The sequence below is a fragment of the Amblyomma mixtum genome, chromosome 8 (genome assembly GCF_055824585.1).
Source record: "Amblyomma mixtum isolate Tamu chromosome 8, ASM5582458v1, whole genome shotgun sequence".
In the NCBI taxonomy this organism is placed as follows: domain Eukaryota; kingdom Metazoa; phylum Arthropoda; class Arachnida; order Ixodida; family Ixodidae; genus Amblyomma; species Amblyomma mixtum.
In genome coordinates, this window is record NC_143019.1 from 35,475,365 (window position 1) to 35,604,325 (window position 128,961).

At 46.2% G+C, this 128,961-nt stretch overlaps 2 protein-coding genes across 2 annotated transcripts; both read right to left on the reverse strand.

Annotated features, from left to right (window-relative positions):
* Positions 1-30,261: 30,261 nt before the first annotated feature.
* Positions 30,262-41,054, reverse strand: LOC149332070 (pancreatic lipase-related protein 2-like). Its single transcript, XM_089557461.1, has 3 exons — positions 40,761-41,054; positions 34,284-34,536; positions 30,262-30,491 (listed from the first exon to the last, which is right to left on the reverse strand). The coding sequence occupies exons 1-3, from the start codon at positions 41,052-41,054 to the stop codon at positions 30,262-30,264; spliced, it is 777 nt and encodes a 258-aa protein (XP_089413587.1).
* A 35,367-nt stretch (positions 41,055-76,421) lies between these two features.
* LOC149332071 (uncharacterized) lies at positions 76,422-114,700 on the reverse strand. The gene is made up of 7 exons (XM_089557462.1): positions 114,589-114,700; positions 110,802-111,335; positions 106,600-106,807; positions 88,561-88,675; positions 84,442-84,615; positions 82,126-82,245; positions 76,422-76,701 (listed from the first exon to the last, which is right to left on the reverse strand). Exons 1-7 carry the CDS (start codon positions 114,698-114,700, stop codon positions 76,558-76,560), a joined length of 1,407 nt encoding a protein of 468 aa, XP_089413588.1. The 3' UTR covers positions 76,422-76,557.
* Positions 114,701-128,961: the final 14,261 nt, after the last annotated feature.

Here is a 128,961-nt window from a genome sequence, read left to right on the forward strand (position 1 = left end):
ATTAAGCTTCTTTATATCGGTGTTGCCGCTCCTCCAGTTGCAGCCTCGGCAGTGCAAAGGACAGCGGGCGAACATAAGACAGTAATTAACGTTTTGCTTGCAGTTAATTGGTCTTTAAATTGTTTTCAGTTACTCAAAAAGCCATTTTGCGCACTAAAAGGTAATATGTCGCTGCTAGGCGGTTCTTCGGAATCGCAATTTCAGCACAGCCAAGCGTATCATTAAATTTTTGTCCCGACGACAAATGCACAGCGTCACATCCAGATATATCTACACGCAGTCCACTTCTTTTCAGTTTCAGCATATTTCTTTAGCTTACTCTAAGGAGAACCGGAGACCAGTTAGGCAAAGAGGGAAACGGCTTTTCTAGATAGCTGGTAGGCAATAGCGCAAGAGGTTGGTGTTGGCGAATATTATTTTAACACTAGAATTAATGGCAAAAACGACACTCTCTTCTTTATGTTCTAACTCCCAAGACTCTTTCATCTGTACACTGCGGTTAGTAAAGTCTGACTGCTTTATTTAAGATTACCTCACAGTTTAAAACAATGTGCAGAAAATCATACTTACGCTTCGTGGAATTTCGACAAAAGGAAGCGTTTCCTCAGCACAGTGCGCTGTTACACGAATACCTCCTGCAACGTTCTGGTACAGACACCTTATATAAGGACGATTGCTCAAACCCTCAAAGCGCAAAAAATTCATTTTACACAACTTTTTGTTCTCTACAATCTGTCATGTCTTGACAGCAATTATAAAAAAAAAGCCACCGCTAAAAATATTCTTGAATACACAGACACGCCCATATTCTTTATCAAGCAATTGATCTTATGAAACTTGTTGTCTATCGCACGGCGATAATGCTGTGAAAAAAGAGTGTATACATCATAAACGTCTCTGAATGATAATCTTGTATGCTAGCCCTCAGAGTGATTGTGATGGGTCGATTTTCTGGCTGATGGGGCAACTGTTTTATGTAGCACAAAATAGGCTATGAAATGGGGTCCCTACAGGTCTGATGGGGCATGGCATCAGAGTCTCTCTAGGATCAGTGAGGGTTCTCCAAAGGGGCCCACATGGACCTCAAGTGGGTTGACCACGTACTTCCCTATCAGTCCCGTATTGGACAATGTAGGAAGCTGTAACGAGCGAAAAAGAAAAGAGAGATGAGTAAAACACTGGACCTAAGGAAAGGCTCGTTAATTGATGCGTGGCGCTTGACAGAAAGAGAAGAGGGATGAAAAGAGAGTACAGTGGTATTTCTAGACTATATTAAGAGATGGAGAAGACAACAATGGAACCGAAAACGAGGAGGGAAAAGAAGGAAATGAAGTGGACGTATAAAAGGAGGCGTGACAACGTGGACAGGAGGAGGTTAGAGTTGAGTATCTGTTCTCGCTTCGGCGAGCGCGGCTTCGGCCGCTTATCTGTTTTTTTCAGCAGCGTCCGCTCCGGCGGACGCAGTTGTTGCTGCGACGCGCGTCTTTTCTTTCCTTTTTCTCTTTCCTCTGATCTTTTAACTCTCCTCTATCTGCACGTGGCAGCGGTGGTGGCTTGGCTCGAGCCAGTAGGCAGGCCCGTGCAATTTCCTCTTCGTCCTTCTCTCAGTCACAACAACAACAACAGGATGAGGAACGTTCTAGGTGCGGACGTCGGCGCACGGCCGTCAGCTGCTGCAAGAGGTGTTCGATCGTACGGCCTACTGACCAGGCGTGGATTTTTATCCGTCCTCCGCGTCCGAGATGGCGTACGAACCACCCGCGTTTAATTGGTAGCAAGTCTGTATGAGTATGACTTTGTGGTTTACGCGTGAGGACCGAGAGTGTGGTAGCACTGCGGTGTTTTCTATAGCGTTATCTTGGTGTATTTGTAGTGCGCTGTTCTGTTTGTTGCTCAGTCATGCATAAAGTGTGGTGTCTTGAGTTCCCCCTTCGAAGTCTTTTCTCTGTTTTGCAGGCTTGCACGCACATAGCGCGCCTACCACTCAACATCGTAGGCGCACTTTTGTGTGACAGAAGCCCATGCGGGGCAGCCGACATTCGGCCTGAATTGCGAACTGCGGACAGCGCACCAATCTCCAACATCGGTGGTACTTTGGACCCATGTGAGCAGCCCCTGACGATGAAAGTTTATTTTCCACCTTGTCTAGCCCCACCAGTATTGGCGTGGGACCGACGCCGATTTTACAGGGGCAAGCCATATCTGGGCTTCTCCAGACGTTTCCAAGAAGAGGCCGATGCGGTTAATTTACTGTAATTTAGGGGCAACCCAAGGTCCAGTTGCCCCATTGGCCTCTCAGCGCCCAAAGGTCAAACACGAATTCTAATGCGAATGCGGCGATTAACGCCTTTCTCGATCCACAGAACCCTTACGTTGATAAAACTACTACTGCACGATGGTTCCTGAAACGGTGAATTAATCGTAACACGGCAACGAGAGAAAGGACTGAAAACACCGTAATAGAGTTCCGGATTGCAGCCAGGGCTTATTACATGCGCCGCGGCGCTAATGCTCATCTGTTAGAAACTCGCACAAACTGCAAAATATGGCGAATGTTGCTTACATCCCTATAGCAATGTTATTTTTTTTTTACGAACAAGCAGGATCTATGGAGAATTGTGCCAGCATCCCGACTTGTGCGGATATGTTAGGCTTGTGATATTAAGAGCTAGCGTTCACAGTGATATCTGGCCTCATAGGCGTGCGCAGGTTTCTCAATTCGAGGTGAGCCAAACTTCACCGCAGCGCAGCCCCTCCCCACCCCCAGCCCCCTCCAACCGAGGCCCCTACGGTCAAAACGCAGCGCAAAAATGAGGAATGGTTACGAAATATTTATTCCAGTTCGATGGAATTTAAAAATATATTAAATAAATTGATGCAGTGGTGTTTACTTTCAGCTGCAACATCACCCGAGGAAGGCAGTACCTGCGCCGCTGAGGCATAAATGTAACAACACGCTTCCGATGGAGTTCCCACTCTCACTGAACCACAGATAATGTACGGCGCATCTTTATTTTGTTAACTGAAAAATAACAACTGAAAAATTGCCTCAAAGTGACCCGACAAGTAACCAGTTCTCGGAACGCAACATCACTGGCCCTCGGCCGCCAATATTGCCAAAGAACCTGTATGGCCAGAGCAGTGACCAATCAAAAATGAAGGGACAGGTCCAATAGAGTAAAGGTATTGGGCAGACTTGGCGCACCCTTAAATTATTGGTGGGAGGAGGGGTGGGGGGGGGGGGGGGGGGAGTCGGCCACACCACTCACCCTTTGTGCGCACGCCTATACCTGGCCATAGCATTGCCTTCTACGGAGATCTGTACGCTCCTTAACCGAGCAATAATAAACCAGGCTACACTAACAGATCTACTGCAACACTCATTTGCCTCTTCCAGAAGAAATCTGTAGTGCTTATTTTTACTTGATACGTTCATTGCAGAAATTTGAAAATATCATCTGGCGCACATGCTGGCATTTTGCAAAGGGCAAAGTATCTGCGTTCTTGCACAGATTTTCTTCTCACTTTGTGGTCTTTTGCTTTTTTACTCAGGCAATTAATATCACATTTTTATTTTTATTCCTGTTTGCGCAACCCTTTTTCCGGTTCTCCAGGAAACATTTATTGCGCAAACCTGTGCCAGACATACGGCGTGGCAGCAGTCCGCGAGTCCGAGCAGAAACTCTCAAAGTATTAGTCCGTCATCCTATAATTTAGTACAGATTTAACTGCCAACAATACATAATATTTAATAAAGAACTCTTGCTTCTTAGCCTATCTTTATTCGGTGAAAAGAGCAGAATATCCACAAGGTTGTTAATTTTTTCCGAGAACATTCTACGTGCAGCGATCAATTTTGAGACCTCTTTATCACTCCACTGAGACAAGATTCTCGCGTCTAACAAGCCAGTTTTCATGACACAGCTATTGCGATGAGTCGCCGAGTATTTGGGGCTTCAATTTAAGCTCTGTAATGAGCATCATGACGCGAATTAAAGAAAAGTTTAAGCCGCGCGTAGCCGTGCTGTCAACCGTCCAAGACGTTCCTTACAGCAATATGAACATAAGCAGCCTAATGACGCCTTTAACCTTTGCGTAACTTTCCGCAATACGCGCGATACCTTGGCGCACAGCGAATAATAAACTGGCGAGATTTCAAGCAAAACAAGAAACAGATAAATTCATTTTGGTGGAAAAACAGCGCGAAGTGACGGAAGACAAAGAAGAAGGAAACCAGACGGACGAGCGCTTTTTGTGTCTAACAATCTGTCGAAAACATTTGACCTTTGAAAGTGTCAAATGGTGCAAATGGTGCAAATGCAGCCGTCCACCTCCCTGTCGCTCCTTCGCATCGAAAAAAATGGCTAGATTGTAAAATTATTATCTCAGTTTACGCAATGCGCAACTGACCACTGACAACTGGAAAGCACACTGACCACTCCGTATAGTGTCGACGTGCACGCAAGTCAATCTTTTTTGGACCTCACTGTTATTTCTGAGGCAGGTGTGGAATATTGTAAGATACTGTTATGAACATGTTGACGAGAGTAGCCTAATGTTTCGACCGATGCTTTGGAAAATCTGGGTTTAAAACTCTGTTGTGCACATGCATCGAGTGAAGACTGCCATAAAAAAACCAATATGGTGCGTTATTGAATATACTTGTGGAAGAACTGTGGAATATTGTCACGTACTTTTGTAAAAAATTCCCCGGAATAGTCTAATGATGTAGCAAAATATTTTTTTAAGTCTATCATCCGCTCGCGCAAAGAAGTTAAAGCTGCCATAGAAAAGCGAAATGGTTCCGTTTTACAATAAATACTAAAAACTACAAGACTGCCATAGCAGACCTGCGGATGTACCAAGTGTTTCTGGGAAGAATTTCAAAAATTTTCAAGAATATGCTTTTTTGCTTTTTTTAACACCAGAAAACCGGCTAATCGTCCTATTTAGTAAGCTGTCTAAGTAATTTTTAATAATTAACTTTTATGTAGTAAAGTAAGGCACCTAGTGTCTATTAGAGATTTATAGCCGGTCGTTAGTAATAGCCATTTGAGGTTTTAGAATTTCGAAAACGTGTTCAGCCTTGGCGCTGTGGCCCGAGAAAATTTAGCTTTCTTGACTAGTTACGTACGCTGGAGGGGTTGATTTGTATGCATGCTTTTGAAAGCGCATGCATTTTCGCATGATGCAGCCAAATTTTGTCGAGCCACAGCGCGGAGGATAATCGCATTTCTGAAATTCTAGAACATATACGGCTATTACTAACGGCTAGATACAAATCTACATATACAACTTCCGCATCTTTTCGTCGATGTGATTCCAAAATATTACATGGTTAGAGCTTTCGCGTGACACCTTGTGGGCAACAGCCTGAAGATTTTTTTTTTGTGAACTGTTGATTTATTGCACAGATTTTTATTTGGAGTGTCGGCCTTCGAGTACACTGTCATAATTACGTAATTCATATGCTTCTATGCGTACAAATGAATAAGAAGTTCCGCGTCAGTCGCGTATAATTTCCCAAAATTTTTATTCTGAAGCGGTTCAGCAAGCACGCCTGTATATTCAACTACATGTAGTTTCTTCTCGCCGTTTGAGTGAAAAGACAGAAATATAGAATAAGAAGGAATCGTAAGAGGAAACAGCAGGGCATCAAGAAATTACGCAGTTTATCAAAATAGCTACCATATGATATCGCTGAAAAGACATTTCACAGAGAACACAGAAAATTCTCTTGTTTCCATGGGAAGCTTGCAAGAGAGCGGTGTCTGCACTGTACACGCGGTATAACGACTGATAAATATTCGATGAAAAATGTCTGAAAATGTATTTTGCTTCGCTAACCCTGACTTTTTGGCTCGAGCTTGGAACTGACTTCGGCGGCAGGCCTTTATCTCATATATTTCTCAGTTCCTCCATCACCCACCATGATCGTGTAAGCAGAGACTTTAAATCACGAACGGACATTTATTGAAAGTATGCACACTCACAGCCCCAATGAAAAAAATATTGGCGAAGTCTTGGAAGCACTTCTCTGACCTATGAATGACAATAATCATTACTCGCCACGCAGCGCGCACTCGGAGTAATTTCTCTGCGCGTCACCCCAGTGACAAGCCAGAGAATAAGAACTCCATGGCAAGATGTGAATTTACAATCTGAAGGTACTGCATCAGAAACTAAATAAAAAAATATTCCATGTATTGTATGCATAAAGTGAGAAAAATTAATTGATCCTGCAAGAGGAATATCGCGCAGTAATGCTGAATGGAAAGACCAAACATTTAGTCAAATCATTTATTGATGCGAGGGAAAGCCGCATTTCCTCACCCCGTCTTTAAGAACATCCATTTTAATGCGCCACTCGATTACTAAACTAAGATCGAAACCTGTAGAGAGCGAAGATTAACTGCACAATACGACCTTTTTGGCCCAGGCTAACCCTCATATCACTGCATTAGGCGCAAGCAGCATTACATGGGATTTTCAGTTACCACATACCCCCTTTTGCCAACAGTAACCGAGCAGCAGGTTGTTGCTTCCGAACCGTATGTACGGAGCCTTTAAGGCACCATAAAGACCGAAAGGTGTCCAAACGTGAGGACAAGGGTTCGCCTTACTTTACACAGATTCATAGCTTAAGGGCTGCCGTAAGGGCTTCGCTACGCGGCTAAGAAGCAAACCACCGCTGTCCGATTACATTTCACAAAGACTGTACCTAGTCGCTGTTTCAGTTACCCTGTTTCTGAGAGGTACAGCAAGGATTTTGGTGCGCTACGGCCAGTCTGGAGACTCCGAAAACAAGCAAGAGATTGATAATAAGAAAATAATACCGTAATACACAAACCACACGAAGGCGCAAGGAGCCGGTCGTTACATGCGCTTTTCACTACAGAAATACATCATCTCCGGAATCTCTCACACCCTAGTGCTTTTGGGCGTTGTTACTAGCGCATTTTTTGCCCCTGTCGTAAAGTGCTTAAATATTATTTTCTTTTTCCGAGTAACACATTTCCGGGAATGGCGTGCGAACCCCTTGTTTCTGCTCCTTGTTACACCTGCAATTTACGCCTCACAATGTTATCGGGAAGATAACCAAACTCGCCAAGATCTCTGTCCTGCTCACGCCGCTGACATCTGACGTTACCAGTTAAGTGAGCCGTCGCAGTGAATCCGGGGTTATGGTACTCGGCTGCTGACCCGAAGGACGCGGGTTCGATCCCGACCGCGGCTTCGAATTTCGATGGAGACGAAACTCTAGAGGCCTGTGTACTGCGCGATGTCAGTGCACGTTAAAGAACCCCAGGTGGTCGAAATTTCCGGAGCCCTTCACTACGGCGTCCCACATAGCCTGAGTCGCCTTGGGACGTTAAATCTCCATAAAACATAAACCCAAGCTACCAGTTAAGTGTACGTGCTACGCCTCCTCACAGTGGATGGACCAAGCGACGGCTGTGGGAATTAGCAGCATTTTAGATTAATAAATAACCGCTTAGAGGCGGTGACGCCTAATAGTGTTGATACTAGGAGTATACGACAGGGATTTTGTGGACTGCTAACCTCTTGCGAGACGCCGTTATGTTGTTACCGAAATTACTTGCGCCGCCGCGGTGGCTCAGTGGCTATGGTGCTCGGCTGCTGTCCCGAAAGACGCGGGTTCGATCCCGGCCGAGGCGGCTGAATTTCTTTGGAGGAGAAATTCGAGGCCCATGTACTGTGCGATGTCAGTGCACGTTAAAGAACCCCAGGTGGTCGAAATTTCCGGAGCCCTTGACTACGGCGTCTCTCATAGCCTCAGTCGCTTTGGGACGTTAAACCCCATCAACCAACCAACCAAATTACTTGCCCAAAGGGAGGAACAAAGTATTATTCATATATATATAATGTCACGTGCTTCCACAGACCCTCCACGGAAGAAGCAGAAGATGGACTGACCACCAGGGAGAAAGGAAGAGAAAGAGCTGAAGGACGCTGGTAGGCTTCCTGCTGCCATCCTGCTCCGACCGATCCCCTCTGTGAATAAACCCCCGTGCGTATATATATATATATATATATATATATATATATATATATATATATATATATATATATATATATATATATATATATATATATGCATAATTTTATTAGCATTCTTCATTGCACCGTATATTGTCATGCCCGCAGAAACGCGCGAGGACTTCGACTACTTGTTGACAACTTACTCTTTCAAAGATGGTTAAAATCGCTTCACAGGGAATATTTTGGTACTTCTGTGCACCCTGATCTCAAACCTTTTACGGTGCAGCCTGCGCAATTCTGTCTATGCATATAAAAGTTGTTTTGGATCGTAAGGCAAAAACTGTACATGTTTTGAACCAGCCCGAACCTTTGTGATGTTTTAGTGAATAAACATGTCTAGATAGTTTGGGAAAAAAAACTAAAATTGGCCTCACATCACTTGACCAAAAGGACGCATATTTTAAGACTTCCCGAATGGCATTCAAAGACTCCCGCACGCCGCGAGAAGTGCGATATGTAATTCAGCTTGACCATGACAAGCAAACTATTTTACATTTTCTTTTTGTACTAGATCATACGTTTCGTCGAATGAGATGGATGTTTGATTTCTGTTGTGCTTATAGTCGCATTAATGGAAGACAAACCGGCAATTTCATGTTATTAATTCATGCACTTCATGTAATTCATGGAATTATTCAATTATTCTTGAAAGTTTACATAAAAGAACGTGCGCCAAAGCTTTCATGCAAATTAGAGTTATTCGGAGAAAACTGCCAGCATGTCGTTGTGATAATTTAAGCAAACTGTAAGTCCATTAAGACGAACCCTTCAGCGTAGCAGCTTCATTTGAAACCCTCATGAATTATACGTGAGTGAAACACGAAAAATTCGGAATGATGAACTTGGTTTCACACGAGAGATTTTGAATTCAAACGACTACTTTTCGTCTTTCGCAGTAGTAAAATCTTCTTACGCGCATGAAATTGGTTTTATTTCGCTACGTATTCCACAGTTACACTGATACACTATTTAGCGTTTGCTAGATCTAGCTATTAGAATGGCTAATCAGAGTGGTGGAGCTATGATCGGACTACGTGCTACGTCTCGTAACAGCAGCTGCAATGGCGGCACCCGATCAACTCTGAGTAGCCAAAGAGCTGGAAATGCCGCTAGGTCTGTCGACTGTAAGGGGGTTGTGAAATATGCATGCCGTGAGATTCGCAATATGCTGGCCTCCATTGCCCTGCAGTGATAGTAATCCATTAGTGATGATTGGCGGCCTCTTTTTCTTCAACGCCTTATGCATATTTTTGCTGGCCTGGCAGTAGCGAGCACAGTTGATTGTCACGCCGGTCGGTAGAAAATCCACGTGAACAATGCCAACACCAGCTTATGAAATCTACTGCGAATTTCACACGATTTTACACCATCGTTCACAAGGATAACGAAGCAAACTTTATTGAAGAAGAGGTTTTAGGCGCAGGTTTTTGTTGTGTCCCAGTGATGGGCTCGTCTTCTAGACCGGCCGACGATCTCGTTCGGAGACCTCACCGACCCGCTCTGTGACTCGGAGTTGAACCTTCGGGCCCGAGTTGAGCAGCGCGGCCTCCCATTGCGATTAGGTAGAGAGCTCCAGACTCTGCGATGGCTCGTCTTGATTGCATGAGTATAGGAAGTGTTTAGTGTATGTGTTTGGTGCCCGTATAGAGCAGACGGGGCGGAATGGCTCTAGTATCCATTTGAATAAATCTACTAATTAAAGAAAATATGCATTTGGAGGTGCCAGATCTGGTTGGCTGTGTTTTAGAGAGAAATTCCACCACAGCCTGCTGTTCGCAGTACCCGCTCATTGGGCTGTCTACCTTCTTGTTCAGTCCTCAAGTTCTACAGAGATTTTTGGCCCACCATACGGCGAGAACGGAGGCTTGTCCACTGTGTAAATGACGAAAAAGAAGTGACATGATTCCTTTTAACGCTGACAAGAAAAAAAAATGGTCCGGTTTGACATAACGCTCCTCGTACATCCAACTAATCGCATCATATATATTCGAACTGCCCTATTGCAACAAGTGCCTATCCTTACCATGACAAGTCGACGGCGCTTCGCTTCTTTAGAATTTCTTTTTCCTCTTCAAAATGGCAGAACCAAAATCAATACCAGAGAATATATCAAGCAACCCTATCGTCATTCTAGACATTTAAATTACGAATAGGGCACGAGGCCAAATATATCGCTACCCATAAGGTGCTAATTCTCATTTTTCCTTTAGCTACTGGAGTATGGAATGCCTTCCTGCTAGCGAGTTCTTGGACGACACTTCTCTCCACTTCACCATGATCGCTGTAGAGTCATTTTTGATAAACGACGCAACCAGTAACATAATATTCTGACGATCCCGGTGATCCACCAAGAGCATTTCGTTTTTCAGCGCCTTTTCACTCTTTCATGCTATTTGCCGTTTACAGCCCTTCAGGCTTCTCCTTTTCAGTGTTTCTGATACGGCGAATGCCTTACTTATATCATACTGCACATTTTAAGTGCTTGTGGACGTGTTTTTTGGGTCATTCTTACGAAATATTATTTTTGTGTTTGCATTCTCCTCGTAACAATCCATTGTACAGCAATGCGTATGTTCCCCATTATTGTTTTCTTTTCACATGATGCATTATCCCGTTCTTATTTGTCCACTTAGCTTCCCCTCCTAACCAGCCGTCAAGATAATGTTAACAGTCCCCCAAATGCCAAATAAAATTGTTTTTCGATTATAAGAAACGATAACATGATATTCACTTGAAGAAAAGTTCTGTTTTTTCTCGTATTTTTCATGACTTCTGCCAATTTCGTACCAAGAAATGCACCGTCTAGTGCCGCGACACGATTTATCCCATAATACGCAGAGATTGTAGTGCAGGTAGCAGAACCACCCCAGGCCGAGATAACGGGCGCTTGAGCCGCGCCCCATACACGGCCTGGCCGCTCTTTACGCGTTCTTCATCCCTTCTTTCCGCCTTCACCTTACGGGCCTCGCCTTCACCTTACGGGACTCGTCGGTGGGATGTGGCGGGGACTCAATAAAGACCTGGTTGTCTACCGTGGCAAGGCTTCAGGCTTCCTCGCAGCTGCGTTGCCCTCGTATTCGGCTAGTCGTTCTCGCTGAGCTGCCAGGCATGGGGACGAATTCGCGGAGACCGATCTCGAGCGATTGCTAGACTACGGGCAGCCAGTTGTGGCACAGTCCTGTTCTTCAGCCTTGCTTTCTGGCTGTATCATCTTAAAACCAGTCAAAGGCGCAACAAAGCTAGGAGAAAAGAAGAACAAGCGACAGGGCGAGACAACACGAGACATGAGACAATGTCCAACCTTGTCTCGTGTTCTTTTCTTCTCCTACCTCTATTGCGTCTTTTGGCTGGTTTTAAGATGATTCGATACCACCTCGCCCAGTCGTCAGCCTCTCTAGCTGTCTTGTCCGCTCCAGAATTGCCGCAGATTTCATGAGCTCATAGAGAATCATATTCGGTGACGAGTCAGTGAGGTAAAACTCTTAGTTATTGAACAAATGCATCTAAGTGACGTTTTTCTGGCTGCTCGAATGAAAAACGAAAACAAGTTAAATCATTTTCCAGCAGACGTCCCCGCTTCCTTTTTCCCGACCTAGTAAAAACATGCGCTAGCTATGTTTCGAAAACATCTACAGTTGCCTTTGATGCGGATACAAATGGACAACAGACGAGCAAGCACAAAAAATACCAGATTTTTCGCCCTTTCCTAACACGAAAATTTGGCAAAGAATGTTGTACCGCTCTGCTTGCCACGAGATTACGGGGCCCCAAATGATACAAAACTTTCATTTGTCACAAGACAAGATCACGTTGCGATGAAAATTAGCAACCGTTCCTACGGCATCCAAGCCTCACGAAAGTTCCTGAACATATATTGCATTAAGCGAAGGGCATGGAACGAAGAACCAGGGCAACATCTGACGCTGCCCGTGGTAGTCAGCATGAAAAATGATGCTCAGTGCTGAACCGTGCAAAGTGGCCTATAGAGCCATGCTTTGAGTGCATTCTTTGCTCTTTCACATATTTAGTATGTCATAGTAATTATAAGCTCCTTATCTTTATAACTTGAAGTTTATTTTTTGTTAATCTGCATGCAAAATCGCACAACGTAGCCTTACGTCGGCTGTACTCATGATCATCTCAGATGAGCCTTTCAGTAATTCTTTTCTGTCAAATTAGTTTGGGAGCATTTCTGTCTCTTATTGGCGAAAACAGCGTTTTTCCAATGTTCACCTATCCCAAGGTAAGTTCTCAAGTACTTTCAGCCACGTTTACCTTTATTCAGAAAGTCATAGAACAGTGCGCCGGGGGCGGATCTCCGTTCTGAGTTTTCCTCACATACAGTACGGCGCCACGGATGAAAACGCTCAAGAGACAGTGTCATGTAGATTTTGCAAAGCTCAGCCGTACAAGGCTACCGCCACATTTAATACTTGGTCCTTAGGTTTGGAAAAATTTGGCGTTACTATACTCTAATCATAAATTCATTCAAAGCTGATACACAGCTGAAATGTTGTGAGGTGTCAAGTCACAAACGCCTCTTCCAGCCAACACTACCAAGTCGACAGCAATGCCGTGATGTCTTTGCGGAACCGCAACAGATAACAAGCTGAAGTTTTGAAAGGAACGTCCAGTAGTTGCTTTCGAAATGACATAGTGGCTTCGTCTAGCTGCGACTGCCTCCGACGCCTCCTTTATGCACTGTAGGGTCCTGAGGCTGAAGCTCCTTTATCGCAGTTCCAACAGCTCGCATCGCAAAGTCTTCACACGGCACCCTTTGCCCACACATTAGAAACCGCCGCCCACTTCCTGGAATTGGGCTTCATAAATTGCTCAGACTTTCTACAGCATATTGAAACACACGTCTGGAGCAGCTTTGTCTACTGTCGCCGGCTTTACCATTCATTTGTCGTCGGATAAGGCAACTAAGTTGTACAGCCTGACAGGGCGTGCAGCACGAGCCTGTAGCATCCTGCCGCTCGCAATGCGTGCAGACATCGCCGAGACCATGGCGTCCCCGTGTGAGGCTGTGAAATCAAGGTAGGAAGTGAATCCAACAACAAGACTTGTGCATGGTGAAATTTAGTGGCAAATGCGAGTCTCCGCGGTCACTGGCTTTGGAGTAGGATGAGAAAAAAAAATGAAAAAAAAAAAAGATTTCTAGGGAACAAAAGCTGCCAAAATGGCACCTCCTTCTTCCTTGCTGATCAGCTCCTCATCAGTGATACTCGATGTCGTAACTGAAAATTCTATCAGATCCAAAAATTGCTATATCATGTCATTTTCCATCGCAACAGCTTGAAAAGAACGTCTAGAAAATGTCAGAAAATTTGGGTTCCTATAATTTTCGGAAACTCCCTAACGATTACCAATTCGGCAAATTTTTTTCCTTCAAGTATTCTGAACAACGAGAACTTCTCTTAATGCAGAATCAATGCTGCTGACTGCTTTTTTACTCCGCACGTGGAGACGAAGTCCTAGAAACTGCAAATAACAACTGGTGCCGTAACTATTCCATTTCCCTCCGGAACTAAATTATCGTACATCTAACAGTCTTTATTTGCAAAAAAGATGAACACAACCGCTTGCGAGATTTTTTTTTCTATTTAGCGAATCTCGCAGCAGCTATGTGTACCGTCGCGGTGTAGTTCACTGATTTCTCTAATACTGAAAAACAACACAAAATCTTGCATAGCTAACGCTATGACGCACGAGCTGCTTATATGAGAGAATGTGTTGGAAGCCGATGAGATTTATTATTTTTCTTTCACACAAATGTACTGTAGGGATCCATGAACAGAGAAATAAGATTTGAAGGTGGGGTCAATATTAACAGGCTCGGTAAAGTACCACATTCATTTTGTGCTTCAAGTTGCTTACGACTGTTTACGGCAGAAGTAGTCTCACTTGGCAGGGTCCTGAAAACTTTCTTCGAGCCTTTTTCAGTTCCTTCCTGCACAAGAAATGTTTGAAGTGAGTTACCCTCTCAACTTAACGACAGTACGGCATCCAGTTCGATGCATTAATGCTAGGAATTGGGCGTGTCAGTACATAGGTGGAAGCAATGACAGCAGCACTAAAAAGAGGACAACTGACGGAGACTATACAAGGGCCAGCGCTGAACTTCCAACAACATTTATTGCGAATGAATCCCATATATATACATGTGGTCCGAGCCAGGGGTTATCGCCTGCATATGCACAAATATTCCAGCTCTTTGTCTGGAATGCTGATGGACACCATTCTCATGCAGCCACCCCCCCCCCCCCCAAGTCTAAAATCCGTTCATATTGTAATGCTTCCCATGTGACTCCTGATTTGCTGTTTTGTATAACGGGAGTCTAAACTAGATCGGGTGAACATCATTTGCAAGTCAAGCAAGGACTAGCCAGAAAACCTTCAAAATATTTTCCTTCAGAACGAATAACAAATACATACATGTAACAAATACATGTTGTCCGAGCAAGGGGTCTGCGCATGTGCAAATATGCCAGCTCTTTGTCTCAGATGGTGATGAACGCCATACTAACGCAGCACTCACCAAGCCTAAAATCCGTTCAACTTCTATGATTTCCCGTGTGACACACGACTTGCTGTTTGTAATCGGGTGAACATTTCTAGATTGGGTGAACATTTCTTGAAAGTCACAAAATGACCACTATGTGCTTGCAATTACTGTTTGTGCGATGCCTTGACAGAGTTCCGGAAAACGTGAGGGTTGCAGGTTACAGTGTCCACGTTTATATCCTTTGTCCTCTAGACATCCTTGACTAAAGAAGTTGTCAACAGTACTAGATGGCCACGCTTTCGCTTAATGGTGCCCGCTGGTGCCTCCACGTGCCTCCCCGGACTGCAGGGGTGGCGGATCTGGTCGCTGGTCCTTCGGTGTTCACTCAGTCGCGTGTTTACGCTTCTGTCGGTCTGGCCCACGTATCGGTTGTCAAATTACAGAGGGATGTTGTTGGCAACCAGGGTGTCGAACCGGAACCGAACCCGAACCCAAAACCGGAACCGAACCCGAATTTTCGCCCGGAACCGGAACCGAACCGAACCCATAATTTTTTCGCCATCTTGGAGCTGAACCCGAACCGGAACGATTCAAAGGAACCGTTCCGAACCGGTTCGGGACCCGGTTCAGCACCACTTTTTTTGCATCTCGGCATACTTCTTGTTTTCGGACAAAATGAGATGATCTAGCGCATAGACTTACCCACCCGTAGCTGTCTGCGCTGGGAAGTGCAAAAATGGTACCTAGTGTATGCGACAGCAAACTTACAGGAAGTCTGGTGCCTGGGAACAAGCCTAATTGACGCTTCTGCAATGCACTACCGCCAATTCTTTGTACTTCAGGTTTATGTGAAATCTTGAGTTATTATTACATATATCCCTTTTACATATTTGCGTAAATCTTTAATCAAATGGTTAGGACTGCTCTAACTGAATAAAGTACTATAGACACCACATTTTTGCTTGCGTGCTTTTCTTTCAAACGATCCATCAGACATTGATGTACACGGAGCATCGCGTGGTATTTCCCCAACACATAATAAATAATTTGTATTTGAATTTCTTCACGACTCTGTTTCGGTTTCACCAACATAACGATGGCTCTGACGAGTAGAGGAAATTAGATTGCGTGAGGTGCAATAAAACGGCAATATAACTGCTGATACGTCGTTCGTTGTTGTTATAGGTCTTGAAGCCGGCTGATTTAAGTGCTATAGTGGATCAAAACAACGTGTCAGCGTTTTTATTAGTTTTCCCGTGCCTCACGTGACCTAATGTTGAGCTTACATCACAGCCATCATTCGGTTAATGAAACCGGGACAGCATGGGAGAAAAATAATTTCTAAATTAATTAGTGGTAGTATGCGAATACAACACGGTGGTCCATGTATTCTAATATCTATGGTGTCATTTGAAAGGCGAAAACAAGCAATAAAACTGGGTGTCTATAGTCATTTAACCACCGATTGAGAATGCCTTCCTTTTCTTTGCGTCATTTCCCACAAATAGATGAAATATTAGCGCGAGGATCCAACAACGTTGTCATGGTGGTTTTTGAGGAAATGAAATGGCGCAGTAACTATCTCACTTCGTGATGGACACCTCAACCGCGCCGTAAGAGAGGGAGGAAGGTGGGAGTGAAAGAAAAAGGAGAAACAGGCGCAGTAAGCGAGACCTCCGAAATAATTTCTACCAGCTGGGGATCCTTAAAGAGCAGCTGCATAAGTTTTAGAAATCGACGAGCTTAAAAGGGTCGAGTGTGTGGAACTTCCAGGTAATGTATGCGAAGTCCTTTTGGCCTAGCATTTGAAACGATGACGTGATCACCAATTAAAATTGCGACGGCCTTCAAGCTTCTCCGCAGCGCACAAGGCTAAGTGGGGGACTCATGATGACGTCATCGAAGGTATCGGTACATTTCCAACGCATAAACGCCTGCTTTGAAGGAAACAAACCAACGCCACCGAAGGCTAAGCCCGCCGAACGTTGTTTGGCAGCGTCCAACGAGGCACGGCAGGACGTGGCTGACGGCAGCACTAATTTGAAATAATACCTTCCGTGACGTCACACTGAACTTCCCCGCACTCCTCCGTTGCTTTGAGGAGAAGTGCAAAATTTAATCGTCGATTACGTCACTATTTTAAATCGTAGGGCAAAAAACTTAGCATGTATTACATACAGCCTATATAGCTTTGAATCCTTGAGTACCGCGAAATTCTCAAAAAGTGGCGCAGTTGTTAACGTGCACTGACATCGCGCAGCACACGGTGTCTTTTGCGCTTCGCCTCCGTCGAAACGTCGGCCCCCGGGGCCGGGTTCGAACCCCGGTACACCGAATAAGTAACCGAGTACCCTAACCACTGAGCCACCGCAGTGGGTACTGCAACATTTACTCTTGTAGGCGCTCATTGTCTCATACAGCAGGTTCTAAATAAAACCCCTCACGATGTTGGGCAATAAAGAAAAAAAATGGCTCAATGGCTGTGGAGCTCGGCTGCCGATTCCAAAGATACAAAAACCAGCGTTCCCTGTCGCACGCCGAAAATCCCCAGCTGGTCTCCGTTAATCTGGAGCCCTCCACTACACCGTCTGTCGCATAGCCACAATGTCTAATCGACACATTAAGCCCGAGATATTACTACTATAACAAGGTACCCATGTGGGCTAGTTGGTGTACATCAGACATAACTTCACCAGCGAAAGAACGAGACACGAGGAGTAGAACAACACAGGACAACGCTCATATTAGGCTGCAAGGCAGTGACACATGCATCAGTGCACCGTCCTTGCATCTCACTAGCAAGGAAGTTAATTTCCTAAGCAGAAGTGTGCGCGTGCAAGATTGATAGACATATTATCTGTATTTTGTTGTTTGCCAGTGTTGGAGCGTGTATCCACTCCTCGGTGATCTGCCACTTATGTATCTGTTTGTTTTGCTTGGTGTGTCTGATACGCATGCGTCTTCTGGTGACCTAGGTTGGCCGTTTCTCGAGTAAACTTCAGTTGTTATTCCAGCGTTGTCCTGTGTTCTTCTACTCCTCATGTCTCGTTCTTTCGCTGGTGAAGTTATGTCTGATATTACTACTAGTATTACCAAAAGAACGATGTATAAATTGGTGCCGCTCCTTTTTTTTTTTTAGAATCCGCATATTCTTGTTTGCGCGCGACGGTAGAGATGTACTAATAAGAAAAAATTAAATACCGAATACTGAAAAGGGCAATGCGGAAATGCATGCGCTCTCTGGCACGCAATAGTGAATACGCCCAGAAAGATGCCACTGCGATGAAATGTAACTGCGATGAAGTGATTTCGTTATGCCGATTCGCTGAAATCGTTCTGCTTCTAAGAAAAAATTGCTGCCAGTCGCCAGCGCGCGGCTCCATCCGCTGTTCTCGCACTGCTCGATCTTGAATTCTCTGTCTGGCGACTTATGATTGTTGAAGTTTTTTTTCGTAGAACGCTTAGGCGACTCAAAACGTTGAGCCTTCACAACAATCTGCCTGGGCTATATCGGGTACAGGTGGGTGATGGGGGGTGGGGAGATGGGTGAAAGTTTTTGAAGGTGCATTTTTATCAGTGAATGCCCGGATGTGCGCCCACCGGGGTGTGCATCAGGGATGGAGGCTGCACGCACGCACCCCCCCCCCCCCCAACACACGCACACACAGCGAGAATATTTTTGGGAAAGCAAGCTATACTTTTAACGCAGTAAAAAGAACAACTAAAAGAGTATGCATACTCTATCTTCTGACTCCGAGTGGGATTCATACCAATGGCGGCGCAACAGAAAACTCTCTTTACAGATGCTTTAAGCTCTTCGCCTATTTTCTAGGCTTCTTTGTATGGTTGTTGCATGGAATATTTGGAACCTCTCTGACCCTCCTCATGCCTTACTTGACCGCGTCGAATTCAGCGATCTCGGCATAAGACCTCAGGGCACCATAACTCCTTTTCGCCGCCCGCACATGAAAATTCCAGTCGGTGCACATGTCAAGAAAGGGGAACCAGCCAGGAGGTTGAACTTGAGCAGCATATTTCTCCTGCGTTAAAGTGCGCTGTTGTCTGAACAGTGACCTCGTTGAACGCGGTGGTTCTGCGTGTTCATCCATCATGCGGGTTTTCCACACGCTAAGCGGTCCTATCAACACGAAGAGTTCGCACGGAATTCCGGAGTTTTTCATCGCAGACATAAATTTTTTAAAGAAATGTATGATGTCAGTGGGTTTTTAAGAGACTGCTTAAGTATGTCCCAAAAGAACACAGCATCGCGACAAAAATATCATTTTATTTCTCAAATGGTCTCTTGTTGCTCGCACAGGTAGATATGCACTGACCACGGCCCAAACGTCCCTTTGGCGCGAAGGTTCGTCCTAACATGTAAGGTCCATGTCTGAAGCGTGGAAAAGGTTTTTGTGGCCGATTGAAACTATAGTCGAGCCCACTTATAACGAAGCTGACGGTCACGCGGCTTCCGTTCGTTATATCCGATGTTCGTAGCAAGTGAATTTTTCGTACAACATCCAAAAATACTAAGGCCGCTAAAAGTGGCGTTTATTATAAAACTGCGTTATGCGCGCCTACTTGTGCAAAGTAGGAGCCTGTCGCTTCTCTTTCCAGGCTATCTAGGGTGGTCATTTAATCCTCGTCGAGACCTTTCTGCCAACTATCAAATATATGGACGAGGTATAACTAATCATGGATGAAGTGTGCATGGCAACTGGTGGCAGGCCACATAAATGAGATTCCTGGCAGTAGGGAGAGCTCGCACTTGGTGTTCAACGTCTCCGTCAGAGCAGGCGCTTCTGCGATTCTGTGGTCCGCAGGCACGTTGTTATCCGAGGAAACATCTGGTCGGCTATGGATCAGCGAAGTGTTGCTAGAAATGTGCATGCGTCTGGTCACGTGTGTTTTCAATCTGCTTCTGTCGTTCCTGGGCTGGTGCAGCGACGAAGTAGCGCAGCGCTTGTGGCGCAGAGTGCATCCGTTCCACTGTCCGCTGTATAACAACGCCTGCACATGATAGCGGCGCAAAAGATGGCGACGACTGAGCAGGCTATGCATACCACGTGACCGCCATGGCCAGCAAGGATTTCAAAATTATCAAATCGCTGCTGTTAGTTGACCCGCGACCACGGTCAGTAGCTTTGCTTTCGACGATGCCCCCGTGTCAGGCGCACCGCGTTTCTTCCATTCGGTATGCTCTGCCGAGCCGGCGAACGCGTAGGCAATGATTGCCCTCGTAGGCCATCGACGCGGGTTTTCTCGAGAGCATGTCCAGAAAAGACAGGGGAGCGCTTACTCGCCTATGAAGCATAGCTGCCAGAAAGGGGTGGTTTGCAGTTTTGAAAATAAATGCCTGAAACATGTTGGTGGACAAGTGGTGCACGCCAGATTAACCACCCTTTATCACTCTATCAAGGGCGCAAGAAATTATGTTGACGCAAAGGTTCCCTTTGATAGCGCCCAGGAAAACCCGCAAACAAGTAGTGCAAGTATATCTTCTTCCTCGCACAATGCTGCACTTGCAAGAACCACTCTTTATCACTGTTGTTGGAGCTCAACGTCGCAACAAACATGTTGCCAATTTGTTTGGTTTATTGGATTTTAACGTCCCAAAGCGACTCAGGCTATGAGGGACGCCGTAGTGAAGGGCTGCGGAAATTTCGATCACCTGCGGTTCTTTAACGTGCACTGACATCACACAGTACAAAAGCTTCTATAATTTCGCCTTTTCGTCCGCCGCCGCGGGGATCGAACCCACGTCTTTCGGGTCGGCAGCCAAGCGCCGTAACCATTGAGCCACCGCGGCGGGGCTGTTGACAATTTGTGTTCGTGCGAAAACGAAGCGTTCTCAACCCATCCAAGCGTGTGTTTTTTATGATACTATTTTTATCAGAAGAGAGAAGGTTGGCGTCACCATAATAAGTCAATGTCGTAATTTCTTACTGTACTATAGTGAGAAGCCACGATTCGCTGTGTTTTTGAAGATACTGAGCTATAGGGGTTCGGGATATATAACGTGAGTCACAAAAGCGGTGTCGAATAGGTGATTTAAATAAAATATGTTTGGTAAGTTCTGGATGTTAGGGAGAGCCTCTGCTCCCACGAGGCTCTCGTTGGGCGGCGTATGGGCGGTGGAGGGATTCTCGCACATTTTCTTACCGTTGCGTAAAGGAAGGGAGACTGGCAAGTCGGTTTGGGGGCGATGGAAATATGTCCATCTGTATGTAGGTACCGATACATGGCAGTTTCGTTTCTCAGTAGTGCGCGGGAACGTAGAGGGCGCGTGCGGCGGCAATCTTGGGGCCCTGTAATTACACTGCGTACGAGAACGTCTCAACTGACGCAAGCTTCAAGGCAGACCTATTATTCGTGCGACGGGGTCTCCCAAACTGCTCAATCAGGAGGGTCTTGTAGATGCAAAATCCACCGGCTCTTCGCCTTAGACCTCATAAGGTGGATTATAGCGTATACTTAGACGATTTTCATTAATTTTGGGTTCATTTCATTTTGCGGCTCTTGCCGTAAATTCGTCTTTGATGCGGACAATAAGTAAAATGAGTAAAGTCAGAACATCTCGCATTAAACAATTTTTTCATGCTAAAGTCACGCAGTAAACACGACAAAAGGAAGACGGGAGACGACACGAGCGCTGACTAACAGATGGTTATTTTATTCTGGGAAAAGTATATAAAGGCACAGGACTCAGGGAACAACCCCAAAAACAGAAGAACAAAGGTTAAAACTTAAAAACCATACTGCGCATGCACATCACAGTCGAGTCATGACGTCCTTTTCAACGAAATTCGATGACTATCTTCCATAGTAGACGGCACTCCCCTATCTCCTGGACCTCACTCAATTGCCAAGAAAGCCTTACACAGAGTCATCTGCTTCCTTCCTGATTATATAGGCCTCGACCAACTCCCTACATATGCAAACAGATTTATTAAACACGACACTTGTCTTATCTACTGGAGGAAGCAATCGTTGCACTCGCTACAATGCAGAGCCAAGTTGTACGACACCGCTACTTTTTTCACCCATCTGTGATGTTCGAACAAATGCTCACTGGTTCTCCAGTTAGAAAGACAAGTCTCCTGCTTATTCACCCAGACGAATTTGTAGGGAGATGGTGGAAGCCTTTATGATCAGGAAGGAAGCAGATAAGCGTGTTGCTTCACCATCCATCAATTTGATAGAGAAAGAGTCAGGCTTTCTTGGCAACTGTGTGAGGTCCAGGAGATAGCGGAGCGGTGTGTACTATGGAATATAGTCTTCGTATTTCGTTGAAAAATGTCATGACTAGACTATGATGTGCATGCGCAGTATGGATTTTTAGTTTTAATCTTTGTTCTGTTTTTTGGATTGTTCACTGTGTCCTGCGCCTTCATAGACTTTTCCGAGAATGTAATAACAAGTTGTTAGTCCGCGTCTGTGTCGTCTCTAGTCTTCCTTTTGTCCTTTTTACTGCGCTGCTTAAGCATGAACCCTTACCAACTAGCAAAGTTTTATGTTCTGGTAAACAAATCTTTGCATTTTTTATTTTATATAGATGCGCCAGAAAAAAGAAAACGCATAGCAGGGTTGACTGAAACTCATCTGCGTTTTATATTTTTTTTCCTGAACCCGTTTGAACCGGTTCGAACCGGTTCGAGACGGTCTGAACCGGTTCGAACCGGAACGGAATGGCCGACTGGAGCCGAACCCGGAACTGAACCCGAAAGGCGTGAACCCGAATCCGAACCGAACCCGAAAAAATGCCGGTTCGACACCCTGTTGGCAACACACGTCTCACGATTCTTGAAATTCTCCTAATGGTAGATTCCGCACGTCAGGCTGACACTATCCCTTCTGCCCTCGCAACTTTTCTTCACACGGACATTTTCTGAGGGTCCGAAAAAACGACGGGTATTTTCTTCTTCGTAGAAATCTTTTGATCCTGCGTGATACCCACAACAGCTTTCTCTTTTTTTTGTGTGTTCGTCGCCGTTTTTCCTTTTGGCTGGGTTAATTGCTTGAACATCTTATGGAAAATGGAGCCAATTAGGTTATCTGTAAATCCACTTGCCCTCAGTCTGCTCATTTCATTTTCGCCTGAAATAAGACTACGTCAAGAAGAAGGTACAGTATGTATATCTACTGTATTTTCTCTGCGTTCTTCTCAGGTTGCTAGAGAACGTCCTTTGTTTCATCACTCATGCGGTTGTTGTTAATTCCCCTCCATCGCTCGTAGCAGGATATATATGACTGATGACGCATATTCTGCTACCCTAGGGTTCAACTTTCACTACGTGTCGAATCCGGCAACAAAACGGGTAGCTGAGTCTTTCCCTTTTCTGAATAGTTTGCAGCAGGAACAGTAAATTGAATGGTTTTACTTTGAATACACCACCAAGGCTGCCATCTGCGAAAATTCTTAAAAAAAAAAGACTTCGCTAAATGCTAGCTGAACTATTTACTGTGTCCTGCTTTTCTCGTAACGACGGATAATGGGCTGTCCTTTTTTGTATCTGCTCGCTTTCCCTCCTCTCTAAACTGCCTCTGACGTCAGCTGCGACGGATATTAGGCCACGCACCAATATCCGAATATCCGAACAACTAGAAGGATACGAATGGCGTGGAGCGCATATGGCAGGTTCTCTCAGATCGTGAGTGGCAGCTTACCAAAATCCCTCGAGAGAAAAGTATACAGCAGCCGCATCTTACCAGTACTCACACATGGGACCGAAGCCTGGAGGCTTACGAAGAGGGTTCAGCTTAAGTTAGACAACGCAGCGAGCTATGGAAAGAAAACTGATAGGTGTAAGGTTACGAGATCGGAAGCGGGCGGAGTGGGTGAGGGAACAAATGCGGGTTAATGACATCCCGATCGAAATCAAGAGGAAGAAATGGGCTTGGGCAGCGCATGTAATGCAAAGGCCAGATAACCCGTGGTCGTTAAGGGTAACGGAATAGATTCCAGGTGAATGCAAACGAGGCAGGGGGTGGCAGAAAGTTAGGTGAGCGAATGAGATTAGATTAAGAGGTTTGCGGAGATGTGGCGGCGCAACTGGCATAGGGCAGGGTTAATTCGAAATACGTGAAAGAGACACTTGCCCTGCAGTGCGCGTAGCTAGGCTGATGATGATGATGATGCTGATGATGGGAGCAGGAAGGAGCTTCTCGGGGGTGAATGGAGGCGGTGGTGGGGCGGTGAATCGAGGGTGGGGGTTTGTGGGTGGGCAGCCCCTTAGCTAAGGGGGAGGAAACATTGAGGAGATCGTTGGTGGGTGGTGCTTCCGAAGGGTGCAGCGGTTGGAGGAGATAGGGGGAGGATCTTTGCTTTCGCTGAAGGCTTCACTTCAAAAGACATCATTTTCTCGGGGGCGTTGAAGTGGCACTGCTTTCCCAGTCAAAGAAGGTACTGTGGCAGAAGAAGACGGCTTCTGATTCTGCCTGCCCTGGCTGATAGAGCTATAAAAGTTAAGGGTTGCTGCAACAGCAGCTCAAACCTGTGATGCATTATTCATGTGTAATCAGCAGTTCAAGGATTCATATTGCTTACCTGTCTTCATGCAATAAGGCCGGAATGGATTCGTTGCTAAGTATTGGTTTCCTCTTCCCTGTCTTTTATTGCTATGATATCCCATTTCTCCTATTGAGGAGTTATCTGCAGTATTCTTGCAAACGTTGTAATCCTTCCAGCTCTCGCACTTGTAGGACGTAAAGGAGCAATCGTTTGTTCTTATGGATTCAGTAAAGAAAGCATGAGCTCTGTTGTGGCTGCAGGAAATGTCCAGCCATGCTGCAAAAGAAATAAAGAAACAGTACGAAATTTTTCAAAAATTGTTCCCGTCCCTCTGTCGGTTGAAAAGGACTTCAGCACGATATTATATACATATATCTGGTACCTGAATGGCACCACCCTTTGAGTCTCGTGGTACTGAGCAGGTAAAATGAAATGAAGACGCGTTTTGCATTGTTTCCTTTTATTTGTTCGAGCCTTGTATTGTTGGTTTCAGGCCCCATGGCCTACACCACCTAGAAGCCGCCCCAATAATCGTGAACATAATCAAATCAAAACAAAGCGAAACGTTCAAAATACGCAACCTAGAGAGAGAAAAAACTGCTGTGTTTGATGACCATCCATGATTCTCAACATCTGATATACTTCGGAGCACTTGAAGCACAAAGCTGAGGAGAATTAGAAATTTACAATCGAAACCAAGCGCGCATTCCAATATAGCTGTTTAGCGGGTAATACACAAGCAGCAGAAGGCCCCAAACAATGCATGTCTTCGATGGCCCGATGGTCCTGCATAAATTTGATGAGGGGGGGGAACAGGACTTTTACGTAACGTGTTCGAAGTAACTGATAACTTGTTTTATTTTTCAATGCGCTAATTACTTTTTGTAAGGTCCGAGTAGACCAATTATTTTGTTCTGTAATCAACTTCTAGTGACCTGTTACATTTTTTAAAAAAAGAACTTGTAAACAGTCGTAAAACTTGGAGACCCGGCAAACACTGGCGTAGCACCGCATTCCATCGCGTTACAATGACAACGGTCGCGTTTTGGAGTAGTCGCGCGCGCGATGATGTCCGCACATGCAAGCCCGAGTAGCCTGCATATGAGTAGCCCGTGTTCCGCTCTACGCATTTCACATTTCACCAAAGCAGGACAATAGAATGTACTTTGCATATTTAGAAAGCTTGAGCTTTCTTTCCGCGAAGCAAGAACAACAGCGCAGCGCACAGCTTCGCGTTATTTTGAGATAATGGGCAAAATCTTTGCATCTTAAAGTAGCGCACTTCCCTGAGGTGCTTACAACGAGATACTGGTGAGCATAGTTAAATGATATATTTACAAGAAAAAAGTGGAGAAAATGCCGAAGAAAACTTGCGAAAACAACTGCTGGGGAAATAACATACTGATGAACTGCTGCAGATTATAGATCAAGCAAACTGCATGAGCTCCTTCGCATTCGTGTATATTTGCTCCAAGCTCAGCCAAAGCACGTGCGCTGGCTAGCCGATACGGCTATTTTGTTCATTCCTTTAACCTTTGATGGAGCTTTATTTACGGTGCTTTGCTTGCTGTAACGCGAATACACATTGCTGCGAAAAAACGGAACATCGTAACTGAGAAAGGGCAGCAGGTGAATTACCGGGAAGCCGAAAGCTCTCGCTCGGCCGACAAATTTTGAAAAAAAAAGTGTCATCGCCATTGCCTATATTGGCATTTTATTGAATGGTTGCCCCTTAGTTGCAGTTTGTCATATGTATTCGGGAACGGAAATTCGAGAGCACCGGGACTTCTTATTTCCAAAATTTATTGACAATTCGCTTGATTTGAAACTTCTCAATACGTCACCTGGTCCACACAGTGATCTAGTTTTTAAGCAATCAGTTTTCTTCCTAATGCCACCAGTATGAATTGCAATGAAAAAAATTGCGTATGAAGTAAAACATGGAACGTCGCTACGGATGTTTACTGTTCACATGAAGAAAAACGAAGGATAAGAGCTGCACTGAGTACTGAATCAAAATAATAGGGGGTTGTTGTGGATTTCGGGACGAATTGTGGACATGAATATCACTATTATAATTTGCTGTTGCAGTTCCTTGCGAACTTCATTACATTAGTTATCGACATAGGTGGTTCAGACATCTCAGAGGCATCTCAGATATCATTTTCCAGGATTGCTAGTGAAGTAGTGCTTTCGCATCAAATATCACAGGATTGGGATTCACGCAGTGTATTGAATTGACTGCCGCTATGTTAAGTAAAGTGTTTTTTTTTTTGAACGCTCGTGCTTTATCATTGCCAGCACCCTCTGGAAGTACTGTGATCACGGGTGGGAGCTTCTACAATTAATGAAACTCTTCGCGACATGTGGAGAACTCTAGGTGGAACATTTATAGAAGTCATCTATCTAAGCATGCAGCCGAGAGCACTCGTCAATCTTATTCCGACTATTGCGATCTGCTTATGTATCTATCGTCACCGCCAAGGTTCAATTATTGAAGCAACTTCTCGTTCTCTCCCCGTTCTACCACCCCCACAAATTAAAAAGGATCACTTTCCACAAAAGGTACTATGCTGTCTGGAACATCGCTATCCCTATCGCTCGTGTTTCTGCATTTTCCACTACTTGCATTCCGTTATTTCTGCGTAGCCCAGCAAGTGCTGCCATTGCCAGTGGTTGTATTATATGTAGGATTTAATGTCCCGAAAGTACCATAGTGGAATGCTTCGGGTTTCTTTTGACCTCTTGTGGGTCTTATACGTGAACTTACGTCCCGCAGCCTACAGGATTTTTGGGATTTATCCGCTGTTTTAATGTGGTCGCCGCTGACGGGATTCGATTCCTCATTCTTGAGCTATGCTGCCGAATGCAACAGCTAGTAAGGCATCGCAAGAGCTGCTGCCATCGTGAATGCAATGTCACGCTGAAACACTTGCTTATATCCTTCCCGACGCCGTCAGCTAAGCACTAGGCCTCCCATAAGCACTCCAGCCTAATCAACCTTGGGTTATCACACTGGCTACAGCAATACTTGGTCAGCGTGCTGTTCGCCTACTTTGAGAATTTAAGTTCATATTTTTCCAGCTCAACGGCCCATGGTCTTATTGATTTCATTTGATTTGTTTTCAATTGATGGGCCATATATCACGCCACTCCAACTCCCAAAAGTAACCAGTACAACCGCACACCAGCAACATGACATGCCACTAATTTTCACCGCGGATATAATTTCGACATGTGGGCTAACGCTCAACGATCATAACTAAAGCCAAATTTTAAATATTTCGTCCTTGGTTGTCACAGGCGACTTGCGATGAAATGTACGGGGTCGATAGCACAGCCTTTCCACAGAGCCTAGAGAAAGAAGTCTTTTTAGGCGCACCTGCGGTGCTTTTAGTGTGAAGCACTACTTCACGGCGTCAAAATCCCACCAAGAATCATGTGACGTCCCGGTCCTTGACGATGCAGAAATAAAATAAATATTGCCATGGTTGAGCTTCGAACCACGGCACTATGCTAGAGCACTATGCTGTCGCCGCAGCCCATCACGCCCCGTGTTAAACTGCAACACACTCTCGCACTGTGCGTTGCACTTCGTCGTCCTCGTCAACTTCCACATGCGGCGCGAACAGGTCAGACCAGCTTAACCTCGATCAGAGCTTAACCTTAGTGTAATATCGTCGCCAGACATGCCGACGACCGAGCAAAGCACAATCATAAGTCAACCAGGATAAACACATACTTTTGCACCGCAGCGGTGGCCAAGAGGTTGAGCATCCGCCCCGCGTGCAGGGAGGTGCTAGGTTCGATCCCCAGTACTGCCGGGTACCCACCGGTGGTACAGTAGGTACAAGCTTTCCCTTGGCCTGGCGCTCTGCTTATCTGGGGTGAAATGCTTGGGAAATAGGCCTTTGACCTCACCTTCAGTAGTCGAAAACATCTTGTGCCATGGCGCTCTTTGGCCACAGATGCCCTTGCGCCACAAAAATCAATCATTATCATGACATGCCTTCGCAAGTCCACTAGCTTTAACTACATTAAAACCCATCCACTTTTGTATGCCACCTGCCTCCGTCTATAGGCATGGCGTTCCGCGCTCTGCCGACGTCACTTTTGGCGCGTGTCTTCTAGCAAGGCTACGCCGAAAACACCTCGGCAAAGAATGTTACCAGCCAAACGTGAGCCTCTAATTGTACGGAATATGATGACGCGTATTTCATGGCCCACGCTGCCGATGGCAAAAGTTTTTAGGCCCGCATCGCAACAATTGCAGCGTCACCTGGCCATTGCAAGTTGCCTAAAGCTGCAAGATTATTACTAGAGTGAATCAGCGCAAGTTTCAGCAAGGGCACTTCCATGAGCTCTTATTCTGTATCTTTTCTGTTGCTTCTCGCTTGTAACCGTGTCAGATTATTTAGCATGACCGTCTGCAGTGCTTCCACGGCGATGTCTTTGCCACGTCTTCCACAGCTCATAGGGCGTATGAGTAAGTAGTCCGTCTACAATTCCTTCGGATTTTGATACGTGATACTGAGTGTTAAGGGGAAAATCTTCATAGCGCTTTATCGTTAAGGTTCGCACCTCAGCCGAAACTGTCCTTAATTTCTTTGTTCTCTAATATGAATGTGCGGCAGAAAACAATTTTCGTTGTTTTACAGTCTTCATCGACTTTCGTGTGGTAAAGCCTGACAGCAGTGGCACTGAACAAAACTTGATTTTTTGCTGTGCGCCTTCACTGCATGGTCAAGCAATACAAACGTTACTGTGCGCCTTGGAAGAATTGTCGTAGATGAGGCAGTCAGGTACACTGAGATATCGTTGCATTTCAAAGTATGCAAAGAAAGGCGACTCAGAATATATCCTATCGTTAGCAAGAAGACAGCCCTTCATATTCAAAAGGAAGAGGCTAAGAAATACTCGTTTATCCCGATTTCTATTGTGGATGTTTAAACGAAACCTTCTTCGCGTTAGACTGCTCTGTTAGAAACAATGCTGAAAAAACAAGCAGTTCATGTCGGAAGTGCCGACTGTGGGAACCAAAGACTATTTCACGCTCCACATTCGCGCAATCGCTTAGTCGGTCTTTTTGGTAACCACCGGTGGGACTGTGATTGGTGTCATTATAATACAGGGTCTGTTCTGAAAGTAGTAGGACTGGTTTTTTTCCTGGGCGAACGGGCGGACGAGAGTTTGTCTGCGCGTGCAGGATCGTTGAAGGGGGATATTGGGAATGCTGGGGAAAATCGGCAGTCGGCTCTCGGCTGTTGAAGAGAGCAGGTCGCTTGTACTCTGAACCCCTGTCGAAGCGTCTCGTCACGCAGAATCATGGAGCGTTTACTGGATCAGCGCTACGCGATCAAATTTTGTGTAAATCTTGATAAAACGGGCAAAGAGACTCAAGATATGATTAAGGAGGCTTACGGTGACGCTGCCATGGATAGATAAGGTGTTTTTGAGTGGCACAAGCTGTTCCAAGAAGCTCAGGAAAGAGAGGAAGACGACCACTCCGGGCGACCTTGGACCAGCAAGACCAGCGAAAATGTGTAGCGAGTGAAACATTTACTGAACAGTGATTGTAGGAATAGTACCAGAATGATTGCTGATGACTTGAGCATTCCTCAAACGCAAGTTTTTGAGATCGTGAAAGAAAACTTAGCCATGAGGAAAGTGTGCGCGAAGTTGATGCCGGGAGTGTTGTCAGAGGAGCAAAAGGCCAATCAGAAAGTGATCTTCATCATGTGAATGCGGACCGCGATTTTTTGCCCAGCACAAAACGGCAACGTTGCCTCAGGCCCCCCACAGCCCCAACTTGGCCCCGCCAGACTTTTTTCTATTCCCGAGAATAAAATCGACGCTCAAGGTTAAACATCACGGATCGGTAGAGGCGGTTCAACAGGCCGTGACGAGGGAGCTAAACAGCATTCCGGTCCAGGCGTTCCTGGTGGCGTACGAAAACTGGAAAACTCTTTGGCAGCAGCGTGTACGTGCGGAAGGGTGCGGCTATGAAAAATTTTAATCGTTTGTACTATTCTCTTGAATAAATTTTATTTAAAAAAATGAGTCCTACTACTTTCAGAAGAGACCATGTATTCACTTCGTTCTGCACGCTTTTGCGCATGCTTGCATTGCCGCTTAAAATTGGGGTTGGGAAACCGGGAAATGACCACGGCGCAAAGCTTCATTTCAAAATACGGCGCCTCATGGAGAGCTTACGATATTTACCATTACAGCCGGGCTGCTCTGTTCCCCCGTTCGGGAAGAAGTCGACGTGTCCTCTGGATTCCATAAGCCCGAACTCATAGTTGCTGAGGTCGCCTCCATTTGTATGGACTATGTCGACAAATGCCGCATCCGCTTTAGATAAGGAGACATTGGACTCCTGAAATAGAGGTCCTGCAGGGTCCAGACCTAAACAAGAACAGAGCCAGATTAGGGAGGTACTCTTTTTTGTACTAGCCTCCCCTCCAGAGGCGTGAAACGATGCTTAATTCACAGTGTTCGTTTTTCACGACTAGTATTGATTCTGGCCTATGAACGCTATCGCGTCACACTCATAAGGCGGAGCTTAAGTGTCTCATCTAGTTTTTAATGTACACATTCCGCTCTCGATGCCCGCGTATTTTTATCGCTCCAACAATGCGTCCAATGGCAGAAAATACCCGGAATTCAAACATACGCACAGGTACTCTAGATCCACAAGAATTCGAACTTACGCCCTACGACGCACAATCGGAAGCATGTGTGGAAGCTTAAAGGTGCACTGAAGAGGAATCTGAACTCGTCTTTTTGCCGCGGGAACTCGATCTACACGTTCCGAGCATTCTTAGAAACTGCGACTTATTGCCCTGTGTGGCCGATTTCCCTAATTAAATCGAATTAACGTCCGGCTCCCGCCTTTTTTTTTTTTAATTCTCCCTCCTACGGTGGGCGGAGTCCACCAACGCGGGGAGTGCCTTTCACCCAGTCCCGTGGCGGCTTGCCGCTCTGCCATCGGCGGAGTAATACGTTGTAGTCCGTAGAAGCAAATAGTCCGCGCGTATTTTTATTTCTGCGGGCTTATTTTGCGGTTATATTATCTTCAAATGAAACTATTATTCACGGAAACCTAAAAAACAAAATGGAGCGAAAGCAAAGCCTCCACGGAGCTGGCTGAAGGGCACTCCACGCGTTGGTAGACTCCGCCCACTGTACGAGAGAGAATTTAAAAGAAAAGGCGGGAGCCGGTCGTTAATTCGGTTTAATTAGGGAAATCGGCCACACAGGGCAACAAGTCGCAGTTTCTAAGAATGCTCGGAACGTGTAGATTGAGTTCCCGCGGCCAAAACACGAGTTCAGATTCCTCTTCAGTGCACCTTTAAACATCTAAGCAATCACTGGAGCGCCGCCGTGCTTGATTCAGGGGGGCATTCAGACTGGCCAAAAAACTAGTACTCTGTGTGGAGCGTTGGTTAGTTAAGGATTTAGGCAGGAAAATTAGCACTCGGAAACTATCAATCCAATAAAAAGAGGCAAATGCAGGATGAGCTGCTTAAGAACGAGCGCTACAGCAATACGAAGTATTTTGTTTTGTCCATAAAAGTTGGCACTCCAGTGGTTCAGCACACCAAGAGTTTCAAAGAACACTTTCAAAAATCTTAAAGATAGCAGGCTTAAAATACACAATTATTTTTTTTCTGGAACATACTATAAGCTGCTTTTAGCAATGCTATTTTATGTATTCCAAATTAGGTGGCTAATTGATTGAAATTTACTACTAAAGTTTTAATGTGCCCACTCTGGTGGTTAGAGCGAATAGCTAGTTTGTAGAAGGCAATCACGCATTATTGTTTGAAACAAAGGGATAGTATTTTTCTCTGGTCAATCGGCGCTTTTTTTCTGAACAAAACCGGAACGGAGCACATGAGGGGTTGTAGGAAGCTAACTGCAGACGTTGCGTCTGTTGATGCAATCCATGATTCGCAATCCATAAAAAAAAATTCAGTTAGCTAAAAGCAAACCTAGAAGAAAGTCTACGTCTTTTACTACACATTTTAAACTTTCATCAACGTGTCACTTTCTCTTGTTTTTCCTAACGTTCTAATTGCTCGCTTTGTTATCCTCTATTCACCAGTGCTTTCATGCTGTCGTCCTCTTTTTGTTTTGCTTAGCTATTATCCATGTATCTGCCTTGTATCATTACCGAGAATGTTTTTACTAGTACATTGTGAATTGTTCGTCTTTTATTAATAACAGAATTGTTCATTTAGTTTTCAGTCATGACTTTTTATGTTCTGAATTACAAATTTGCAACTGACGATGCCAAATATCATTTGTATATGTCTGTACGCATATGAATTGTTAAGGGGCACAGACCCCGTCAAGCTGTCTTCTTAATGTTTTTGTCTGTGCTCCAGACCTCTGTAAAGATGACGAATGAAGATGAATGAATGAATTAAATGTCTTGCGGGTGAGTACGGCGCCAAATTGCAACTGTCACCTTTATTCTTCCATGGCATACACCTCCTCTGCTTCGTACCTCTCAAAAATAGCAGCCGCGTGGTTGGTTATGCTATTATTTTTCTTCTAGCAAGCCGCAAAGGACCAGAAAGCGCCTTTCGTAGTTCTATAGCCCAGGAAATCCGAAATGGCTGCGTAGGCACTGCGACACGTCCCTAGCATACGTTGCATTTCCAATGAAGTCCATGCGCGTCTCGTGAACTCTGTTTGCGTTTTGAGCATTAAAAAGCACTGCAGTTCCTCGCACTGCAAGCCTTTAGAGAATAACTGTTTCTACGCTCAATAAAATCAAATGGCATCGCCCGACCCGCGCCTTTGAACTGACCTTCGGCACTAGCCGTTTGAGTTTGCTTACTAAGAAGTTAATTATATAATTTCAGGCATCCATCAGGCCTAACAGCTGGTTCCCGAAAGGTACGTCTTTTTATTTCAACCTCGATATTTTTAGAAACTTTTAAAACGGTTCGCTGCAACACTCCTGATTTTAATTCGGTTCAGATTAGTTTCTGCAGATGGCACAATTATGGCACTGGGCACGTTGAACACCGCATGCAAACCTCGCCGGGCACTCGAGAAGTAAGGTCGACCCAGGCTCGTTGCGGAAGATGAGGCAGGACTACAATCTGTAAACGTACCCGAGTGAGCTTCAGCATTCATGCTCATCATTGGAACGAGCTAAGACAATGCCTTTGACTTCGGTCCAAGCTTGTACTGCTAATATGGCCAATCGATAGAAGTGTGAACCCTTCACATGCAAAAGCACAGAGCTATATTGTGAAAAAAGAACACGTAAGGGGTTTGAAACTTCACCTAACGTCTTTGATATTGTCAGCTACCAAATTTTTAAATAGAAAAAGTTACGCCATAAGCTCAGATCTGGATTAGCTTATGAGCCAATTCCAGTGAAAGCTGTAGTTTAGCTTTTGTAACGTTAAGGCGTAGCTACTTCCTTTACTTTATGTTTTAGAATTCCTCAATCTTATCTTGCTTCGTGCTGTGACTTATCCATAGTAGATGGCAACGCTGCCAGCTAAGCGCGTATTAGTGCTTCGCTTCGGCTTTTAGAGTACAACTTGTGTGACATCACACTAAGCGCGCAGCTGCATCAATTGCTGCGCCTCCGCTCCTCCACAGTGTGATGGCATATGAACTGCCGCGCGCGGTCCACGTCTACTGCCCCTGATGATGATGTCAGACAGCACCGCTGATTGTGACGCCATAACAGTTGCCGCGGGCTGGGGTACGCTTCAGAGGCTTCCTTGATGTTATGAGCTGTCCCACCTTATAAACCTAAAAATAGCTGTCGCTGTAAATAAATAAATAAATAAGAGATCTTAGGGAAATCCAGCAGCTGCATCGAGATGACCTTTTCTTCGCATAACAGTGCGCCAGTCATGCGCTCAACAAAGGTGTTTCACACTGTCTACGCCCATAGATTACAGTGTATGGTACGCTGAACTAAGTCTTTAACAGCATCATATAAACGAACCTTCTCCATAAACGCCCTATCATGAACCACTGAAGGGGTTTACTTCCATAAAAGCATTATTCTCCCCGGTATTTTTTTATATTTTTCCCTTTCCGCTTGCTCAGGGGCGACCTAAAAATATGCACTTAGCCGGTTTCGTTCTCTGCCTGCGCAATATTGCAGCCTCTCTAGATGGAATGCAAGGGTTTTATCGATAAATTCATTCTAAATTTTACCTGTGATTCGTCCGACTTGAAGCCCAGTATTGCTGTGGAAATGCCGGCCGGCAAATCCAACAACGTGTGCGCCCAGGCTGAATCCGATAAGGTGCATGTGTTGTGTTGTGAGACTGCAGTTAGACTCTATCATCATCTTTTCCAATAATAAAGAAAGCAGAACACCTGGCAAAGGAGTGTTTGCTGCAGCCGATCGGTAGTATGGAGCCGCGGCTCCGTTTTTCCAATCCACAACCAATACGTTGCAGTTACCCTGCAACAACAAAAAATGCATCAAATAACTTGTCTTCGCAGTGCGGCCGTCGTTTGGCACGCAATTTTTTATAGCTTTTGCTTCGAGGGACTTCCTCTTGAGCAGTGTGTGCCGCTGAAGAAAACTCGCGCTGTCTAGTGTTGACGGGTGCGAATGAAATCCAGAATAGGGGAAAAATGTTATAAAGTGAAGGGAGAACTCTTGAATGTGCTCTCTCTTCTCATGGGATCCAGGAGGCCCGCCACCAGGTCTTGTCGGGGCTGGTTTGTGTGCTGCAGCCTTCCGTGTATACGCGCGTATGTCAACTGCCCCGGGCACTGGCACCCTCCATACAGCCGGTCGCTTGGATGCAGCGGAGGTCGGGTGAAAGTTCGCCACGTCGAACATGCCGCGTCGCCTGCGTGATGGACGAGCGCGCTGCATCGGCACTGCGTTTCAGTACAAGTACCGCAGCGTGAGATGCGTATGGACCGCGAATGTAGGTCGTTCTCTCTGGTGAAAGCGATCTTTCCCTGCGCGCTATATATATAGATCGGTCGTACGTTTTTTGCCGCCATTGCCAGTGTTCCTAGCAAAGAGGCGACACGCCTGCGCTCTAACCCAGACAGGACGAAAAGGTTAAGCGGTATGGGAGAACTCATGAATGTGCTCTCTCTTGTCATGGGATCCAGCAGGCCCGCCACCAGGTTTTGTGTGCTGTGGATTGGGTCACCTAGAGTGGTCTCATGCCACTCATAGAGTAGAAGCTCTAAAAAATGTCCGACATTAGGTTATGCGATACAGATAGCCCTCCACTCAGAGTTCTTGCGAGACAAAGGGACGTAGCAATAATAATTGCGAAATCGGGGAGGGGGGTACGATGCTCGGAAAGAACTCCACAGCGTCGAAAGCAGTACAGAGCCCTCCATTACGGCATCTTCATTGTCTCAGTGCAGCTTCTATACGTTAAACCTAATTATTCCTAACGAAAATACCAAAATTATGTAGTTCAAGAAGGTTGACCATGAGGATGAACTGCCAGGGTACGAACATGGACCATGGTCATGGGGCAGTTCTTTATATTGTGATCTCAGCTGACATTTCATTTCTCTTCTCACTTAAATTTCGCTCCCTTCATACCCCTCTTCACATGTAGCGTTGCGAACAGGGCATTCGCTGGTTAACCTCCCCACCTTTCCTTTTTTATCACCGCCCCTCTTGCACAGAAGCTTCGCAGCAAGTCTCCACCGACGCGTCGCATATATGTGATCCTCTCTATACAGGGCCTCTGCCGTTACAATATACTTAACTCTGCTCAAGGAAGAGACACTCCTCATCGCCACTTTGAGCTTCGGTCCCATGCATTTATAATCCATTCCGGTAATTTTCCCTTCTTATGGAAGAATAGGGATAAAATTTGGAGAAAAATGAATTTTTGCGAATATGCAAGAAATTTCATGAACCGAATTTTTTTCACTTTATCCAAATTTATGAAGTTTGCAAGCTTCTGTTGAGAAAATTGGCCTGAAATATCGATTTATTTCGTTTAAATTATGGGAATATTTGGTTACGACGTGAAATGTCACAAGTTACATGAGCGGCGGTACTGAGAACTTTGTACTGCCTTAGGACTAAATGGCTGTAATAAGGGTCGGACTTTAGCCAGGTTTTTTTGCGATATGTGACCCATTCGAAGGTGTTTTATATAAGGTTTGTCTAGTGTGTCACTTCCTGGTGAATTTCATTATCTTGCAAAGCACTGCCACTGATACCGCCACCAACCTCGTGACAGATGGGTAGTTGGAACAGCATACTCCTACCAAATGTCAGACACAAGTAAACACACAACGTCTAATACAACTAGAGCTCCAAAAGGGCACCGACATAATTGGCCAACTACGGGACACTTATATACCCACACCCCTTAAGTCAGCAGATCCATCCAATCTACTTCCACCTAACCCAGAACTTGATGCCGACATCACCTTGAACGAAGTCCGCCGAGCACTCTTCAGCACTCGCCGTTCTACGGCGCCGGGGCCGGATGGCATAACGTACAAGGCACTACTCAATCTGGACGAAGTCTCCCGCCAGGAACCCACGGAGCTCTTTAATAACCACTGGCAAGCTGGGACGCTCCCATCAGCCTGGACCCATGCCAGCATGAGATTTATACCCAAACCGGGCAAACCCCTCACCCTTCAAAATTTGCGCCCCATCTCCTTAACGAGCTGTGTCGGCAAGCTCTTCGAGCATGTAATTCTCAGTCGCCTGCATACGTTTCTAGAAACAGCAGGTTTTCTCTACAACGTTCAATTCGGCTTCCGCCCAAACGTCTCGGCGCAAGACGTACTTCTTGCCCTTAAAGAGTTCCTCTTTTTCACCAAGCGCCGTACAGCCAGTACGCGAGCCATACTGGCCCTGGACATTCATAAGGCTTTCGACACAATAAGCCATGACCGTATCCTCACGACATTAGCCACCACGGGATGCGGCACCCGCATATGGCAATATATTCGGGCCTTCCTTCAGGGACGCACGGCAGAACTCCACCTTGGGGATATTGCCTCCCAGCCTTTCCCCCCTGCCTAACCGGGGTACCCCACAAGGGACGATTTTGTCACCTGTACTTTTTAACATTGCCCTAGCGCCACTGGCAAAGGCCCTTGCTGCTATCCCAGTGCTCCACACAGCCATATACGCAGATGATATAACGCTCTGGACAACTGGAGGATCCCTTGGAACAGCCCAGGATATCCTGCAATCAGCCATAGACATCACCACCACTCATTTAGCAAACACAGGCCTCCGTTGCTCTCCAAATAAATCGGAACTCCTGCAGCTGAAGCCCCTCCCTAGTCACCCCCAGATTGAACTGCACATGTACGGGAATACAGTGCCCATTGTGCCTCAGGTGAAGATTCTCGGCCTTCTCATTAACAACTCATTCGATGCAACCGCCACCCTTCAGCTCTTGCAAAGACCGACCAAACAGGTCGCTGCACTTATCAGGCGGGTAGCAGCACGTAATCATGGGCTGTCTGAACGCGAGACCCTCAATATGACAAATGCACTAACCATTAGCCGCATTACATACCACCTCCTATACCACATACTCACTCAGCGGCAAACACAACAGGCAGACATCCTAATATGCACGGCTGTCACCTCCGCCCTACGTCTTCCACGGACGGTTAGCACGAAACGTCTCCTGGCCACTGGTACCCACAATACAGTGATGGAATTAATAGAGGCTTAACGCACCAACCAATTAGTCCGCCTGAGTCGCACAGAAACAGGACAACGCCTACTGCGACTGCTATGTCTCAATCCACCCATTCCCACCCCAACAAGTCCTACACCTTAAATGATTTCTCTGCGCACTCAGGATCACATATATCAGAAGCCCCTACCGCGCAATATGAGCGCTAGTCTCCATCAGGGTAGGCGGCAGGCACGAGCGAGCTATTACACGAAAACATACAGCAACCGCTCCGGTATCCTTTATGTTGACGCGGCAGAAAATTCGAAACCAGGATATTTCACGGCAGTCGCAGCGAAGACGGCAAAGTGGGGGCCGCTGCCACTATCCGGACTAATTCGCCTGCAGAAGCGGAAGGAGCCGCCATCGCACTTGCTCTGGCCCACTCCACCATTGACAAAAACGTAACTGAAATTTGCACAGATTCCCAGGCCGCGTACCACCACTACCTAAAGGGCATGGCGACGCCGGCAACACATCGTATTCTTGCCACAGTCACCTCTATCGACCGAACGGTTACTCTGTCGTGGGTCCCTGGGCATACCTCGATCCCCGGTAATGAGCGCGTTCATGCGCTGGCCTGAGAACTCTGCTCCCGGACCCCGGATGATCAGGCACCCAACCCTGCGAAAGAGGCCCCATCGGTCCTCTCTACATATCATCAAATCACAACATTCTACAAACTCAACCACATGACACTGCCACCACCCCACAGTACCTTGTCGCCCTCATCCAGCGCCACATGGCGACAATTACAGACAGGCTGTTTTATTTCCGCCCACCGTCTCTCATGCTTTCACCCCACCTTTCCTCCTGATTGTACCACCTGTGGCGTGCCCAGATCCACACTTTTCCACTACCTTTGGGAATGTCCTTCCCCAAAGGCAGTACCCCCCATCCCCAATCCCACTCACTCTTCCTGGGAGGCTGCTTTACGGACCGCTCAGCCCGCCGGCCAGAAATGGCTGGTGGATCGGGCTTTACGTGAAGCACAAGTCCGTGGACTCCTGGACCAGTAGGGGACCACCCTGGAAGATTTTGTTTTGTGTAATAAAGTTGTTTCGATCCATACATCCATCCTTACTGATTTTCTCACGTTCGTATTTTTTTTCACTGCGTCTTGAGAACTAAATTGAAGAACTTGTTATAGCCGCTGAAGTATTGGAAATAGGAATATCTCTAATACCCCCCAATGTGCGTTTGGGTGTGTTTCGGCAACTAGTCCTGGTGTTGTGCAAAACGAAGTCGCATTCCTCTGTTCCGAATGAAACTCATCAAGACAGCTTCAAATCCCTCGGAAGTGGTGCCCATTGTATTTGTAGCATTGTCCATTTTTTGGTACTTGGCACTACAATGTCTTTTGGGCTATATATATTCGTTCATGCCGTACGTCCTTTTCCACTATGACAAAGAAGAGATTTTCGTTTTAATTTTCCACTGTTCCCTCATTAAGCCAGCCACACATTATTTTACTTATATTTTCACCTGATATAATTTGCACCAGGAACAACGAACAATTTATCGCCGCAATGTGCTTGTCGCAAAGCCACACTTAAAATATGACGAGCAGTAAAGATAATTCCTAATTAAATTCTTTCAATAAAAACATCACGCAATGAATTCTTGTGTTCAAATTTAAATCATGATAATTTCGTTCTACTGCATAATATTTTCATGCACCTCAACATAGCCGCTACTGTGCACAGAAGTGCATTTCGGAATATTTTATACATGTGCGCATTTGCCGAAATAGTTCCCTTTAATTCAATTCTGTGTGCTTGTCTGCCGTATATTTCTCTTAAGCTTATTGCAAGAAAACTTCTGGGTGAACTGTTCAGTCCTACACATTTATCTCTTTTACTTTTTTCTATTTCATGATTCGCAAGCACTTATTGACAGGTAGCATTTTATATTTTTACTACACTAAAACTGCAGGCCTCGACTGCACTTTTTTAACTTCTGCTTTTTTATTTTTGCCGTGTTACACCGATGCTCAACACAATCGATAAAATTGCCATACGAGTTCTTTCTGCTGCTTATATTCAAACAATTTTTCTTTTCCAAATCGCTTCCGCACCATACAGCACCATAGTCATCGCCCCTTGCGAAGCTGCTTAGTGTAGAAGACAGGAACAAAATGTTACTCGGAGCACAAACTTGAACAAAGCGGTGGCGTTAGAAGCCTCACTTCTCTGAAAAATATTCCGACGAAATTACTGTTCTTAGCCTCTCGGATTTCTGCAGGTCTCTGCGAGTACTCGAAGCTCCTTACATTTCTTGGCAAGAAACATATGAACTAGGAAAATAAAGATAAGAAGTTGTTCATACGAGTACTTATGCTTGCTGCCGTGTCCTCAAGGAAGGCAATAAGGGAATGTGAAAGAGAATAGGAGGGACAGAGAAGGGTGATATCAGTACTCTATGCTATACATTCAGCGCTGGAACACAAACGCTGAGCTGCACCTTACAACACCTTGATCTTTTTCCGCTGGCGGAAATGAAGAGGTCCTAGTGTTAACAGTCTCTTAGCGACGGTTTCAAGGACCACTTGCGCGTCTATCTTAGCAATCCTTCTTTTCGCTGTAAAATACCAGCTCCTACATTCCAGCGAACAAGTCAAAATGACAAACGTCACGTGGGGTCAAACGCCCTACAGCGGCACGTGGGCCATTAGGGACGCCATAGAGGAAGGCTCCGGGTCAAATTGGACACTTGTGAGTCTTTACCGTGTGCTAGTATCGGAGAGCAAGCATGCGTTTCAGTGTTCTTCCTGCACCCAAATGCGGTAACCACTACAGGGATTAGATCCTGGTATCTAGGGATCAGCAACGAAACGATAAAGCCACTAAACCACAGAGTAGTATGTGTTTGTATGCTGTGCGCTTTCTGTAATGATCAATCTTTCGATGTAGATCCAGCGTCCAGGTTCCCGAGCAATTTAGCTGTGCTGAAAGTGTTAATACAGAAACCTCACCTTGCGAACCTGCAGTAAAGCATTCTTTAGTTTTTGCACCCAGGATTTGGAACCATCTTCGGTGAATCCATGCGTGATAACGTAAAGTTCCTTTCCGATGTCCGTTCGAGATCTTGCGTAATACCTAGCCCACATCGTGTGATTTACTTCAACCCCCTTACTACTGATGTTTGAGTAGAGCCGGAACTTTGTTCCAATATCTTCTGGTGGTGCTGGTCCACCAACATGTAGAGCCATCCTGTCCTTTGGGAGGAAGCAGGTTATGTTTGGGTAACAGGCAGAATTTCCTTGCCGCTGATTCATATAACTTTTTACCTGCGGGAAAACAAAGCGCAAACGCGCCAGAAAAAGAAATGAACGCATACGTTAGCCCTGCTACGTAGACAGTTTCTTTAGTTCGAAGCATTCATGCTTTTTAAAGCAAGGTTTAGTTGCTGTGGTTTGTTTAGTGCTCTTAACGCTGCACAGTTTCTGTAGTAAGGAATCCCCGCCCCAAAAAGCTAAGATGCAGCCGCACTCAAGGGTAGAGGACATTCTACTTTCCTTTTCAGTCACCTGAAGCGATCTGTCGCATTTCCCTCCTCCTTTATTTCCTCTTTTTTATTCCCCACGCACACCATTCTCTTTTAAATTTCTGCAGTTTAACGTAGCTTTGGAACATATACATAAAAAATATTCGGCAGACACACCTAAAACTGTTTACATGTGAGAATGCGAAAGCATTAAAGTTCCGGGCCACGCTAAGTCGCAAAATGACCACGACTTAGAGGCCTGACTATGCATGTTTGTGCAGACTGCATACCCATTACGTTGCTTGTAAAATTCTTAGGCATGCTATATTGCAGAATGATTTTGAGTGAAGACTATGACGACGCGTCATGACTTTCATAAGTCATAGTACATAGGTCATAGGTCATTGATGTCTTTACATGTTCGCTTATATGTGTTGCCACATCGTACACCGGCGCTCTGACATCCTCCGAATTTCGTGTAATAGACGGCCGACGGACGGCGCCGGCTTTCGTGCTAATGGGATATATAATGCTTTCGCATTAAAATAATCTCCTCGAGTGCAGAACACCACCAGAGAACCAACCTAGCGTGTCAATTTGGGTACCACTGCTGATGGAGCTCGAATGTACGCGCTGTCCATCCGGGCATGCAGAATTTGGCGCTAATCCCTCTTGCACCGTGCGCACGTAAAAAGAGAAGCAATGAACACTGGTCATGGTTACGAGGTGCAGTTTTATTGCTGATGTCGGCGTCTAAAGGGACGCTAAAGGGGCTGCGACACCGGCGGCCGTATTATTTCTGTAGCGTGGAGACGCGGGAGCCGTGCGCAGTTTGTTGGAGCGGACAGTGTGTTGTTCTTTTACCTCAGCTTAGCGTTGAGGCACTAGAATGCTACTGTGTTGTTACTCTAGTACGAGCGTTGTACTTCATTAAAACCGCGATGCGGGTGCATCTGTTTTCTTGTACAGTTTAGTGTTGTTCCGTTGTTAGCCCGCAATAAACGGTGTTGTCTGCTGCCTGTGGTGTGTCACTCATCGGGCGATACCCTGGATACCAAACCACCCTAAAAAGAGAGGTTCCCTCAATAGTTAACTTGAAATTGACGAATTTAGCAAGCTCATGGTAGTGAGGGATTCACAGCTCGCCATTACTGATAGACATGCCACCTACTAAGTTTTCCAAAAAGCAATTATTTTCTTCGCTGCGGCATGAACACTTCTAGCTTCCTCATTCTCCTAAATGAAAACTGCGCAACGTAGCCAACCCTGATATCGCGCATGTCAGGCGGCGTGTGGTTTAAGGGTGTTAGGCTGTCTCTGTACCAATATTCCGTAAAGTGACACTGGCATTTAAGAATTTTGCTGTTCGTTCTTCTTGCGCTCGAGCAGTAAGAGAGATCAGGTTCTGGCAAGTTGGCTAGCCGGTGCCTCTTGCCGGGCTGTGTTCCGGCGGGACTCTGCGATAATTAGGACATGAGAGACTGAACAGCTCCGATTGCTTCCGTGAGCGGTGCTGATATCTCGTTTACTCAGCGTGCCAGTGTTTCATGCTGAAGAAAATCTCATGCTTACTGAATAAAAAAACGCATCTTTCATATAATTCCGCATCACCGACAGAAAAGCAGTAAAAGGCGATCTCCTGCCCCTGCGAGGGATCGCCTCAGCACAACGGTTCAGGCTTGCTTCATCCTTTAGGCAAGTAGTTAGGTTCAAAATTTCTTGCTCGTCCATATCTTCAATTCTCTGAAAAAGTAATACCGCAAGTCAAATCTCCGAGAAAGCAGCGTTACATCGTCATGTTCTTTGAGGCTGCCATATTTCTTATTTCGCGTGCAGAATCACTTTCTTTCTACAGGGCATGTCCGTGCTCATGCCAGCCACTTGCGCTTAAGCTAAAGGTGGCGGCGTTTGTTTGCATCCACCAGCTTGTGAGGATAAGGCAGTGTGAGGTGAGCCGCTGTGCCAGGCGTGAACTTTATGAAAGGGCCACGACGGCCTACATTGCGGATAACTTGAGAATGCACTATGTTTTATTACCTCAGCGACTGCTACAGAGGCCGGCAGGGATGTACCTCGAAACAGATAAATAGTGAAAGCATTTATATACCAGGTGTCCCAGATCAAGGTAGAGCCTTAGCCGTCAAACTAACCTTATACCCCTGTCAAGCGGGCAAGTTAAGTGCACTTACGGGGAGTGCGCTTCGGCATCCCAAGTGACACTTTGGGCTACGCAGTGCTAAACGGGAAAGCAAAGTGCACTCATAGTAAAAAAAAATGGCGACAGAAAATGAGCGGAATTTCTGAATAGGACGATGGAAAAGAAAAAAAGACTCATAATATTTGATTGCTTAACGTGATAGCGCAAATAAAACGAGGTTCAGCAGTTTTTAACGATGAAAAAAAATGAAAATAGAAGAAAAGCCAAGACCAACCAAGACTATCCAGAATTTCGACAACAAACAAGATGGCGGCGGGCAGCGATGTTGCATCTGATCACGTTTACTTGTTTTGTTGCTTCGCTTGTAGCTATAACCAAAGAACTTTTTTCTGAAAACAGTGTTACAGCACGTAAAATAAAGTTGTAAGTACTTTTTATGCACTATACATTTTGTACCATCGGAACCGCTGGCGTCGAGGCTACGCACTCGGCCAGCAAAGTGTGGTCCGTGAACGCACTTTCAGCGGAGTGCACTCTTCCGCGAGTGACACTCCACTTGCGTCGTTTAGATGCGGCAAAGTGTACTTACAGCGAAGTACACTCTCCTTAAGTGCACTTAACTTGCCCGCTTGACAGGGGTATTAGGTGTTTAGAGTCACGTGGCCTAGTCTGCAATGCATTTTTTGTTCTCTAAAGTTGCATTTAATGGGCTCTTTCATACCAAACGCTCCAGACATTGTGCTCACCGGTCCCGATTTCTACCTGCAAATTTACAGGTCTTATCACACCCTCAAAAGTAATTTATGTTGATGTTTCTTAGAAAAGAACAGAAGAAAAGGAAGGAAATGCCAATTTAATTTCTTGGTTTCAACTAGTACATTTATTAGTCGTGTTTGTTCCCTGACCAGCTCTGCTGCCTTCCTGTCTTTGAACGTTACACTTGTGATTTTCTTTTCCAGGGCACGCCAGGTTGACCTCAATTTAATTTCAACCCCTTTTCATTAGATCCCGCACTTCTACTTCTTAGGTGAGGGCCGGTAAGATACAGGTCCAATATACTGTCCTCTCTGGTAATACTAGTAAGCTACCTTAAATGATCTGCGACGAAGTGCCAAACGAGCTCCGGGCTGAACCTGCGCTGCCACACTTGGCAGCGCAGGTGTGCTGTTAAGTGGTTTTTTCTGTATTTCGTGGGCTCTGTTTACGTGCCGGAAAAAAAGGACCACTTAGGAAGTACGTTGCCGCAAAAAAACTGTATTAGTTGTTTCTTAATATCCCTCACAAATATGTGAAGCGCACGTGACCCTAAAGTGAATAATAAATATATCTCCTAATTAATCTAAGCAAATTACCTAATCCTGCGGAAATTAAAGAATACTCTGAGGAGCGCCACTCGACGGAAACAATATGCCCTTGCTTTCAACAAAGTCCAGTGCGCCGCCCTTTTTGAAACACCGTATATACAGGGGTTACTCATATTCTGCACTTGGTTATCATGTCAGTGATGATATAAATAAAGTGTCTTCTTGAGCAGCCTTAACGGAAGCCAGCCTGCTTCTTTGGTTGATTTAATTCTACGATAGTTCTTTCTGTAATAAATACCTTGTAGACAGCGGAAAGTTAGACTATCAGTTTGTAATTTCCAGGGTCAGTGGCGTCCCCTCTCTTACGGAGGGAAGTAATATTAGCGTTCTTCCAAGATTCCGGTACGCTCGATGTCAAGCTGCATTCTATATATATGGTTGGTAGTTTTTATAGCACAGTCTTCCTTGAACTGATCTGCAGACTCGTAATCATTACCACTTCCTTGACCCTTTGCATTGTTCTCGAGGCTTTCTTTATTTCCTCTTTCGTTGCAGGAGGGAGGTCCAGATCCTCGGCATCGCTACCGACGTCGTTATCATCACGATTATTTCGGCTACTATCTAGATCTGTGTAGAGATTCTCGGCTAGATTAACTACGTTGTCTTTGTTGGTAAAGGCACTGACCATCTTCTCTTGTAGAGCATATATTTAATGTTTTCCACGAAAGCTTTCCTTTTGTCCACTTTCATGCTAGCTTGATTTGCGCATGCTCCATTCTCTGCACATTGTACTTGCTTATGTCGTTCCATTAAGTTTCCTAATTAACTTTGGCAGATATGCCAGTTTCACTCTCTCTTTACGGTTGAGGTGTCGCATGCTTTGGCGTTTCTTATTCAACCCTTCTGTCTCCTATGAGAGATTACCGCTGTCGTATCTGCATACCCCACCCTCTACATCTATTCCGTACTCCTGAATAATATCGAGGAGATCATTGCTTGAAGTCCAATGTTGTTGCCCTCCCCAGTGAAAGCCTTCCCTCTCACCACTTTCCCCCGTTCACTTTTCAAGACTAGGCTAATTTGATACCTCATCATCCTATAGTCACTACATGTAACCTTGGAGAGCACCTCCGCTTCCTTCATTACGCAAGGTGCACGCAAATTATGAAGTCCTTCAAATTTTGTCCCAGCATCCGGGCTTTTCCATACCCGCACTCAAGTTTTCTGTTTTGGGGGAGAAGGTATTCATGATCTGTAAATTACTTCGCTCTGTGAACTCTACTAACTCCTCTGTGCTTTTTTATAAACTATACGAAGGTCACCCACTGCCCGGTCTCCAGCCTGCTTCTTTATTACCATTTCACTGAATTCATCCATCCGTAAAGTGTACTACGTTTTTACTTTTCCTTGTGCCGACTCCCCGTATTTGTAAACCAGTTCGACTGTCTGGTCGTCATGAATGGATGTAGGCCCGTAGGCCTGTACAATCTTCAGACAGTGCCTCATAAGAAACGTAACTAGGATAACTGCCAGCTTTTTCTTAATGCTGTGATTTGTTCTACCTTACCAGCTGTATCCAAACCGATCAGGTATTCCTGTTCTTGTTCTCGTTTCTTTGGTGTGCTCTATCACGATACCACTTAGTTGCAGCCTTTTAACACCGCATTTGCTTCATCTGTCGCCCGAACGTCACTTAGCTCCCTGGCAACCAATTTACTTCAGGCTAGAATTTCATACAGCACTCTTAGGCTAGCCGCACTGGATATTGTTCTAGCGTTAAACACTGCCAGGTTAAGTTACCGGTGGCGCCTGTTCCAGTAGGAATAACTGGCCAATATGAATACTGTACCTTTGAACACTGATGGGTCTTTTTAAAATGGACCAGGCAACGTTTCAAGCTAGAACCTGACCCATTAAGGGTGGCCTAGCAGTTGTGCTAGAGGAACTAGCGCGTACAAATGGGATGCCATGAGGTTTCGTTAGGTTTTAAGAACAGAGATACAGCCTATACAATGTTAGCGACCAATGTTAAGGATTAACACTCTTGACTCCTGATGTGACTCCTGATAGCTAAGCATGCAATTGACAACCAAGAGGAAATTATAACATTAACGAGAGGCTGAAAGTTATCGTGATTAAGCTTTATGAAAGGTGCAGGTTGACGGTTGTGCATGCTTACGTGCCTACATCCAGTCATGGTGATGAGATATTTAACGGTTCTACGAATGAGAGCAATAGGCAGTTAGTAGAGTTACAGCACACTGTCCAACTTGGGGACTTTAATTGTGTGTGTGTGTGGGGGGGGGGGGGGGGGGCAGAAGCTGGCAGCCGACCAGTGGAGGCCTATGGAATGAGTTATAAAAATGGTAAAGTTCAGTTATTGGTGTAGTTCGCAGAAATAATTTGGGAATCATGAATAATATCTTCGGCAAAAGGCAGGACAATATCTGTATGTGGAAGAGCTCGAATGGCAGAAATAAAATTTCAATACACTTAACGTTTTCCACGCATCCTCGCACTATGCACCATGCTGGGGTGCTCGATGAGGTGAGATCTAGTGACCATAAGATGGTGGCTAAAGCCTGATGTTTTCAATGTCTAAAAGAAAGAGGTAGACAGATGCTTGAGTTTCTCATGTGAAGCTCCTAAAGTTTGCAAGTTTTAGACCTTTATTTTGGCTTTTGACGGTAGTTATGTGTTCTGGTTCTTTTCCTTAACGTCCCGTAAGGTTTTAAGTTTTTCAACGTGTGTCAAAGTTAATTAAGAATAAACTTGCGTCTAATACTTTCAATTCGGCTGCAATCAAGTCTTGTTTAGCCACCCGGAAAAGGCGTTCACGGAATAGGTGGCCAGTTTTGAAAAGGTGGGTTTTCCGATTCTGTATTGGCAGTGGCTTCACGAATGGTTCAACATAACAAACACAACACCTTATTTGTCTAATAACAAAACCTAGTTATTAGACAAATACGAATATTGCCGCCATTCCGGATGTTAACGTTTTATTAAGCAGCCTTTATAAAATTCCTTACAACTGTGAAGCTGACGGGGTGTTTTCAGCAAAGAAAACAAATCTAGCTAGGGAGAGTTTCTGGTGCCATTGAAACATCATAAAACGTGCGCGAAAAAACCGTGTGTGCTCTGTGAACCACTCGGCTCGCTTTGAGCCCTTTGTTTGCAAGGTAGTTAATACCTGTGCCACACGCGCACAAGAAATGGCAGTAAATGCTTAATGCCTTCAGTTTGTTGATGCCATTATTTTCGAGCTTGGTGCTGCATGCCCACTTTTATTGCGTTAACGAAAGTGACGATGACGATAACGCTTGAAAGGCAGCCAGAAGTTTCATTTGAATATAAACCGTGGTAATGAGCACAATACAGCGGGAATGTTGTTCAACTGTAACGCAGAAATGATTTGCGAGAAAATACGGCTGTTGTTGCTTTACAGTTCGAAAGAGTAGCCATGAACTCGCATGTCGGCACTCAAGTCGAGAGTGCCTGCCAAAAAGGCTGGTTAACATGGCGCTCTTCGCATCGAAAATGTGGTATACATGCCTCTTCTGACTGAAAGTTTCGAATTAACCACTTGATATTAGGAAGTTGTTTCTAAAAACGTTCCATGCTTTTCTGTGTGTGGAATGCGAATGAAACTACGCATTGAGCGGGCGAATGAGTTGTGGCGAACTCAGTAGGTCGAGAATGGCAGCAAGGCTAACGCCATTAAATTTATGCGTGTGGCAGCACACGAATGCCAATAAAACTTAAGGAAGTAAGCACTTAATGCAATTAAATCTGTCCGTGTGGTACAAGTATCATTCTGTTCCTTTGTCGTGCGGGCTTATTTACGCAAGACAAACCGAGCATTGTATCAATCTCAAAATACGAAAGATTCCCGTCGGTTTCTCTCGGGCACACTTGTCAGAAAGTGTAAGCACTCAAAGTGCAGACCATTGTTCCTCAGAACGCATGTTCTACGAAAGCACAAAGCCTAGGCGGCCGAAGATATTGTGGAACCATACAGAACAAGGCCATCATCATCATCAGCCTGACTACGTGTAATGCAGGACAAAGGCATCTCCCACGTCTCTCCAACTAACCCTGTCCTGCGGCCACTTTATCGCCGCCAACTTCTTAATCGCATCCGCCCACCTAACTTTCTGGTGCCCCCCGCTACGTTTGCCTTTTCTTGGCATCCAGTTTGTTACACTCTACGACCGACGGTTATCTTGACATCGCAATGCATGCCCTGGCCAAGCCCATTTCACCTTGATTTCGTCTAAGATTTCATTATCTGTGTTTGTTCGCTGAACAACTCTGGCGTCTCCCTGTCCATTATTGATACAGCTATCTTTTTCTTTCGATTGCTCGCTCGGTTGCCTCAATATATTGTTACCCCAAAAAGAGGAAGTTCCGTATCCTGTCGCTGACGCATCAGGCTCGGGTCGACCTGCCTATGTAAACAGCCTTTGTAAATAGAACCTGTAACAGTCTGGTGCAGGTACTGGGTTGATCACTACGAACCCCTCTCGACACAGCTGAAGTCGAAGAATTGCCAGATTCCCCCGTTGCCCGTGCAAACGACCCAGGAAGCCGACGCACGTCCGACCGGAGCAGCAGCGCTCGCTTTGTTGGACTACCGCGAGCCACGGACGTTTTCCGGCAAGGCTGTCGAAGACGTGGATGAGTGGCTCACCGATTACCAGCTGGTGAGCAAATAAAACCGATGGTATGCCACTCTTCAGCTGGCCAATACAGTTTTCTTTCTGGGCGAGCCGCGTTAACTTGGTTTGAAAACCATGAAGCGTTCTTGAAGAGTTGAGACTGCTTCGTGGAAGAGCTCCGGCGCTGCTTCCGGGACACCGCTGCCAAACGAAAATGCGCTCGACAGTCTCTGCTTCAGAGAGAGCAAGTGCCTGGTGAGACGGGTACGTCATATATAGAAGATGTCCTGAAGCTCTGAAAAGTCGTTAATCCAAGTATGTGCGACGAAGATCGCGTTGGCCATGTCCTCAAGGGCATCGAAGAGGACGTCTACAGTTTTCTTGTTAGTGAAGACAATTTAGTCTCTCCTACAGAATCATCAAGCACTGCCGCACCTTTGGATTTCCCGCTACCAGCGGCAATGGTCGACCACTCTCTCGAGTTTCAATGCGCCTGCTGTTCATGACCCTGTTTTTACATCATCTCAGTTACGCTCCACTACGGAACGACTCCCCTTCATCTGACCGAAGTCTGACTCCACCTCCGCACCGCTCTCCCTGCTCGCCTTCTCCCCAACGTCGTTCCCCACCATCACAGGGAAACTAACGTGTGCGGCTGATGGAGGTGCGGTCGCCGGGTCATCGGTATTGCCAATTCCTCTGCCAATTGTTATGTTAGGGAACTGCCTTGAAGTTTTAGTGGACGGTATTGGCGTCATGGCCTTGTAGACACTGGTGCCACAGTGTCGGAGATGAGGTCAGCTTTCAAGAGCCGTCTGGGTCGTAAAATAATGTTCACTTGATATAATGCTGTGACAATCTGTGGCGTAGGGGGACAATCATTGGTTCCGATTGTTATTTGTTTTGTAAAGCTGGCCACGTGTTCCGAACTGCATTCACGTTGCTCCCTCGTTTTACGCACGAAATCATCCTAAGTATTGACTTTTTGCACCAGTGCGGCGCCACTCTCGACTTCCGCAGTGGGGGCATATAATTAAGTCCTGGCCTTTGGTCAGCTGTCACCTAAGACACGCACCGGTTGCCCAAGCGTTTTCTGTCTCCGCAGACACCGTCGTTCCAGCGATTTCTGCCATATTCGTTCTCGTTGTGTCCTCGATCACGGTTTCAGATTCCTTCGATGCTGTGGTGGAACCTGGTTCCCTTAACTGTACCATGAAAACTGTGCTGGTACCCCGCACCTGCACCAGACTGTTGCAGGTTCTATTCAGAAAGGCTATTTACATAGGCAGGTCGACCCGAACCTGGTGCGACAGCGGCAGGATAGGACTCGGGGTTGCATTCACGCCTATAATATTTAAGTTTTCAGTGCGCGCCCTCTGTCTCTGTGACATAGTGGTCCCTGGACACTTAGACAACTCATTTCCTTGCCGCTCTTTTTCCTTTTTTCTCCTTTGTTCCCCTCCCCAAGTGTAGGGTAGCCAACTGGGCATCGCTTGGTTAACCCCCCTGCCTTTCCGTCCTTTTCTCTCTCTCTCTCTCTCTTTTCTGCGTGCCCATTTTGTTGTTCCTTCAAGGCTCATGCGTAGCGCGTGACAATATGGTGAACCCTTTTTGTCAGCCTCTATGTTTTTCTCATCCCAAAGTGATGGTGGTCAGTTTAATCTCGAACCCAGCACCGAAGAGCGTAATTAGCGTCTACCTGACAATTTACCTACTAATTCAACAACGAGAGTGAAACAGTTGTCAAAGTAAAACTTTAACTGTAATTGGCGTGAATGAACTGACTGCGCCAAAACAAATTTGTTACACAGTAGGGATCGCAAACCCCGCTGTATTAATTACAGTGATCGGCCGTAAATTTTTATTGTGCTCCGGAAGTACACTGGTAAACTCTTCTTTGTGCTCGATGCTGCTGGTTCTTTCACGAGTTCGTCGCCGATCACAAACCCATTAGGGCAAAGGAGCGACCTTCAGTGCTTAACAACAAAAAGGACAGCACATTGTGGTGAAGATCCAGTTGTGAATTCTCTTCAATGACAGCTCTGCATTCCAACAAGTTCTACTGAGTGCACTGCAAATTTGAAGTGCTACCACAGGCATCCTACTATAGGCATCAGGCGTACATTATTCCATTATCACTTTGCATGCTTCCCACGATGCAAGAAAGGAAAGAAGTAACCTGTGGCTTTATGCGTATTTGTTCCAGTATATGATTATGATCCTCGCAAATACTTTGTTACTGGGATGGGGTACAGCCAAAAATGGCCAAAAGAACATGACTGGAACGAAAATTGAAGAATACCGAACACTCAACGTCCTCATGCGCTTTGGTTTCTGTACCTTTATGGCGTCCCTAAGCAGCTGGATTTCTTGAATGGTTTCATTAGTCCATCCCTCGTATCGTTCAGTTGCTGACAATTCTTCAGAAGAGTTGTTTTTTGCTATATCTATGTTCTCGTCGTCTCTATCATCATCTCCAGCCACGCAGGGCACAGTGATAATCATTACTGAAAAGGAGCAGAGCATCAGAAGAATCGGTTTGTGATGGTAATCTTGTGTTCTGCATAATACTGCTTTTCACCCTTCTACCGCATGCAGAGCTTTGAGTTAACACTGACGTACATGTCATATGCAGATTTGCTAATGAATTCAAAGCTTTCAAATATTTCTTCTACTTTTAAAAGAAATATTTATTGTTTCTCTCTTAGCACATGGCCACATGGCCACACATGCATAAACAAGGGCTGGCAGTATACAGGGTAACATTTACCTCAAAACACACCAGCGATGAGCCGAAAGGTTTCCCGCAGTTTGCATCATTGAATAGGGTTGAAGAGAGAGGCATTTTCAGAAACACTGAGCGCGAAAGAAACGAACAGAGCAACAACAAAAAGGAGAACCGTTCGTTCATTCGTCTGTGTCTTTCGGGTTGTGTGTCTATCAAAAAGGCACCATACCAACTCTCTCAGCTCCTTACTTTCTGTAGGAAACCAGCCTGTCTATAATACAGTCTTGCAATTAATGTTTACGATAAACAGCTCTCCAAGAGCCTGCTACGCCGAGAATATTCTGCATATTTAGCGCATTCTTGCTAGCGCACTCTCTAGAACAGCACTTGCTACATATCTTCCTAAATACCTCATTAGTTCGAGAGGTATTCCTCAACAGATAACAGCCTTTTGCGGGCACCAATGCATTTATTAACATAAATTGGCTAAAAGCGGAAGGAAATGTTTTTAATTTTAAATTAAATATCATCATTGTGATCCTTCGTTTGGTTTCGTTTTATGGGGTTTAACGACCCTAACCGAATCAGGCTCCGAGGGCTCAGGATAATTTCGACCAGGTAGGTTTTTTTTTTTTACCTGCACTGACAACACAAGGTACGCGGGCCTCTAGCAAGTTCGCCCACTGGGGTCCCTAACTAGGGACCTCCACCTAGTACTTGTGAGGGCTGGCCCCCTTTGGGTCAGCTCATACCTCACCTCCCGAAGTTTATCTGTAAATAAATGTTTTCCACCACCACCACCACCAATCGAAAAGCGAACGCCGCTACCGGGATCGAAGCTACATCTTTAGGGTCACAGGCCGAGCCCCACAACTACTGGACCACTGCGGTGGATTATTCGGTAGCTGCGTAAACAGGTAGAGGCGAATTTATAATTTTCAGCCACTGAATGCACGTTCTAACTACCAGAAGGACAGAATAAGTATTGCGGCACCGGTCACCCACATCGCGTCATCCTTTCCGCAAAAAGGTAGCACTTTTACAAGAGTAGTTGCTTCATCCAAAAAGACCGGAAAGGAAAAGCACGAGCTTGTGGCTTTCGAGCAATATAGAAAACCACATTCTTGATTTTCAGTGAATAACAAACGAAAAATTTCTGGCATCAATCAATTAGTCTTGATGTTGCACCATATATTCGCTATTTCGTGTTTATGTTGTCATAACACTGTGTTCTAGTTTGCACCTTGCGATGACTAAAGGTTGACTGTGAACATTATGAAAATATTTTTTCATGTGGTGCCATATCGATTGACAATATTTCTTTTGGTACGTGCATGCTACGACGATACTTCGCATGACGTAGACAGTACGTCTAAACAAAAATGTTAGTGTCGTTAAACAACAACAGCCGTCCGTTCCGGGGTGCAGCTGCGCCTCCCGCTTTCTTCTTCTACCCTAATCAATTAATAAAGGATGGTTTGTAGTTTACGACAAATATCATTAGATTCGGCTATTGAAAAATATCATGCTTTCTGAAGAACGTGTTCCCCAAATAGCGCGCTTACGTGAGCGCATGAAGATATTCAAAAAGATAACCGTTAACGCTGATGCACTCTTTAAAGTAGGAGGAACTTCCCTGAGGAATTATTCACCTACATGTTTTTGACATCAGAGTCAATAAAAGTAAATAAAACATAATTTATTCCTTATAAGTTTGACAAGACAATTTGGTAAAGTTGTTCTGCTTTGAAAATTCAATTTTTGGCGAACATGCGCTCTTTGACAGAGTTCAATGCCACCAATCCTTCGTTATGCTGCCGCGTTTCGATGGTGGCGGAACGCAATGGCGCCTGTCTGCTGTGCGATGTCAGACACGTTAAAGATCCCCAGGTGGTGGAAATGATTCCGGAGACCTCCACTACGGCATCTCTTTCTCTCTTTCTTCTTTCACTCCCACCTTGCTCCCTTCCCTTACGGCGCGGTTCAGGTGTCCGCCGAGTTGTGTGAGACAGATACTGCGCCATTTCCTTTCCTCAAAAGCCAATTTACCGGTTTATTTTTTGTTGGGCACCGTAGCTTTTGGAGTTTACGAGCGCTCACAAGCGAAAGCACTATGAAAAAGAAACTGAAGACGTCTGCCAAGAAAAGCTCGTTAAAGCACCGCAGTAAAAATTACGCTACCTACTACACACCAGGCATGATTTCGTATTGGGATTGACCAAGCAAGCATAAAAAGGCTGTTTTTGGTGACCCCTCTTTTAGGATTGCCAGGAACATTTTGCCTCAACAATAGACATTGCATCCAGATTATTTTGCAAACTTTACTAAAGGCCAGCTGCTAAACTGAGCAGAAAGCTTTATATTCTTGATGAAGTTTTGTTTTAATTAAAACTTTTTTCAGCACGGAGAGCTAAACAACGAACTACTGGTATTAGCATTATTACTGGTAATAGCACTGATTTTATAACGCGATCAAACCAGTCTATATTTTCTCGGTTACCTGCCTCAGCAACAACTAGGAAAACTTTTATTCCTAAATCCAGAATATGTATTTTAACACCCTTTTTTACACTGAAATGATAAAGTCAATTTTTGATAGCATCAAGAGCTTTTGGCTTTTTTTATGAAAACGCGTATATAAAGGTGATATGATTTGAAAATGCTTTCTCCAAGGGAAACTGAAATATTGCCAGGAGAAATTAGCCTTATGAGAGTCTGTCATGGCTCTTTAATAGAAGGAGTTGTCTAATTGTGTGAAACACGATTCAATGTCCATGAATGCTCACCTTGAATGCTTGCCCTTTTAATTACAATGTAAGTTTGCAATTAAATATCAACCAGTGAACAATCACTAGCGTTACTGTCGCTTTCTTCAATGCTTAGTCCGTAAAATGCTTCGACAAGGCTGAAAAGCTTTGCCGTTACAATAGCTTACTTCTATCCAGTGCTGCTACTAATTTACTCGTAGCTGAGCAGGCAGGTGGCATTTACAGTACACATATGTGAGGTGTTGCTTTTGATCGGGGACAACGGAACTTGTAGCGCTTCGTAGAACGTGCTAGCTTGAGAAGCGCCTGGAAGGCTGCCTGGAAGCGGCTTTGGGATATGGTTAACGTCTACAAGCATTTATTATTAAAATTAATTAATAATTACAGCCGTTCGCACTATAAGAAGAAATCTTAAACTATTTTTAGGCTTGTATTATTGATTCCTTAGCATTAGAAGGCGCTGTGCATGCAAAAATAGCGACCGCAGTCACACGTGGCCACCTCGCATGCAATGAACTTTTGAACAAGTTGCTCCTCCCGAACGACTTCTCTGGACCAAACAATAGTTAATATATCAGCATTTGAAGGGTCTACGCAGGCGGAAATGGCGAACGCTGTACCGCGTGACACGTCATTGCATCAACCTTGGACGTCATCACAACTTGCCCACTCCGAAAGAGGCGGGTTCAATCCCGGCCGCGGCGGAGGAATTTCGATGGAGGGGAAATTCTAGAGGCCCGTGTACTGTGCCATGTCAGTGCACGTCGAAGAATCCCAGGTGGTCGAAATTTCCGAAGCCCTTCGCTACGGCGTCCCTCATAGCCTGAGTCGCTTTGGGACGTTAAACCCCCTGAAACCGAGCCAAAAAACTCACCCGCCGTGGCAGGTGGCAGCTTGTCAGTACACGATATTGATCCCAAGGTGGCAGAAATTATTCGATAGCCCTCCACTACGGCACCTTTCTCTCTCTTTCCTCTTTCATTCCCACCTGCACCGCTTACCCCACGGTGCGGTTGAGGTGTCCACCGAGAAGTGAGACAACTACTGCGCCTTTAATTTTTCCAAACCACTATTTACTTTCAGAGATTACGTTTCACTTCTGGACATTAAAGCAAAATTTAAAACAACGCGTTCACAGCAGATACGAAGCGGTAAAAAGCGAGAAAAGCCGCCAAAAAAGAAAGGTTGCCGAAAATGAAGAAACGAAAATATTTTTTATTTCTTTGTGAAATCTACAGCATGAAGTGAGTACCGCCATGCCTGCACGACACCTCTGGGCGCTGGACTGCGGAGGAAGCGTTACCAGTAGGCGAGGATTCGGTTCAAAGGGACGTTGGTACTTTGGTCGCCGTCCTGGGCGACGGCCAGAAAGACAAGTCCAACGAAACTCTGCAGAAACATTTCTTTACCTACACGCTCTCTGGCATGGCGAGCAAACACAGCGCAGTACGCATGCATTCCTGTTGTCATATACTGGCGCAGCACAGACTTGGCCGCAATTTTTTCAATCGAATAAAGATAATTTGGAGCCCTGGGCACTCCAAAAAGCATTCGCAGTGCCGCACTAAGACGTGCACGTGAAAACGAATGAGATTACCACGCAAAAAAGTGAAGTATTCAGCCTTTAATATTACTCACCTGCAAGACAGGAAGCCCATATTGTTTCAGGAGGACACGGGAGAAGCCTGATTGCCTTCAGGTATACTTGATCTTGTAGAAGGAACACTAAGTGCAGATACGTATACAAACATGTAGCAAATTTTGCCTTCTAGAAAGCTTCGTTTTGAGCTTTGCGAACATCGCGTGGCGCCCCTAGCTCTTAGTCACAGGTAAGATACCTTTGAGTAGATAATAAATTGTGGCCTTAGGACACTGAATGCTATGCTCGTTGGTCCTCGTTTGTGGAGCGCTTCACACATCATGGAAGAATAGCGGAATATGCTAGTTTTTCTGTGCGGCTAACCACCAATCGCCGCCTCACAGGTTATTCCCTGTTTGTTGCAACCACGTAGAGTCTATGAGGCTGCAACGGCATTAGCCACTTAGTCGGCTATTGTTGTCGGCCAGAGGTCGAGCAATGGCCATCTGATTTCGCACGCGAACACATGCAATCGAGTCTCGATGCCGGGCTGCTCGTACAGCTCTATAGTTCATATATTATAGTTCTCTGCATGGTAGAGTCTTTCACTTCACAATAATTATTCAGCTCAGGCCGAATATGAATGCAGATCATACACATTAAGAGTGTCAGACGGACATACCGCCCTAAATGGCGGGTTGATACTAAAGGTGCTGGGTGCTATAGAAGAGCGCCTTTCTGAAATCCTATGTTGAAACTATGCTTACTATCCTCGGAAGTCCATCAACCAAAGCCTCTCTATTTGACCACTCATGCATATTTACCTCCAGTTTTCTTCATCATGATAAAAACGATAGAATAAAATAATTGTAATTACGGTTCTCACTGAGATAAAGGGTTCACTATACACAGGATGACTTCGCACGCCGAGACTGCGACAAGATCAGACGGGGTCCCTTTTTATCAGGGCAAAACTCTTATATTTGAACCAAAGAAAATGATTTCCTTCAATACGTTTTATTTTTCTACAGCCCATCAATGTACGAAATAAGCTATAAACCGCCCGCGCCACCAACGAACACAGAGCCAGAAGAAACCCTGTTTATGAATAAAAATGAGACATGATAGCTTTATATCTTTTGAAGCATGAATCCATGCTAAGAAGTAGACTCTGGCTATAAAAGTCTCCGGTGAAACATTTTGAATGCAAGGCTTCAGCTAAAATCATACGCATTATGGTTAGCGGCAGTATGATCATACGTATTCACGACTGACAAAACTAGATCATCCCTGCTTCGGTGAAGGTCTTCTCAGGCGACAGAAAATCGTTACCACCAATTAGGTTGCTGTGAGAACCAGCCAATGACGTACTTCAGTATTCTTAGAATATTTATCTCTCTCTGGACCTCTTTGCTTTCACTAGCACTGCAGGCTCTCCGCTGGAAAACGCTGCAGCAGCACCTTTGAACCTATGGAGTCAGCCAGATGTAGCTGTCTTGTTTTTTATTGGCGGGTAAGTAGGCACGACCGGGAGCTTTTCAGCAGACACACTGCCTCAGCGTACACCGGCTTACGACGAATTAGAGATGTCTTCTTTAACTAGCCGCCTTATGACAAGAAAAAGCTGAGTTGATATTCAATCATATTTCTGAACCACTGCTGACTTAAGTTGAAAAACACGCCTGTTAACCTATCCTCCAATTTAGCGATCCGCTTATATGCCAGATTGTACACCACGGGCATCGAAACAACCGACATAAAACTAACTTTAGTTTTAGCGTGAAAGCAATACGCGAAAAATACCAACCGCGAGCAAGACTCTTGTCTTGTCGGGTAAGCTCGGGTTAGTTCGGAGAAGTGTCGCGCAAGCTGCAGCCAGTGGGAGGAAGCTCGGGAAAGGTCGGAGGAGCGTCGTGCCAGCTTCAGCCAATCGGAGGAAGCGCCGGTAAATTCGGAAGAGCGTTCGCGCCAGCTGCAGCCAATGGGAGGAGAAGAAGAAGCGAAAAATGAAAAAAAAAATGGCAGTGGCTTAGCTCGGCTGAGCCAGGATATACCTAGCAAAAACGAGCGCCACGACGAGACAAGAGGTGTGACGTCATACCAAACGGCGGCGGCTCCGCGGCGAGGCGCGCGGTGTGACGTCATGCCAGATGGCGCGGCGAGCGCGCGGGGTCCGCCAGCTGCGGCGGTTGCTAGGCAACGGCTCAAGGTCGGTCTATGTGCCTCCTCGGAACACCGCGACAGCGAAATCGCAAGTTCGTGGCCAGTGTATCTTTCGCTGCAAAAATGCTTTCGCACGTCTACTCGCCCCAACTACATTAAAACCCTATCACTTTTTATTCACATCCTGGTAATGGTAATCAATTCGCGTAAGGATCATGATATGATCAGTGTAAACGTTTAACCAAAAAGAATGCACTATAGTCGGAAACAACTCATGAAAGGTGCGGCAAATGACATTCGAAGAACGCTATCCAGGAAAGCGTCATGGGCAATTACCCACGCTTTAACCGCGACGTCCTGAAAATCAGTTCACATCTTTGACTGAGGGGCATCTTTTCGTGGGCTCCTTCGTTCTGAGTTGCGTCCCAATAGTGGTGTGCGAATATTATTAACTCTGTCCCCTTATTGGAACATTCTCACCTAAAGTTTTTCTAGCGTAATATTAGTACGCGGATGGTAACAGGCGCTGTGAAACTCCTTAAAAATTCCACTTACACTTTTCTACTTCCAGGGTCAGGAAATCTACCTCTGACGCAGAGTCATGGAATGGATTTCCACGTCGGTAATACGCTGACTGTCGGCCGCTGTCGGCGTTTATAACTATTCTTCTGTCGAACAACATAAATAAAATAGGCGCCGCCAAGAGTATGCGCACACAGCAATTTGAAAAATGTTTCTTTTTTTCGCGGTACATTCACCCCTCTTTTAAAGCAGCTCCCAGTTACCACACCCTATAAAGATTTTTAGCGAGCTCTAACCCACAAGAGTGATGATGTAAGACGTGCTGTTCTTGAAATGCCTGCCAAGCTAAAGAAAAACCTCCGGGCAGCTACTGAGTGATGATTTTTTAAAATAGTTATTGTTACTTGACATATGCGGAGCCATTCTTTTGAGACGCCGCACCGACGGTATGCAGATCAATTTCGACCACGTTAGGCCTTCCGAATATGCAGTGACATCTCACAACGCATAAACTACAAATTCCAGATCCGTCCGGATAGGGTCAGCAAGCTTGGGTTCTAATCCATGATTTCGCATTCAGTAAACCGCTACAGCCACGCGCTATTGTGAAGGTTTGCAGGGGACATTCCCTCTTTTTGTGAGGTAATACTTTTTTTTTTCGAAAAAAGCATGCATAAGATACCACTTTCATAACAGAAGCTAGGGAATTCATGGTCTGGTTAGAACATGCATATGAATAAAGGCAACGTGTATTCAGATATCACCGGCGGCATATGGCAGACATTTTCACGACTTTATAATCCATAAATTTCTCGCACAGCAACGTATTTTTATCGGTATGGTGTTGACGACAAACTTCAGGACCTAGTCTTTATTTGTAAAGTTTACGTCCTTGGAGTATTCCATGCGGTTAAAAAAAGGGGGCACAACTATCGGACAGCTCCAGGTTACCGATAGCACGTATTGCTTTTTTTAGGATTGGTAGCAGAGAATTTAAATTTGCATTCGTCGGGGTTAACCACACAAATGAGCAATAGCTAATGCGTGGATCTATAAGGGAGTAGAATACCTATCGTTTGAGAGTAGCTGGAAGATAACACTCTATTTAAGATGCCTAATGCGTTAGAGAGGTTAGTTCTATATGATTTGATGTGTGTATTCCATAATAGATTTCGTGGAATGTAACACCTCAGAATCTAGCAGTCGAAGACTGTTTAATGCCCACAGCTTGAAATCCTGAAACTGAAATTCTGTAGATGTTTCCTTTACAGCGGAATATAATATACTTTATATTGTTTATATTCAGTGTGAGGTGGTTACTATCCAGGTGGTTGAATGAGGCTAAACCCAACATCTAATTCTTTCACTCCGTAAAAAGTGTATCTAAATTATTTTATTGTTTTTGGAGGTTTGACGTCCCAAAGTGACTCAGGCTATGAGGGAAGCCGTAGTGAAGGGCTCCGGAAATTTCGGCCTCCCGGATTTCTTTACCTTCCACTGACATCGCACAGTACACGGGCCTCTAGAATTTTATCAGCGCCAGATGCACACCCGTCTTTTAGAGACAAGACTATATCTTGCATTTCGCTATAGTCTGTGGGGGCGACTTTCCATTAAAAGGCTGCCGATCCGGTAGCAGTATTTGTGCGTAAAAAATACTCAGTGAGATAATCAGCTCTCTCTGCAGACAGCCTGCACCAGATTCGCAGTGTGCATCAAGAGTACTTTGCTGCGTATAGAGAAAAGGCTGAAGCAGCTTGCTGTATTCGCTGCTCTGTTCTAGACTCGAAGCTTCGTGCATTCGCATTTATTAATCTTCCGGGCAATGAAATATGAATGTTGCGTTACCGGCGCCAAGAAATGCTGCCTTCCGGTCTCTCATCTTTTATGATCTCTGCACTTCATTTCCTTGACACCTTTTCTTATTAACCGATGGTCGTACTCAACTGCACTGTTTTGCTTTTTCATGACTCAGCTCGACACAACAGGGACACAACCCAGAGCTGTCATAACACAGGTTGTGACAGCGCTGTCATAAGAGCTATCATAAGCTTATGACGCTGTCAAAAGCAAGCACTCGCGTAGTCATATACGCGCCGCAACAATGTTTCCAAACAGCCTCCTGATGAGAGCAATTAAAACCAAGAAATTTAGAAAGTAGTAAACTCGCCTTATTTAATTATTTACGTTCTTATCTTTCCTAAGTTGATTTAGCGCATGAGGTGTTTACGGGGCCGTGAAGTGCTTTGAAAATTTTACAGATTATTTTCCCGTCTCAACTACAGAAAGCGTTCCTCTCACGTGTCAGTCAAGCTTACTACACGCCGAAGCTGCGTGGGCTATCAACCACTGTCGGAGTTTTTTAAGTGCGACTTGAGAGCGTAGTTATAGTTGCAAAAGCAAAACAAGTTAGTTCAACACTTTAACCACAGCGAGGTATATTTTTCGCATGTAGTGATAATATAATGTAGCAGTAGCGTGGCGTTCCTAAGGGGTCATGCCGCTGAGAGCGAGAGATCGATCGCCGCGCAAAAGGACAAACTCCAAGTACTTGATTCCCAGCACCCAACCTCACGGCATGAGCAGAGAGGGCGCCGCTAGCGCCCTCCTCTTAGTCACTGGAAAAAATTTCAGAGTACCGCAAAGGTCGGAATTTGACTGGCAACACTGAGCGGCCGCTGCCATTTACCTTCCAAGCCGACTGCGTCGCAGGGAGGTCACCGTGTTGGAAGAGCTTGATGTTCGGTGACGTACCGGGTTGAGTGTTCACTGAAGCGCAAATACTTCGTGCTCGGAGACAGTGGTTGCTCAGAAGAGAAAAGATACTGTTATTTTGCGCGAAGTAATGCAGCCGGCGGTTGTTTTGATCCGCGGTTGCGTTTGCTGCAGGAACTGTGCTCTGATTGTGAGCAGCATCTTAGTGCTGCTATCGGGAGCTTCTGCACGCCTTTTTTCCCCTTCCGCGGAGCAAGCCACGAAGGAAACATTTCGCCACACCGAACAGCAAAGAGACAAGCTCGTGCTTTTGGGCAGTGAGCATCGTGGACCGCCATGGGACCGCCGTCTCGTTCAAGCAGGACGAAACTACTTGGCATTAGCTTCTTCTTCCCATCCACGCTAGGCTTCTCGAAGTCTTCAGCACAAAAGTGGTCCTGCAAATGTTTGTTGTTCAGTTAAAGAGTGATGCTGGTCACCCGAATGCTGGGCTGGCGAAGTAGGCTCCCAGGACTTTTTCGAGTGAAGTCCTGTTTCAAACATGTGGAACAAGAAAAACGTGGAAGATAGCTGTAACAATAAGCTGAAACACCCAAATAAAGAGTCGAAGAAAAAGAATACGTTATAAAGGTTTCTAAGTTTACGCAGTGACACTTAAAATAGCTCATTTTGGACGTAAACACGCATGTCGCCGCAAACACGCAGCTTCAAGGATTGCTATCATTTGACCCATTTCTATTTTTCTACCAGTCCCAACACAACTGAACAGAAAGTGGCCGTTATGTGAACGTAAGACATGCCCGACCATGCTTTTATTGACTGCGATCGTCACGGTCCGCGAAAAACAAGTGCCATGGGTCGAATGACTCGAGGCGCGGAAAGATCGTGCGTGTGCTTGGTGCACGTTAGGACGCGGAATTCTCGCGCGATAAATGTGCCTTCGCGTGCCACAAGCACGGAATAGTCGGAAGAGCCCCGTGTGTTGAGTAACAAGCGCGTACACGTGTACCCGCGTCAAGCGGGCAAGCCGCGAACGATCCCTGCGCGACGGTCCTGCTGTGAACTCCTATTTTCTTAGCATCCTATCGCTAGCACCGCGTGCACTGCGCTTACATACCTTCTAAAACAGCACCAAAAAGCACAAGCAAGGTGCACTTACCTCGCACAAGCGTGTGTTTTTTGAAGGCTTGAAGTTCTCCCGGCCGATTCTGTGCAACCACGCAGAACGACGCTCTCGGTCATTTTTCCCGGTCAGAATCGAGAAAAAAGTCTTTCCGGACTCGGTTCGGTTGCTGCATCCGAAGGCGCAGCAGCCAGGCATGATTTATTCAGTATCAAACACGAGAGCGACAGTTGCAACACGAGAAACGTCGGGAACCTGCGCTCGTCTCAGCCGGCCCGACCGGCGCTTGGAAGGTATATGGCACCCCAAGATCAAGTGGTACAGTTGGGCCAATGACCGCGTCGGCGGCGCGGGGAAAAGAAATGCGGTACTCTGAAATTTTTTTCGAGCGACTCTACCCTCCTCTAGCCTCAAGTTCAAATGGTACACGCCACCCGCTACGGGTGCCCAGAACATTTTCTGCCCGGTACCGCGAAGAACTAGATGCTGCTCTCAAAAGGATGTGGCTTAGATGCTGCTGCCGCTGCCGCTTCCGTTGAACGGTCATGTCGGAGAAGTGATTGACCTGCTGAAATTAGCACGAAGGGAACTAGGTGTCTGCGATTCCTCTGCAGAAGCGCTCCATGCTCTATTTCGACAACAAATGACCGTGGCCGTTGAACGTGGCTGTTGAGGGTACATGGTCTGGCCGAATCTAGACCTGTTCGCCAGCCTGAAGTGTCGGCAAATCTCGGGTCCGATGACGTCGGTAAATTTAATCCCAGACCGCTACCTCGTCCCTTTCCGGGCAGTGTGGGTGGCGCTGCTTCTTGTTTTCGATACCACTGTTGGCAGTCGTCTTTCGACTGCCTTGAGTTCTTGTCAACGGGATAAGAATCCATTGAAGGGCACTGCGTGACAATGGTACAGCGTTTTGCAGTATGATAATTGTGTACTCGTGTGGGAGTGTACCGAGGTAATGAAAAACTTCGGCGTGAAGAGTTGGCTGCAGCGCTGCACCGGTAGCGTCTGAAGAGATATGAGGACTCGATGCGACCTATGCAATGCTATTGACAGAGTTGTGGCGTCATCAAAACCGCAAGAGCACCAGTGGCCCATTCATAAGGAGCTGCCAAAGTTCAACATGTGTGGACCGCCAAAATTAGGAGCTTGGTCCACACCCAAAACATCCAGAGGACCCGCAAAATTTTGGAAACGGGCCCACCACACAAAATCGACTAATAGGGACTAGTGGGTCGCAAAACTATTATCACATATGATAGCCCAATGGAATGGACTTGAACATTCTAGAAGGAGATGACTCAAGCGTACCATATAAGGACAATATATCCGTTTCTATCCAGACTTTTTGGCGCGAAAATCGCAAGAACATTACAGGCTTACTGCAGACACCACAGTATTGTCAAAACCACCTAAATGCTAACCTTTTTCTTCAACCATACGATTACGAAGCCCTCCAGTTTTTGTCTAGTAGCGTCAGTAAATGTCATCGGTTACTCGCCGTGGTTGCTCAGTCGTTATGACATTCTTTAAAGGGTAATAAGCAGCGAGCTTGAACTTTAGCGTGGCGGCCGCACTTGGATACCCGTACGCATTGCGACGTCAGTGAATGGTAATGAGCCGCAGCTAGATGAAGTTGATTCGAAGCTATCTAAGACAGGGTGAATCGTATTACAGATGAGTTTCGCGGGTATCATCATTTTTATATGGAATACGATTAATCAAAACCTTTCTGAATAATTCTGCATGCCGTGATCATCACGTGCACGAGTACATGCGTTATTTTGTATCGTTTTGCTCTTCATATGAGGTGCCCTCTGCATTCGAGAGGCGTTGTTGCCACCGGCTTTTTAGAATATATTGTTGCGTGGCGGCCTGCCGAAGAATGAGGCGTGATGAACGACGAACAAGAGATGATATTAAAGGCCGCTGGCCAGGCGCGAGCGCTCCATCCCACGCAACTGGTGGTGGTGATGGTGGTGAAAACATAGCTTCGTCTTCTTCTGCACACTAACCGGGGCCACCGAGCGATCATCCCGATCGTTGACAAAGAGACGCGCTGAACGGTGATGAGCCTGAGATGACGGTACAAGCGAGATGACTAGGCGGTGCAGTGCCGGCCTCCACGATGAAAGAGATGAGCGAATGAGTACTCGCCGACGTAGCTTCCGAACCGCTGGTCCCCAGGAGCCGATGGCCTAGGCCCTTGGACGAGCCGAACCGCATGGGCAGGGGGACAGCGTCTGCAGATGTGAGCGGCGTCTAGGGTTGGTAGGTCGGGTCGGTAGGTCGGGTCGGCTAGGGTGTCGATTCCAGTTTGTCGTGTCGAGTGGTCAGGGCGGGGGACGGGGCGGGGGAGCAAAAACGAGGTCGGTTCTTGTCTGAAAGGCTGCGGCAAGTTGGGCGACGCAGGCCAAGGACTCACAGCCGAAGACCTTGACTGACATAAGACGCTGAAGCTACAGGACCAGGATGTCGAGGATGCCCCGGCACCTCATACCAAATGTTACGTGGCGGCCAGCCGAAGATTGAGGCGTGATGCACGATCAGCAAGAGATGATTTTGTTGTTGTTGTTGTCCTCTAGATAATGGCACGTACCCACTGCGGGGGATTGGCCAAGACACAGGCGGCAACTGATAGGTGCACAAAATGTTATACAAGGAAATAATGGTGGTGAAAATAAAATAATTTTGATAATAATAGCAATTAGGAAATAAATGAAAGGTTCTCAGATGTGTAATTGAAATAGGCTAAACAAATGCTGTGAGATCGGTGACTGAAATAGAGAACGGGGCTAAATATTCCACATTTCAGAAAGCTTTCGTTCCAGAGAAATATTGATCATGAGAAAGAGCAGAGCTTAAGACGGCAGCCGATTAGTGTCTGTAAGGAAGTTTTGCATGGCGGAGAGCACATTCCAGTTGCTGTGCTCAAGGGAGGAAGCCCCAAGAGACAGAGCAACCCCGGCTGACAGACTTAGACCAAGCTGCCGTAACGGAAGCTCCAGCAGGCGGCTCCGTAAAGAGGAGAAACGGCGGCAGGTCAACAAGAAATGGTCTATCGTTTCGGGTTCTCCGCAGAACGGGCACAATGGGGAGACCGCCAGACCAGATCTATAAAGGTAGAAGTTTAAGTGAGGCACGCGACAACGTAGACGCGTGAAGGAAACCTCAAGCTTGCGTGATCGCCATCCTTTACTGCACCACGGGTAAAGGAGATGCCGGAATTCGGGAGAGGAGGTCAGAGCTGATGCTGCGAATTCTTTCAAGAGCATATACCTGCGAAACCTGGCCGCCGTAACATATGCGCTGGGTGGAAGCACAGATACGACTGGGCCTTGAAGAGATGCCTTCGCCAGGGTATCGGCAACCTCATTCAAATGGATTCCTCTGTGCCCAGGCACCCAGACCAACCGTAATGAACACACGTGGGGTGGAACCAAGCATTTGAGTAACCGAAGTGCCTGAGATGTTGTAGGCGCGGTGAGAGAGGAACACAACGATAATGAATCTGTCATAATTATGACAGAAGACAAGGAGCTGTTTAATTTGCGCAACGCTAAGACTACTGCTAGAAATTCGGCCAAATAAATAGGGGTGTAATCGGGAAGACGGAGAGACAATGACCAGTCAAGGGAGATGGAGAAAATGCCAACACCGGCCTTTTCTTCACACTGTGAGGCGTCTGTCGCTATGAGCACATGAGATTTAAAGCACAGCAGGTAATCCTGCAATAAACCGCTGAGCAAATGAAAAGGCATTAACTTTGCATGTTTTGGAAAGATGTCATCGAAGACAATCTGAATAGATGAAGAGTTGGCGCACACCGGACGGATGTCCGAAATGCGGACGTTTAAGGGGTCAAGGAGGGATTGCACCAAACATATCTGAGGGGTACGGAAACGAGACCAGGATTCGTTGAAAAATGGCCGAGGCTGACGAAGGAAGATCAAATTGGAGGCATGAAGCGAAGAATCGCACATTCTTACGAACGTTTTCACCGTTAAGAGCCGAAATCTAGAAGTCAGTGATGGAATACGCGCTTCCAGGTACAAAACGGAATTCGCCACAAATTTTGGAAGACCCAAACAAAGGCGCAACGCCTCCCGCTCCAAGAGAATCAAGGGGCGAAGTTTATACGCTGGCGCACCAGAGAATAAAACACAGCCAAACTCTAAGACTGGACGGACGTACATTCTATAAATCATAAGAAGTGAGTGCCTTCTCATGCCAGAATGAACACTGCTCAGCCTGCGCAGCATACCGACTGCTCGGACTCCTTTCGCAGTGATCTGCTCGATATGGGCCCCCCAGGAAAGAGAAGGATCATAAATTACTCCGAGGTACTTGACACTTTGCACTTGAGGAATTACATGGCTGCTGTAAACAATAGAGATATTAACTGGACGAGAGAGCGGAAAAACCAACAAAGCACATTTATTGACATTAAGGGACAGATTAATGTCTCCTAACCATTGGTCTAGGACATTCAGGTAGGACTGTATGGACTGGTACAAAGAGGAAATGTCGTTCTCTGAAGCGAAAAAGGCGATGTCATCAGCATACACATAGGTGGACACCTGAGGACTGCAGGGAATACTGCTGAGTAAGATGTTGAAAAGTACAGAGGAGAGGACCGCCCCTTGGGGCACTCCTCTCGCTTGTCGAAATTTGCTTGATGAAACACCGTTCTGGAAGCAGTAAAATTCCCTGTCAGCAAGGAATTCAGCAACCCAAGCCACAAAGTATCTCGGAAGTCCTACTGCCTGTAGTCTTTGCAAGAGCGTCCTGTGCTCAACGCTGTCATAAGCTTTAGATACATCTAAAGTAACAAGCGCTGCGTATTGGTTTCGGCGACGAGCTAACTGTATGCGGCTCTCCAGATCGGTATGGGCACACCATATAGAGCATCCTGGTCTGAAACCAATCTGGCAAGGGTTCAACAACCCAGTCTCTGAAATAACAGACATTATTCTGCCATGCAACACCCTCTCAATTAACTTAACGAGATTCGAAGTTAAAGAAATTGGCCTTATATTGTCTAACACATAACCATCTCCCTGCTTTTTAGGCAACGGGATAATCTTTGCTAGACGCCACTCATTTGGAATCCATGGCCCCTTAAGAGAGTAATTTATAAGTGCCAGTAAGTCGGTGGGAGATTCCTCGAACAAAACTTTAATCATAAAAGAAGTCACACCATCAGGGCCAGGGGCCGCGGGTGGAAGGCGGGATACAATGTTCGAGAGCTCAGTGAGGGTGACCTCCTCGAAATCGTCCAAAGTGGCAAGAAATCTCTGAGGAGAAGGAAGAAGAGCCGTAAACCGGCGCTCAAGAGATGATTTAATGGTCCCTGGCCTAGCGCGAGCGCTCCGCCCGCGCCACCGCCAACTTCGTTTTCTTCGTCGCAATATTATTCAACAAAACGTAGAGATGAAGTGCGTGACTATGGGCAGGAAACGTTAGTTGATGGGATATGGGAAAGGTCTTCTTACAGCAGTGGACGTGGCTAATCCAATCAGATTAATAAGTGTGGGATGATTGTTTTTGAGAGACAAGGATGACAGCTTTGAAAGTGTAAGTATTGAAGCCGGTCCGTGGCTATTCTGTATATCTCGGTGGTAAGCGAACCTTCGTTTGTAGAAATCTCAATGTCCAGGGAGTTAACTGCGACGAGGGAGTTGCGAGTGAGTGAAAAATATGCTAAGATGGGAAGCGTAGAATTTCTGAGTGAAATATAGGAGTTCTAGTTCTCTGTAAGTCCAAAACAACTTGTCGTTATGCTTCTAGTTATTCGAGAGTTACGATAGAATATTTTTCTACAGTTAAAAAGCGTTAAAAAATTTCCCAAGCTTTTTTCACCCACCAAAGTACATGAGAGAAAAGCCATTGGCCACGACCGTTGCAGAATGCACAAGGTGCTCTTTTTTCGCTATGAGAAAGTTGATTCTTCACAATGACGGCGTGCTTGCAAACAAACTCAGCGAAAACGAAACATCCTTGCTGGAGCACCTTGGTTGCAAGATTTCAAGTAATATATCAAAATGTGTTGCATAATGTATTGCAAAATGTGTTGCATCATAATGTGTTGCAAATGTGTAGCACAAGATTTTTTTACGGAAAAAAATGATCGCCAGTACCTCATAACTTGTATTTCTTCAAGTGATTAATTGTCTTGAATGCCTCAGCTACGAATAATTTTGCTTAGTTCCGCAGAGGGAAAAACGGTAAGTACAGTAATATAAATCTAAAAAGGCGGCTTTGCAAAATTTCAATTGCAGCTTCTGACCTATATTACTTGATAATCTTGAGGACGTGCTGCGTCTATTGCGACAATGAACTTCTTTCATAAGGTCAAGAAGACAGGCGATGAGTGCCCATCTCGCCGTTCGAGCTACAAATGATCGTTCACGGAGAGGAACTTCCTAACATGTGTTTCCAAGCATATACATATCCTCGCATAAAAGCATGAGTTTAAGATAGTGAGCCAAGCAGGAAAAACACTATTAAACAGCATAACTAAACTAATGCAGTTTAAAAAGATACTTGGATACAACTAAACTGGAAGAAAGAACAGCTTGAATAAACAAAAAGTAAAAGCAGAAAACAAGCTGTCGATTCGCCCGCTCCTTCACACTAATTTTAAGAAATTTTTTGTGGATCATAAAACTGCAGCCCACTTACATCTTGAAAGGCTCGGAAACGAGTACGGCTACCATTCCCAAGGCATGACAACCCTTATTTTTTTATCGCTTTTAGCCAGTGTTGACCTTCGCTACCACTTTCGTTTTAAAGTGCTCTTTTTATTTCAACGCAGTTATTCTGACATGGTGCTGAACATATCCACGTCCCTGCTCCTGCCCGGTGCCGCTATATGTTGCACGATTTGTTTATGCAGCTTGCTAAGGAAGGAAGGAAGGAAGGAAGGAAGGAAGGAAAAACATTATTTTACTCTAGTCTTTTTTCCTGCTGTTTGGGGGCATCTTCAGAGACGTTTTTTCCTTGATTCTATCCCCAGGAGTCTTCTCTTTCGAAGTCGTCCGCCTCTAATCAGTGGTCGGCTGCCCTCAGTCCAGGGCTCCGCTAGCCACTGCCGCCCGTTGAGCTCGCTGTACCAGACCTTCTTGGTCTTCAAAGCGGTCGCTGGACAGCAGAGTCTCCCACTGCTCCGCACTCGGGTTTTGTATTTTGGGGACCACGTCTATGTTTTGGCAGGCCCATGTGATGTGGTATAGAGTAGGTTTTTCGTCGCAGCAGGGACATTTGTCCGCGTATATGGTAGGGTGCATTTTGTTTAGTATATGTAGGTTTGGGAAAGAGCCTGTTTGTAATTGTCTCCAAGTGACAGCTTCCTCTCTGCTGAGAGATTTGTGCGGTGGGGGATATCGCATTCTTCTGCCTCTGTAGTTTTGTACTATGGCTGAGTAATCCCTGGGTGCTGGCGCGAGTTCCGCGGGCTCGTCGGATGCTCGGAAAGTAATGTATCCTCGAGCTATCCTGTCGGCCTCTTGGTTCCCTGCCACCCCCGTGTGCCCCGGTACCCACACAATTTTGTGTGGGATCTTGTCGCTTTGTTCTTCTTGGTTTTTAATTCTGTCGCTCGCTGCGAGGAGTACACGGAGCGCGTGACGACCTATCCTGCCATTCATGTAATTTCGGCAGGCTGTTTGAGAGCCCGTGAGTATTGTTAGCAACCGCCCGGTTCTATAGCCCTCCGCCACCGCTAGAGCAACGGCTACTTCCTGGGACTCTGCAACTGTGCAGCCTCGGAGAGACGCGCTGGTCATTTCGCGTAAAGACGAATCGACCACCGCCGCCACAGCGATTTTGGTGTCTCCTCCTCTCCAAGACGCGTCTGCATACACGGTCGTGGCTTGAGGAGCGTATGTTTTTTCGATGAATTCGGCCCTCGCTTCTCTTCTGCCTCGATGGAGGTTGGGATCCATGTTTTTTTGGTATTGGCGCTACCTTGAGAGTCTTGCGAAGCTCGTCGGGGATCGTTGCCGTCCTCGTCATTTCTCGCATCTGCTCGCGGTATCCGAGCCTCTGCAGGAGCGCTCTTCCAGTCGTTGTCTGCAACAGCCTAAGTTTTTGCGACTCAAGCTGCGCCTCTCGTAGCTCCTCAAAGGTGTTATGTAATCCCAGGGCCATGAGTTTTTCTGTTGACGTGTTGCGCGGAAGTCGGAGCGCTGTCTTATACGCTTTGCGTAGCAGGGCATCCGCTTGTTGTATTTCGTTTTTGTTGAGGCACTGGTAGGGGAGGCTGTACGTGATTCGACTAACTACAAGGCTTCTGACTAGTTTGAGTGTGTCCTCTTCACGCATGCCATGTCGCCTGTTGGTGATGCGGGTGATCATGCATGTGACTTGTACTGTTGTTGCTTTGAGCAGGGTAAAAGTGTGAGTACTGCGCTGGTTGGATTGAACCCACATGCCTAAAATTCTTATTGTTGTCTTTTCGGGTATGGGTGTCGCGTCTAGGTAGACGTTGAGTTTTAGGTCCTCGTTGGTTGGGACGGTCCGGTTTTGCTTGCCTCTCCAGACTCTCAGCAGTTCCGATTTCTCGGTCGTGAATGCGAGTCCTCTTTCTGCGAAGTATTTCTCTATACAAGAGGCCGCTTGCTGTAGCCTTTCTTCCTTCTCTCCGAGACAGCCCGTGTTTGTCCAGACTGTTATATCGTCAGCATACATTGCATGCCTGATGCCTTCGATGTTCTCTAGTTTTCGAGCTAGGCCTATCATAGCTATGTTGAAGAGTAGGGGGGAGATAACTGACCTTTGGGTTTTCCCTTGTTTGGAGTGCGAATTTTGTCCGATCGAAGGTCTCCTATGCCGATGGTGGCAGTTCTGTCGAACAGGAAGGCTTTGACGAAGCTGTGGATTCTGCGTCCTCAATCCAGCTTGTCTAGGCCCGTAAGGATCGCTTCTTGGCTGATGTTATCGAATGCCCCCTTGATGTCCAGGGCCATTATGACTTTTTCTCCCGTCCGAGGTACGTTTCGCAGCACATCTTCTTGTATTTGGAGGAGAACGTCCTGCGTCGAGAGCTTTGCTCTGAAGCCGAACATAGTATGTGGTACACAGTCGTTATCTTCCATGTAATTTTGCAGTCTTAAAGTTACCACCCGTTCGTACAGTTTGCCAAGGCACGACGTGAGTGATATGGGCCTGAGGTTTTCAATTTGTAGCTTTTTACCAGGTTTAGGTATCATTATTACTTCGGCGTGTTTCCAATCTTCCGGAACCGTCTCCGCCTCCCAATGTTTTAAGAAAGCTGACGAGCTCTTGTATGAGGTCGTCGCTCAGGTTGCGGATTAGGGCGTTGTCGATTCTGTCCGCTCCGGCTGCCGTCTTTCTGGTGGTGTTTCTTATGGCCGCGTAAACCTCTTTCACAGTTATGGGGCGGCCGAGTTTCTCGTTTTCGGCTCTTCGATACGTTCCTTGGTATCGCGGGGGTTGTGATCGCCGAAACATTTTTCTCGTGCCTTCTCCAGTAGGGTGATGTCTGATCCCTCGAAGGAAATAACCTCTCTATTCACTCAAAGAGTGCTTCAGGACCAGTAGTATTGACTGTGCGGGTGCCAGATTACGTCACGACCTCGCCGATTAGGACGACTGCGTCCCGGTGCCACTGTTGTTTACGTAGCTCAGTACATATAGATGCACCTCGTTTGCATGGCAGGAAATGCAAGCTGAGCTCTTATTATCCTACATATTCTCTCCTCCTCTTTTCCACTTGGATCTTGATTTGTTCCCACACTACGATGACTTTCTAAAAAACACCGATAAACAAATCGCCTGCCTGTTAAACGCATAAAAGGCCGGTTGTTGAAACCGCGTAGGAAGGGCTCTCCCGGCTAATTGTGTCTGCATTCAGCAATGTGACCGATACTTTATTGAAACCGCTTTATCCAGATGTATGTTTGAAGACCGTTAGTATGATTTACAACAGCCAAATTTTCTGCCTCAACTGACGCCAATCGATCCTGGCCGCGGCGGCCAAATTTCGATGGAGGTGAAATGCTAGAGGCCCGTGTACTGTGCGATGTCAGTGCACGTTAAAGAACCCTAGGTGGTCGAAATTTCCGGAGTCCTTCACTACGGCGTCCCTCATAGCCTGAGTTGCTTTGGGACGCTAAACCCCAATAAACCAATCAACTGACGCCAACTACTGGGGCCGGCTGCCTCCAGCATTTCAGTGAAGAGCGGAACAAAGTAGCCCCTCTCGCGCAGTGCGAACGCTGCGGAATGTAAGCAATAAACGTTATGTAGTCGCGGTTCCAAGTATTACAGTCTATGGCGATTTGCTTTCGATAAAACTCGTGAATTGGCCGAAATTGTGCGCACGAATCCAGCGGATCGTTAGGCCTTGTTTTGCATGCAGTGATAGGCTCCACTGTAACTGCATCAAAATCTAGACAACGCTTAGTCTTAGTGAACACTGGCGCATAGGCTTCGACGGTGACGCGTGAGAAAAACATAGCTAATAGATTTTCGTGAACCGATTTTCCAGGTCAGTTTAAAGATGATGTTTATGCTATGCGGCAGATTGTTGTTGAAGGCATCATCCATCAACGAACCATAACGCCTGACAAATCAATCACATTCTCCAAAAAAACAAATATGCATCTCTACTGCGCTGCGCTGAATGTCAAAGTCCACAAGTGTTGGTAAAACACAGCTCAAGTGAAGCATACGTGCACGAATATATGCCCATTCGCGTAAAAAAAAAACTAGCTAATCGACCCTCGTTTTTCGTGCGAATTAGTGGCAATGGCCACTTCTAAAGCAAGACAGAAAGGACGCTGGTATATGGTAGGCGAAAACGGAGCGATGTCATTTCTTTCATGCGCCTTTAAAACATACGCACAATTCAGACGCACCGTTATTCTGAGTCAAGGTGTGGTTTCCTTGATCAGACCACCACGCATGAAGCTGTGATGCGATAATTCATTCCTGAGCAATAATTTTAGATTGCCCTAAACATAAAATTCCCAGAAACATTTGACCAATCCCGAATTCCTGTACTTCCCATCTTACCGCTTATACTCCTTAATGGGCTTATTAGTTTATTCCGTTCCCACTTCAATTCTAGGCTAATTCCAAACCTTACCATCATGTGATCGCCCACATGGCGTCACGCCTTTTCTCACTCTACTCGAGGAAAACTTGGAATATGTCGCTGTTCCTATAACTACACCCGACAGCCATTGACATTTGTTATGACTTGAGAATTTGCCCTGCGCTTTCCGCGAAATCGCACACACGATTCCCGCGGTTCGCTAGGCCTCGTTTACATGCAGTGGTAGGCTTCATTACCATCGCCTCAAAATGCAGAGAGCACTTAATCATCCGTTGTCAGTGCTGGCATGAGCATGTCATAGTTGTCGCCAAGTTGCACGTATGCTATGAAAAAGACAAGCGAAAAGATTACTTCTACAATGGGTTTTTCGGGCAGAAAGAACAGCACGGCACAATGCACACAGAGCAGAACGGCTTTCACTGACAGCCAGCGGTTCCAGCAGCACCAACCCGAAGCACGCGCTTACCAAGAGCAGTCCCGCTGCCGGAACTCCGTTGTTACGCTCCTAATAAATTTTCGCCAATGAATTTCACGGGTCAGCTTAATAGTGATGTTTTTCAAGCATGCTCTTACACGAAGCGTCCGCCGTCAAGACGAAATAAACGTTGACAAATCAGTCGTTCTACCTGCCAGGAATATGTATCTCTTCAAGGCTGCGGTCAATGTTAATGGCTACAAACATTGTTAAAATACAGCTCGAGTGAAGCATGCGTGCAAGAATTTATGCCTACTGGCGTAAAAAAGAATAAAAGATAAAGGGCAATGTTAGGGCATAGGAGTGTGATTGTCCGCTTTTAAAGCATCAAACAAAAGACTCTGGCACATCGTAGGTGACAGCCAGGAAAATTTTATTTGTTTCATGTGCCACTAAAAATACGCGTGATTCAGAGGCACAATTATTCTGTGTAAAATGTGCTTTCCTTCCAAAGACCACCGCGTGATGCTATGATGCGGTGATCCATTCCTAACCAGTAAATTTAAACACTGAACCAGTGCCCTTGATAAGCTCCGGCGTGTTACGAAGGTTGCGTGTAACGTTAGATGGGTGCTAACGCATTGCTTAGTTCTGATGTGCTTAGGGATCGGGACCAAGGTTTTCACCGCATGAGGATGAAGCAGGCAGACTACGGAGGGAAGCCTTCAGGATAAGCAGTAAACTTGAAGATTTATTTACGTATTGATAACATAAACAGGGAGACCCAAAAGTCAGGAAAAAAGCTCTGTGACACAGCACCGATTGCGCTTAGCCACCGCGGCGGGTACGGCAGTCTGAGCAGCGGCGAGTCCCGTGGTCTGACGTCACAGCCACACCTCCGGAGCTGCTCCCGCAGAAGGATAAACAACAACACCCGATGGCCTTGCGAAAAATGGCGTAGTGAAGCTCTCGCTACAATAACTTTATTGACACCCGTCAGAGAAGTTGAAGGGGAGTCAGGTCTATACATGTTGGCTTACGTGTGTTCTGACATTGTACACCGGCGTTCCGACATCAGCCGAATTTCGTTCCATAGACTGCGGACGCAGGCTTCTGTGCTGCTGGGACATATGGAGGAGGAGGAGAAATAACTTTATTTCCGCCGACAAATGTAGCTGACGGTGCGGGGTTATAGCCCCATCAAGTGGCCATGAGCCCGTGGCGTTCGGCGACTTCTATGGCTCTTGTCACAACCAGGATCTGTGTGTCCGAGTCGGAACTGAGCAATGCGGCCTCCCACTGCTCTGGATTCGAGAGCTGCAAACCTAGAGGAGGGGTGTCCCGAGGGTAAGCCCGGAGTATGTGGGATAGAGTGGCATGTTGGCCACATAGTTTACAGGAAGGGGAGTAGACCCCACGGTATATGCGGGCATATATCGCGGGGTTGGGGAATGCGTTCGTTTGGAGTTACTTCCACGCAACCTCTTGGGGTTTGGTCAGTGAACTATGTGCGGGGGGGGGGGGGGGGGGGGGGGATATAGAAGTCTACCTCTACCTAAGCGGTAGTGCATGGTTATGTCGACCGGGATGTGGTGTCGCCCGTCCTGCGGACGGCGAGAGGTCGTGTGGTTACATTTCATGCTGGGAGATATGAATTCGCATTAAACGGTGTAAGACGCGACTCGCTTCGAAGCAGCGACGGCGGATGAGTCGGAGAGCAACACCGCCCTCACCTGGCGAGACTGTGACGGCTGTTTCTGTATATGGTGAGGTGTGCGCTAGAACGCCTTACGCTCCTTGACTATAGCAATGCCTTCGTGGGAGAACAGCAGTGCTCGGAAACGAGTAATGCAACCAGTGACAAAAACACAGCCAAGCGGCGGCAGGGTCGCTTTGTCATGCAGCTGGTGAGAAAAAGAGAACGTGGAAATTTCGTTTAGCATGCTGAAGGAGTGCGTGTATGTCGTGTAAAAGAGACCTTTCGCGCGAAACTAAGCGCTTTCGGAGATACTTTTTGCTCTTGCCACATACCGATCACATCCCTATCACATCCCTATCACATCCCGATCACATCCCGATCACGGGATCTTGAATTTGCTCTTGAGGTCCTCGATAATCTTGTACGGCGGGATCTTGCATGCGCCTGCCATGTCGATCATGTGCACGTCGTACACCAGCCACGCGAAGCGATGCCGCGGGGGAATGCTGTTTATGAAGTTCATCTGCGAATGGGAAAGCATGTCGAACATGAAACCAGCTCTTGCAACCGACGTTACGCACAGGATAGACTTATTCCTGTTTTCTCACTTCATTTTTATCCATGAATCTAAGTATTCGGCAGCACTTTTACGTAGCCTTCCTGCAAGCTCTGGGTAAGCAGCGCTTGTGCTGACATTTTAACTGAAGCAGATGCATTGAAGGGTGTGTGTCGGGGTTTTGTCATAATACAGAGTTTTTTTCTATATCAGACTAAGACGCTAATTATTACTCGCGGGCGACATAATTTCAAAGTTTTTAGCTTTTTGTAAGGAGGATACCAAGATTTCAGGAAAAAGTTAGCACCCTTCCATATGATGGAACACACAATTTCTTCCACGCTGTCATACCTATATACACACCCTTAATTAACACTGCTTTTACGGAGTCTTTAAATGCCCCTTTTTCGCTCATAGCCATCAGATATCATTGCATAAGCAAATTGGCATATATTTTTACATATTTAAGCGGCCATGCTTGTGAAACAAGCACAGCAAAGCCCGCACTGACCGCTTCCGTACCGTACCTACAGTAAAAGACAGCAGCGCGTCCCTCTCAACAATTTTCAGCGTTAACTTCGCGTGCCTAACTTGATTTAAAAAACAAACTTTCCTAAACAAATTAAGTGCATATATATGGCCGGCTGCCCGGAAACCACCAAGTTCTTTCGGCTGCCAAACTAGCACAATATACTTTAGCAAATATCTTGTAGGAATCGGACCGTCAGCTAATCGGTCTGTAATCATCAAGGCATCGCCTTTCTGAACCACACTACTGCTGCGCCGCTGTTGCGTATGAAACTACGCGGTATAGTGTGCAATATATTGCGAGCCTTTTATTAGTTCCTCTTCCATTAACACCAGTGTGAATTTCCTGTGCACCACTGTACCATCCGCGACATGAATCCGCGACATCGTTGGGCTTGGTGGCTGTACCATGAAGCAGACCGCTAATCCGCTTCTGTTCATGATGAAGATGCTCGTAGCAGTCGTCACACACGCGCTGCTGCTCGCACTGGTTTCGGCTGGGCCATCGTCATCGACGGCACCTGACACACTGTCTATAGACCTTTTCAAAAAGGTTCATGGGGGCCGCCATATTGGGCACTGGGCTGTGCTTGTAGTACAGGAAAGAGTTGAGCCCAAAAAAATGGTTTTCCCGAAGGTCGTGAACTAATCCGCTTCTGTTCATAATGCAGGTCAGTAAATAATACGCTTTACTTTCAAATAAAGCTAGTAATCGCTGCCTGCTGTAGCTTCCGAACACAGAGTGGAGTGTTGATGTCGCTATTGAATGTTTAGAAACGATTCGTGTTTGCTACTGTTGTCCGGGGACATACAAACGAATCCGGGACCTGCCACTGCAGAGTCAGTGCTTGCTGAATTGAAGAAGTTGTCTTCTGATCAGGCTACAATAATCAGTTACGTCCACGACATTAAAACCAAGCTAATAACTACAGAGAAAATTCAGAGGATTGCCGATTTAGAGAGCCACTATCCCAGTCTGGTTACTTTGAAAACAAATGTAGAAAGTGTGCAACGCAACGCCGAAAAGACTACTCAGCTCTTGCAGGATGTGGAGACCTGATTTTATGACGCCGAGAACCGCTCACGAAGATGCAATTTGATTTTTTACTGCCTTTCCGATCCTACACATCCGAGATATATGCCGAATCCACGAACATTTGCGTTAACAGCGCTTGGCATGACTATTGTGGTTAAAGATAGCGTTTGAGCATGCGTGGTCAGCTGTATAAGTATGCGTTCCCAAGAGGGAAAACCAGTTGTTAGTGCGCCTGTGTGTGTCTCTGTGTCTCTTCTTTGTGGTTCGTCCCTTGTGTGTGCAACCTTCACCTTCACAGCAACATGTACCAACTAGGCCCAACCGGAGTTTTATTAAGGAAGTCATCATTCGCCACTGCTCCAATCAACTCAGTTTGACGTTAGATAGTAAGGACATCGAACGTGCACACTGTCTTGGGCATCACAACACAGAACGCTAGTATCCCATAATTGTGAAATTTGCATCCTTTAAGACAAAACAAATAATCCTTTCAAATGACCCCAAACTAAAAGATACTCATTTCAGCACTGGTGTGGATTCCTCCCACCGAGTTCGAAATGTAAGAAACCAACTTGTCCCGTTTGCCAAATCAAAGTCAACTAAATTTTTTCTGCGTTACAAAAATCTCCATATGGGCCCCAAACGCTATTTTTTATGAGACTGAGCAAACATCGGCACTACACCCCCAAACTTGTCCTCGTCCTAATCTTACGTTTTCGGCAATCTTTACTAACATAAGCAGTTTCATTCCAAAGCGAGAGCTCGTGTCAAACCTGGTGTTGTCATCTGATAGCAACTTGCTTATATGAACAGAAACGTGGCTAATAGATGAGATTAGTGATTGCTAGGTGCTTGCTGATCTACCAAATTTTTCTCTTTCGTTCAGATCGTAAAAACGCACATGGTGGAGGTGTTCTGATTCCGGCAAGCAACCACTTACCATTCAATGTTCTAAAAATTTCATCCGACATTGAATTAATTAATTTGACTCATCTATCGAGCAGCACCAAATTCTGTGCTGCTGAGTGTCTGCTACAGGCCGCCCCACAACACCCCCCCCCCCCCCTGTTTGCCGCCAGCTAAATGCAACCTTATATAAATTAACCTCGCAGTATTGCAATGCTCACATTCTCCTTTTCAGGAATTTTAATTACCCAACTATTAACTGGCATAACCTGGTGCACTCCATCGATAATCGAGCTGATACAAAAGGATTTATTGTTATCTGTTCGAATTTTAATCTTACCCAACTTGTACTAGATCATACGCGTGTAGTAAAGGACACTGCAAATATTCTATATTCAGTTTTAATGAGACATCCTGAAAGCCCCGCCGCGGTGGCTCATTGGTTACGGCGCTCGGCTGCGGATCCGAAAGACGCGGGTTCGATACCGGCCGCGGCGTCCGAATTTCGATGAAGGCGAAATTCCAGAGGCCCGTGTGCTGCGCGATGTCAGTGCACTTTAAAGAACCCCAGGTGGTCGAAATTTCCGGAGCCCTTCACTAAGGCGTCCCTCATAGTCTGAATTGCTTCGGGACATTAAACTCCAACAAACGAAACGAACGAGATATCCTGAAAGTTTGGTTTGGGTTTATTGGGGTTTAACGTCCCAAAGCGACTCAGGCTATGAGGGACGCCGTAGTGGAGGGCTCCGGAAATTTCGACCACCTAGAGTTCTTTAACGTGCACTGACATAGCAGAGTACACGGGCCTCTAGAGTTTCGCCTCCAAAGAAATTCGACCGCCGCGGCCGGGATCGAACCCGCGTCTTTCGGGTCAGCAGCCGAGTGCCATAACCTCTGAGCCACCGCGGCGGCTCACATCCTGATAGTTTCTCCTCCGTTTCTTTCTTTGCGTGGAATTGGTGTCCATAAAGTCATCCACACAGTCTTTAATTTCAATCCAATTCCGCGCCACAGTCAGGAAAAGACAACCCGGCTGTATGATAAAGGCAACTATAAAGCAATGAACAGCGAGCGGCACGCCATCTTTCCATCTTTTAAAGCAACTTTTCAAAGCAGACCTATCGAGGAAAACTGGCCGATATTTACACAAAATCCTAACTCCCTGGCAGATAAACTCATCCCGAAGACTGCTCTTCATGAAAGTCGAAACCAGCCTTGGTTCACGAAGTCACTGAAAAAGCTCAAAAATAGAAAGTAACGCCTATTACCCACAGCTAAAACCAATCTAGTACCTGCTAATGGGACAAATACTATGCCGCTGAGAGCTAGTATTTATCAGTATTCAAAAACGCTAAGCGATCTTTTTATCACGACGACTTGCCGAGAATTCTAAAACGTTTCACAAAAAAGTTCTGGCAAATTATAAACCCCAGCAATGTGCGTTCAGTTACCCTCAGTAAAGATTCAGGAGAGCCATTAAGTAGTACTGAATGTGCTAATATCTTTTCAATTGCTTTTTCCTCTGTTTTCACCAGCGAGCCTGGTACGCCATAACCAGTTCTGCCTACTACCATTCCGCACACCATGCCTGTAACCAAGTGTTTCTGCAAAGTTTAGTTGCTTGGGGCTGTATGCTAGCATCGATTTCTTCTAGAAACTGATTTTGAAATCTTCATTTCCACTGTAATGTTGTATATAATAGCATTAAAGTGTAGACAATGATTTAAAAATCAGTTTCCAGAAGAAATAGTTGCTAGCATACACCAAACAACTAAAACTCAACAAAAGTACTTCGGCACCAAATAAATTCCTCAAACGACACGAAATCTTCTTCTATGATTCTAGTCTACCGAAACGGCGTAATAGCTATTGTTTCCCGGCGTTAAAATCTCCGTATGTGTTGCAATGAGTGGGAACGTGAAAGAACCCAAGACCATCCAGAATAGGGCGCTGTCGTAGGCAAAGTGCCGTTTCTAGGCGTTAAGCACTACATACCGTGTTAACGTTTCTTAGTTTTAAGAGAAAAAAGGAAGTGTTTTCTCCCAAGGGCTGTTTAGTTCTTAGGGGCACATTTTTTGCTATGATAGTTTCCCATGTTTGTAATTATGATATTCCAAATTAAAGTAAGAAATGACTTGTTGACAATGGGGCTACGAGCACAGGCCGTCGAAACATAAATGCGCAGAATATGACGTAATGATTGCATGTAAGTAGGTGGCACCGTCCCTTCCTCCAGATTCATGGTATAAGGAGTTGTTTGGATGAATTATAACTCCAGTAAAAGAGTGTCGACAAGTTGTGTTCTTTGGATAAAATTGCACCAAGCCCGCCTACTAGGAATCTCATGACATCGACTGGTAAAATGCAGCAATTTAATTCAAAGAGCGGAACTTGGCGACAAGCATTTGCTTTTTGTTATGATTCATTAAAACGACTCTAGATACCACGAACTGGAAAGAAGAGACGATGCCACGCATCTCTATGTGCGATCATTAAGCCATATTCTGCGCATGCAAGTTTCGACTGCGTGTCCTCCTAGCCTCATTGTGAACAACGAACGCGTACGGGTTCGAAATGTCATTATTTACTTTTACTTAGTCAGTGGCCTGTTACACTTTCACTTCAACTAATCCCTGAGCAGACGAACTTTAGTCGAACCCTTGACTATGATATTAACACTGTCCTGTTCTTAAGGTCTTTCCTGAGGGAAAGACATCTCTGGGACGAATTTCGGGTCGGACACTAGGAATCAGAAATACACGATGCTTCTACTTTGCTTTGGAGGTGTCACACTTTTTTTTGTTTATGTGTGACATCGACTGTCATCGCTGCCGCAACGAGTCTCCAGCAAGCAAGTGCTGTGTAACCACACATCACAACACGCAACAACTGCCAGCCAGAACAGCTTCCCGTGCACCCACCTTCGCCATGGCGGTTTTCGGAGTCTCCCACAACACGTAATCATTTTCAGAGCCCTTCACGACGGCGACGTTTGTGGACTCGTTCAACTCTCTCGTTTTGTCCTTGTCCGCGTAGCACGCCTGCAAGGATCAAGCTCGGGATGTGACATGCGTCGCCAAACAAAACACGGCAGTGAAAAACAACACCGGAGCATAACACGCGGCTAAAAAGAATTTTAGCGCACCGCGACCGTCCACTTCAACCGCCAAGCGGCAACAGCGCATGCGCTGTTGGCCCCGAACGGTTGTCCGCGCATGCGCTGATGATCGCAGGCAGTAAGCGCATGTGATTGCAGTATCCGATAGAGCTATGCCAAGACGCTCAAACATTACACAACCGGTGTTTTTGCACGCAAACTTGACTAAGAAAACTCTAAACTGAAAAGAGTAAAAAGCTAATAAGCTGGCCTCTAGCCAACTTTCTTTCGGGCAAGAAGACCGCTTACTAATTTTTTACTCCCATACAGCGGTGCTTACTGCGAAGGAGTGTCTTTAAACCTACACCGAGCTAAATACGTGCCTGCTTGCCCCTGCGAACTTTAAACTTTAGGACGCTAAGACGTTAGGCTCATTTGTAAATAATTTTTACGCTCAAAGGGAAGAACGCAGAGCTGCACAAGAGCTGACTACTTAGGCCGTACCCAAGCAGCACAAGTAATTCGCCGAATATTGGAAATGGGTGGCTTCACTGTGGTCCTTTGTAGGACCAGCTTTTGTCAATATATTTCCAATATTGAGTCGATTATCGGTGCCGCTTAGGTATGAGCTTTCAGGTAGCGCATGGTACTTCGGCTACTTGCGTCCTGTCATTTTGTACCTGCCAGTTTGGATTTCGACGAGTATTCTCGTAGCGTGAAAGGTAGCTTTGCAAGAAAGCTACACCATCGTTGTCTTGACACCATTACTGACGCGTCTCTAACGATCCAATATTTGCGTATGAGCATATGCCTCGCTTGTGCAATGGTTCCTTTCTATGTCACCAAATTAGTTTTACAATCCGAAACAATCACGGGAGCAAAACTTCGACCATACTGAGGCAACATTTCATTCGGTTGCTCTTCAAGTTTCCTAAGATTTCGGTTCTAAATCCATGAGATTGCATCTTTATATTTGGTCGGATCCTGAGTACAATGAGAGTATGCGTTGAAACATACACAACAATTCTGGACAAAAGCATTTTTCAATGGGAAAGAATTTATAATAAGGGACTAATTACTCATTGACGTCCACCCGAGCGCAGCCATATGGCTGCAAAGGAAAGCTATACAGCTTTCTCAGAAACTTCGTAGTTAAAGAAAAATTCGTCCTGGTCCGGGGTTCGAACCCGGGACCACCGCTACACCGGAGCAGTAGCTCTACCAATTGAGCTAACCGGGACGGCAAGCTTATGGTAGGGCGAGAGAGAATTGATCAATAACTCGAAGTGGGAACAGTGTTGACCAAATGTTTAGGGGAATCCCCCAAGGTGGAGTAGATTTGTAATAAGGGAGTAATTACTCATTGACGTCCACCCGAGCGCAGCCATATGGCTACAAAGGAAAGCTATACAGCTTTCTCAGAAACTTCGTAGTTACAAATCTTATTACAAATCTACTCCACCTTGGGGGATTCCCCTAAACATTTGGTCAACAAAGAATTTATTGACGCAATTTTTTTCATACACTGTAAGATTTCACTATAATATGTCCACCGATGTCAGGACAGCAGGCATGCATTTTTTTTTGCTATTAACGTTCTTTCTATCGTCAAAGGCGTTTCTCATTGGCTTTCAATGGTACGCTTCCCTGCTCGATGCGTCCGTTGGAAACATTACAAAAGAAAGATTTCGTTACATATCAGAAGAATGGACCATTGTATTCTATATTTCCATATTAGTACCTTACACTTTTTCAATATTCAGGAATGTTTGTTCAAGAATATTGGACATGGAAGTGATCACAAAATCAATGTTAACAAACTAAGCAAACGAGCTAATGTAGGACCGGGTCTGATTTGCAGATTTTCTTCGGAACGGTCTAAGAACGTGCTGGACGAAAGTTAATGGTTGCGACGAGGTCAGTTTTGGTGTCGTCAAATATAATACACAGCCACTGCGCCGAGTCAGTTTCGTTTCACTGCCACAGACTTCTTCACTATTGCGATTAACGTCATCGTAATCTTTAACATCATAGCCATCATTGTCCAGTTTTGCTGCGCATGGGAGGCAAATGATATGAAAACAAACCACTGAAAAGCAGAGGTTCATGAAGCACCGAAGAGGAAACAAGCGACGTTTACCACGTCAACAGGCACCAACGAAGGCTGACTGCATTCCTTGTAGAGCTGGAAGTTGTTCACGACGACCTTTGATTTTTGCCTGTACGCCAAGGCTCCAAGCTCCAGCGACACGCCAACGACAATGTGTGGAATCCAGAGTTCACGAGATTTTTTAACAAAATCTTTTACCGCTTCCTGCGTAGGGGCAAAAAAAAACAAAGATGAATGTGGCCTGAAATCTTTCAGAACTGAAATTCACTCGGCAGCAGTCAAGGCAATGCTGATGAATGATGAAACAGCGCCTGTGCGAGGGTGGTGCCCTCTGGGAGTGTAGGCGACAAGCGGCAGCGGCGCGACGCCATCTGTTGGAGCGCAGCTGAAGCGGTTGCTAGGCAACGACGACTCAAGGTCGTTTGGTAGCCGCACCGCCACGAGCATACGCGACGAGCCGAGCTGGGCTCCAGTAGTGTTGCTTTCGCAACAAAATCACAAAATATTCGGAAGCACAACATCTGAATTATTGAGATATGATTACCCTAGTATACAGAATGCACAATAACCCCACGTTTATACTCCGTCCCATAACTAACTTGCTACACTACCAAAGGCAGATACCTCCTCAGCCAATCAAGAGGGCGCTTTAAACGTTTTCCTCCGCTCCAAGTCGTCTTCGTGTTGTCTGCTATGATTACCCTAGTATACAGAACGCACAATATCCCCACGCTTATACTCCGTCCCATAGCTTACTTGCGACACTACCAAAGACACATACCTCCTCAGCCAATCAGGAGGGCGCTTTAAACGTTTTCCTCCGCTCCAAGTCGTCTTCGTGTTGTCTGCTCGCGGCGTGCACAGAATCGGTATAAAATCGACGCTATCAACGCACCATAAGTGAATGCACGCTTACGTATGCTGCACACAAGCATTTTGCGAAACATTACGCCATTTGTCATACTCGTACGTTTAGTTCAGCGTAAGCAAACATTGACACGATAGGTTGAGCGTAGTGGTACCATTTAGTTGTTAGAACGGAAAGTATTTTTGTCAACAAACCGACGGTATTCTTGAGGATTAGAAGCGGCAGAATCATCACTCCAAAAAATATAAGGAAATTTATCCTTCATGCGTTTGGTTACGACAGACGATGTGAAGCAAAAGCCCGGTGCTCCATTGTGAACGTACTGAAAATGTCAGTAACGACGAGAAACTCAGTCCGAGGCGAAATTTTGTGATCAGAAGTTGTACAGCACAGAAGGGACGCGCATGGTTAACTCGGGAAGTATCGTAACTAACGCGAGCCTACGTTAAGGCTCGATGTGAAATAGCTTTCGCCGCATGTGCCCTTTAAGCAACTCTATCCCATATGGTGGTGGTGGTGGTGTAAAACATTTATTTATACTATATACAGAGGTATTGCTTGGACCGTGCCTGAAGGGCCCGGCCCTCACAATCACTAGGAGGGATCCCTAGTCCGGGACCCCTGTGGCCTCCGCGGCGGCCCGGGCTCTTGTCACCAGGGCTCGTTGGTCCTGGAGAGTTGAGCAGCCGAGCAGGGCAGCCTCCCAGTCCCCTCGGGTGGGGTGGGGTGGGGTGGGGTGGGGTGGGGTGGGGTGGGAAAGCAGGATTGGCAGGGCATGCCCACACCATGTGATACGTGTCCGCAAACACTTCCCCACAGTGTGGACACTCGCCCGAAAAGGCCATTGAAATGTTTGAGCACTGCCGGGCACAGTACCGTGTTGGTGCAGAGGCGAAGTAGCCAACGCTCCTCTGCCTTATTGAGGCCTTTACAGGGGGGTGGGTATCGGCCGTGAGCGTTTTGATACAGGAGAGAGATCTCCCGAAAAGTAATAGCCGGATTAAAATCAGTAGCCGGATCAGGCGGCGAGAGAGGCGATGCCCGGTGGTTAAGCGCGCGGGCGGTAGTGTCCGCTACCTTATTTCATCTGTCCCCGCATGTGCTGGGGCCCAGATGATGGTGCGCCGGGTTGGAAAATCCCGGTACTCACATCTGTGTAAAATTTGGAAAGCACGATCTGGAATTTGGCCCTGTTCAAAATTGCCGCAAGCTTCTCTTGAGTCGGTGATAATGACTCGGGACGCTGGATCCGCAGCTGCAAGTGCGATAGCAACTTCCTCCGCGAATGTAATGTTGGGGGCACGGAAGGTGAGGCCCTGAACTGGGTTGTTTTGGTGGACAACGGCAGCTGTGTACCAACCCCCATGGTGTGGACCTGCCGCGTCCGTGTAAAATACCCCTGGTCGAGCACCATACTGCTTGGAAATGGCCTCCGCTCGAGCGAGGCGGCGGCCAACATGGGCATATTTTGTCGTGTTTTTGGGGAGGGGGCGAACCTTAAGTGCGAAGCGCCAGGCCTCGGGCATGGATACCCGCTTCTCCTCTTGGGTTGCGTAATTGATGTGGAGGCGGGTCAGTAGGCGGCTACCCGCACGTGTTTTGCTTAACCGCAAGTATTGATTGCTGAGATGAGCCTCGCGCAGCTCCCCAAAGGTGTTCGTCATCCCCAGGCCGAGGAGACATATGCGCGTATGCCGATTACATATTGGAACTGCATTCCGCAGCGTCAGGACGGCGTCTGTCCACTCATCGCAGGTTTGGCAGTGCCGCGAGGAAGTGAAGGGTAGAATACATGGCACACAGAAAAAATCGCAATTGAAAATTGATTTTTGAGCACAGGAAATATCGCAGTGATTGTCTCACATCTCGGTGGACACCCGAACCGCACCGTAAGGAAATGGAGCAAGTTGGTACTGAAAGAACGAAAGGAAGAGGTGCCGTAGGGGAGGGCTCCGGAATAAATTCTACGCGAACGTATTCGGGTCAAAGCTATCCCCAAGAACATGCAAGCGGGCCGTCACGACAACCGGAGGAGGGCCAGGGCGAAGACGTTAAGCAAAAAGTATCTAGGGGACGATAGTGTCGTGTATGTTGATGCGGCACATTATAGCATTACAGGCAAAGACGCTTTCGCTCTGAGCGCGGTGAGCATCTCCCGCAGGGTAGCGGCTACGGTGGTCACGGACCGAGTTGAAGACGCCGAAGATGCTGCAATAGCACTAGAGATCGTTAAGGAAGGCCCCAGCACAATTCTCAGCGACTCCAAAACGGCCCTTCGCATCTTCGCGAGGGGATGTATCTCCGCCACTGCATATAAAATTCTTCGTACGATGCCAAACTACAGCAAGGAAGTGGATCTGGTGTTGGCCCCAGCCCACGCGGGTGTTCCAGGGAACGAGGCCGCTCACCAGTATGCTCGAGGTTTTTTCAGCCGAGCCGGTGAGGGGGTCTCGGACCCTGATGTCCCAAGGGGTGAGACGCTAATTACATATCAGGCCATAACAAATGATTGCAGGGAGCTTAGAGCGAGCCTGCCTCACCCGCACGTTTCGCTCAGCCGCGAACAGGCTGAGCGGGAGATTGCCTGGGAGATTGTCGGCGTTGCAACAACGCAGGCAATCTCCCGCCTACGTACGCAAGATGCTTGGGGCGATTACTGCAGCGCACTTAAGCGATGTGCTTTGGGCTTTCCGCCCAGTGATCAAGGCTTCCGTATGGAAGCCGAAACGTCTTCGTCTTCATATTAAACAACAACCTTTTGGTCGGCGTTCCTTCTATTGAATTTATGAATCTTCTTCCCGACCAGACGAGTTTTCGTCGAACGTTAGATTTCAGAACTATGGCCTCTCGATGCTGCACTGCAATTTTAGTCAACCATTCCGCGCGCACAACCTTGCTTATTGCCTCCTGCGGTTTTAAACAGCTTTCGCGCTTTTGCTACCAGACAAATCTGTGCAGCTACAGCACCCAGCTCATTTTCCCTGACACATCAGGTCTGATGCACAGACGCGTCCCAGGCAGCCCACGTAATCGCCCCAGTATCGCAAATGGATGGTTTCACTTTGGGTCTTTGTTGGACGGAACATTTCCAATGCGTTTCCAATATTCGGTTGATTATCTGTGCTGCTCGCGGTGCTTTCAAATGTTTCAGTCACTGACATTGCTCCGTTATGGAGTGAAGCGCGTTCGTGATTTTAGAAGGTTACATCTACACAACGTTTGCGTTCTAAGAGCCGCCCTCTTCGCTCACTATTAGCCCCCATTTTTACGATTGCACTCACGAACGAGGTGTAGTCTGCGTTCCAAGTTATGGCGGCCGGCGGGATCCCCACGCATTTGTCGTACACTGGTTGGCTATTGGTCGATGTTACAACGATCACTGTGTCCGTCTTGGAGCTGGAGAGGACGGAAAAAACATAACCATTCACACAACCATTCCCAGAAAAACGCACTCGAGTGCCACTGTATGCAAAGAAGCAGGTCGAAACTAAGCTCTGAAACAGCAGAAACTTCAAGGTACGAAGTTCTTGCTGTAATAAATTCATTCATTCATACAGTGAAGGCAGATCTGGCGCCGTTGTTGGGGTGTGGTATTGGCAGTGATGCAGCTCTTGTTTTGGAGGGATCCCCGTGGAGCCTAAGCCATGAGGTGAACTAGACGAAACCTCACAGAATTGTGACTAGTGGGGACACCTTGCCGCTCAAAGAAACCTGCTTAAAACTCAGTCCTAGTAAAGCTTGAGTAGCCCCAGTATTCAACACTTTGTGCTGCACAGGAATGAAGTCCTTTTTTTTTCTTTTTAGTGTAAATGACTTTCGCTATGGCACAGTTGCGGTAAGGAATAAAAACCACCGCCTATACCCATTTCACGCTCCATATCTCCAGCTCTGTTGGTGTTTGCGCCTATATTACCCCAAATATCTGGCAAGTTCTTGCTGGCTCATGCTAATAACCAGGCCTCAGCGTGTTGAAAGTATCGAGACAGCCTCCATTTCAGTGATAAAATCTAGCACTATCAGTCTCCTGATGAACTAAATTGTCGCTAGTAATTAATTATAGGCGAAAAAGTCAATAAGCTGTCGAAATAATCACTGACGTCGATATTGTGGGGGAACATCAAAACAGCCTTGGATGTCGAAATAGTGGGAAACTGCGCAGCCAAGCTAGATGAAGCTTTGAAATCGATTAAACGGTGATTAATTAACTTTAACTCATCAAACATCAAATGAAAAGGGGGGGGGGGGGGGTAAGTAGTCTCTTTATTCCTCAAGTTCCTCTCAGAATGCAGCCGCGAAAAATAATTATAGTCTGCTCCTTGATCGAATTTGCTTAGTCCCATTTCTGCTTGCTTTATAGCCAACGAGTGGTTGCAAATTTTTAAGCTTATAGTAAAAGCCTTTAAGCTTGTCGTAAAAGCAATGTGAACAATAACTAACCCTTCCGTGAGTTTACCACAAATGAAAAAAAAAAAAGTGGTTGATTGCACAAGCGAAATATCAGCCATTTTGTGCTGTTGTCCGTAGGAGACGACAAAACAACAAAACTCGCTACCTTCTTGTGGCTGCTTCGAATACCATACGGAACAGGTTCGGAGCCTCTGACAAACTGTATACGCCGACGGCTAGCACGGTCTTCTTCGAGCTGTCTTTTCCGTAGAAATTTTTAAACTCCTGGAAAAAAAAAAGGCACAACGTTGGCGCTCAAAAACACTCAAATAAAGAAATTATAGAACTACAAATTAAAATCTTATTCACCAACAGAAAAAGAAGAAATATTTTAACACCTTGTTTTATAAAAGAGATGTTATTTTATTAAAACATGCCAAATTTTGTAATTTTTTGCAACACTCTTGTTTTGATGAGTGTGCGGTGCATTGGTAGGGCGGCTTTTGCAGGCCTTGTTTCAGTACCCGGCCACAGTGGCCGCGGGAGCTTACGAAGCGATTTCTTATCTCTAGCTGCCTGCAATGGCGCGCCTGGGAAATCGTGTAAATTAAGCTTGCCGTTCTCGAAATGACCCCTTTGAGAAGTTTTTGTCGTCCTTGCTCGTCGCTTATCTGTCACCGCTTGGTTAGATTTGCAGCCCGCTGCACCGCTGCAGCAGTTTTAATGGTTCTATCATTTCCTGGCGTGCGGCCAGTGCGAAACCTTTTCGCGTCGTTGTGTCGCGCTCGCACTGTTCGTTTGAAGCGCTTAGATCTTCATTTCAAGATGAGCTCGCGGCATGTGAAGAAACTTTGCACCGTGGCACATTGCGACAGCGTGGACTGTGCCGTCGGTGTCTTACTACACCGCTTCCCGCTGAACTTTCACAGGTGAGCTCTTGCCATTGTCGTCTGCTCTAGATATGCTTTTGTCGGGCTTTTCGCATCTCTTTCGTAGATGTGACTGTTTCATGCGTACTTGGTTTCATATTATCGGGGATATTTAAGTAAACCGCAGCGCACGCACTTGCAGTCATATGGTGTGCGAAAGAAGCCCACCTTTTGTCTTATTTAGAGTTAGTTTCCTGCAGCCGACTGTCACCAACGTGAACTCGATACCGGCTCTCAGGAGACACCACGTGCCTTCTACTGACCGCAAGACCAATTTAAAACCAAGTGTGCTGCCTAACAAGTCTGAGCATGACATTAATGGGTTATCCAACACCATGAAGCCAATTTCAGGATCCCCTCGCAACTGACAGTATCGAAACTCAACCACTTGTATGTGCGCCCCCTTGACGGTGTCTTAACTGAATTCGGTCAGCAGTCGTTATTGCCGTTCTACATATACATGACCATAATTTGGCTGCTTCGCGAAACTCATTTCGCTGCTTCGCTCTCGTCACTCTTTGAGCACAGAAAAGCAGCTAGCCGCGTGGTATCAAGCGAGCGTAACCTCACTCTGAGGCGCGGAGGCTTGGCGGGAGCATTTACTGCCACAGTTAAAAAATAATGTACTGCATTTAGGTGAAAGGATTTATGGCGTATTGACGTTTGGAGTGTATGGTATTCATTTGGGTGCAGTTGTATAGCGTGCACGCTGCATCATGTCCAGGTGCAAAAAGTGGATGCAGTTCTGCCGCAACCCTCAGCTTGGAGAAGAGGCCTTGCCACCTGCGAGACCTGAGGGTTTGTTCCAAGCACTTCGAACCGTTTGCGCATCTGCGGCCAGGATGGCTGCGTCACGATGCTGTGCCTACTCGAGGGAGAACTGGCTGTATTGAATGTCCTTGCACTTCACTGTAAACTGCACTTCATGTATGTTTCAGTTTCATTAAAATTGCTTAAAATTACACCGGTTAGCGACAAGAAGCAGGTCTCTAGGTTGTGCGCAGGCCCTATGTATGGTGTAATGCTCTAGCGTTGAGCGCGTTTGTTGATGCTAAAACTTGTTTTTATATTGCAGCGGATAATCTCCATAAAAACGACGTAGAGGAAGTGTCCGGTGTGTGCGCGCTTTCCGCTCGGGGCTCGCTGTGATCTGTGCCCTGTGCTCCGGTCGTCCTGATGCCGACATAGACTTCGGCCACGTAACAATATTATCATGCAGGTGTAAACATAGCTGCTATATTCTTTCAGTTGAAGAGATTAAATGTGAAGAGTAGTGCCACTGCTCTATGCCCCATATTTATCTTGGTGCGCCTATTTGATGTCATTTTTATCTCAATTGAAGTTGTCATAGCATGTTTTCTGTACGTTTAAATCTTCCAACTGGCAACATTTGTAGCACTTTAGGGCTTTTTCCTGCCTGCACTGGGCCATTGACATGATTAGCCGGCTTAAACAGTGCTACTGTTTGTGCTGCCTGTGACATGCGTTTTTGTTGGTGTGCGTTATCACTGTATTTGTGTGGTTGATGTAATAAACCATCAATATGAAAACGATACTTGCCGCACACTCTATGGTGAACTGTGCCCATGAACCAGTGCTTTGTGGATCATACCTTGCTATACTCAGAGCCCAAGTGCTTGCAAAGGTACTTTCACCAGTATTTGCGCTGCGAATTATGCATGCCTATCCTGTGTCTGGAAGAGTTGCTGCCTTTCTACGCTGCCTTCTTTGCAGCAACTTTCAGTGGGTTTCCAAATGCTCATAAATAAGGACATGACTAGCAGGAACTCGAGCACGTTTGACTGGCAAAGGTTGGCGCGCGGTGAAAGGCAACAACCTCCAAGGGACGCGGTCTAGAAAATGCGGATTCTACAAAATTATTGATTTATAATTCGATCGAAAAGCATACGTATACGTGACGTCATTTAACGTCACTGATACGAAGGTTGCCCCCCAAAATATAGGGGCGCTGGTGTAGACACTACAGCTGGGGTGCCCATGATCCGCCATTTTTTGGACCAATGTGCGTCTATGGAGCCTTTGCTACCATAATATATCTACCTTGGACGGGGCGTTTACGTCGTGAGACGGCGCATCTTCAAATTCCACCAAAACGTCCGCAAAAAGGTAACGTGTGAGGGAACGTCGGGAACGTAATACCGAAGCGAAGCGTTTGTAACGTGTTTCGCAACACAAGCGAAAGGAACACCAGTCACCGAACACTCGCCGCTGGAAACGTGCCGAGCAAGACATTTGAAACGTGCTTCACAATGGACGCCAAGCGAACCACAGTCGCCTGAATCGCGCGAGTCCCAGGTGAAGCAGAGAGAGGTGACAAGTATGGAACATGCGTCAGTGCTTTCGCATTTCACGGACGCTTGTCGCCGCATCGAACTCTAACGTTTTTCCACGTAGCAGCACGTGCGACGTTCAGGAGCGACACCGGCTTACAATCCCTGTGCAAGGTTAGCGGAGGAGCTGAATCAACGAGCTCTGCGTTGAGCGCTGGCCATTAGCACTTATTACTGCTCCCCTTAGTAGAGAGTTATAGCAAAGCACGTTCGGCAACCATAATCCGCGAGACGTAGCTTTCCTTCCGAGACGAGACTGCGCTTGCGTAGTATGCCCTGACGGCGCCAGATAGCGCCACGTACCCGTTAGCTGCGTGCGCGCCTGCCGCATCGCTACCAATCAGCGCGTGCGGAGTGGTGCCCCGCGGAAGCAGATCACAGTTGCAGATCCCGGATCGCGCTATGCCATAACTCTACATTGTATACAGAGTGTTTCACGTAACTTGAACCAAGGATTAAAAAAAGCGGTAAACCGCAGCCCGCTTAAACCAACGAGAACATGTTTGCCATCATGTGGCGCTCCTCAGAATACTTTTTATATTCCGCTTAACTAGTTAATTAACTAAGATGAATTATGCAAATTTTAAAATATTAATTTTAGTGCCAAGAGCGTTACGTTAGGCTGTAGAGCAGGTTTAGAAACAACCGATCTAGTTTATTCTAGCATCGTATCTCCTACGGGGTCCTTTTTTCCGGCATCTAAAGAAAGCCCGCCAAAGATGAAAAAATCCCACGTGACTTATAAACCGCTGAAAGAGCGGCGGCCGTTCACTTCGCCACGGTCAGCGAGCACGCTCCGTTTGATCGAAACGCCGTTGGGAGCGCTGCTTAGTAGCGCACGAGCGCAGTCACGTGGGATATTTTTCATATTTCGTGGGCTTTCTTTAGATGCCGGAAAAAAGGACCCCGTAGGAGATACGGTGCTAGTATAAACTAGATCGGTTGTTTCTAAACCTGCTCTACAGCCTAAGGTAACGCTCATGGAACTAAAATTAATATTTTAAAATTTGCATAATTCATCTTAGTTAATTAACTAGTTAAGCGGAATATAAAATATATTCTGAGGAGCGCCACATGATGGCAAACATGTTATCGTTGGTTTAAGCGGGCTGCGGTTTACCGCTTTTTTTAAATCCTTGTTTCAAGTTACGTGAAACACTCTGTATTTCTCCGCTATCCCCGCGATTATGAGTTTCTTAGGCAAGGCTGCACGGTTTTAAAACCTCCTCAAGCTAGGATCATGGAATGGAAGGGATGTGCCCGGTGATTCACCACAGCGATTCATGGTGTTTGCTGGAATTTTTTTTCTCCAGCTTTTCACATTAGGTCGGAAAGGATTACGAAAGCCGAGGGGCTTTTTAGCGATCTTTACAGTCCTTTCCAATCTGCTTCCAATGCGGCATCACGTGGCCTGATACCTTGAGTGCAATAGAATAATTGTATGAGTGTCCGTGTGTTGGGATGCCACTCGTCTACTCACGCGCTAACTAGACAAGATGACTGTTTTTCCTTCTTGAACAGTGTTCCATCAAGTCTGGAAAAACAATCCATGTCTTTAAGCTTATACATCCTTTGCCATCAAGTATTAAAAAAGTAAACACATCAGTATGCCCATAATTTATAAAAAAAGATGTCCCTATGCATACTTTATACAGAATATTCCCAATTTCTTACTAAACTGGCTTAAGAGAAGCTCAACATTTCTTCGTTTAAAAATACCAAATGCGTAGTGTTGGTCAATCGCTGCCACGGGTTGCTTGAGGCATAATATTTTTGATTCGGAGTGGTCGTCGATAAGAGGTCTTACTTTTACTGTAATTGCGCCTTGTTTATGATATCTCTATGGCCCTGATTCTGTTGAATGAAAGGTAACATATCATGAGGGTCACGTTGCCGGCTGGCAACGGAGCGGAGAAGCATATAACAGCGCTTTAGCGGAGTGGGACGGTTCTTGTTGCGAAGGAAAGGAGCAAAAAATTTATTGTCGTTATTAGTACTGTTAATATTAGCATCAGTATTATTATCATTAATTTAATTGCGTCTCAAGTGCTACCCATGCAGTGCACAAGCAATTCCATGGCATGAGGTAGGCAACAGGTTGTCACAAAAATTGCATGATTCCACTTAAGTCTGCTTAGAGCCTTTCCCAGACGTCTTTTTCTCCCTCCAATTTTTTTGTCATTTTTTATTATTTTTTTCAGACCAAAGTGGCGACCCGCATAGCAGCAATGCGAAAGCAAAACATCCACATACTGCATCGACGTCCGTGGCTGTTCTGACGTCCATGCAATATATAGACGTCTATGGGTATTTTGACGTTCGTGTACTTTTTCGCCTTTTTCCGCATTTAATTAATGAACTAATTCCATCTCACCAATTAAATTTTAACACGGAAATAGTTTATCACGCACTATATGTCACAATCACACTTTCACAGATTAATTTTCAGAGAACGACGCAATCGTAGGGGCGAAATTGCGAAAGTTTTTGCTTGCGTGACACAGCAGTATAATGCTCTCGCATTAAGGACGGCCAGACCGCAGCGCTGTCCTCGTCACAAAGAAAAGTACACAAAAGAGACGTACGGTGAATACAGCGTGGAGACCGGCCACAAAATTATAGAATGGGAGGCCGCTTCCCACTACTCCAAGCATACCGTAGTGCTTCAAGTTGTGCGACGCCAGTTCAGTGAGAGCTGGTCGGTTGCCTGTTATTGAGAAAGTGGTAGTATACCTGGGAAGGAAAACAAAACACAGCTTGGCGTCCGTAAGTGATTTTTCTGCATGAGCAAACATGCAGTTACAGCGTGCGCTAAGAGGCATGCCTTAGGGATGTGCGAATATCAAATTTTTCGAATAAGAATCAAATACGTGTACTTAGTTCCGAATATCGAATCGAATATCGAATAATCAAGGACAGATGCATTTAACCACTACAAAACATTTATTTGAGCACCCAAAAACATCACAGTTCAACTGTGATGTAAATGAACACAAAAGGTGTGTGTGGCTGCACAAAAAGTATCAAAGTCTAGAGCATTATTCCTAGAGGGGTGGAAATATCACAGAAAATAACTAGTACGCAGAATTGATTAGGGCTAGCTTGCCATAAGCACAAAAGCGCGTTGCGCGGATGAATATTAAAGGTTGTCGTGAAGGAAAACCAGCTGCTCGACATGGTCAGGCAGAATTCGTTCCCTTCTAGCTGAAACGACTTCTCCAGCCACAGAAAATGCCCTCTCACCTGGCACTGAAGTGGCAGGTATTGCGAGGTACTTCGTGCACAGCTTTGACAGACTGGGGTATCTGTAAGAACCCACGGTCCGCCACCAGTCGCATGGGTCACTGTCTCGTTTCAACAATGGCATCCTTCTCTGAGTAAGCAGCAAACTGTCTATTTCCCCCAATATGACGTCGTCATGGTCTCGTCCACATGCAAAACGGCATCGAAGGAAGGGAATACGCCGTAACTCTAGCACCCTGTGGACATCTCAACCGCGCTCCCGTACGGAGAGGTGGAAAGAATAGAGGGAAAGAGGAGGAGGAAGGGCAGAGGAACTGACGGGGGAAATCGAAATAAAGCAGAAAAGGGGGAAAGTACTGAGGAGAGGGAACAAGGTCACACGCGGAAAGTTTGCATGTGTGCACACAAAAATGGCCTGGCTTAGCTTATGGTTAAGCCTAGGATGCGAAGCATAGGCCGACGGCGGAGGCTGCGCGTCCGCAAGCGAGCGCACGAGTTGAGCCCCAGCTTTCAAAGCTGTTGTGACGTCATATCACGTGGTGCGCCGATGTAGGTCAAGTGGTAGCTACGCGGCCGCGCGCGGCGCAGCAAGGAAGAGCTCGGTTGTGCGGCTAGTATGCTTCGCATAAAAGAAGCCCAGGCGGTCGGAAACGGCGAGTTTTGGAACAAGGGTGCCCTATCGGTTTGGGGGAAAGGGGAATAGCGGAGCTCCAGTGAGCATGAACAATAATCACCCCTCGGAGTACTGTTCTGTGCATGCACACTTGACCCCCGCTGTTCCCTTATCCCTTTCACCGAAACGTTCCTCGCGTTCTAAAACTCTCTAGCAATTGAGAGCCCTCCTTTAAGGCTTCTCTTCATCTCTCGCTTCTTGCACTCCCTCCTCCATCATTTCCCTCATGGTGTGGTTGAAGTAGTCACTGAGCCTTTTTTTTTTCCTCGAAAGCAGTTTTCTTGAGAGGCGGCTCTGCTCATCTTCTGCAGCGCAATTCGGCCAGTGCGACAAACTCTCCGCTCTGAACAGAGCAGCTTTCAAGCAATGTTGTGACTGTACTTCGGACCACGTGGTCCCGATCAAGCAGCTACCGTGAACAATCACCATGGTCGACAACCTCGCGACGACCATGGGAAGTGGGATGCTTGGAATGCCCTCCGATCCTCAGCGGATTAGTGTAGCAAGAATGCCAGGGGCCATTGTCGGCAGTGACCCCAGCGAAATTCCTATGCCGGAGGTATTGTCCGAGCGACCACAGAGGAGGCGACGGGCCGGCGCCGGTCACGCTGGCGGATAATTGAAGAATTCCGTGGCCCCGACTCGCGTTCTGGGCATTCGGCGGGGAAGCAAGTTTATTCACCTGCTGGAGGACTTCGGGAGATTCCTATCCCGCAGCGCTGGATGAGTCAGCATCTCCTCCTCTCATCAACCAGCTGCGTGAGAGTGGAAAAACCCGCACCTGCCCAGCCGTGGGTGGTAACAAGAAGGTCCCCTTCGGTCCATCCGATTGGACAGTGCTCGTCGACCATTATTCCCCAGCCAGGGATCTGGGGAAACCGAACGATATTTAACTCGGCCGTGAGTGTGGCCGAGAGACGCCTGCTAGCTCCAGTCGACTACGGTTGACGAAGACGTTCCCCTTCCACTGAGAGCCATTCTCAGTCCCGCTCTATGTAAATAATGTAAATATGTGAATACAGTTTTTTCCTTCACTTCCCCTACTCCCCGTCTCCGGCCCACGTTTCCTTCCTCCTTCGGCACTGCGGCGGTGCTTTTGGACCCGATGCCTGGTGGGACACGCTACTAGCATCGACAAATATATCAACTGGTTGGCAGCGGTGGGATCTTCCACGCTTGGTCCTGGCTTCAGCAGTGGTGAGCGCTTGACTTTCTTTAAAGGGAGACTGAGGCGGTTTTCGAATCAGCTAATTTTTTAGGGTTTTGAAGTAGTGTCATTGCTGATCACGTCTGTGAAATTATTTTTTCGATTTTGGCCAAAACAGTGGCGCAATCACCAATTAAAAACGCGATGTTTAAATCTCCCGCGCCGCGCGCGACCGCAGGAGAGGAGAACAGCGGAGAGGGAAACCTCGTCCATGTCGGCCAACGTGACGTCACGTTGAGGAGCCGGGGATACTTCGGCGCACCCCAGCGAGCTTTCAGCGCGCGTTGTTCCTCGTACTGCGTGCGTTGTGACGTACAAAGCGTGTCAGCCGACCTTGAGAATCAGATTCAACACGAGGTACTACTCTGCTTTCGTGTCCACGAGCAACTAGGCCCGCGACTGTGTCGTCTTCCACTGTTTTCCGCAAGATCATACGCTCGCAGCGCAAGCGCTCGCTGCTTTGACGAAGAATTCAAGCCGACCAAAGCAAGCGTACTCTGCTCGAAGCACTTTCGTGACACCGGCTACATGCAGAGCTTGTCCCTAATGTGATCTCTGGAGATTTCGGTCGCGGCTGAACCATGACGCAGTTCCTTTCATTTCCTCGCGCATGAGAGGCGTGTCACCATTTCGAAGAAGCGCCTCTTCTAAAAGCAGAAACATGCTCACTAGAAACACGCCCCTGCAGAAACCTAATAGAGGCTCAAGCATGTGTTGCTCTTCTCAGCTTATAGGTGCGGCCAGACCACCTGAGGCGTGCTCAGCAAGGCTCGGTTAGTGATATTGTATTCGGTTCGACGTGTCCAAGCAAGCAAGCAAAGCAAAACACAATAAAGCAAAGCAAGCAAGCATTGAAGCTCTTCATATGCGGCATCTCGTTTAATCGTATCTAAGCGATTAAAATGAAAGCGTTCGACGTTCTGATTTCGGATGCAAATTTAACAGAGAAATGAATGCCAACCAAGTTTTTGCAAAAAAACATCATGTCTCACAACCTTAGTCGGTTTCTTCTTCAAGTTGTGGCAGTGAACGAGTTGCAGCTAGCTTGGCTTTTAAACACACATATAGTTGGCCACTACTTCACTGAACATAAACTGCAAATCTAGGCAGGGCGAACGTTTCCGAGCCAGCGATTAATATTTTCTGGCATCTGCTGAACGCGCCACGAGTGAAGCAGCAGCCTTGTGCGCGTATTTAGCTTGGTTTCCAGCGCATAATGATTCCTTCAATATCCTGTGGTCACATGCCTCGCAGTGCTTGGCCACTGCGCTTCGCTAAATTTGACATCAGCTTTGTGCTGCTTCATCGTTTCCTTGAAACACGTTCTTGCCCCAACCTACGCCGGGTAATGGGAATAGGATTTTTTGTACACAGCGCTTCGGGCCTTTTCTTTAGGATGACGCTCTTTCCGGCGAGCCAGGAGGCGTCCGGTGGTGGTAATTGACTTGAGTATTGTTCGCACCCCTTCCTTTCCGAGAATACCAGCCGAGGTTGTGCTGGCACCTTTTACGCATGATCTGCGTACGTGTCTTTCACGCTAGCGTATGCTTGTGCTAGGCGTAGAATTTTTTGCTCGTGTCTTTTTTGCTTTCAGGTGATACGTGGAATGAACAAACTGTAGTATCCTTTTCTTTAGAGGTCAGTAAAAAAATAGTCGCCATATTCGCTTTAACAACGCCACGGAAAGCTGCGATCTGCACTCAGCGCAGCGCCGGATCCGCATCGGCAGCTTCTCCAGTCCTCAAAGTGACGTCACGACCTCGCTTGACCAATCACGGGCGGCGGCGCGCCGCGCGGCGTGCCCTGCGGCAGAGGCCGCATATTTCTGCTAAAAAAGGCAATTCGCGCTTGTTTTTGCCTTATTTGGATGCGATATTCGAGCATACAGCATGAAAAACTATAGGACGCCGCTGCCAGCCTGATTTTCAAAAAAGTGCTTCAGTCTCCCTTTAAGAATCTGCCAGGCTTGATAACTCTGGAAATTTATCACTACCTGTAGATTGTTTTTCTGCACGTGCTCGCTTAAGCATTTCACGTAGCAGCTTATTTTTGAAAGTCCTCGTTCGGGAATTGCCATGGATTTGAGCAAGCTAAAGAAGCCAGAGTTGATGTTGCTGTGTGAAAAGCTCGGTATTGAGGCCAGGAAAAGTCACAGAAAGCCGCAGCTGATTGAGGCTATTAAGGAATGTGGTGCTAAGGAGGAGGGTGACAAAATTTGGGAGACCTGGGAAGTCATTCAGGAGGGAATCAGGAACGCTAAGGAGGAGGCCGACAGGTTTGAAAAAGAACGCCTTTACCGCAAGGAAGCCGCTAAGAAGGAGGCCGTCAGGGTTAAAAAGGAACGCAAGGAGGAGTCCGACAGGGTTGAAAAAGAACGCCTTTACCGCAAGGAAGCCGCTAAGAAGGAGGCTGACAGGATTGAAAAAGAGCGCAAGGAGAAGGCCGACAGGGTTGAAATAGAATGGCAGGAGCAATGCCGTAAGAGACGCGCTGAGCTCGAGGAACTACGAAAACGAGAACAGCAGGAGCTCATACGTACTACTCAGTTTCTCAGACAGCGAAGGGCCCGAGATCGGTTGCGGACTTTTCAGAGAGGCGAGAGCTTCAGAACGTTCCTCGCGAATTTTGAACAGGTATGTGCGGAGGAGGAACTAGATCAGGGCGAATGGTCAATGATGTTGCTGGCCATCCTTCCTTGCGATGTCAGCGCCGTATTAGCGCGACTGTCCGATGAGGATGCCAGAAACTACGACAACGCCAAAAGTGCCCTCTTCCGATACTTCGGAATTCGCGTACAGACCGAGTCTAAAAGCCGAAGTGATAGCAGCGGGCCGCGCTCCCGTCAATGCGTCAGTGACCAGCCAAAGAGCCTCGCTTGGTCAGCTACGCACAATGTAGTTGCTCAGAAGAACAGTGGCAGTCGGGAAGTTGACGCGATAATCTACGGCACAGAGCGTCGTTGTCAGTCACCTGACAGCGACTGTGGCGCTCCAAGCCAGAGCGCAGCGTTAGCTGAAAAGCGGGATGCCGCAGTGATTGCCCTTGCAACTCAGAAAGGCGTAGGCGCAGCGCAAAAAGGTAGTCCTCCAGAAAGCAGTCGCGCGCTGAAGGAGGCAACTGCAAGTTCTATTGTAAGCGAGGAATGCGCCTCAGCGCTGCCTCGAAACAATGATCAGTTCAACGATGAGGGAACGACAGCCGCTCGCGACCAAACACCCGAAAATGAGTTATGCTCTACTGAAACCAGCGTGTCTTTGCCCATTGCCAGCGTCGCGATCGAGAGCCCGCTCGAGGTGCGTCTGACCGGGGCAGCCGTCTCCCAAAACCTGCCTAAGCAGCATCCCTCGATTTTCCCTAATCGCTTGGATATGCTGCCCCAAGAAAAAGGCCTTTGTTTTGGAGATAACGCTGCGAAGGTCCTTACCATTTCGAAGGCTCGTGAGGTCGCGGCGCCAGCAGAGCACGTGGTTGAACAGGGCAAACCTCAACCTGTAAGCCCGAAGCCTGTAAATTCTCACGGTGATGAGCTAGAGCAGGCTTTATTGCAAACTGTGGATGAAACGGACGCCGGCGACTTAAACTGTGACGGCTCCGCGTTACCTAATGACGAGCCAGCGCAGGACTTACTCACTTACGGCACAGGGGTAAAGAGTACCGACAGTAGTGCAGGCTATAGTGAGTCTTTCGAAGCAGGCGCAAGTGATGAGTTGGGGCTAGGTGAGAAACTGAATACCCATCTTGTGTTACCCCACTCGGATGGCTTTCTCGAACTCCTTCGTGTGGACAGAGAAACGTTCACCGCTGAGCAAGAGAAAGACCAAACCGTACAAAATTTGAGTCACCAAAGTGACATAGGTGTGTCACGGAAGAACATACCTTTCCAGTTCCGTTCTGGCCTGCTGTACCGCCAGTATAAGGATAGGAAAGGTATCCAACACGACCAACTTACTGCCCGCGTCGCGATCGAGAGCCCGCTCGAGCTGCGTCTGACCGAGGCAGCCGTCTCCCAAGACCTGCCTATGCAGCATCCCTCGATTTTCCCAAATCGCTTGGATAGGCTGCCCAAAGAAAAGGGCCTTAGTCTTGGAGATAACGCTGCGCAGGTCCTCACCAGTTCGAAGGCTCCAGAATTCGCAGCGCCAGCAGAGCACGCGGGTGAAGAGGGCAAACGTGACCCTGTAACCCTCATAAACTCTCACGGTAGTGAGCCAGAGCAGGCTGGATCACAAACTGACAATGAGGCGAACGCCGACGACTTAACCTGTGACGGTTCCGCGATGGCTAGTGACGCGCCCCGCAAACCAACTGCGAGGGTTTCCACGGAGCGGCAGCGCACAGAGGTGGCCAAACGGGAAGAGTTAATTAAGGGGAAAGTGCGGCTCTTGTTGACTGCTCGACTGAAATCCGAACCGCGTGGCCGCCCCAATTTGGCACCTCGGTGCTCAAGAGTTCGCACCCGCCCCGTGGGAACACAAGCCAAGAGAACGCAACGCGCGAACCCAATCCGAGAGAGACGGATACGCTGGCACGGCATTCGCACTCGTTCGCTCCCTTCTCGCATTCTGCTTTCTGAGCGTCAGCTAAACTTCAGAACCGCGAGACTTGGACGAAGAACAGTGCAGGGTCCCAAGCTGAAGTTCCTAGCCTTGTGTAATTTTGCACCTGCTAGAGTAGCTATCGGACCGCGGCTGCGCAGGGGGCGGCTGAAAAATAGGAACCAGTAAATTCCCTGAGTCGCACCGCTGTTTGCGGGCATATTCGAGGAATAATCCGTTCTTGAGTTGAATGCTTGTCTCTTTTTGTTCATTTAACTCTCCTGTACAGAAATGCAAGCTGAAATTCCTAGCATTATGCAATGTCTCATCTGCTAAAGCAGCTGTCGGACCGCGGCTGCGCAAGGGGCGGATATGACGCATAATCCCATATTGAGTTTAATGCTTGTTTTTTTTGTTTTTTTGTTCATTTAACTCTGATACAAAAATGAGAGCGAAATTTTGGAGCTTGGCATTGCGGGATTCAGTTTACATGCGTTGCAGTAAAGTGCGAGGTAATGGCAACGCTGATGGCCTCAGCCGAGGCTTTCCCGTGTAATGCCCTTTCCTGACTCCCCGGACGTTAATCCGCTATGCAAATTTGTATTTTGTTTTTTGCTTTAGCGGGAATCATTTTGTCTGTTTTGTATGTGTGTTCAACAGCTCCACCTTCCCTTTGTGCTCTCACGGGCGGTGGCTTTCTGTGACATAAACCGTGCTACGGCACCCCCCCAAAATTTTAGAAAATTTTCCCTTTTGGCTAAACAAGCTCTCTGTATTCTGGTTTGGTCAAACTTGGAAACTTTCGGAGGAGGACGTAAATTTCACGCGACAGCTCATTTTTTCTAAACAGACTTTGTCGACCGAAAACAGCTTGGCAGTTCTTAAAGTCGGTTTGGCGCTTTCTGCTTGTTGGGCTGTGTACCTTGCTGGTTGAGACCGTTACAGTTGTCAACGAAGCAAGAAGAACCTTTGGGCCCAGCTGTGACCAAAAGCCGAACGGACACAACTCCAGGTCTCTGCGCGCAGCAGCGTTGGCTGCAACCACTACGAGACCTCTTCGGGCGGCGGACGTGCTGTTGTGACTGTACTTCGGACCACGTGGGCCCGATCAAGCAGCTACCGTGAACAATCACCAAGGTCGACAACCTCGCGACGACCATGGGAAGTGGGATGCTTGGAATGCCCTCCGATCCTCAGCGGATTAGTGTAGCAAGAATGCCAGGGGCCATTGTCGGCAATGACCCCAGCGAAATTCCTATGCCGGAGGTATTGTCCGAGCGACCACAGAGGAGGCGACGGGCCGGCGCCGGTCACGCTGGCGGATAATTGAAGAATTCCGTGGCCCCGACTCGCGTTCTGGGCATTCGGCGGGGAAGCAAGTTTATTCACCTGCTGGAGGACTTCGGGAGATTCCTATCCCGCAGCGCTGGATGAGTCGGCATCTCCTCCTCTCATCAACCAGCTGCGTGAGAGTGGAAAAACCCGCACCTGCCCAGCCGTGGGTGGTAACAAGAAGGTCCCCTTCGGTCCATCCGATTGGACAGTGCTCGTCGACCATTATTCCCCAGCCAGGGATCTGGGGAAACCGAACGATATTTAACTCGGTCGTGAGTGTGGCCGAGAGACGCCTGCTAGCTCCAGTCGACTACGGTTGACGAAGACGTTCCCCTTCCACTGAGAGCCATTCTCAGTCCCGCTCTATGTAAATAATGTAAATATGTGAATACAGTTTTTTCCTTCACTTCCCCTACTCCCCGTCTCCGGCCCACGTTTCCTTCCTCCTTCGGCACTGCGGCGGTGCTTTTGGACCCGATGCCTGGTGGGACACGCTACTAGCATCGACAAATATATCAGCAACACCTCCCGCAAACACGCTGCATGAAGAGATCGATTCTGTGCCTGCGCATTTCCCAGCCTACAAAGTATTCATTGTATGCCTCCTATAACAAGCACAATAGTCGTACCGTTACGTTTGGTTCCATGATTACGTAAATCATTTCCTCCACAGCTAGCGTTCATCATCCGTCGTATCCTACGGGTAAGCGGCAGGGCCTTCCGGACGCTTCTGGCTCCCATCGTTAATGCAGTTCGAAACTCAAGTAACCACGGGAACCGCGGTGAGCACAGAAAGCGAAATCGGTTAGTTGACCGCGACGGCCAGGGCCACAATGGCGACGTTAAATTGGTAAATTGGTAAATTGGTTTTTTGAGGAAAGGAAATGGCGCAGTATCTGTCTCACATATATCGGCGGACACCTGAACCGCGCCGTAAGGGAGGGGAGGAAGGTGGGAGTGAAAGAAGGAAGAGAGAAAGAGGTGCCGTAGTGGAGGTCTCCGGAATAATTTCGACCACCTGGGGATCTTTAACGTGCACTGACATCGCACAGCACACGGGCGCCTCTTGCGTTTCGCCTCCATCGAAACGCGGCCGCCGCGGTCGGGTTCGAACCCGGGTACTCCGGCTCGGTAGACGAGCGCCTTACCACTGAGCCACCGCGGCGGGTGAATGGCGACGTTCCGAGACATAATTTGAAGCTTCTATCTCATTACGTTCCCATTCGCACTTTATTACGCAAATATTATCCAACAAATAAAAGCCCACTCGGACCAGCAGGCCACGATTTACAGAAATCTGTGTTAAATAAATGTTGGGCCAATTTACTAGTCTCTCGATAAGACGCTCGACCCCGAACTCGTACACTGGCCCTGAAAGGAACGTCAAAAAATGGAGGGACACTTAAGCCCCGCCTTGAGGGTATGACGCGATAGTACGTAACGGGTTAATACCCATACATGCACAAGGCCGCTCTCAAGTTGGCATTCATAGATCCCTGGGAGGGCTCATACCCCTCCTGGCGCAGTGGTGCAGCGGTTAAGCGATGCGCCACTGCCCTGCGATGGCAGGTGCTCCCAGCGGTGGACCTTGTGTAGCCCAGGTTGCCCTTCCGGAGAGACCAATCATTAATTCAACTGCCACCGGCCGCAGTGGGCAGTTTGCACACAATCCGTTGGGCCGGTTGTGATGACGCCACAAGGTCACGTGACCGAGGTGAGCCACCTGGTTCCTATAGGTTGCTGTCTAGACACTGCCTGCCAGAGTCATGTTTTTCGCTCGCAACGCCGAAACCGGATTTTCTGCGTAACGTGGCCTTTCTTGCTTCCCCAAGTTTTTACTAATTATGGAAAACGTCATTCTCATTTTGCATGCATTTCCGTGTGGAATAATTTACCCCTGAGTTTAAAATCGCCTATGTCTTTGTCTATGTTTAAATCGAATTTAAAAAGTGTTTTTTTGCAGCAAAATGTGGAGTGAACTGCTTCTATTCCCTGTAGAAAATCTTGTCCTTAATTATTTGCTAGAAATTTCTACTTTGTTTTTTGTTCCTTGACAACTGTATCCTTGTATTCTCTATTGTTTCTTTATATGTCTTTTCACAATGCTGTATCTTGTACAGAGGGCAAAACGCTTGTCTAGAACATGTTCTGGGCATGTTTCCGGCTGAATACGCGATATCTTTAGATAGCATTTGGTTAAAAATGGTCTGGATGTAAGCATGTGCAGTTAAACGTATAGGATTTTGTTGTCATTTTTTGACTTCCTGGTCGCAGCGGCTTTGGGAGGTGCGGAACAGACAGTTCGCTCGTTCTAGACATGTGTTTTGTCCTCTGTACAATATTATTTATAGTGGGTTGTTATTCTTGTTTCGCTTGTCTGTTTGTTTTGCCCTGCTGATCTATTACATTCTCATTATATAAATGTTACTTATTTAAAATACCATTGTTATTGCTGCTAATTGTACCTGTATCTGATGCTGCTTGTTTTTTAATCAAGTTAGTATTAATCTACCGGGGGTTCCGTGACAGTCGCTTGTCTTTGGGACCCCCGCCTGTATACTGAATTTATGTAACCAATTTGTACACAATAAATTCTTATCTTATCTTATCTTAACGCTCTCGCGTTAAAAAAGAGACGGAGCTTGCTCGCACGCCACTCACAGGTGATGAAAGGACAGGCCTCCCTGCGTCCGCTTGTAACCCTTGACTACTGTTTTGAACTTCTCAAAGCTTGTGGTGAGCTCCGTCGCCTGCACCGTTCCATTATGGACGAACACGTGCGTGTAGAACAGGTAGTGGCACAGGCCGTCGTAGGGGTACATGGTAGCAAGTGCGGCCGTGGCACCCACCGTACAGAAGAGCTCCTTGACTGCGTAAGAGAGGAAACGGTGCGCAGTGATGATTCTTGGCGCATGAAATTGCACTGACGCGCCAGCGTGCACTGATACACCAATGGTTGGCGCCGCTCGCGTGAAAATGAACTTCGGCACAGCAGTATGCACTGGCGCACCACTGGCTCTGATGCACCACGCTATATACGCACCCGTGGTACCGGAACGCACTGACTCGAAAAAAAGCCATAAAACGAACAGCCTTCAGCGTCCCCGCATTCTTCGGTAAGAGCCATCAATTCCAGTAACGTTATAAGGATGGCAGTCACCCCTAGTGCACAAATAACAGCATGGTGTCCGTCTGAAGTGTGTACACCAAGTACTTGAGCATCATCGGCACAAATAATGTCCGGTAGTCTGCAGTGTACGCCAAGTACTTGAGCATCATCGGCACAAGTAATGTCCGGTTGTTTTAATTCGCGTACGAAAACTATACGAAGGTCAAGTAGAATAGCACAAGAGAGAGAAACAACTTTATTGCCACAGAATGGCAGGATTTAGGGCAGCTGGGCACAAGCTCGCGTAGCCTGCACGCGCTTGTTCAGAGGCGTGACGCCATCAATGTATAAGAATTCACGAGGAGGGTTAAGGAAATACGACTTTGGTTGCTCCTTCATGTACAGCCTTGTTCAAATGCCTTCACGCCAGATGTTTCTCTTTTTCCTCGTATAGGTGAGAGAGTACTATGGCCCCCCGAAGCTCTAAACATCTCTAGTATGCGCTTAACTTTGAATGCATTTGGTTTTTCAGGGTGGCAGCAAGCGTGCAAGTAGTTTGGCTTTAGTTGGTTCATAGTTACGGTTGGTTCTGAAGATGGCGCAAAAGGAACTGGGACAAAGAAGGCATACGAATACAAGGCGACAGGCGCTAACTTTCAACTAAGGTTTATTAGTCCAAACGCTTCAAATTTTTATGAAGCGCCAGAGCCGTAGGATAGAAGTTTATCACAAAATCTAATCCCTATAGAAACTACTGGCGCTACTGCTGAAGGGTATCAAAACAATTCAGCACAATATATCAAGCCATTATAATAAAAGATATAAAAAAGATATAAAGAGATAAAAGCGAACTTCTTGGACTGAGCCGCAAGAGTCCGCAAAGAAAAAAATCAACCACCAAGAAAGCGAATCCATCCGTATAACACACAGGTGGTCTTGTTCAAGGCAAACAAGAAGCTAAAAGTTTTCCATAACTCCTATATTATCTAACCATGTGAGAGTCAAGAACAAAAAAAAATGACCAAGAAGAACACAGAAAAAATGGTGCACCTAATAAACCTAAAACTTTCGAGAAATCGTCTAAGCCTCAAAATAATAAAACTATAAGAGAGAAAAGACAAGTAAACACTGGCAACGACACACAAATATGCGCATGAAACATCAAATGTTTAAAACCTGCAGGGCCCCTCCAAGAAAAGCCGCCTCCGCGTCAATGATCGATGCTCACGGTCTGCTAGCGCACATGTTTCCCGCTTTATAAAATAGGCCTCAGTTTTTCTGGTTCTATTTTCTGTTTACCACTCTCCAAAAAAAATCGTGTTATCCAAATCTGGACGACACACTTGGCAGATTCCGCAGTGATTTGCAAGGAAGCTTCCGTGTTTGTAGCGCACATTACGTAAGTGTCAGTGGTACACCCACAGCGCCAACGACCAGTATGTCCTATGTAGATGATACCGCAGCCTGAAGGAATCCGGTACAGAACTCATGGCGTACATTTTGCTAACTACTTTTGATGTTTCATAGTGGAAACCTGTCGGTTTTCTGGCTTATTAATGGTGCAAATTTTCGAACGCATGGATGGAGCAGATAGCACAGCTTGAACTTTATATTCACTTTCAACTTTTTGGATGCCAGGCACACTTTATGAATCTAAGGAATGACTTGCACAGGCTTCTTTTGTACTTCCGGATTTCATCCGTCGAACTTGGGCACGAAAACTCAGACAGCATGTGATGGCATGACTTTCCTAGCATTCTAAAGGAAATTACCAATTGTCTTTGTTTTGGCGGGCTTCGAAGGGGCACTGTCAAAGGGTAACAGTCCTTTCCGAGACCTGGGATTGTACGCTCAGCATACATGACCCTTCTTGAATACCAACTTTATGTCTAAGAACTGCTATTAATTGGTGCCTCTCATGTAAACTTGAGTCCGTCGCTGTTACTGGTGAAAATGGATAGCGTCCTTGTTACAGCCGGAGGAATATGTCTCTGGCACCGCCTTCAGAATAATAAAAAGCTCATACATATATCAAAAAACGGAAACAGCATACGGGTAATTGAGTTGTCGCGATCTATCGGTAGCACCAATAGTATGCATGCTGATTATTCCTTTTTTTCATAAGCTTCTAGTGTACAGCTCGGATGGTTCACAAAAAATGCAAGGGTTTGGGCTAATAAACCTCCGTTGAAAGTTGGCGCCTGTCCCGTTGTTTTCTTGTGCCTTCTTTCTTCGTCCCTTTTGCGCGGTCTTGACAGTCAACTTTACAAAGTGCACTGCTATACAGCTATATACGCTACACTCTGGCAACCTTGATGCCATAGGTGACATAAGAGGGTTCTCGTAAAGCTTCCGCCCTTACCGTTCGACCACGTTCTCACGTAGCACTCGCGGTAATACAGGACCGACTACGTTTGCCGTTATGGACGAGGGTGGCGCTGGTGAACTCTCTCAATTGCAGTAGCGTGGCTTTTTGGGCTTGTTGGTACATAGTTCCAATACACTGTAGCGCAGCAAAAGACGAGGACACAAGAGACGAGAAACGAACAGCACGAGCGCTAACTTACAACAAATTTTATTCTCCTGAAGCATCGCATGCGGGCAAGGCGGATCGCTTGTTGACCACATTCTCGCATGCAAGTAAAAAACCTGTAAGCCTTTCTTTGATAAATGTCTGGTAATAGGAAAAAGCAGAGAAAGTTTAACGCGCGACATCATTGAAGCCGAAAAGATAAATAGGTCAGGATGCTCGTGTGTAAGCACACCTTCCATTCTCCTCTCAGATAAAGAGCTCGTTTTTCTAAGGAATTGATAGTGTTCGCACATGTGATTACTGTTTTCTGGCGTATAAATGTGATGCTTCAGGAGAATAAAATTTGTTGGAAGTTAGCGCTCGTGCTGTTCGTTTCTCGTCTCTTGTGTCCTCGTCTTTTGCTGCGCTACAGTGTATCGGATCTCTCAAATTGCGCTTACATTACACATAAATACCCTTGAAAGCAGCACATTCGACAGCCGTCTCCGGAACTAAGCTGGTAAAGCACTGAACTCGAAATTCGGAGGTTGTGGGTTCGGATCCCACCAGCCACATGTGGTAGTTTTTTTTTCTTCTGCTTTATTTATCGCCCATTGATGAGAAACTAAAAAATAAAGAAATCCCCCGCGCTCCTTGGTTTCGGTGGATTTGGCTTCCGTCATGTATGCCGTATAACGAGCACCTCTTTTCCCTTCACTTGTATCCCTAAGTTCCCTAAGAGCGCCCGATGATTTATAGACATTTATAGAGTACGATTATTTATAGGACTCACATAGACCACAATAAAAAAGAAGGTGTTCCACACTGCCCCACAGTGACCGGCTCTAATCCCTTCTTCCGTAAAACATGTGACTGGAATAATTTTTCACCCACAACCACTTGAGTTAGCGACACTGCGCGTTTTAAAAGCAAATTACTCCCACTGTTAGAATCAGACCAATTGTGATAAGTTGTTTACCCATATATAGACTATATGAGGCTTTCTTTTTGTAATCCTTTTATTTTTTTACTTCTGTATTTTTGTTCTCAATGTTTTCGTCCTCTATCTCTAACATCTTTCAATATTGATCATATATATAGTGCTCTTTTTTATCTATGTATTGTTTTTTGTTTTTTTTTCACTGTCCCACCCCCTCTGTAATGCGAAAGCACTGCCCGGTAAAATAAATGACATGAATGAAAAAGAGGTGTCGCGCCGCGTCTGCAGAGTCTGGGGCTTACCTGGTGCCGTTGTAGTGGTCGTAGTGGTAGTCGTAGTTTTCTTTGTCGTAGTTTTCTTTGTCGTCGTTTTCTTGGTAGTCGTCGTTTTCTTGGTAGTGGTCGTTTTCTTTGTAGTGGTCGTTTTTTTGGTAGTGGTAGTTTTTTTTGTAGTGGTCGTTTTCTTGGTAGTGGTCGTTTTCTCGGTAGTGGTCGTTTTCTTTGTAGTGGTCGTTTTTTTTGTAGTGGTCGTTTTCTTCGTAGTTGTCGTTTCCTTGGTAGCGGTTGTAGCAGGCTTCGTCGTAGTGGTTGTAGTAAACTTCGTCGCAGTGGTTGTAGTAAGCTCCGTCGTAGTGGTGGTTGACGTAATAGAAGAGGTCGTCGTCGAGGTCTTAGATGGAGGCTCAGTCTCAGGCTCTGTCGAAGTAGTCTGGGCGCTGGTTTTCGTCTTTTCCTTCTTACTAGGGCCGCCAGACGGGGGATCGCGATAGGTCTGACCGGCGCCCTTATCGTCGCTGCCGTCGCCGGAGCCATCGCCACCACCCTCGACGTCCATATCTGCATGCATAGCATTGCTTTACAGCGCAGCCGAATGTTACGCGCCTCGCCGCGGTATTACTAAACAACAGCGATCGCACCTTTTCGCCTAATTTCGGCTATGGCATCAGCGGGCGTGTTTGATTAGTTAGTTATATTGATTTTAATGGCGCAAAAGCAACTGAGGCTATGATGCGCCAAACACAAGGTTAGAGTTTTTGTTAAAGGTGAAGCTTTTTATACTTAGAGTTTGTTTAAAACACTGGCTTCCCTGAGAAACCTAAAAATACAAGAGATGTCAACCAGTGCTCGATCACCTAAAAGTAACATGGGGTGTAAAGGGATGCTTTCCCTGTAAAATGTTGTAAAATATTTCTTTCTTAGTTCTAGTTGGATACATGAAATTAAAATGTGGTTCACCGTGAGTTCAGCACCACACATGTCACAGAGAGGTTTGTTCTGTTTGGTTAGTAGAAAGCTGTGCGTGAGGTGGGTGTGTCCAATGCGGAGCCGACATAAAATAACTTCGGTAAAACGTTCTTGATGCCTACATGATTGCCATTCCCCTAAAATGGGCTTCACAGAATGTAATTTGTTGTTTATGTGCTTTTCCCATGCAGCCTGCCACTTATTTCTGAGTTTACTGTAGATAAACTTTAAGGAATCCCTGTGTGGTATGTTCACTTCTTTTATTTGACCGTTCCGGGCTTGTGCAGCACATACATCTGCTTTCTCATTACCCACAATTCCAACATGGCTAGGAACCCAGCAGAATTTGTTTGATTATTGTGCCGCGCTGAATTCAATAGTGCACATTAGGAGTCTGTAGCATCGAAAAAAAAAGAGGGCGCATTATTAAAGGACAGGATGATGCGCCACCCTGACAACATTTACATACTACAAAAGAACACGCATGCGCAGTGCGGCCGCCATTGGCGCATTGTGCTGATCCTCTTTTGGCGCCTTTTAATTTCTTGTTCTTATTCCACTTTGACGAAGTATATCACACGCGCCCGACCTTGTAGGTTATAATGCAAATAGATTACTTGTATATTGTACCTCTTTCCCCCCTATCCATTCTACTTGTCCGCTCACCTCTCATTTCATTTCTCCAGTCTGCCTGCTATCCCTTTATTACCGCTGCCCCTGCTCAGCTGCTTCCCCTAGCGATGGCAAAACTTTTGTCCTTCCTTTTATTATTATTGTTTTTTAAATAAAACCACCACCTCTACTACCACAACTACAGTTACTACTTTCAATTACGAGCACTCACCCATGGCCCAGCTACAGGTGCCTAAGGCCACTTATTCCGAATGTCCTTCAGCGCCTTAAAAGGAAGCTGAAATGTTTTTTTTTTGAGAATGCAATGTTATTCTAGATTTCGAATATATGAAGCTTGTGGGTAAAGGCCGTCAAGTAGATTTGGGCTAGCATTTAAAATGGTGACGTAATAGTCGGTTAAAACAGCGACTGTGTTCAGGCTTCTCCTCACTGCGTTGAAGTGCGGGAAAACTCACGTTGGCGTCATTGTCGCCGAAATTTGAGATGTCCGCTGCTTTCGGCCACGTGCTGTCGTGCCTCGTCCGATGCCGCCAAATGCTGGAAACGCGGCGGCACCACTCGTGACGTCATCACTGTGGCCTCTGCCCGCCGCAGTGCATTGTAGAGAACCGACTGCGCTATTTATTCGGTAATTACGTCACCCATTTCAAATGCTAGCACAACAAGACCTCGCATGCTTTGCCGGCAAGTTTCACGCATTCTACCCCTTAAAACTAGAATTCTACAACTACTTACGCCCTTTAACGGCATCCATCTATACCAAGATAATTCAGAAGAAGGGCCGAAAATGCATCCCCGATGTTGAACCGATGTGCGCTTACGACGCACTGTCAGCCTCTCTGCGGCGTGGAAGTGGCGACCCATGTGGATGGTCGTGATATCCAGTGGTGGTTGACTACACCTCATTGTTTTGTTGGAAGCAGAATGCAATGGCCTCGTTGCATGGCCACATTCAGTCGCCTGTGCTGCATACTTGTGTCCGCCATTTTGCGGTTATTTCTTACACGCCGCAGACTCGGAGCAGAGTAGTTCACAGGCTGTCACAAATTTAGTCGTAGAGTAACGCAAAGGCCGCGTTAGGAACTTTAGAATGGGTGTCGCTCAGGTTTTGTCTGAGAACCTGGAACGGCTTACTGGATCGGGTTCTGTGCTGTTGGCGCACCTATACTGCAGGAGGCCGCAACATGTTTATGGCGGGTTCGTACAAATAAACCGACGTCCGGAGCGCTATGTCTGAAGACACCCCAGACCAAGCGTAGGGTTATGTCGTTAATCCACACGAACAGAAGCACAGATATAAGTGCGACTCTTAGCAGACTTTCCAAGCGTCCTTTTTACAGCGAAAGCTCTACTTCTCCCGTACAAAGCTGAAGATCACGTGGCTAGGAAATTTGACCTTCAAACCAGGAGGAGCGGAGGCTTGGCTCTGACGTCATGCCACGTGACTTAGTAACTATCCAATCACGTGACTCACCGTTCGCTGTATAAAAGCGTGTGGCGTGTGCTTCCCTTTACACAAGGCCATGGATGAGCAACGGGCCGGAACTAGTGCTTCGACGGTGTATCGTCGACGTCCAAGCCAAACCACTGGTGTGCATTAAAGTTTAATCAAAACTAAACCGTGTCTAACCATGCTTACCACAGCTTTCGCTCTCTTATAGGCTTAGCCGGGTTGAACCACAGCTAACTATTTTGTTCTCGCTGTGCGGTTAGTACGGCGAAATTACTTTTATGCGTAGCATATTGCAATCACTCAGTTCAGCCCTTGGGCGCGGCCGGCAGCCACCAAACCACGTGACGTCACGTCACGTGGTTTGGTGACGTCACGTCACGTGGTGACGTGACGACACCAAGCCACGTAAAAAATGAAAAAAAAGAAAAAAAAGGAAAACAAAAAAGAAAGAAAAGAAAGAAACAAAAAAAGAAAAAAAGGACGGCTGAGCATGGCGGCGGTTGCCACCGCCCCGTTTCAAAGGGGGCGCTCCTATCCATCCATCCATACGTCACGGAGGAAAAGCTGCTGAGAAAATCGAGTGCCGCCAAGCAATACCTCGCGCAAAAAGACCGCGCAATATTCAACGCATTCTTGTCTTAACCAAGCTAAGCCTGGGCATTTTTTTTTCGTATATACATACAGTATCGTTGTTTGACTGGCAGGCTTTGAGAAATATTCTGCGCTGTAAAATCTATTCGAGTTGAACTGAACACTTACGACTGTTGCCTGGGGACAAAACGTACACGATGCCACCAATCAATACGAGCAGTAGGCAGCATGCGATGATCGGGAGCAGGTACTTCTTGTTGTCGTCGCCACTGCAGCGCATGCAAGGCCGGCGATGACACGTCAATGAAAGCTTAAGCATTGCTTGTACCACTCAGGGATTGATTGATTGATTGATTGATTGATTGATTGATTGATTGATTGATTGATTGATTGATTGATTGATTGATTACAAACATCTTTATTTCTTTAATATTCTCAGAACACGTGGGTGGGCCGCCTAGTCCGGTAGTCCACTGGCTGCTGCTGCTGCGCTGGCCCTCCTCACCAGCCAGTGCTGACGGTCAGGATCATCGCTGAGCAGAATAGCCTCCCACTGCTCCTCCGAGGGGTTGGGAATGGGGTCAACTAAGGGATTAAATTGGCATTCCCACACCATATGGTAGAGGTTAGCTACGTCTCCACAGTGTGGGCACTGCGGAAAGTATAGTGTAGGGTACCATTGGTGTAACTTAGCTGGTGTTGGGTATGTGTTCGGTTTGTAGTCTCCTAAGGGGTTTGTAGTCTCCTCTTGTAACTTATTTAGGGATTTGTGGGGTGTTGGGTACTCCTTTCTGGCTGTTTTGTTTGGCGCGAGATTGTCAGCATACACTGCTAAACCTATTAGGTCGCGGCACCTTTCATGGTCATCAGGGGAGGGAAGACTAAGTAATTCTCAAAAAGACGTTTCTCGAGGTAAAAATGTGTTTCTTTAGCATTGTATAATATGTGTTGGCGGAGACCAGAAAACCGGTGAATCGTGTTAAGTAGTTGGCTGGTTAACTAGTCCTTAATAAGTAACTTTTTAGCGATTATAATTGGGGACCTATTTGCAAGTAGAGATTTGTAGCCGGTATTTAGTAATAGGCATATTAGTTTTTAGTATTCGGAAAACGCGATCACACTGGGCGGAGCGGCTCGACAAAATGTCTAGTTACGTGAACTGAAAATGTTGCTTTGCCTGCATGCTTTTCAAAAGCTTATGTATTTTGGTACGATGTAGCAAAATTTTCTTGAGCCACAGCGCCGAGGATTATAGTTTTCGAAACTCTAAAAACTGATACGGATATTACTAAGGAACGGCTACATATCTCCAATTGGAACCAGTTGCCTGGCCATGATAGTTGAAAAGTCAGTTATCTGAAACTGGTTAACCAGCTTACTACCTAAGACAATTTGCCGGCTTTCTGGCGTTCGCCAACACTGGTAAACTATGCTAAACATTTTTACTCCAAAAAGCCCATTTTCGAAAACTAAGCCTTCCCGGAAACACCTGGTACTCTTTGTGAAAAGAGCTCGCGCCTGTCTCTTATAAACCAACGGAATCTCAGAAGCGTTAAATTCCGTTGTGCGGATTAGGGAACCTAGTCCTCGCCTATTTTCCAGTAAGGTTCCCTTCTATTTTTACACTGTTTGGTTTGGTTTATTGGGTTCAACATCCCAAAGCGACTAAGGCTATGAAAAACGCCGTAGGGAAGTGCGTATATTTAGGCCGCTATATATATAGGGCAGGTAGTGGCCGCTGACCCATATCACGAGAGGGGAATAACTAGAAGAACAAGAATGGGGTGGAGCGCATATGGCAGGTTCTCTCAGATCATGAATGGCAGTTTACCAATATCCTTCAAGAGAAAGGTATACAAGGGTAGAAGCTTGGGCGAGTCCGTAACTGTGATCCATGGTATGTGAGGTAGCGCAAAAAGGGACAAGGGACAGACAGCACTGTGTGGCGCCTGTGTTGTGTGCGTCTTTGTCTGTCCTTTGTCCCGTTTTGCGCTACCTCACATACCATAGAGAGGTATACAACAGCTGTATCTTACCGCTACAACTCAACACGGTACTCAACACGAATACGCCTTTGTGGTTTTACCACAGAGTAAGCTGTCATCTACTGCACACCCCCTTTTAAAGCGAAAGCTTTACTACTTGCTCTTTCAAGCCTTTGCCGTGATGCGGCGGTGCCACCATTGACCTTTCGCATGACCTCTGTGTGACGACGTCCGTTAACAAAGCGTGTCACACGCGTTTAACTCGGGAACTGAAAAAGATATAAGAAAAGCAGTGGTTTCTTCGGACAGAGGAGGAAAAAATTAACTTAGAAGCCAAGTTTTATGACTGTATATTAATTAGTTAATTAATTATAGGCAAAAATGTCTAAATTGCGTCGAAATAGGACGGACGTCGATATAGCCACGGGAACGGTGTGACGTCACATCCACCGGAAGTCGTCATGGCATAGTGAAAATTGTCACAGAATGGTCGGAAAAACTTCGAATTTGTGTCAAATTAGAAAAATGTGTGATTAAGCGTAATTAACTCTTAAGATCCCCGAAAGATGTATAATTTGGGTATCCATATAGGCACGGGAACAGGTGCGACGTCACATACACTGGAAGTCGTCACGGCATAGTGTCCTCGCCTTTCGCCTCACAACACTTTAGTTGCCGAAGTGCCTTCGCAATTTTTGATGTTTGACTACATCAAACAATCCACGTATCAAAATTCAAGAGCTCATGATTTTTTTTTCTTACAAGCTTCTTGTTTAGGTAACAGAAACGCTTAAAAGCGGACTTCTTCTTCATCGTGGAGGAATTGTCTCCGCGGAGGCTGAATGTAGGCGGAGCTTCACAGCAGACTTAAGTTGTATCAGACTATAAAGACCCTCAGTGGAGTGCCCAAAGGGTTTGCTAAGTGCTTCTCTGCAGATGGGGACAATGTAACAGAAGCGATGCGCGCCAACAAAAAGTGTCAAGCTTTCGAACTAATAAAGTAATTGGAAAGTTACGCCTCATTGGGCAAACGTATTGAAATGTATTAGCACTCTTGTTTATTTTTTTCCTATAACAAAAGGATTACAATGTCTACAGCGATCGGCGTCCTCTGACTCGTTTCGCTCTCTTTGACTACAGTAAAACGACCACATTTAATCCATTCCAGCTGTGTCGGCCTGCTTCATGGTACACAGAGCATGAATTCAACTAGGCCACTTTTAACAAGTTACCAGGCTCTAATGACAAAAATCTTACTTCCACTTAAAACGCAGCTTTTAGAACCGTGAAGGGTGAAAAAAAAAACAGGCGTCGGCCTTATCAACCTATTTCGCAAGAAAACTGCTGCACGCAGATAGCTTTTGTTTTGCGCAGATCACTGAGGCCAGGCCACGTAGTCATTGACCTTAACGGAGATCACTGAGTCCTCTCCGTTTATTATCGCACCAAGTTACAGTGCTGTGGCGGAATATTTTTCTCGGCGAAAAATCAGTCTTTCGCTACCTCAGTGTCTTCAGTGATTCTTCTAGTGTGCATCTAGTAGCCAATGCGTTAACTTCGCATGGTTAAAAGATGTCAGTAAAGGCAAATGGTAATCTTTGGGTATATATAAAATTCAGCAGTTTACCTCATACCAAGACTGTCCTACATAAATTAAGGAAATGCTGCCATAGATGCTCGGAAACCACAGCACCTAGAATGAGGATGAGTGAAAAACTGTGCGACTTACCGGACATCTCTGACATCTGCGACATCTCACCTGAGAAAATGAGAGAATGAGAAAAGAAAGCACTGCATGAAGTATTGTTAGTCCGATATTTTTTTTCTTTAGAAAACGTCACAATTGCGGAACACGTTTTCAAAGCCGATAAACCAAACTGGATAAGCCGAAGTTGTTTATGAACGCATCTCATTCACATTTGTGAGATTGAATCCCCAAAATCAATACAGAGTTGAACCCAGTTTAACGAAGTTGAAGGGACCCGGCGATTACTTCGTTATAGCCGTAGCTTCGTTATAGCCCGTGCTGACCGAGCTTGCAATGGAATTGTCATTCCTTCGTTTTATTCCTTACTTCATTATAAACAGTACCGTTACAACGAGGTTCAACTTATCTGCAGATCCCTCCTCGGGACACTTAGTTTTCTCTTGTATACTGTCAGAATCATGCCCCACAGGTTTTAAATAGCAGCCCTAACTACTAGGTGTATTTCTTTAGGTGCTATTTTGTTTTTGCGACGGATCGTAATATTAGACCATTTATAATTTTCTATAAGATGCTTCTAAGGGTATCTTACGATATTCCACAGTTGCCTGACGATCTCAGTAACAAACGCACCCCAATAGTTTTCTAAGGCAGCCCTAACCATCCGATTAGAGTGCAGGACAACATCTAAAAGCATGATGTTGCTGCGAATCGGATCCTTAGACCATTCCTACCAATATGATCATTAACAGCACCTTAGAATAATCCACTGCTTCCCCACAGTTAAAAGTGATGTCCAGGAAATCTGGATTTCTTGTGATTACTCAAGGAAAACCTTTTCGTGCTGACACATTAGAGGCAGCTGTGGTTTTGGGGCTGTTTAACTTCCCAAGGCGACTCAGGCTATGCGGGATGCCGTAGTGGAGGGCTCCGGAAATTTCGACCACCTGGGTTTTTTTAACGGGCCATAACATCGTGCTCTACGGGGGCCTCTAGAATTTCGCCCTCATGGAAATTCGACCACCGTGGCAGGGATCGACCCCGCGTCTTTCGGGTGAGCAGCAGAGTGCCATTACCACTGAGCAACCGCGGCGGCTTCTTGAGAGAGAGTTATTGTTTATTATGTATATACGTAACGTCTCTCATTACTAGTTACTACTACTACTAGTTGCGAAGCGTGAGTGTCTTATTGCTTGCTTGTTGCATTAGTGTCTAGACGGAGGGCCAAAAAGTGACTCACATCACACTGAAATCGAACCAATGTGCCACCTTATCTCGTGTGTCTGCTGTCCTAGCGGGCTTGTAACCAGCTAACGCTTGTGGCATCAAATTGGAAAGCCCCACAAATTTATGCCACTGCCTCTAATTATTTACAGTGTTACTCACCCATGGTTTTGCCGGGTCGCTGTGCCAAAGTCCTCAGGTAGTGCACAGCCCGTTAATGCGCTTACGCAAGGCTCAATTGAAGCACAGATGACACCACAGCATGGAAAAAAAAGGATGGTAATTAGAATGCAAGTCAGTGGATGTTTGCTGTAAGCAATGCCCTTCAGTGAAAGGACCGCACCTTCATCCGATAAAATGCCGCAGAGAGTTTCCGAGAACAACAATAACATTCCTCAATGACGATTGAGGTGTTTGAATGCCCCCCCCCCCAACCCCCCCAAAAAAAGAAGAAAAATCGGAGGAGCCTCCAGCGGCGCCTATCGGACATACAAAGCCGCTGCTTGCCTGAATGCGCAATAGAGACATCTATGCGCAATGCGCGGCCAGAGCTGGTTTATTCCCGAGTAGCACAGGTAATCGACCCACAATCGGAAATGTACTGGCAAAGACCGGTACTACGAAGGACCAGAGTGAAACCGTCCATTTGCAACACTGGGCAGATTGCCTGTGCTGCTCGGGTAGGTGCATGAGGGAAGTGATAATTCAGTGCGCTTTATACTAAACTATCATCTACAGGGACACACGTCGTCACGTTTCTTCACGTATTCTACTCAGGTTCTAGATCTCATATTACAGGACTGATAAAACAGCACGGAGTTGCAGGGGGCTCGATAGAGTTGAGCTAACGCTTGGTTCAACGCTCTCAAAAATAGACCTGGCTGTTCACTTCCTTCCATGCACGAGAGCGGCGTCCAGGACCAGGACCTGAGACGCGGTAAAGCTGTTGCCGCTAAGCCTTTCCCGAGACCGTTACCTGGGAGAAGTCAAGACAGGGGTGCTGTTGCAACAGGCGCTTTGCCAGTGGTCGATCTGACTATCATCTACAGTGACACACCACCTTCGGTCAAGTCTCCTTCCTAGGCGTATTCGGCTCTCGAGTTTAATGTCTGATATTACAGGACTGATGAAACAGCACGGGGTTGCGGAGGGCTCGATAAAATTGAGCTAATGCTTGGTTTGACGCTCCAGACAATAGAGCCGGCTGTTCACTTCCATCCGCGGGAGTGGCGTCGGGACCAGGACCTCAGACGCGGTAAAGCTGAAGCTGGTAAGCCTTCTCTGGGACCTTACCTGGGAGAAGTCGAGACGGGATGGTGCTGGAACAGGCACTTACCCAGTGGATGGTCCAAGGTTGTGCAGAAGTGGCGTGACAAGGTTGGGCGGGTAGATCTGGGCCAAGCAAGAGTGCAGCTGGCTCGTGAGAAGACCGACGGGTAGTCCTAGCAGGATCAGGCTGGTTGGTTGGTTGGTTGGCCTCAAGTAGAATGGCACATACCCACTACGGGGGAGTGGCCAAGACACAGGCGGTGAACTGTTTGAATGATTAAGAGTTTTAGAGGTAAAGGAGTATTAATAGGGTATAGGCTGACAGATTGGACGACGCAACGAAAGGGGACCTGTTAGCAGGGAGATCGAAGATAGGAGGACGGCATTATGTGCAAATTTGAATGCAACATATGGAATGATTCAATTTTGTATTGACTGAAAGAGAGACAGAAAAAATAATAATAATAATAAAAATAATAAATTAAAAGTTTGAGAATCAGAAAAATGAAAACAAATAGAAAAAGAAAAAAAAATAATGTTAGCATGGGAGTCACTGAGTTTCTAAAAGAAATTTTTGAACTGCACAGCGCGCACTCCTGTTGCTTCGTCCAAGCGAAGTAGCGCCAAAGGAAAGAACAACCTCAGAGGACACAGGCAGACCCAGCTGGTGAAACGGATTTTCTAATAGGCGCCTCCTCAAAGAAGAGAATCGGTGGCAGAACAGCAGGAAGTGATCCACTGTCTCAGGCTCGGCACAAAATGGACACAGTGGAGAAACCGCCAGACCAGATCTGTGAAGGTAGAAATTAAGCAGAGGAACTCGGCATCGCAAACGCGTGAAAGAGACCTCCAGTCTGCGCGAACTCCAGTCTTTGCTGCTCCAAGGGTGCAGAAGATGCTTGTATTCGGGGGATGAAGTAAGCGCCGAGGCTGAAAATTCCTGAAATATTGTGTAACTGCGAAACCTCACCGCAGCTGTATATGCGCAGGTTGGCAGGACAGCAATTATTGGGCCACAGAGAGAGGCCCTTGCTAATGAATCAGCAACCTCATTTAACTGAATGCCCACGTGACCCGGTACCCAAAGCAACCTCACCGAATCTAGATGAAGCGGGATCAGCTGCTTAAAGAGGCGTAATGCCCGAGACTCAGAGGGTGATGATAATGAAAAGCAAATAGATAGAGAGTCCGTCATAACCATGACTTTGGAAACGGCAGGATCTAATTTACGTAAGGCTAGAATGACAGCTAATAATTCGGCCAGATAAATTGGAGTGAAGTCAGGGAGACGGAGAGAAAAGGACCATCCCAATGCAGGTGAAAAAATGCCCACACCTGCCTTTTCACGATCCTGCGAGGCATCGGTAGCAATGAGAATATGAAAAGGAAAGGATCTTAGGTGGTCCTGTAACAAACCGAGAAGGAGAGGAAAGGGCTGGAGCTTGGCATTCGATGGGAAAATGTTATCAAATGCAATCTCGACTGAAGGTGAGATGTTATGCAGTGGATGGATATCTGTGAGCTTAATGTTTAAGGGATCGAGGAGAGACTGCACGAAACATATCTGCGGAGTATGAAAACGAGACCAGGTGGCATTTAAAAAGACTGCGGGCTGACTAAGAAATATTACATTGGATGTGTGGAGAGGAGAGTCGTACAAATTTAAAAAGGTTTGGACTGTTAAAAGGCGAAATCTGGCTAATAAAGATGGAATTCGCGCCTCAAGGTGCAGGACAACATTAGCTACATACTTTGGATTGGCCAAGGTACGGTGGTGAATGGCAAAGAAAAAAAAGCGGGAAAGAAAGCTAAGTAAAATAGTAGAATATTTGAAATTAGAAAATATGTATGAATTGATAAAAATCTTTAATAAATAAACAGATTAGATATTTCAGGAATAAAATAAAATACGTTTCTTGGACATTCGGTGGAATTTTATAGGGATTTACCAGGGTAAGCGACCAGTTGCAATGATGTAATCATGAAGGTAGCCGCAAACAGTGCTTAACGAGAATCCCGTGGCGCTCGCACCAAACGAGAGCAGAACGGGTAGAGACAAAGGGAGTCCTAACCTTGAAAGAAGGACTTCGAAATACTGTCTTCTCTGAAATGCGAACCGCCGGCAGGAGAGGAGATAATGGTCAATTATTTCAACTTCTCTGCATGTGTTACAAAGGTTTGTCGTAGCGAACCCGCATCTGCATAAGTACAAGTTTAGGTGGGGGATTCTGCAACGCAAAAACGTCATGGACACTTCACACCGCCTTGTCTTACATGAACGGACATTCCATGGGAAATTTAAATGTTGAAAGTCCACGGTATTCAGCAACGGATCACCCAAGCTGGCTGATATATGTTGGAATCGCTGAAAACGGGAGGCCTCCAACATAATAAGGTGCGGTACGGGATATAGGGGCAGTGAGAGATGACCTTGCCAATTACTCAGCCACCTAGTTGAAATAGATTCCCGAATGACCAGGTACCGAGGCAAAGCGGACCTCCCTTACTGTGCGCGGAACAAAAAACCTAAGAGAACGCATCAATAGAGAGGTGCCGGAAGTTTGGAGAGAGACTAAAACTGACAGGCAGTCTGCAAGGATATGTACCCATGCTACATGCGATGGAATTTTAAGAGCCAAACCAAGTGCCAAAAACTCTGCAAAGAATACAGAAGTGTAATCCGGGATACGAACGGAATAGCTGAAAGCCAGATCCTGTGAATATATCCCAATTGCCGCCTTCTCTCAGCTCCCGGAAGCATCAGTGGAGAGAACAGCATGATGAGGAAAATGCTGCAAGTGCTCAGCCAGAAGACCATTTAGGATATTTGCGGGCATGTGTTCAACCAGCGATCAAGACTGGTCACCCGTATCCCTCCTCCGCGAAAGCGGAGGATAGAGGCCTCCTGTACTGGTTTGGTTTTGTTTATGGGGTTTAACGTCCCAAAGCAACTCAGGCTATGAGAGGCGCCGTAGTGAAGGGCTCCGGAAATTTCGACCGCCTGGGGTTCTTTAACGTGCACTGACATCGCACAGTACACGGGCCTCTAGAATTTCACCTCCATAGAAATTCAACCGCCGCGGCCGGGATCGAAACCGCGTCTTTCGGGTCAGCAGCCGAGCACCTTAACCACTGAGCCACCGCGGAATCCTGCCTCCTGTACTGTTAAGCACCCTTATGGGGAGTAAATTCCACGCTTCATTTTCTACTACATGTACTTTATTTCTCCCCCTTGTGCAAGTAGATCAGCCCCCCAAGACAAGAACACAGAAACCCAGGAGCCTTAACCCCGATCAGTGATAAGCGTTCTTATGTAAGAGGCATGAAAAAAGGTTTTCTGACGGATGTCATGCAGTGAATAAAAATGAATAACAACAACCCGCGAGCCTGCAGGAAAGACCTCGGAAAGGTGCTTTGTAGTGACCACAGGAGTGTAATGTCTAAAATTAGCCTAAACCCGAAGAGGGAACTGAGGAAACTAATGAAGTGGGAACCCATTTACGAGTTAGTGATAAGAAGGAAGAGGAACTAGGGATACCGCTTCAAAACAGATATTCAGATTTAAATGAGGACGACAAGCTTAATGCTCAAGCTATGAACGGCAATTTCAAATTTATCATTACGGAGTGCGAAGTAGAAGTAGGTGGTAGAAGGGTGAGACAGGATACCGGCAAGCTCTCAGGAGACGAAAGATGTAATTAAGAAACGCCGAAGCATGAAAACATCAAATCTCACCGACAGAATAGAAATGGCAGAGCTATCAAAGTTAATCAAACAGCGCAAGATAACTGACATCAGGTAACTTAATATAGATAGGATCGAGCGTGGTTTAAAGAACAGGGGTACCTTAAAAGCACTGAACAGGAAAATAGGCATAGGCAAAAATCAGGTGTATGCTTTAAGAGACAAAGAGTATGACGTCTTTCGCAATATGGATAAGATAGTTAAAGTAGAGAAAGAATTCTACACAAATCTATACCGTAGCCAATGTCATTAAGACGTAAATGAGATAAGCAATATCACACAGCAGTGGGACATGCTGCCCATTAAGAAAGAGGAAGTAAAGAAAGCCTCACGAGCAATAAAAAAGAGGAAAGCAGCTAGTGAGGATCAGGTAACAGCACATCCCTTGAAGGACGGAAGGGAGATTGTGCTAGAAAAACTAGAAACACTGTGTATGCAATGCCTTATGACCTCTAACGCACCAGAAGCTTGGAGGAACGTTAATATCATCTTAATCCATCAGAAAGCAGAAGTCAAGGACTTGAAAATTTACAGACCAGCCAGCTCACTGCCCGTTGCCTATAAGGTATTTACTAAGGTAATCACTAATGATGCCAGGACAACTTTAGACTTCAGTCCACCAAGTGATCAGGCGGGCTTTCGTGAAGAATACTCGACAATAGACCATATTCACGCCATCAATCCGGTGATAGAGACATTTGCAGAATATAACCAGCCACCGTATAAATCCTTCATAGATTACAGATAAGCATTTCACTCAGTCGAAACATCAGCCGTCATGCAGGCATTGTGGGATCAAAGTGTAGAAAAGCCTTATGTAAAAATACTTGAAAATATCTATAACGGCTGCACAGCTAAAACATTTCATAAAATCAGAAATAAAATTCCAATAAGGAAAGGTGTTAGACAGAAAGACACAATCTCACTAATGCTATTCACCGCCTGTTTACATGGGGTATTCAGAGGCATGAATTGGGAACACCTGGGAATGAGAGTTGATAGAGAATACCTTACTAATCTGGGATTCGCTAATAACATTGCTTTTCAAAGTCACTCAGAAGATGAAAGCAAAACATGATCAATGCGTTAGACAGGCAGAACAGAACGGTGGGGCTAAAAATTAATATGCAGGAAATCAAAGTAACGTTCAACAGTCTCGCAAGGGAACAGCAGTCTACAACTGGAAGCGTGGTGATAGAAGTAGTAAGAGAATATGTCTACATAGGGCAGGTAGTGACCGCTGATCCGGATCATGAGAGGGAAATAACTAGAAGAATAAGAATGGGGGGGAGCGCACATGGCAGGTTTTTTCAGACCGCGAATGGCAGTTTGCCAATATCCCTCAAGAGAAAAGTACACAACAGCTGTATCTTACCGGTACTGACCTATGGGACAGAAACGTGGAGGACAACCACAAGGGTTCAACTTAAGCACAACGCAGCGGGCTGTGGAATGTAAAACGATAGGTGTAACGTTAAGAGCCAGGAAGAGGGCGGAGTGGTTAATGAAAACCCATTCGAAATCAAGAGGAGGAAATGAGCTTGGGCAGGTAATGTAATGCGAAGGCAAGATAATCGATGGTCCGAGAGTCTAAATGACCGGGTTCCTAGTGGAGAAAAGCGTAGAAAGGGGCGGCAGAAAGTTAGGTGGGCTGATGAGATCAAGTAGCTTACATGGAGAGGGTGGACGCGGCGGAAGCGAAGAGGTTTAACTGGAGGCGTAGTCAGGCTGATAAAGATGTTGCTGGTGATGTTTATGCTGATTATCTAAAATTCCCGGTTACTTGTGGAACAGAATCTAGAAAAAGTCCAGCAGAATATTCCGCTGCAGGTGTGTATTTTCAAAAGAAGAAGATGTGGTCGAAAGGCAAAACGCGCATTATAATCTCGTGGTAGAAAGTAACTGAAAAGCACTGTTTTTTTCTTCAAGGGCAGCCCGAGCAGCGCAGGCGAAGTGGTGTTTACTGCATGCAGCGAACCTTACCTTGGGCTGCCACAAATGTGACAGAAAACAGCGAATAACTTAGAATCAGGAACTGTTTCAATGAAACAGTGCATGGACTCAACCACACACACATCCATAAAACATAGTTGGCTGAATCGCATTCTTGTGCGCGCATCATACGCAGCTGTCTGAAATCAGAAAACATAATCTCCTTCTCGCAAAAATGTTCGCGGAAAATGTTTGGGCACGCACGAGTTGGGCTCCGGAGGAAAACAAAATCGAAACCACATCTGCATCAAGGCAACCTTTACTGACGTTTCGAAACAGAGATCGCGCACGTCAAAAGGTGGCTGGGAGTAGCTCGGATAGCAAAGAAGGACGACAAATCCACTTCAAGCATTGCACACATTAAAGCCGGAGTACGTCAAGAAAGTGTTGTACGTTTGTGTTTATTATGCTTGTATGTCAATACCTTGGAACAGCTTAATTCCGAGGCCAGAACATTTGTTAATCTGTTAAGCCCACAGCACAAGTCTATTAATTAAAGACAAGAACACCCATGACTGGAAAATTTTGTCATGAGTTGCTACCGCCGTTGATAGCGTAGACCAAAAAAATCGTAAATTATAAACGTAGAAAAATTAATGATCGATTATAAAGGCAAGAAAACAAGTTTGTTTCCTGCCTGGAGTAAAGCTCGCCAAAAGCGAGATTGCAGCAGTAGGTGCAGTGAAAATTCTGTCTCTTTATTCTTCCAGAAGCCTAACTAGTGATCATGACATTAGCGAAACCTAAAAGTAATTTTGCAGAATTTTCGCTCCATAAACAAATGAGAGAATGTTCTAAATAAACAGGCACAACTAAAGCTGTATAACGCAATAATCTTTCCTCAGCTCACGTACATCTCAACAAACTTCAATAAATATTGTTATTTAAAAATACAGCAATTAGAATAACAGGAAACGTACCGCACGATTGTCGCAATGAACTCCAAAATTTTTTTAGTCATTAAGGTTAGTCATTACTCCAGGTACCAAATGACTGCATCGTATGGCGCAGCTATAAAATGAATAATCGTTTTTATAACATTTTCACAACTATGAAAAGTGTTTTGGCACATAACACACGGCATTCAGATATGTAGTACGTGAATCACATCACAACTATGCTTTTCGATCATTAATCGATATTTATTTATTTATTTATTTCCCCTAAAGACCCAGAAGAGGGCATTACATAGGGGGGGAATGAATAAAAGAAAGCACACATAACAAATCAATTCATAACAAATGATGGTAAATATACAGAAGGCAGAGTTTGGGTAACATTTGGTTAAGTGCAGTATAACACATTGAAACCGCAAAATTCAACACGTTCAAACAAGTGAGTAATAATTAGGGCAAAATAAGTAACTACAAATACAATGGCACACAAAAGAGGCTCCGGAGCTGTTCAGCACACAAGAAATGGCAAAGCAAAAAAGGACCGCCAAAAAGTCACGGACATGGTAAATCATCTAGCACACTATGACGCATTTTCCATGTTCAGAAATGTTAGTAAAGCTGTTTGAAAAGATGATAATTCAGTATGGCCGACAATGCTGGATGGCAATGAGTTCCATTCATTTATTGACAAAACCAGCGGTGACTTCTGATATTTTAGTGTGCGAGCGAAAATCGGACGTACCTTATGCGCATGATCCAGGCGAGCTGAACAATGAGGTGCAGGAAAGATATGATTTCGGGAGAATGGCGTTTCGCTATAGTATAAGGTGTGAAATAATGACAACCGGGCGCACTTTCTACGTCTAGCAAGAGGTTGAAGATTAATGGTTTGCTTCATTGCTGATACGCTTTGATGACGTGAGTAGGATGACAGTATGAATCTGACGGCTTTATTTTGTACTGCTTCTATAGCATTTGTAAGAATCGCGTGGGAGGGGTTCCATATAACAGAAGAGTATTCAACAGATGACCTGATAAGCGTTGTATAAGCGCTGTGCCGTGTTTCAGCGTTCGCAATCTTTGCGATTGAGCATTGATCGATATATGGATACTTATATGAGAGCATTATATCATCTGAAAGCCTTCAGAAGAAAATAAAACACCACGGACAAGTAAAAAATATCTGAAATCCCTTAACTGCAAAAATAACGCATACACGCCCAGAGATATTTTTTACTCACTGCCACATTCGAGAACTAATGTGTCACATGCTGTCAGTCATTTTTAACTTGGGTGTGGAAAATGAAAACATGGCTTATTTATGACTATGACTTTGGCGCTAGACATAAGGTGTGAAAGGAATACAACTTTAACATAATATTTATTTAGAAAGCGACGCAATAAAATATAATGAAAGGCAGCACGAACGAACCAAGTATACTTGTGGACCTGTTGAGAAATAAGGTGATATGTGAAGACCAACTTCACGTATTTATTTTTGCGCACTGCTCCCGAATGGTCTAGAAAGGACAAGTTCTCAGCTGGTAGCTTCCTCCAGGATTGCCTAATTTTTCTTCTCAGTGGCTTTCTGCGAAAAAAGCAGTTGCGTAAACGTTATCGTGGAAACTTTTTGACAGGTACTATACTTAGGTAAACACAACACATAGCAGTGTGTATAAATTCCGACTTTAAGAATTTTTGAAAAACAAGTTCTCATGTACGCGAT

Excerpts from the sequence above, each read along its gene's own strand:
- LOC149332070 (XM_089557461.1), bottom strand. The coding sequence starts at position 41,054 with ATGAATCAGCGGCAAGGAAATTCTGCCTGTTACCCAAACATAACCTGC. Across the intron at positions 34,537-40,760 it reads TAAAGAATGCTTTACTGCAG|GGTAACTGCAACGTATTGGT; the intron begins GTTCGCAAGGTG and ends TTGTTGTTGCAG. Across the intron at positions 30,492-34,283 it reads TCAAGTCGGACGAATCACAG|GTCTGGACCCTGCAGGACCT; the intron begins GTAAAATTTAGA and ends GTTCTTGTTTAG.
- LOC149332071 (XM_089557462.1), bottom strand. The coding sequence starts at position 114,700 with ATGCGCTGCAGTGGCGACGACAACAAGAAGTACCTGCTCCCGATCATC. Across the intron at positions 111,336-114,588 it reads TTTGTCCCCAGGCAACAGTC|ATATGGACGTCGAGGGTGGT; the intron begins GTAAGTGTTCAG and ends CTATGCATGCAG. Across the intron at positions 76,702-82,125 it reads CGAAAACCGCCATGGCGAAG|ATGAACTTCATAAACAGCAT; the intron begins GTGGGTGCACGG and ends TCCCATTCGCAG.